The following is a 144,179-nucleotide window of genomic DNA, read 5'->3' on the forward strand; positions in this document are numbered from 1 at the left end:
TGAAATAATTTTCATTTTTGTGTGAACTAACCCTTTAAAATGTAATGCTGCACTCCTCAAAACAAATCTTTTGAAATTAGCTATACTGATTAAAGAACATTCTTAAATTTAATTTAGGTGAAAAAGCCCTATTAGGTACTATCATGTTTCAAACCCAATGGCTATGGCAGAGGAAAAGTTTTTCAGCATGATGACTTGACAAATAATACTATCCAGTAATTTTGAATTATGTGAAAATGGAAGATTAGTTCACCCAAAAATGACAATTCTGTCATTACTTACCCGCATTTCATTTCAAACCCACAAGACATTCATTAATCTTTGGTACACATATTTTAATAAAATCTGCAAATCTTTGTCCATCCATTAACAGCTGTGCAACTGACATGGTCAAGAGGCCCAGAAAGATAGTAAAGACATCATTAAAATAATCCATGTGACCACAATGGTTTAACCTTAAGCAGCAACACAATTGCTCTGTTTGCAAAAAAAACAAAAAAAAAAACATAATTTGCCACTTAGTATATAAAATATTAATCTCAGATCAGTAAAATATCTTAATGTCTAATGGGTTTGATAATGACAGAATTTTCATTTTTGGGTGAACTAACCCTTTAAAAGGCAGCAACATTTAAAGTGCAACATTATTCAAATTAAGTGTTCCACAGAAAAAAAAAACTAATATAGATTTGTCATGAAAGAGTGAGAATTTGTTTATTTATAGGTAACTATTTCTTTAAAGAATTTAATGACATGTGCTAGGGAAGTATTTGTATATCATAGACACTTGCCTGAATCTTGGTCAACAACTCTCCAAAGAATATCATGAGATTTCTCCTCCAGCACGTCAGAGAAAACATCCTCATCAACCTCCACACCGGTGTCATCTTGTAATACCAGATCCTTGTCTTCGATGGAAAATTTCTTCTTGACTTTACGTTTGTGAAGAGAAAAGATAATTTTCTCCACATGCAACAACTGATATAAAACTCAAAAAACAATAACGCCTTTAACTTGGGGTATGTTTACACCTTTTTCAACTGAAAACTGTATACTTTTTATGCGTTTTGGCTGTTCTACAAGACAACAGCGTTTTGGGGTATGAAAACGCAAACTTCTAAAAAATAGTTTCAAAGTGAATGGTTTTGAAAATTATGCTTTTTACTGTCTCCATGTAATCAACAAAAACGCGAATCTGCAAAAATGGTGCGTGTTCACAAGCTGTTTCTTGACAAAGCGACATCCCCAACTACTGGCCTGGCATGCATAATACAACCTTTTAGGCATAGACATATGTCTATGCTTTTAGGCCCCGTTTTCGCCTGGTATTAAGAAGCGTTTTGGTTGATCAGATCACAAGTAGACAAGGCAGACACATAACGTTACCCATTTATACCAAGTGTTTAAATCCGTCTCTTTTGTCCACTGTCAACCACTTCTATTCTGATTTTTTCGAGGTCTAATTTATCATTTTCGCAGATTCGTGTGAACGGGGATCTTTTTGACAACGTTATCGTCTGTTTTTAAAACATTGTTGTCGTGTAAACATACCCTAAATGTATAACTGAAGAACTTACCTTCTTTAATTAAGCCGTTGTAATCGGCTCTGTCTGTTTTAATCAACTTCTTCTTTCCTCCATATATGACTCTGAAGAGCATTATGCTGAGTAACAAACGACATTTTTGTTTGATTACCGTTTGATGCAGAAGCTGCAGTTCATTCAGTACGCTCACAAAACAGAAAAGAAAAAAAAATTAATTCGAGTTAATTAAAATCCATTAAAAAACTTTATGGACGGAGCTCTGTGCTAACGACGGCCATTCTCAAAATAGGCGCACATCGTGAGAGGGCGAGTCAAGACTGAGGGCGGGAAACCCCGCGCAGGTGCAGTGAGAACCACGAATCAATTTCTTAAAATACATTTATAAAACTTTACGATTAAAGACGATTAAAACTGTATCTATTGAAAATACTGGTTTGCCAAACATACAGTCATTAATCATGAACCGATTAGATTAACAAACCTAACGATCTTTCGCATTTGCAGCCCATGTGCAATATTATCTAATTATACATCCCTGATATAGCAATATATATTTATATTTTATGGTTTATTAAAAATACGATTGCATTTATACAAATAATTTTATATTTAAAGCCAATGCAGGTGCCATACACATAAGCTGTTACACATGCTTAAATGAACTGGCTCAGAAACGTGCCGACAATTAGCAAAAACTTGAAACGATTCGCTTAATATAATATAGATAATTTATTCTCTTTTCAATCACACAATTCGTTCAAAAAATGATTGAAACTTACCATTGAACCGGGAGCTACCGGGATCTCCCCAATACATTTTCCAACTGAAATGAGTCGTATGGAATTGTGGGAAATACACTGCATGTTGAGTTAAAAGTTTAACACTGGAAGAATAACTCTCTTTATAGATGCTATTTTACACTTGTGGATCAAAATGTACTCCAGTTTTAACACTGAGCAACACCAAAAATGTCACACCGTATATTTAACACTGGTAAATTTGAACTATATTCTGGTTTTCTGCATAAATTGGTCATGAAATTTGATTACATTTTCACCAAAGCCACAAAAATCAACACAAACAATATTTCTAAGCTGATAAAACACAAACAAACCGTCTTTTTGAGCACACTCATTAAACATACAAAGTGCTGGTGGAAAAAGTGAAACACTGGGCTTCTGGTGTCACTAAATGCCAGATGGAGTCAGGTGTTAGTGAACCAGGAGTCCAATCAATGAAACAAGAATAAAGGTTTGGTTTAGAGGTAAATTGACTTATATCAACACCCAAAGTGTCAGTTTGCTATTCACAAGCAGCATTAGCTGATGTGAGCTTTGTCTTGCAGAAAACAGATCTCAGAAGACCTACGATCAAGCGTTGTTGATATACATGTACCTGGAAAGGGTTACAGAGTAATCTCAAAGACTTTAGTTATTCATCAGTCCACAGTTAGACAAACTGTCTATAAATGGAGACGATATGGTACTGTGGTTGCTTTCCATAGAAGTGGGCACCCAGCCAAGATCACTCCAAAGGCCCAAGGCAGAATGCCCAATGAGGTGAAAAAAATAGATAAAGACTTGAAGGATTCATTGAAGCTGGTTTACATCTCAGTTCATTCCCCATCATTTCGATTTAGTTCTTAAATTAGCTCTTAATTAGAGCTCTGTAGTTTCACCAATAAATCACCAAGACCGTTCAAACATTTTCATGAAATTTATTCATAAAAAGATTTGGATTCGAACTGGTTCTTAGGCTCGGCTATCTACCATTGTAACCGGAACAAAATTTATCTGGCGTGGGCCATTCCGGAAGCCAAAAATCCGAAAGTGTAACAATGGCTAAAATTCCCAGTCCAAGGATGTGGGTCCATGGTCACGTAGTACAGGTAGGTGCGTTCACGCCACCTCAAATTTACCGTAATCTTTGCAAGCTTCACACTCGTGAGATGCATTGTGGGATTGTGAAGCTTGACTTCTATAGGAATGAATTGAAAACGCCTGCTCCATGCCAGTGGAAACCTATTGTTACAGTGAGTGTCCACTGGTGCAGAGTGGATGGAGCAGACAAGCGTTTAGAAGAGAGATACAGAAACCCATTTACAATTGCAAAATCGTACAGAGACAAGCTCCAGGCCTAGAATGGGATCTAAGGACAGATTTGAGCTCAGAGATTTTGTTGATTTCCTGCGTAGTTGTGAGGCTGCCATGATTCATATCAAGACTTTGGAAATCTTAAATGACTGTATTGAAGATTTTTTCAAAGTTACCAGATTGGCTAGCGGTGAGATGGAACCGGAAGGTTATCAAAATAAAAGAGGACCCCTGGGGTTCGTGACACCATTTGTTCAGGGAAACAAATACTCCAGCAAATGTGCAGAGAGAAGCTGAAATGGAAATCAAGAGAGGCTTCTTACCTTCAGATTTCGGCAAGGTCAAAATGTATGATACAGAGGCTGGAACTCTCAGCAGCAGTTGATGCAGTACAAACTAGCATACTTTGGAATTAACTGGAAATTCAAGTCGTTCTTGGCTACATAAACAATGATGCCAGACGGTTTCACGTGTTCATAGCCAATCATATACAGAGAATCAGACCCAGTACAAAGCCTGAACCATGGGCTTATGTTGCCTCTGAGGACAATCCAGCCGATCATGCTTCTCGAGGTTTGACAGCAGAGCAACTTGAGACCTCAAATTGGCTCACAGGACCAAAGTTTCTTTGGCAAAAGGAGCTACCTGACAGAGAATGCAAGGTGGGAGAAATTGAGAAAGATGATCCTGAACTACGCAAGGCTCTTGTGTGTAACACTAAGGGAAAAAAGAGCAGATCATTATTGGATCACCTACAGAAATTCTCTTTTTGGTCAAGGGTAGTTAAGGCAGTTGCTAGACTGAAACGCAAAATCAAAGAATTCAAAGGTGTAAAGCAAAGAACGAAAGAAAGCACAAGCCTAGAAGAAAGGAAAGAAGCAGAACTTGTTATCATCAAGCTGGTTGAAAAGGAAGCATTCTCAGATGAGATAAAGAGTTTGAAGCTAAAGAAAGAAATCACCAAGAGCAAAGACGGCAGGCTGTACAAGTTAAATCCATTTCTGGATGAAGAAGCAGAGGTGTATAGTCCGGAGTTCAGAAAGTAGAAGTCCTGCCATATTTTTCATTCCACCCACTGAAGCAGTGTTAAAGTTAATGAGATAATTAAGTCATAAATTTAACACTCATCTCCACAATGGTGGCTTAAAAATTGTGATTTTCTCCTTTGGTGATTCTGCTTGTTAACATCAGGGGCCCGTTTCAGAAAGGAGGTTAAGTGAAAACTCAGAGTATGTTAACCCTGAAATGAGGGAAACTCTGGGTTTTCTGTTTCAGAATGGGAGGTATGTTAAACCTGAGAAAGCAGAGTAAGTCAAGCCCGTTTCTGAAAGAGAGGTAACTTATACTCAGAGTCAGTTACCATGGTAACTTACTCTGTGAACCTAACCTGGTCTGGAGCAGGTTTTCTTCAGTAAACCCAGAGTTTCCTTCGGTCTCCTACCCCTTTTTAAAGTGCGATTGATGTTTAAATAGTTCACTCATTCATTCACACTGCAAAAATGAGTATTTTTCATCCTATTTCAAGTACAAATATCTAAAAATTATTAAATCAAGATGGATTTTCTATATAAGAACATGATATAAGATATTTAGTCTTGTTTTCTGGGGGGGTATCTAAATTAAGTGCATTTTAATTAAGTAAAATTATCAATATCTGCCAGTGTGATAATAAAAATAATCTTAATGCAAACAGAAAGTGTCGGAGTGTCTACCCAGGTGAAAAATAAGTGCAGTAAAATACACTTTATTTTAGTACATTTAGTACACTTCCATAATGTCCAGTGCTCTATTTCCATGCACTTATTTTGTACTTAATATACTAAAAGCTCTTCTTTAGTACTTCTTAAGATAATCTTAAGAACATCTAAGTGTACTCAACTGTGCTATTTTGAGACACCATGAATTTGAACAAAAATGTGCTTTTAACATAATATCTCTGTATTTTAAAATAATAATAATAATAATTTAGTTACTACTTGTAGTACACTTGAACCCATCTTTCAAACACCTTTAAATGTACTCATCAGACATAGGAAATACACTTATGAATTATTTAAAATGTAAGAATAAAATATGATAAATACATACAAAATGTATTCCTAATGTTGTAGGCAATATATTATAAATACATTTTGAATATATTCATTATATATTAATCTTATAGTTGAAATACATTATTTTTGCATTGATAAAGTTGATCTTCTGCTGTAGAATCACAGTTCTACTGTAATCAACAATGTAAATCTAACTAAGATTGGGCTCTAAATGAGTTCAGTGACTATGTGAAAATATAACCAACACCACATGATCATCTTTTCTCTTTGCTTCTCTGGTTGGTTTTAATGCAGTTAAAACTGCCCAAATAAAATCTAATATTATATAAAAAAGACAAGGATCAAAAGCTCAACTAAAACAAACCCTGACCTTGATGGTAACTTAAAAATAGTGATTTTCTCCTTTGGTGATTCTGCTTGTTATCATCAGGTGTCTTCAATAATGGTCAATCATCACTCAATTAATCACTTAATTATCTCATTAATGCTTCAGTGGGTGGAATAAAAATATGGCAGGACTTTTACTCTTTGATCCCTGGACTTCCCATCTCTGGGTGTCACCTGGGCTGCCTAACTGGGGCCCAGACATTTTTGTCCACGGTTTCCATGGAGGCCCCACATGGGTTAGCCCAGATGAAATGAACACTGCTCAGTGTGCACACTACAGGCTGTTAAATGTAACACAGAAACATGCTGAAGTTAATGAGATAATAAGGTGGTAACGAGCAGAATCACTGAAGGACAGAGGAACAACAAGAACTACAACTTCAGCCACAGCCTTCGATGAAATCAACTGATGATAAAAGACATTAAATCTCTCAAGATCTGATTAAACATCTCCACAAACAGCATTACCAGCTTCACGTATTACTAACCAGATTGACTTTATTTCTGACATTCATCTACAAAAGTTGTTATTGAGAATTACCAGAGGTTTAGATGTTGATGATTTGTTGAAAATAAGTTTGGTTTGATGTCACCGTGATCGAGGTCAGTGCTTACTTCAGTTAGGCAGTTTGATTCTTGACTGTTTTAGTGTTAGTGTTTCTCTAAAAATGTGTTTAGCTGTTGTCAGCTGTTTGATAATAAGACTATAATTGTCATTATGTTGTGGGTTTGTCAGAGGTGGGAAGTCCAGGGGTCAGAGAGTAAAAGTCCTGCCATATTTTTATTCCACCCACTGAAGCATTAATGAGATAAATAAGTGTTTAATTGAGTGATGATTGACAATTATTGAAGACACCTGATGATAACAAGCAGAATCACCAAAGGAGAAAATCACTATTTTTAAGTTACCATCATCAAAGTCAGAGTTTGTTTTAGTTGAGCTATTGACCCTTGACTTTCAAATATTAGATTTTGTTTGGGCAATTTTAACTCTATTAAAACCAACCAGACAAGCAAAGTTAGAAGATGATCAGGTGGTGTTGGTTATGTTTTCACATAATCATTATTTGTTCTGAATCACTGAACTCATTTAGAGCCCAATGTCTGAGTTAGATTTAAATTGTTGATTACAGCAGCACTGTGATTCTTTATCAGCAGAAGGTTAACTGGTAACACTTTACAATACGGTTCATTTGTTAAACATTAGTTATTGGATTAACTAACATGAACTAACAATGAGCAATACATTTGTTACTGTTTTTACTAATCTTCGTTAGTGTTAGTTAATGAGAATACAGTTGTTCATTCTTTGTTCATGTTAGTTCACAGTGCATTAACTAATGTTAACAAGCTTTTAATAATGTATTAGTAAATGTTAAAATTAACATTAACAAAGATTAATAAATGCTGAATAAGTGCAGTTCATTATTAGTTCGTTAACTAATGTAGTTAACTAATGAACCGTATTGTAAAGTGTTACCGATCAACTTTATCAATACAATCTGAAGGAATTCTCAAAAGTGGTTCTGAATAAAAACACACACAGACATCAAGAATGCCATGCATTGTGGTTGCCTCATACAAAACTCATCTATGGCTCCCAGAATGCATTGCAGCATGAAGCATGTCACCATTGTTGAGATTCATACGCTGATTCTTGATGTCTGTGTGTGAATAAATCTTGCAGGTATTTTAAGGCAATTAATGTACATTGTATTTTTCAGATTTGTTATTTTGACATGATTTTTGTAAAACTTTTTTTTTTTTTTTGTTATTCTGGAAAAGATCCAGAACAAAATAAATAAAATTTTTTTCATATGAAATTCAGTCATTAGATCAGTGAACAAAGCAACAACATGATGACAATTATGTTCTTATCAAACAGCTGAAAACAACTAAACACATTATCTCTTGCTTTTCTTGCCATAGCAAACAGCAAGAGCAGCTAGAGAAACACTAAAACATTCAAGAGTCAAACTGCCTAACTGAAGTAAGCACTGACCTCGATCACGGTGACATCAAAACAAACTTATTAAAAGTTACAAACTTATACTTCTAAACCTCTGGTAATTCTCAATAACAACTTTTGTAGATGTATGTCAGAAATACAGTCAATCTGGTTAGTAATAAGTGAAGCTGGTAATGCTCTTTGTGGAGATGTTTAATCAGATCTTGAGAGATTTAATGTCTTTTATCTTCAGTTGATTTCATCGAAGGCTGTGGCTGAAGTCATAGTTCTTGTTGTTCCTCTGTCCTTCTGTGATTCTGCTCCTTATCATTTAATTATCTCATTAACTCCAGTATGTTTCTGTGTTATATTTAACAGCCTGTAGTGTGCACACTGATGGTGCATTCAAGTCCTCCTGGGAAGTTCGTATTTACGAGGTGGGAAGTCGTGTGTATGACGGTAGGTGCGTTTAAGTCACTTTCATCGGAGTATGATGGCAGTGTGCCTTCTCTAAATTAATTACACAAAATAACAACACTTCTGCTTCTAGAAAATGTAGAGCAAATAATGTGCATTAGTTGTATGTTGCTTTTTTATGTTTTTAAATTAATTTATGAAGCTATTGTAAACTTTATTGTAGAAAAGCCCGGCAATGTCACTGCTAAATACCTGTAAGTATTGTGGTATTTCGCTATGTTTCTGACTGACACGCCCCCAACTCGTACAGATCGGAGCTTAAAGAAAATTATGAGCTTCCCACTGGTATTTACGACATTGTGGTGGCGTTCATGTCAGTTCTGCTCGTAAATACGATCTTTCCGACATGACTTGAACGCACGATGAGCAGTGTTCATTTCATCTGGGCTAACCCATGTGGGGTCTCCATGGAAACCGTGGACAAAAATGTCTGGGCCCCAGTTAGACAGCCCAGGTGACACCCATCTGGGCCCAACCATGCTGTGCTTGCTGGGACAGTCCTTGTCATATGCCTGATGGTATATGCAAATTATGCAAATAACACTGGACCCATCCTGGAAGGTGAGTACACACTGTTTTGCATTTTTGAAGACTGAATGTACACACACTGGAGATTTCTAGGCCTAGACAAATTCCAAGTATGGGTTACTATACTTGGCCTTCACGTCACTTTCACTTTTACAGTATATTTAGTGCTAAACTGGGATTAGAAATTGTTCAAGCAATTAAAAACAAAAACAAACAAACAAACAAACAAACAAACAAACAAACAAACAAATCAATTTTGCTATAAAGTAATAGAAATGTATTTATTTTTTTAAGCAGGGCTGGAAATGGCTGTGATTCACTGGGAGACTCTAATTTGGAAATATTTATATATTTATTTATTTATTTATTTATTTATTTTGATGACCTTTCAGATGTATTTAAATATAAAATCTTATATAAAGAATACTACGCTGCATTTGTTTATTATATATCTGTCATTGCACTATGTTTTTGTGCTGAATTTGGATTGTAAGGCTATTGAGTGAAAAAAAGATAGAAATCCTTTTCATTTCCCTAATTAAGTAAACTAATTTGAACTTGAACACCATCCCCCTGAAAATTAATTCCCCGGACTCCATCCCCCTGTGTTCCCCTACATTTCTAGCCCTGGTAACAACTAAGAACGATTTTTGTTTTCAATGGTTTTTATCTAACATTTTCACATTAACCCTTTAAGACCGGATGGAGCGTCGGCGCTCCCATTTGCATGTCTCTCTTTAAGAGTCAATAAAAACTGAACCCATATAGGTAGCACAAAAATTATTTTTGCATACAAAACCAGAGACTTTGCACGTTCAGTTCAAGCCTCCAATATGCTTTGTTGCATTGTTTTCACCCTCTAATAAGTCTGAGTAATATGCATTTACAACGAAAAAAACAGCACAACCACTAACTGAATACAAATATGTAGATTTCACATGCTCATAACCTCATGAAAAATGCACAGATCATAGAAAATGGCACATCATTATTTAAAGTAGATTGAACCCAAAATCAACATAATATATTGCGGTGATCACAAGATATTACTCACTGAATGATTTAATATACTTGGCTAAAAACATGTCTCTTATCTTTCGGGATGCAGTGTGTATCCAATGTTCCCGGACAATGTTTCCAATGTTTCCATGACAATGTTTCCCGGACAATCTCATCTTTTTAATGCATCTAAGGAGAGCATCACCAAAAAAGATTTTTTTTAAAAGTGTTTTGACTCTCCTTGCTACAGTTTTGGTGTTATGAGTTTTTACTTTTGTGTATGTCTCTCAGAAAAAAAAACCCTCTAAAATAGTCTTCAGGTCTTAAACTTAAACTTAGTTATAAACTTATACCAATCCTGTTGGCCTAATCTTATATTTTATAACACTTGAAAAAATGTGATTTCATATACAACAGCAACGATCAAGGAGAACACAATTTCTTTCACACCTCTTTTTTAAAACACTTTCGACTTATAAGACGACTCTGCAATCTACAGGGAACGATCATTTTTGTACGTTAAGCATCTTTTCCCGCATAGCGGCCCATTACAAGCAATGTTAAAAGATTAGTTCACATTGAAATGAAAATTAGCCCAAGCTTTACTCACCCTCAAGCCATCCTAGGTGTTTATGACTTTCTTCTTTCTGATGAACATAATAGCAGAAATATTAATAAATATTCTGACGCATCTGAGCTTTATAATGGCAGTGATAGGGATCAATGAGTATGAGCTGAAGATAGTGCTTCCATCCACATCCATTCATCATATATTGTCATCTGTACCTTGTTATGGCTTTCTTTTCACAGAGCAACTCCACCCCTTGCACCCTCCCATTTTCTTCCTCCCAGGGACCTGTGAGGAAAAAATAGCAGGGCAGAGGATCCCAGCGCTCAGATGAGAGTGAGTATACACCGGCGCAAGTCCAGCATACCTAACTCTCTCTCCACAAAGAGAGGTTTCACCTGTCCATTTCTCCCACCCTGACCAGCACCCCTCTGCCATTGCAAGCGACCTGGTGTCATTTGGGGGGATCTGATGAAGGCCTCCTTGTGGGCATGGTCCTGTGGCGTTTCCATCGCCGATATCTGACAAACCTGACAAATTTTAACATTTGTCAGGTTTTATAGCCTGGACGTTCCTGCACTTCAGACACAAGTCCTTTCTGCATAAGCCTCACCACTGTGACTAGCGTTTTTATGTTTTTTTCTGTCATGTTCCCAGCCATGTCTGGGTATAACTTCATTTTATGCCCACTATATGCATCCTGGTGCCTTGGCTATATGGGATTGGGAGGATGACTACAGTATTTCAGTCCCCGTTGTCCGGGCCATCCTGTCCTATAGGTATTTGGTGTGAGCCCTTTTAAGTGCTCTGCCCCCATGCTCTGTCGTCCCCCTGCACAGCATGATGTGATTGAACTGTCCCCATATGCATCTCGTCTTATGTATAATAAGACATTCGACGCAGTACGAGTGTAGTATCGAAAGGGAACGTACTTGGTTACTGACATAACCTTGGTTCCCATAGATATGGACCGTGTACTGCATACTTTGTTGCGCTACTCATGGGACGCCTCATGGCATTGCTTCAGTCAAATTAAATCGATTTGCCATGGTGAGACAGCCACTTATATACCCCATCCCTTTTGACCCCCCTTTTTTTCACAACAAAACCCGCCCAATAGCTCCTCAAAACTAGCCCAAAACTAGCCCAATGGCATTTCAGGGGGGTCCCATGGTAAAAAATCGCATTCCCTGGTGACGCGTCATTGCTCGTCACTTCACACATTGCAGCGCTGCATGACTGATGATCTGCTTTTATTTAATTTTTCCATTTTTATTCAAAATATTCACAAATGTATAACAAGAAATATCTGATATTCCGATTGTCAAATATGAGCAAGTGGATGTGTTTTGTTGTTTAAACACTTAAAATGATTGCGTTAGTTGAACTATATGTGCGATGGGCGCCGCCATGTTAGTTTGTGCCATAGTACAGAGAATCAGATCTAACACATGAATTCATCCACTTCTCCCGAAATACAGTACATGAAAGTAAGTGAGCCGGTGAACTGGGGAAGAATAAAGTTTAAAGTTCCTTACACAATGTGCCTCTTATATTAATAAAACGTGTCATCTAATTATAATGGAAGGGATTGCTATTGCCGCTTCTATAGACATCAGTGTGTATTTTACAAACTCTAAAGGTATTGTTTTGTTAGTACTTATGTGTATTTAAAATGCCTGAAATCTAAAATAAACATTATGTGGTTATTTGCATATTTGTGATATATGCAAAGCACTGCGCGCATCCGGCTCTGGCTCTGCCCCAGCCAAAGTGCGCAAGCATATTTGAATTTTGCAGTTGATCAAATGATGCACTGAATGTTTTAATTTACACATTGTTTTTTTGTGTTTTATTTTAAATTAATCCAGTTACAATAAGATGAAGACAATATAGACTACACAATATGATTGTATTTTTCTTTCTTAAAGGATATAAGCAAAATTATGGAAGTACAAAATATATGGACTTTATGCAGCCAAAAACTATAACAGTTTTATTGATTATATTGTATGAGATGCAAATTATAGTGTATGGTGATTCAAAAAGAAACTAAAGTAACAAAATTATTAATAGATTATAATTAAAACTGCTGCTTTATGTTTGTCTGAGTGGACCTACACATTAAACTCATTAGGAATATTTTGTTTTATTTTGTGACACTGTAATAGGCTATACAGAAGTAATAAGCAGACTAAAAAAAGACTTTTCAAACTTTAAAAATTCATGAACTGTAAACATATCTCTGTCTTTGTTTCAATCAAAAGCACACGAGGTGGATATTATATAAACTTCATAAACATCTCAAAGGATAACAAAGTTTAAGAAAAACCGTGCTTGAAACATAACATGTAGGTGAATCCTGGAGTAAGTCTCTTTTATTTTTTTCACCAGTTCGGGCCAAAAACCATTTCAACAGCATTTACAGCATGTGGGGAAACTTTCACTTCAAGACATTTGATGGGGATAACCTGGTGTCAGACTGCCAAAGCCTCAGGCACCATTCTCAGTTAAAGGTGATAGAGAGGATTTTTTCGTCGACTAAGAAACCAAAGACTGTTTCTGAGTTTTTGAAATGAGTGCATGCGTAAGAACAACCCCCCTCCTTTGAAGGAACGCCTCCCAAAACTCGTAAACACTCGTATTGGAACACGAGTGTTTACCACCGTCATTCGCTGTGTCGTGTTAGTGGATTCATTATGTCGGACTCACCGCAGGTAACTCATAATCTGCAGCTGTTACTCCTGTCTCCTGACAAAAACATTGCATGCAGCGCCTGTGGAGTGTGGAAAGTTACTGGAGCGCGCAGCCGCGCTCGTCTCTCACAAGGAACGTCACCGCAGTGATTGACAAGCCAGAGGGCCAATCCGCGCACGTCTCTCACAAGTAACGTCACGGCAGTGATTGACAAGCCAGAGGGCCAATCGTTTACGCGATGATAGCGCAAACGATTGGCTGATGTTTTTAAGGCCCTACCTCGTGCACAGATGATGTATATTAATATTATTCCTTTCAGTGCACCTAATAAATAGTCTTTTATCAGTTAGTAAAGACAGTTTCAATTAATATTGCAAAAATGTATAAAACAAAACATCCTCTTTAGCACCTTTAATGTGAAGAGAACAGAACTCACCAATGGCACAAATATCAGGAATTTGGAGAGGTCAGGATATGGAATTTACCTATGATTAACTAACAAATTTACATTAAAGGTGCCATCGAATTGAAAATTGAATTTACCTCGGCATAGTTGAATAACGTACTCGGTTACTAACGTAACCTTGGTTCCCTGAGATACGGAACGAGTACTGCGTATGGGGAAAGGTCTCCTTTTTCCCCATTACTGAAGCCTTTTTTAATAACGCAGTGTAACTGCATCATCATTGGTTCACTCATAGACAAGTTGTTGAACCAATGATGGTGCGGCATAGCTGCGCGGCCTATGGCGACAGAGCGCGCCAATATTCCTGCCGAAATGGCCGGGGTTTAGGGCTATATAAGCGGGCGTTTCGCCATAGGATTTCAGGTCATTCGACTGAAGCGACGACAATGAAGCTGCAGCCTCGTGGCAAGGCATGTAACGCAGTACTCGTTCCGTATCTCAGGGAACCGAATACGTTCCCTTTTGATACTTCGCTCGTACTGCGTATGGGGAACGAATTCAACCGTGCCGTGCCACGGCAGGGAACGACTGGACTTGTCTTGGGCATCGAGAGGGAACCAGAGAACAAGTGAGAAGGCCGGAGCCGTCAAACCCTCGTCACGCTACAAAAAGGGGAGTTAACTCCCAGAGTGGCATGAAGTGGAGCTCAATAGAGGCCGCTGGATCATACCGAGAGGACCCGAGCTTGTAAGGTCGGAACGTCCAAATGATAAAATCTGACAAAAGTGGACGGCAAGGACCAGCCAGTCCCCTCACAGATGTCTTTAATCGAAACTCCACTATACCAGGCCCAAGAGGAAGCCATTCCTCTAGTGGAGTGGGCTCTAACTCCTATGGGGCAGTCGAGGCCCATAGAGGAGTAATAAAGAGCAATAGCGTCGACTATCCAATGCGAAAGATGCTTTGAGACCGAAGACCCTTTGGTGCGGCCGCCAAAGCAGATAAAGAGCTGATCAGATTGCCGAAAAGGCTGTGATTGATCAACGTAGGTCCTTAATGCCCTGACGGGGCAGAGTAATTCCAGCTCTCGCTCGTCCGACGAGGGAGGAAGCGCTGAGAGGGAAATTACCTGTGCTCTGAATGGAGTCGAGAGCACCTTAGGGATGTAGTCATGCCTAGGTTTCAAAACAAACTTGGAGTCGTTGGGCCCGAACTCAAGGCATGCAGGGCTCACGGAGAGGGCCTGCAAGTCGCCAATTCGCTTAACCGATGCTAGTGCAAGTAGCAGAGCGGTTTTGAGCGTCAGGGGCCTGAGGTCAGCTGAATGCAGTGGCTCAAAGGGAGGCCCTTTAAGAGCTCTGAGGACCAAAGAGAGGTCCCAGGTGGGAACAGTGAGGTGGATTCAATCACCTAGAACCTCTCGAGAAACGCACCACGAGGTTGTTTCGTCCCACTGACTGGCCAGCAATAGGAGCGTGAAACACTGCAATGGCTGCTACGTAAACTTTGAGCGTTGAAGGGGTGCGACACAGATCCAAACGCTCCTGGAGGAAAGACAGTATCAGAAATATGTCACACTCCACTGGGTCTATGTTGCGTGTAGAACACCAGTCAACAAAGACCGACCATTTCTGGGCGTAGAGGCGTCTCGTGGACGGAGCTCTCGCCTGAGAAATGGTATTCAGCACATCCCCGGGGAGGTTAGCAGGCTCCCATCGAGGGACCAGAGGTGCAGAGCCCAGAGTTCTGGCTGGGGATGCCAAATCATCCTGTTCGCCTGAGAGAGGAGGTCCCGTCTCAGGGGGATCGGCCACGGAGCTTTTGTGGAAAGCCTGAACAGCTCTGAGGACCAAACTTGGCTCCTCCAGAGCGGGGCCACCAGGAGGACTCTGTGCTTGTCTTCCCTGATTTGCCTGATGACCTGTGGGATCAGAGCAATCGGGGAAAAGCGTAAAGGAGGGTGCTGGGCCAGACATGGCCAGACACACAATAAATTGGGCAGTGAGAGTTGCCTTCTGAAGCGAAGAGGCCTACCTCTGCCTTCCCGAAGAACTCCCATATCATGAGAACTCTTCGGGCCGCCAATCGCGGCCGACTTCTGTGCTGCAGTGAAACGCTCCATAAAGCCCTCTACTGCTGGCCCGAAGAGACCAGAGGGAGAGACGTCAGCTCGTCGTGAACCTCTGGGAAAAACGGGGCGCGCGTTGGCGAGGGGCCTGGCGGGGACCCGGCAGGAACCACTCGTCGAGCCTGCTCCGTGATGGCTCCTCTGGCAGAGCCCATTCGAGGTCCAAAACCTCTACTGCTTTCGAAAGGATGCGGAAGAGCTCGGCATCCATACCCGGCTTGCAGTCAATGGGCTACAGCGAGGGAAGACAGGCGGGGTCAGAATCACTGGCCCAACCTTCAGTTTCAGAGGCCGAGAGAGATGGAGTCATCAAGCGGCTCGTCCTCAGAACTGGCAAAAGAGACGAGGTCGCTCGCATCTGCCGAGTGACGCAGCTCAGGGCGGGAGAACAGGACGGGGGACTGCTCTCGCGGAGAAGAGGGTGAGGCACGCGGGGAAGCCGGCGTGACATCATCCAACTCCGTGCGCTGGGCCGCTCTGCCCCGCTGTCTCTTCCTAGCCGGCTCGCAGGAGGAAGAAGACGGGAGGGCGCGAGCGGCGGGATACTGTGTGCAGACTGGGCGATCCGCAAGCGCAGAGAGGCGAGATTCATGTTCTCACAGTGAGAACATGAGGTCCCGGTGAGCGCGGCCTCTGCATGGGGTCTGCCCAGGCAGCCGACGCACTCACCGTGCCCGTCATCGTCATGCAGAGGGGCTCTGCATGTGCCACACGAGTGGCGCGGCATTTGTAACAACGCCACCGCTGTGAAAACAGCGTTTGAGGGGCTCTTTTAGAGCGACGAGGGCTGCTAGAGCGGTGAAAACCGCTGTTGGAAATGTCTTTTAGAGCGGCAATAAACCGCCGTAAAATTGCTCTTTTAGGCGCGCCGGATGGCGGCAGGAGACGGGCTGGCAGGTGGCCGGAAGCGGGAAGCGGACGGCTCGAGACGCTTATTCGTCGGCGAGCTCAGGAGTCAGCTGCGGGAGCCTCTTCGACGACGGCGAGAGTTTCTTTCCAGGCGAGCTTCTTCCAGGCGGCGAAGGCTTCAGCCGGAGATCAGCGAGGAGCGATGTGAAGTCGTCGCCGAAGGAGAGAGAACTGAAATCCTATGGTGAAACGCCCGCTCATATAGCCCTAAACCCTGCCCATTTCAGCGGGAATATTCACATGCTCTGTCGCCATAGGCCGCACAGCTATGCCGAGCAGTCATTGATTCAACAACTTGTCTATGAGTGAACCAATGACGATGCAGTTACACTGCCTTATTTAAAAAAGGCTTCAGTAACGGGGAAAAAGGAGACCTTTCCCCTATACGCAGTACGAGTGAAGTATCGAAAGGGAACAAGAGTTCTGTACATGGAAATGACATAGAGTGAGTCTCAAACATTGTTTCCTCCTTCTTATATAAATCTCATTTGTTTAAAAGACCTCTGAAGAACAGGCGAATCTCAACATAACACCGACTGTTATGTAACAGTCGGGATGTATGCCCCAATATTTGCATATGCGAGACATTAGACAAGGGCAGCCAGTATTAACGTCTGGATGTGCACAGCTGAATCATCAGACTAGGTAAGCAAGCAAGGACAACAGCGAAAAATGGCAGATGGAGCAATAATAACTGACATGATCCATTATAACATGATATTTTTAGTGATATTTGTGAATTGTCTTTCTAAATGTTTTGTTAGCATGTTGCTAATGTACTGTTAAATGTGGTTAAAGTTACCACCGTTTCTTACTGTATTCACGGAGACAAGAGAGCGTTGCTATTTTCATTTTTAAACACTTGCAGTCTGTATAATTCATAAACACAACTTCATTCTTTATAAATCTCTCCAACAGTGTAGCCGTTAGCCACGGAAAACACTATCAAACTCATTCAGAATCAAATGTAAACATCCAAATAAATACCGTACTTACGCGATCAAACATGCTGCACAAAGAAAACTTTGTAAAGATCCATTTTGAGGGTTATATTAGCTGTGTGAACTTTGTTTATGCAGTGATAGAGTCGAGAGCTCAGGAGGGGGCGGAGAGCGAAAAAAACGTTCGATGGCACCTTTAATAAGCAATAGTGGACCAGCTGGTTGTTCCCGTCTTAGATCTTAAGTTGCATTCTGTTGAAACATCTTGAATATTGACTTTCGCTGGAAGCTTGTCAAGTGATAACAATCATGGAAGGTGTATATTGTGAATGGATTTAGTCCTTTGTTAAAGTGACAAACCAAATGATATTTCTAAAGGCAGAAAGTGATTTATTATTTATATTTATTTGTGCACCAATGGAAAAGTTTACAAACTGTTTTTGGGTTATGCAAGTTTGTTGTTGTATAATGTAAAAAAAAAAGTTGACCTAACTTTAAAAAATAAGGCAACCTATTGTATTAACTGATTAGTTTAAGTTAAATTAACTAACAACTGACAACTTAAATACTTCTGTCTTTGTTTCAATCAAAAGCACACTTGAGGCGGATATTACAAACCCAATTCCAATAAAGTTGGGACACTGTACAAATTGTGAATAAAAAAGGAATGCAATAATTTACAAATCTCATAAACTTATATTTTATTCACAATAGAATATAGATAACATATCAAATGTTGAAAGTGAGACATTTTGAAATGTCATGCCAAATACTATCTCATTTTGGATTTCATGAGAGCTACACATTCCAAAAAAGTTGAAACAGGTAGAAATAAGGCTACGTCTACACTAATCCGGATATATTTGAAAACTGAGTTTTCGTCTAAAAATGCTACGCGTCCACACTATCATTTTCAAACGTTTCCCAAAAGTTGCTCATCCACACTGAAACGTATGAAAACGCTTACATCCCCCTACTGCGCATGAGTAAAGCTTCGACCTGCGTCATTCCCGCTAGGCGTTTATTTACTTTCCGGCTCTTTGAAACTTTGAGGCAATGTCGAGGAAAGTTTTTTAAATGGACCAACAGTGTGGTGGAGTTGTTGCTGCGAGTAACACAGGAGTATAAAGTGGCCAAAGCAAGCGAGAATGTAGACTGGGAGACGTGTCTTGGCTGAATTGGTCATATGACTGCATCACATGACTAAAAATGCATCATCGTATTCAAAAGCCTCCATTTTCACAGTCCACACTATGACGCGAAGACGGCGTTTTCAAATGTATCCGCTTTGGAGAACGTTTTCCAAAAGCTATGTTTTCGTTGACTTAAAACACCGTCTCAGTGTGGACGGAAGGCCAAAACGGAGAGAAAAATATACGTTTTCAAACGAAAACGTATAAGTGTGGACATGGCCTAAGAGGCCAGAAAAGTTAAATGTACATATAAGGAACAGCTGGAGGACCAATTTGCAACATATTAGGTCAATTGGCAACATGATTGGGTATAAAAAGAGCCTCTCAGAGTGGCAGTGTCTCTCAGAAGTTGGGCAGAGGATCACCAATTTCCCCAATGCTGCGGCAAAAAATAGTGGAGCAAAATCAGAAAGGAGTTTCTCAGAGAAAAATTGCAAAGAGTTTGAAATTATCATCATCTAAAGTGCATAATATCATCTAGGGGTGACCCCGAATAGTCGACGATTCGAATCTTCGATAGGAGGAGCCTGATTCGACTATCAATCTCACAGTCGAATCGTCGCAGAGGTGTTATGAGACGAGATATGGGGGCGCTCAATATCTGATTTCACATAGACATACTGGTTCTTTCCCAAAAGGTTAATATACAGCCTATTATGTTAATACTGTAAATAAAAATGTGAAAAGAAAGAAGCTTTTAATAAATATTTTTAATGTGCGTGAATAAATCCAACCTGTGACCGATTTAAGTTTCACTTCCATGATCCGTGACCAGCAGATGAGCATCTTTACGGCAGGGATTAAATCTTCAACAATGCCTGAGATAAAGTGTACAATTGGATGCACTTTGAAATGGTAAAGATGATCAAAAAAACGTATGATGCAGGTTGTGCCAACAGCTCATGTCCTAGAACTCAACAACAACAAACACTGCGCCGCGCTTCTGCCGGCCAACTAGCTGACTAGAGCGCGCTATTTGAAAAGACTCAAACGGACACAGGCAGATCGCGTGAAAGACTGGAGTATTCTCTCTCAGTCAGGTAAGGTAGCTACAAATGATTTCAAACTATTTGAAATGTAATTTGATTTTTGGATTCTGTTAATGTTTAGCTAAAAAGCCTGTCACTCCAGTTTAGCATTTATTGTCGATCTGCAGTTAAAAAGACAAGTTGACAATTCTAGCTAGGCTATACTTTCTTTATTTTAATAATTTCTTTAATTTTAATTTATTTATTGATCACTCTGGGTTACCTAATTTAACTATTTCTGGCTTGTGTTTTAAATTAGACCGTTTTAATAAATGATAATAGCCTATCTGTTCTAATTCAATTCTGTAAAATAATGTTTGATAAAAAAAAAATATATACATTTTTCAAATTATTTTATTTATTTATTTATTTATTTATTTGTTTGGTGCATCAATGTTGCGCTGTAGATTAGTTAAAGCTTGCTCGCACAGACACCGATGTAATTTGATTTGCCGACATATGGAATGTATATCTATCTGCAGTGTGGCCTTTCTGCAGTTATTAATATATATATATATATATATATATATATATATATATATATATATATATATATATATATATATATATATATATATATTAAAGTTTATTGATCCAAAATGTTTTTATTCATTTGCTTCTATATCCTTGAGAGTGATCTGTATAGGCTACATTGTGGCTGTGAATGTTTATCCACATTGCCTTTCATTTGATTAAAAAAGATAAAATCATTGTCAGTTTCGTCTATCACTTAACAGGCAGTTTGGTCGGTTTATTAGAAAGATGTTTCTCTGTGCTGTGTGTGAAAGAACATAAAAGTTGTCTTAAGCCGTGGGTAGACTATAGCCAGGCCTTACTTCATTTTCCGTGTCCAGCTCCATCTCGTGCACAGTGCAGCGTGAGAACCTTTCAAAGTCCATGCGCACTTTCCAGTGGACTGCTGTTTTTAAGCAACCCCCCCAGTCGAATATAGGCAATCTGATTCGAATCGGATTCGACTATGTAAATCCGTAGTCAAGGACACCCCTAATATCATCCAAAAATTCAGAGAATCTGGAACAATCTCTGTGCTTAAAGGGCAAGGTCGGAAAACCATACTGGATCCCCGTGATCTTCGGGCCCTTAGACGGCACTGCATCACATACAGGAATGCTACTGTAATGGAAATCACAACATGGGCTCAGGAATACTTCCAGAAAACAGTTGTCAGTGAACACAATCCACCGTGCCATTTGCCGTTGCCAGCTAAAACTCTATAGGTCAAAAAAGAAGCCATATCTAAACATGATCCAGAAGCGCAGGTGTTTTCTCTGGGCCAAGGCTCATTTAAAATGGACTGTGGCAAAGTGGAAAACTGTTCTGTGGTAAGACAAATCAAAATTTGAAGTTCTTTTTGGAAAACTGGGACGCCATGTCATCCGGACTAAAGAGGACAAGGACAACCCAAGTTGTTATCAGCGCTCAGTGCAGAAGCCTGCATCTCTGATGGTATGGGGTTGCATGAGTGCGTGTGGCATAGCCAACTTACACATCTGGAAAGGCACCATCAATGCTGAAAGGTATATCCAAGTTCTAGAACAACATATGCTCCCATCCAGACGTCATCTCTTTCAGGGAAGACCTTGCATTTTCCAACATGACAATGCCAGACCACATACTGCATCAATTACAACATCATGGCTGCGTAGAAGAAGGATCCGGATCCAAAAATGGCTACTACACGCAAATGACCAGACATGTCCAAGTTTCCAGTTCCTGTATTTCCTAACTGTTGTAAAGCATCAAGAACTGTTTATGCTCTGTACTAAAGTGCACTATATTGCCAAAAGTTTTGGGACGCCTGCCTTTACGTGCACATGAACTTTAATGACACCCCATTCTTAATCCGTAGGGTTTAATATGGAGTTTGCCCACCCTTTGCAGCTATAATAGCTTCAACTCTTCTGGGAAGGCTTTCCACAAGGTTTAGGAGTGTGTTTATGGGAATTTTTGACTATTCTTCTAGAAGCGCATTGTGAGGTCAGGCAGTGACTGCTTGTGGTCAGGACTCTGTAGGCCACTTCCTCCACACCAAACTCACTCATCCATGTCTTTATGGACCTCACTTTCTGCACTGGTGCATAATTTTACTAATTTCCGCAAAATTTGTTCTCCCACCCCGAGTGCCAACACATGAAGCCGCCTTTCAGTAGCCTATTCAATTTTGTTCTTTTTCGCTGTTTTTTTGTGATTAAAAATCTCACCTTGGTGAGTACTGACAAACACAGTCAGTTATGTTTTAAGTGAACAGAAACAGTTGGCTGCATCCGAAAACTGAAAAATGTCCCCCCTTCGGAGAATGCATTTCAAGTGTCAAGGCATGTTCCAATCCAAATTTAGCTTTACTTTCTGTATCCTGAGATGCCTTCATCTGATCGAATTTTGAAGGCAGCATAGGACCTGTCCCAAATGGCACACTTCATTTGCACTTTCGGTCTTGTGGACCGCTGTGTGTCCGTTAAGTCCACAAGACCGTAGGGTGTCCCATTCATCATTTATGCTTAAAGAAGGGTGCTCGTGAGCGCCCCCTTTGCGGCTGCTATGCGCCCTCGATTTTGGGTGCCATTTGGGACAGGGCCATAGATGTGTCCTTTGCTACCTTTGATGTCCAACAATCCTGTGCTTTCCATTCTGTGACAGTTGAGCTAAAAAATAAAGATGACATCTAAAAGTTGTCGTTGGTGGTCATTTTTCACCATTGTTTTCCAATTTTGATGTAATTTCTAGCAATAAGTTTTTTTTGTAGTAATTAAATATTCTCTTAGTTATCTCCGAAGCTCGCGCTATTTTGCTGTAGATTATTAAACTGTTACACTGCCTGCAAAGTCATTGCCTGATAGGGCACTGAGACAACAAGTCAGCTGCCTAAGTTTTTGATTGCAGCTAGTTGAGAAAGAAAACCCATGTGTAACAGTATAATGGATACATGTGTCAGGTCTTAAAGTGATATCAGCCTAATATGCCTGCTGCCAAATTAATAATTTCTATATGTCAAAAAAATCTATGGGGAATTTTGAGCTGAAACTTCACAGACACATTCAGGGGACATCTTAGACTTATATTACATCTTTTGAAAAGATGTTCTACGGCACCTTTAATATACAAGACTGAAACTTGTACTGCAGAATGTCTAATGCCTCCTACAAGACCGGAATTAAAGTTGAGTTAAGTTAATCAAGGATCAAGATCTCTAACAAACAGGATCAGGTTGCCATTTGGGTGATAGACCAATAATCTGTATGGGATTGGTTTAGTTGTGTAAATACACTTAATGTAATAACTGTAATGGCCATGTGACATATCTAAGCACATATCTTTGCACACAATTGTACATAAACAACATAGGCATGAAACAGGATTTGAATTTTACATAAGATTAAATAATTAAATGGGAAAGCATTATATAAACTACAGTGGTTATTCAGCTGGTTTTTCCAGTTATCTTACATTTTACTCTATCAGAAATATCTTAGAAATTTGAATATTGACTGTCAGTGGAAGCCTATGAAGTGGTCTATCGAATATGGAGTGACTCAGTGACACAGCAGAAGAAATGAGGCATGGGATCTTATTTATAAATCACATATTTGATCAAATTAAATCCAAAAGTCAATGAATTTGTTATGCATTTTTATATGTATGCCAAAGTCAAGTCAAGTCAAATTTATTTATATAGCGCTTTTACAATTGGTAATTGTTTCAAAGCAGCTTTACATATTAGAAGCACAGAAAAAAAGGGAAGTGGTTAAAACTGTACAAACAAGCGTGGTAATATGTAACATATACAAGATGGTGCTACATTAAGCCAATGTTGGCTGACTTCCAGGGGTGGAAAAAACCCCCTAGGAGAAAAACCCAGCGTGCTAGCACTAGGAAAAAAGTCCTAGGAGGGAAAAAACCCCTTGGAAGATATATATATGTAAATGTATATGGAGATCAAAATCTGAATTGTACATTTTTATTATAGAGATTAAAAATCGATTATATATAAATATATGTATATTGTGTTATAGGGTCAAGCACTGTTGTTGATGTACAGTTTTATAGTATGTATGCTGGTGCATGCTGACTTAATTTACAGTTAGTTCTGGTCCTCAAATGTGATTGGCTGACCAGCATTTCAAGAGTCCAACAGTACTGGGACATTTCACTCTTTTGAATCATTTCTCTTGTCTGTGTTTGTGGCATTCCAGACAGGCTGATCCTGCTTTCACTTTGTTTGAAACTATTTTTATGTGTAGAGTGAAATATAGACAAAATAACTGCCAATATTATGTCTTCCTGCAAACAGGGTCTCTTAAATGCAAATACCTTGATAAATAGTAGAACTTAGCAACAGTAGACAGGTAGATATTTATTGATGCGTCTTCACTGCCAGAACCCACATCCTTGTTTAGTTTGAGATGGCACCAAGTTTTGCATAACTATTCTCAAATACATAGGACATTACATGTCCATTATTTGATTAAAAGATAGAATCTTGTGATAATGCTGGGTTCCACCTTCTGATCACAAATTACATTCTTCCAATGAGATCTAAAATACACTATAAAAGAGCAAGCACTGAAAGACAGCTCACATTAGCTGTTGAAGATGCTTCTTGACTCCATGGGGACTGTGAGGATGTCCCAGATGTGGATGCTGAGATGGGTCGTCCTACTGGTGGGGCTGCAGTCCATACAAGCAGGTTAGAAGACTAAACAATTAAAATAGTTTTGTTCTCATTTCACAATGCACAATAATATTGTAAATATGTATCTGTTTTTTTTTTAATGTTTATATAGGAAATTATATGGATGGTATGAGCAATTCTATGGACTTAATGACAACAGCAGCTGGTAAATATTTAATTTTGATGTGTGTTATGTATTATATGTATTAATTAGGGAAGTCAATTTAATGCCTTTTTATTAATTGTAGTGCTGGGAAATGTAGCACATTCATTTCTTGAATATGTTTTTATTAGAATAATCACAATAATAATAGAAGTTAAAAAGATACCAATACATAAATATATTAATATATAATATTATAACTATATAATATATAATAATAATAACTAATAAATATCTGAATATGTTTTTTAAATAAATGTCTGACTGGACCTACACATTGTCTTATACAATAAATGCCCTCACAGTGATGGTAATAAGAGCAAAAAATGTAAAAACGTGATTCAACCATTCCTCTTTTTTCTTCTTTTTTTTTAGTGTTCCCTCCCACCATAAAAACTGTGATGGTAACTGGAGGTATTAAGTCTTCCATTGTTTTGTTTTTTTGGTAAATAATTGTAACTGCCTTTTCAGCGCTAGTACAGAAATATTATTAATATATATTCTCTCTCTTGGATTTAACAGAGCCAAATCCTGATCATCAGTCCACAATATGCAGCACATGGGGAAATTTCCATTTCAAGACATTTGATGGTCATTTCTTTCAAGTGCCAGACACATGCAACTTCATTCTAGCGGTGACGTGTCACAGCAAACCACCTGATTTTAACATCCAAATGCAAAGAGAGACTGTAAATGGCACAATCGTTTTTAGCAAAATCACAATAGATCTGCTGGATGCAGTCATTAAACTCACCAACTATGACATCACCATGGACGACCAAGTGTGAGTTTATTTTTATTAACTTAAGACTGCATCCAAATAGCCAAGATTTTCCTTAAACACATCGTTCTTTTGCTTATGTTAATGCAGTGTTTTTTTTTACTTGCTGTAACAGTGTGTTTAATTCAACCTATAAGAACGGAATTACCGTCGAGTTGAGTGCATCAAGTGTTAAGATCTTTAACAAACATGGAGTGACTGTCTTTTGGGAGAAAGACCAATCTTTATTGGTATGCTATTTCTCTGTTCAAATATGCAATTACTGTACAGTAATATTTGTGACCCAGTGGGTCAAAAAAGGCCTGATCTCAGTCCTCTAATAATCTTATATTTTTATTTGATGTTTCAGATTGAACTTCCTGAGAAGTACAAAGGTCAGACCTGTGGACTCTGTGGAGACTTCAATGGCAACAAGGATGATGATTTGATTGACAAAGGTAAACCTCATTATGATAAAATCACCTGCTTAAGTAGTTCAGTAATTTATATTCTTTTGATGTCACATTTTGATGATATCTTTATTTGTTACCATTTGAAACATGTATAGATGTTTCTGTTCTGACCGAATGGAAGGTGCCTTCACCTGAATCCTGTGGGGACGTCTTTCTTCAACCTAATGATCAGTGTGAAAATCAGGTATTATGAGAAAATAGTTGTTGTATTTATTTTAACAGATTTTTTGGTCTATACTCTCATTTATTGAGACATTCATTTATTGAAAAATTTCTTATAAATTACAAATTAGAACATTGGTACATTTTCTGATATGCTCAGTGTATCATATGTAGAAAATAGTTTGGAATTACAGAGTATTTGTCTTAAATTCTCACATTCTATTACATTTCAAATTTATATTTTATCATATTTCAGTATTTGTTAAAATTTGTTATGGTTCTATACTATCAGTTGAACAGCCTTTAAAAATGCTAAAAATCACCAGTGGAGTCCTATGATTTTTTTTTTTTTCTTCCAGAAAAGCGTTTGCCAGCAGTATCTCGCCAGTCCAGGGTTTAGTAACTGTTTTAAAGTGATGGACATGGGTTCATATGAAACAGCCTGTGTAAACGACCTGTGTCAATGTTACGGCAATCACGACTGTCTCTGCAACACGCTCACTGAGATTTCACGACAGTGCACACATGCTGGAGGAAAACCAGGAACATGGAGGACAAAGCAGCTTTGTCGTGAGTATCATTTCTGTCAGGGGACTAGGCTGTAAACAAATGAAAATAATAGATTTGTGATGTATTATATGTTCTTCTGTGGAGCAGCAAAGTTATGTCCTCTAAACATGCAATACCTGGAGTGTGGTGGTCCGTGCAAGAACACCTGCTCAAATCCAGGCGCAAGTCTAGTGTGTAAAGAACACTGTGTGGATGGCTGTTTCTGCCCTGAAGGTGAGAAATGATTTACAAAATACTAGGAGGTGTTTTTTGCACCTAAGCATTACCACTTGATGGGTCTATTTTTAAAGGTGCCCTAGAATCAAAAATTGAATTTACCTCGGCATAGTTGAATAAAAAGAGTTCAGTACATGGAAATGACATACAGTGAGTCTCAAACTTTATATAAATCTCATTTGTTTAAAAGACCTCCGAAGAACAGGCGAATCTCAACATAACACCGACTGTTACATAACAGTCAGGATCATTAATATGTATGACCCCAATATTTGCATATGCCAGCTCATGTTCAAGGCATTAGACAAACCAGTATTAACGTCTGGATCTGTGCACAGCTGAATCATCAGACTAGGTAAGCAAGCAAGGACAATAGCGAAAAATGGCAGATGGAGCAATAATAACTGACATGATCCATGATAACATGATATTTTTAGTGATATTTGTAAATTGTCTTTATAAATGTTTCGTTAGCATGTTGCTAATGTACTGTTAAATGTGGTTACCATCATTTCTTACTTGTATAATTCATAAGCACAACTTCATTCTTTATAAATCTCTCCAACAGTGTGTAATGTTAGCTTTAGCCACGTAGCACAGCCTCAAACTCATTCAGAATCAAATATAAACACCCAAATAAATACTGTACTCACATGAGCCGACGCATGCATGACGAACATCTTGTAAAGATCCATTTGAGGGTTATATTAGCTGTGGGAACTTTGTAAATGCACTGTATTATAGTCAAGAGCTCAGGGGGCAGGGAGCACACGATTTAAAGGGGCCGCAGCCTGAATCTGTGCATAGTTAATGATGCCCCAAAATAGGCAGTTAAAAAATTAATTTAAAAAATCTATGGGGTATTTTGAGCTGAAACTTCACAGACACATTCAGGGGACATCTTAGACTTATATTACATCTTGTAAAAACAGTTTTTAGGGCACCTTTAAATGAAGCTTCTTCTTGCAAGAATAACCTTATCATGGTTAAAGTATTACATTAAATACAAGCAGAGCTTAAATATCAGAACTGTTTGGTTTATTATGTTCTCATTAAAAATGGTACACCTTTTTTCTGACTTTTTGTAAAGGTACGGTTGAGGATGACATTGGTGGTAATGGTTGTGTTCCTGTGAACAAGTGCCCATGTGAGCACAATGGTGAAATATACTTATCAGGAAAGTCATACACACAAGCTTGTAAAAAATGGTGAGTAATTTGTAATAGAACACACAAACCAGACAAACCAGACATTTGACAGAGATTTTGCATATGATAACATTGCTGCCATACTGTCTTAGTAAGTGTACTGCCGGACATTGGACCTGCATGGACCTGGAATGTCCCGGAATCTGCTCTGTTGTGGGAGGGTCTCACATCACCACTTATGATGGAAAGAGCTTCACCTTCAGCGGCAACTGTGACTACATCCTCACTAAGGTCTGTGACTCTCAATAAAGCAAATGCACTTTAAACTGCACTAAAAGATACTCACTGAAATGATCAATAATTTAAATTATTAATTTAATTGTTTTTTTGTTTGTTTGATTGTTTGCTTTCAGCACTCTAATGACAGTGATATTGCTGTTGTGGGAAATCTGGCAAAGTGTGAACTGAACCGAACAGACACATGTCTAAATTCAGTTTCCCTTGTCATCTCGGGGACCACTGTAAGTACTGTTTAATATTCATATATTTATTAATTCCTAAATGACCTCATAACTAATTAAATAATCTATTTATCTCAAAATAATAGTCCGACATGTTGTCACACTAAGCTATACTGGCTTTCAGCAAAATTTAAAAAGCAAAACAATAATGAAAAACAACAATTAATGAAAAAAAGTAAAAAGGCCCTTATTAATTAATACATTCCATTTCTATAAATTCTAAGCGACAGCACAACTCTGACATTAGGAAAAATAGCCCAAGAACATGCTTCAACCTTTCAGTTAAAATCACCAGCAATTACAAAAATATTCATTATTTTTATGATTTCACAGAAATCACTAATTTAAGAGGGTTTTGAACTATGTATTTGCTATAGAAAACAAGCATTTGTGTAATTAAACTTTTGATTCAGAACGTAATAGTCACTGATGTATTGACATGTGACAAGTTCTCCATGAGACAGCTAGCCTGGTTCTTCCTTTTGTTGTGGCATCCTGTTTATAGGATTTTTTCACCCAAAAAAATAAAATCCTGTATTCATTTACTCTCACATTGTTCCTAACCCATACATGCATGGTTGCTTTTTTAATGCAATGACAAAGAATAGAAACTGTAGCTTTCAAGCTTCAAAGAGCATACAGAAGCACCATAAGTATCATAAGAGTAATTTAGATGATCCTTGTGCTGCTGTATAATAGCTTTTGTGAAGAACAGAAATAAATTTTGCTAGTAGTGATGTCTGCCTGATTATAAATAAAGAAATGACAAATAAAGAAAGAAATGTATAAAGAAATGTTCTTTGAATTGTTCTTTTCAATGTATTTGGTTGATCAGGATCACAAACCAGTATGAATGAATCAATCATGAACCAGAATGATTTAATTCTGTAGTATCGAGTTCAAATAACTAATTGCATCACGGCATTAACAGCTGTCTAGAGAGAAAAAAAATCAGTGAAAAATAACTTAAATTTCAGTCTGCTTCTCACAAAAATATTGGATGGCTTGCAGTTTTCTAAAGCCAGATTTTGTCATTTTTTATGTTTCTTTTGCATCCCTTTTTTAAGCTTAAAGCTTAATTATGCATGAAAAAATATTATTGAAAAAGTCCCCTTTTGTGTCCTGGGGAAGTCAATCAATCATAAGGGTTTTGGCACAAGGATGAGATGATGAAAGAATTATATTTTTGGGTGAATTATTTCTATTTAATTAACTTCTAGCATGTAATCTTGGGCACTTATTATTATTATTATTATGTTTTTTGTACATTTTATTTAATTATTCTGGATTTTTTTGTAAAATGTATTTATTACATTCACAGTAAAACAATAAAATTACAATTATTTTTGTTGCTGTTTTACTTACAAAACAGATTAGTTTTTCCTCCAGTGGATCCATTAAACTGAATGAAAGTCAATATCTGCTTCCTGTCCTTGAAGGTGGGTTGTCCTCAGCAAACACAAAACGTTAGTGTACAAAAATGTTATGGTTCACACATCAGAAATCTGTACATGTAGTTTTGTATTTTATTATTTTTTTTATTTCTATTTATATATTCATTTTATTTTCTTATTAAGTTTTACTTAATTAACATTTCATTTTTTAGGCATCATTAAGATGTTCCTCTAAATCAGCTCCCTAGCTTGTGAATCACTTTACCGTGTAGACAAATTCAGGCACTGGTAAAGACCTGGTTCACCATACATTGAGGCACTGATGACTCTATTTCCGGCGATGTGACAACATACTTGCATTGTAAACCGTCAGCACTGGTATTTATGAACAGCAGGACCAACGTCTTTCTGACATTTTTTATTATTATGAAAAATACTGTTACATATCCCTATATCAAATAAATTATACATTTTAGCTAGATTACATTTACTAACAGTCTAGTGATGTGTATTTATGCTGAAATATAATTAATGTTTTTTGGTCGATCGGATCACAGCTGATTGGTCTAGTTTCCGTTTGCGATCTCTAACATAGAATAAAACCTGCTCCGGGGCAGGATAGCCGTGTAGCGTATGTTACCATGGTAATGAACACCGCTAAAAACCAATCTACTTTATTGAGCCTGAAAAAAACAGAGTTTGCTCAAACTAATCTCAAACTTAAACTGGCTTTGTGCAACAGGCCACTGGTATTTTAATCCATCCCTTTTGTCCACTTTTGACCAATTCTGTCCTGATTTCTTTGAGGGGAGGGTCTATGGGCAGGTAAATGTATGGGCTTTTTCAGATCTTTCAATCTAATGGATGAAATACGCTCAAGCAATTTACATATCAATATGACCGATGACAGAAAAAAATACGGAAAGCAGCAGTTTTTGTTTCTGCTCTGACAGCCGAAGACCATGGTGAACTCTCTGAGTGTGTGTTAGAAATCAGGAATGGTGAGAGAACATTGTGCTTGGTACGTTTTTTGTCTTTAAACCAAACTTTTTTTCAGCCAGCAAAGTTTAAATCCTGTCTGTCTGGCGTGCTTCCCATAATGTTTACATGTTTGGTCAGTAGGTGGAAAGTAGGCGTCTTTTATCACTCTTTGAACGCGTTTGACCACATGAGTCATGATATGCACTGAGGCATAACCTGATATTGCTGAGTTCAACATGTTCCTGGGTCAACATTTTTGTTGATCCTGGAACAACATTCAAATCAACCAATCAGATTTGAGGGACAAGTTTACAGATTATGTCAACTTTAAGCTTAAAGTCATGAATTAGTGCTTCTACATCAGTGTTATTCATCTATCATTTCCCTCTGATTTTAGGGATAACTTATGGGTAGGGTTAGGTTTAGGGGTACGAATAGGGTTAAGACTAAATTTTCAGACTAGAATGTTGTTCCAGGATCAACAAAATATGTTGACTCAGGAACGCATCTACAGTGGGTACGGAAAGTATTCAGACCCCCTTAAATTTTTCACTCTTTGTTATATTGCAGCTATTTGCTAAAATCATTTAAGTTATTTTTTTTCTCATGAATGTACACACAGCACCCCATATTGACAGAAAAACACAGAATTGTTGACATTTTTGCAGATTTATTAAAAAAGAAAAACTGAAATATCACATGGTCCCAAGTATTCAGACCCTTTGCTGTGACACTCAGGTGCTGTCCATTTCTTCTGATCATCCTTGAGATGGTTCTACACCTTCATTTGAGTCCAGCTGTGTTTGATTATACTGATTGGACTTGATTAGGAAAGCCACACACCTGTCTGTATAAGACCTTACAGCTCACAGTGCATGTCAGAGCAAATGATAATCATGAGGTCAAAGGAACTGCCTGAAGAGCTCAGAGACAGAATTGTGGCAAGGCACAGATCTGGCCAAGGTTACAAAAAAAAATTCTGCTGCACTTAAGATTCCTAAGAGCACAGTGGCCTCCATAATCCTTAAATGGAAGACGTTTGGGACGACCAGAACCCTTCCTAGAGCTGGCCATCCGACCAAACTGAGCTATCGGGGGAGAAGAGCCTTGATGAGAGAGGTAAAGAAGAACCCAAAGATCAATGTGGCTGAGCTCCAGAGATGCAGTCAGGACATGGGAGAAAGTTGTAGAAAGTCAACCATCACTGCAGCCCTCCACCATTCGGGGCTTTATGGCAGAGTGGCCCGACGGAAGCCTCTCCTCAGTGCAAGACACATGAAATCATGGAGTTTGCCAAGATGGTGAGAAATAAGACTCTCTGGTCTGATGAGACCAAGATAGAACTTTTTGGCCTTAATTCTAAGCGGTATGTTTGGAGAAAACCAGGCACTGCTCATCACCTGTCCAATACAGTCCCAACAGTGAAGCATGGTGGTGGCAGCATCATGTTGTGGGGGTGTTTTTCAGCTGCATGGACAGGACGACTGGTTGCAGTCGAGGGAAAGATGAATGCGGCCAAGTACAGGGATATCCTGGACGAAAACCTTCTCCAGAGTGCTCAGGACCTCAGACTGGGCCGAAGGTTTACCTTCCAACAAGACAATGACCCTAAGCACACAGCTAAAATAACGATGGAGTGGCTTCACAACAACTCCGTGACTGTTCTTGAATGGCCCAGCCAGAGCCCTGACTTAAACCCAATTGAGCATCTCTGGAGAGACCTAAAAATGGCTGTCCACCAACGTTTACCATCCAACCTGACAGAACTGGAGAGGATCTGCAAGGAGGAATGGCAGAGGATCCCCAAATCCAGGTGTGAAAAACGTGTTGCATTTTTCCCAAAAAGACTGGCTGTATTAGATCAAAAGGGTGCTTCTACTAAATACTGAGCAAAGGGTCTGAATACTTAGGACCATGTGATATTTCAGTTTTTCTTTTTAATAAATCTGCAAAAATGTTAACAATTCAGTGTTTTTCTGTCAATATGGGGTGCTGTGTGTACATTAATGAGGAAAAAAAATGAACTTAAATGATTTTAGCAAATGGCTGCAATATAACAAAGAGTGAAAAATTTAAGGGGGTCTGAGTACTTTCCGTACCCACTGTAACTCAGCAATATCAGGCCGTGCATGTACTGAGTTGGCTCGGGCAATTTATGTTTCACGCTTCAGAAAATGTAACAGAATAATTTAAGGGAACATAGTGAGCATTGATGATCCCTGGAAGGATTTTGCAATTGAGACAGCCCTTAAAATGGCTGGCTCCCTTATCAGTGCCCTGACCTACTGAACTAGGGAGCTAATTGAGATGCACTCATGTTTTTTTTATATATATAAATCTTTTGCAGCTTGTTTTATTTCTTATTTCATGTCGTTGTCCCAGGTCCTGTCAGCATCTTCCAGCCCTCTTCCTCCTTCATTATTGCCGATATGAAGAGTCTTCGTCTAGAGATCCAGTTGTATCCAGTCATGCAGTTGTATATTGTTGCCAGCACTGAAGAGAAAGGGAAAATGAGTGGTGAGTAAAGCAGACAGCAAATCATTTGTCATTTTGATTGCACTGACACCAGTAATGTAACTAACAACCCCACCCACTGCACACATATTTTAGGAAAAGACTTGTTAAACATGTCATATAGACAAAATTAATAAAAGAGTGTGTTATGATTGTGTTTCTCTAACTTTTTTTAATTGTACACCTTGCTTTTTGTCAGGTCTGTGTGGAAACTATAATGATGTCCAAGAAGACGACTATAAAACAGAATCAGGGATTATAGAGGGCACGCCAACAACCTTTGTCAACATTTGGAAGAAAAACTTTTACAGTTGTATAAATGTCCAAAACACAATTTTTCCAGATAATCCCTGTAGCATGATTTTGGAGACAGGTACTCAGTTTTATAAACATTAATACAACATGCACTGATAAAAGGATTTTGAGAGAATATAAGAATAGTTCATAGTATAAAAAGAGGCTTTGTTTTCCCATCCTGATTATTGTGATCCATGTTATTTGGGATACTAGAGGACAAGGACAGGACAGGGTTGAAATTCAGCCATGCTAAATGTTTTTATTCCTTTCATTCAGAGAAAATAGCTAAAGACTGGTGTTCCCGTCTCACAAACTCAGACGGAGTTTTTTCCCCTTGTCATTCAGTAATACGTCCTCAGATATACTACACAGTGAGTGTTTTTGCATTGTTTTCATTTTAACTATATGGTACACAAATTTAAAGAGCCCCCTTTATTAATGTAATTTGGCTTTCATCATCTGCAGCGGTGCGTCTATGACACATGCAAGTGTGCAGATATTAAGAAATGTATGTGTGCAGCCTTGTCCACCTATGCCCATGCATGTGCTGCCAAAGGAGTCATTCTCCAGGGCTGGATGGATTCGGACCCCTGTGGTGAGAACTTTGTGTATTTGTTTATTTATATGTATGGCATAAACTGCAAATGTGAATACAAGTATTATATTTTTAACGTGCATTTGACTCACATTGTGTTGATTTTGATTGAAATGAAACAATGAATCATAACAAAAGTGTGTTAATCTGTCTGCACAGTGAATAAGTGTCCAGACAACATGAAGTATTCTTATGGAGTGACCAGCTGCGGCAGAACCTGCCGTTCTCTCAGTGTACATGCTTACAATTGTCAAGGGTCCTTCACACCTGTAGATGGCTGTGTGTGTTCTGAGGGAACATATCTTAATGAAGAAGGCAGCTGTGTACCTGCTCACAAGTGTCCTTGTTACAAAGGTGACGATGTCATAGATCCATCAGGAATATTCCACAATAATGGTGTTAAATGGTAAAAATAGTAGTTCAACATACCACATTATTGACTCATTCTTTATTGATAAAAACCCTGTAGTTACTCTTGATGTCTCCTTGTCCCTTTTTGACATTACAGCACATGTAACTATGGCAAATTGCACTGCGCCAGCCAAAAAGGTGAGCCACAAATACCTTCTCCGGAGTACCACCTGCCAGATTCAAACTTGAGGCATTACTGAGAAAAAGCAACACTGGTAGGATGTGTGCAAGTTTTCTGCTTCTCTCATTCATGAGCTGTTCTGTTTTAGACTGTGTGGCTCCAAAGGTCTTCTTCAAATGCTCAAATCCTGGACAAAGGGGGACAGAGTGTCAGAGGACGTGTGAGAAACAAAACATAAACAGTTGTGTGAGTTAGAATGGATGGATGGATGAGAGTACATGAATAGGATGAAAATAATATACAGTACTGTATATATATATATATATATATATATATATATAGAGAGAGAGAGAGAGAGAGAGAGAGAGAGAGAATTTTTTTAGTACATGGGTAACATGAAATAACAAATCTTGCTAAGTCTCACTGGAGACATAATGTTCTACTAATGCTGGTCCTTCTTTGGTTTGTCTTGTCAATAGGTGAGCACAGGGTGTGTATCAGGGTGTATGTGTCCATATGGCCTTCTTGCTGATGGCACTGGTGGGTGTGTGCAGAGGAAAGACTGCCACTGTGTCCATAATGGAGTCACCTATTTACCTGGGGAAAAAGTTCAACAGGACTGTAACACTTGGTAAGCCAATCACCTAATCATCATATTTGTAGATAACCCATATTATTAGTGTATTGTTAATAAAAATGATAACTGTTTACCAAAATATGTATGTTTTATATTTTAGTACTTGTAAAAATGGGATGTGGATTTGTACAGAAAAGGCATGCTATGGCACCTGTACCATCTACGGTGAAGGTCATTTCAAGACTTTTGATGGCAAGAGATATTCCTTCCACAGAGACTGTGAACACACCATAGTCTATGTATGTTTTTCCCCTTGTCTGTGTCACTCAGTGGTATATAGTAACTTTTTCAAGTTTTTTTCAAGTATCTGTACTTTATCCCTCCCTAGAGTATTTTTTATTTATTTTTGGAAACTCTTTCCTTTACTTCGCCACATCCCAAAGTAAAATAATATACATAACGAATGTTATTCCCACAAAAAAAAAAAAAAAACAAACAAACAAAAAAAAACACTTATTTATAATAAAACCTTATTTATGCTTTACAATAATGTAATCATATCTTATTATACTTTGGAATCGAACCGAGAGCATTATTAACCCATTTACTGTCACTGTTCCGGAATATTAAGAACAGGCTATTAGGCCTATAAGTCCTGCATCATGATTCAGTCTTCCACGTACAGTGGGTACAGAAAGTATTCAGACTCCCTTGAATTTTTCACTCTTTGTTATATTGCAGCCATTTGCTAAAATCATTTAAGTTATTTTTTTTCTCATGAATGTACACACAGCACCCCATATTGACAGAAAAACACAGAATTGTTGACATTTTTGCAGATTTATTAAAAAAGAAAAACTGAAATATCACATGGTCCTAAGTATTCAGACCCTTTGCTGTGACACTCATATATTTAACTCAGGTGCTGTCCATTTCTTCTGATCATCCTTGAGATGGTTCTGCACCTTCATTTGAGTCCAGCTGTGTTTGATTATACTGATTGGACTTGATTAGGAAAGCCACACACCTGTCTATATAAGACCTTACAGCTCACAGTGCATGTCAGAACAAATGAGAATCATGAGGTCAAAGGAACTGCCTGAAGAGCTCAGAGACAGAATTGTGGCAAGGCACAGATCTGGCCAAGGTTACAAAAAAAAATTCTGCTGCACTTAAGGTTCCTAAGACCACAGTGGCCTCCATAATCCTTAAATGGAAGATGTTTGGGACGACCAGAACCCTTCCTAGAGCTGGCCATCCGGCCAAACTGAGCTATTGGAGGAGAAGAGCCTTGGTGAGAGATGTAAAGAAGAACCCAAAGATCACTGTGGCTGAGTTCCAGAGATGCAGTCGGGACATGGGAGAAAGTTGTAGAAAGTCAACCATCACTGCAGCCCTCCACCAGTCGGGGCTTTATGGCAGAGTGGCCCGACGGAAGCCTCTCCTCAGTGCAAGACACATGAAAGCATGGAGTTTGCCAAAATGGTGAGAAATAAGATTCTCTGGTCTGATGAGACCAAGATAGAACTTTTTGGCCTTAATTCTAAGTGGTATGTGTGGAGAAAACCAGGCACTGCTCATCACCTGTCCAATACAGTCCCAACAGTGAAGCATGGTGGTGGCAGCATCATGTTGTGGGGGTGTTTTTCAGCTGCAGGGACAGGACGACTGGTTGCAATCGAGGGAAAGAGGAATGCGGCCAAGTACAGGGATATCCTGGATGAAAACCTTCTCCAGAGTGCTCAGGACCTCAGACTGGGCAGAGGGTTTACCTTCCAACAAGACAATGACCCTAAGCACACAGCTAAAATAACAAAGGAGTGGCTTAACAACAACTCTGTGACTGTTCTTGAATGGCCCAGCCAGAGCCCTGACTTAAACCCAATTGAGCATCTCTGGAGAGACCTAAAATGGCTGTCCACCAACGTTTACCATCCAACCTGACAGAACTGGAGAGGTTCTGCAAGGAGGAATGTCAGAGGATCCCCAAATCCAGGTGTGAAAAACTTGTTGCATCTTTCCCAAAAAGACTCATGGCTGTATTAGATCAAAAGGGTGCTTCTACTAAATACTGAGCAAAGGGTATGAATACTTAGGACCATGTGATATTTCAGTTTTTCTTTTTTAATAAATCTGCAAAAATGTCAATAATTCTATGTTTTTCTGTCAATATGGGGTGCTGTGTGTACATTAATGAGACAAAAAATTAACTTAAATGATTTTAGCAAATGGCTGCAATATAACAAAGAGTGAAAAATTTAAGGGGGTCTGAATACTCTCTGTACCCACTGTATTTTGTAGCGTATACAAACTAATTTAAAGTATAAGCACAGACACTGCAAGGCGAATGACACCTTATCTTGGTACAGCATGTTGTCCAGCACATTTTATGAATCAGAGGCTGTTTTTTAAGTTTTTCAAGCCTAGTGTCCTTCATTACCTAGCGTTCGCTCAGTTTGGTCGATCGGTATAAGTCATTTTAACAGAGGGCTAGAAATTTATACTTTGTACAATTCTGGACGGTCTTCCCCAACAACCCGCACATGAACATAAAATCTCAGGGGTTCAGCTGACAAACAAAACAAAATACAGGGAACCCCTGTAGATAGTTTTAGTGTATAGTATTGTTGAAGTTTAATCTTTTGATAATGTATGACAAGTTTTGGTAATAAAATAAAACTTATGCCTACTTAGGCCCTCTTTACACCTGGTGTTAAGCGGTGGTTTGGTCAATTGGATCGCAAGTGGATGGCACTAAATACAGGTTGTCAGCGGGCTTAAGGAATTCAGGAAAGTGATAGAGATAGATTAAAACACCAGGTGTAAATGGATATGTGTCTCCCTCGTCTACTTGTGACCTGATCGACCAAAGAACATCTTATTACCAGGTGTGGACAGAACCTTACAGATCAATACATTTTTAATGTCTACATCTTACTTAATTGACTAGTGCTGGCTAGTTGATGTCTCATAAATATTTCAAATAATTCGTAATAATAAATAGCTCTATCCTATGTGTGTGTCTATGACTGTAGACCCCTCTCTCCATAAATAGATATTTTGAGCAAAATCCATACTTGAGCAGAATCCATACCAACTCAAGTACTTGATTTGTGTATTTCTTCCACCAATGGTGCTCCTCGAGCCATAATTAAATCATTTGAATTAAAACTACTGCTGATTGAGTTGCAGCTTTTCTTTTTGTTATTTACAAATAGAACATAAAAAAAAAGTATTTCCTGAAAAAATCAAATAATGCAATGAACATGTATTCCACTTGCAAAAGGGATGCATACAACTCCTCTGTGTTAACTTCTTTACTGCTTGACATGTTACTGTGTGTAACCCCTCTAGGATAATTGCAATATGAACCAGACTCTCTCCTTCCGCCTTGTCTCAGAGAACAAACTCTGTGAGACCTCCAACACCATCTGCAAGTCAATCAGTTTCTCCTTTGGGGTGAGGTTATTTCATAGCTCAAACTGAGTGTGAATCAATTTTTAGAAAATGTGTAAAAATGTCCAATATACAACACAATCACAAATGTGTTTCATTTATATAATGAGGACAGATTTTTTTTTTTAATTTAAAATGCAAAATCTGTACAGATTTTTTTGTCCTGTGTTTTACTTGTATCTGATTTATGGAGGATGTTTTGCTACTCACTATTCAAATCCTGCAGCGATACAATATAGCTTTATCAGAAGATGGAGTCAAAGTTGTTGAAGGCAATGGCACTGATTACCAATATCAGATCTATTCTGCGGGGATATACATTGTCATAGAGGTCAAAGGTCTTTTGAACTTAATCTGGGACAATAAAACGAGTCTGATGCTCCAACTCCATCCCAAATTAAAGGTATGCATTCCTTAAAGGTACACTCATACTCAAGAACTTTGTACCCTTTTTCAAGTACTCACCTAAACAACCACATGACCTCTACGACAGGGCAAGGTGTGTGGACTGTGTGGAAACTTTGATGGCAATGCGAAGAATGACTTCATGAAGCACAATGGAGAAGTGGTGACGGATCCAGAGGAATTTGGGAATAGCTGGAAGGTGAAAGCCGATTGTCTAGATGTGACAAATGTGATGGACCTTTGCGAAAAAAATCCACATCGGAAAGCCTGGGCTGTAAAACGATGCAGCATCATTAATAGCAAAGTCTTTGAAAACTGTACTACAACTGTAAGTATCAGTATAAACAATTTTTAGAATACATGTGATTTGTTAAATGTTCATTATTCTTTCAATGTTGAAATAAATGTTCTGACCAATGACAGACAGCAGGACTGTTTGGGAAACTTATTGGAAATCAATAATTATTTTTACAATTCAATTTTGTGATGCTAGAGGAACAGAAAAAATGTTCTATAAACAAATGGAATTAAATACAATTGAACTTATAGGTTTCTTAATAGTGTATTTTAATTTAACTTAATTTAATTCGATTTGCTCTACTAACAGTAACCATGAGGTTGCGTAAGCAAAAACTTCTGCCATGAAGAACATGATAGTAGCTGTAAAATATTTTCTCTCTCTGTCTCTAGGTGGACTCTGGCCCATACTATGATGACTGTGTAAGGGACACCTGTGCATGTGACAATGGGGGTGACTGTGATTGTTTCTGTACTGCAGTGGCAGCTTATGCTGCTGAATGCCGTAAAAAAGAAATTTGTGTGACATGGCGGAGCCCAGACATTTGCCGTAAGTTACATTTTCTAAAAAAATTTTTTTTTTGGTTCCTTTTGTCTCTAAACATGAATTGCGCAGTGTCATAGAACTTTCTGTTGGTATTTTACAGATCTGCATAATATTCTACAATCTTCAAAAAACACTGTTATTATACTGACGAAATTGGTTGTTCTTTCAGCATTATTTTGTCAGTACTACGACAACCCTCCAAACGCATGTGAGTGGCACTACAATTCCTGTGGATCAGCCAGCATAAAAACCTGCAGAAACCCCACTGCACGTTCCTCTGATCAAATTCCTCTTCTTGAAGGTTATATTTTTACATTTTATTGCTCTATCAGTTGAAATACAAAACAAACTAGATTTGATACATCTAAGAACATATTTTATAAATGTCTAATAGCAGAGAATTTTTTTTATCTTTAACAGTTAATAAGAAACTAAGGCTGCAACAAGAGATGAGCACAAATACATGAGATAAATATTAAAAATACCTAAGTTTATATAGACCAAAATAAAATACAAAATACCACGGTGATAGATGTATTAAAATACAAATAGCATGTTGAATCTCGAAAATACACAAAATACATTACAAATTGGCCATACAATGAAATATTATTAAGCTGGACCTGTTCTGAACAGGGCTCTGAACCGGTTCAAGGAACAAAAACGAAAACGAACATAACCAGAAAAGGAAACGAAATTAAATTGAATCGTTCTGAACAGAAACACTCATTTGAAAAAGCCATTAACCGGTTAATAATGTTATTTTTTCGTTCCGCTTAATAAGTTGATTTGGCAGTCAACCAATCACGAATTCAAATAGTACAGCCTATGCAAATGTGACACCGCTGACGCATCCAATGTGAGTGAAATTCCCGCGCTGACGCGCTCAGGCTGAGCTGTCAAATCATTATAGGTTAGGTAAGTCACAATGGCAATGTCCTGGCATTATTTTTTCCGATGATATGTCACCAACCGCCAAGCATTATGCCTACATTTAAGTGAAAATAAATGGCAAGTAATATGCAGCTTGTTGTGCGTTTTGAAACCAGTAAAAGTTGTTTTCACACAACATCACATCTTGTACCTGCACCTCTTTCTTCATTGGTGGATGACTTAACACACAGATTGTGTTAAAAACTGATCTGCTATTAAAAGTTGTGTCATAAACCACTCAATTTGTGTCATAGATGTGCAGTTTTTGACCAGTTAAAACGAATGCAATACACACTCTTAAAAAGGATGTGTTAAGACTCAAAATGTGTTGAATTCTTACACATCAGTGTGTGAGTTTAGGGACAACACTTGTTGTGTTAATTCTGACACATTCAGGCCCCGTTTACACGTACATGGTTATTTTGAAAAACGGAGACATTTCCCTTCGTTTGCACCCTTCGTTTACATGCAAACGGAGAATTCGCCTCTGAAAACGAGTCTTTCTAAAAACTCTGGTGCAAACTATTCTCGTGTATTATTCGTTGCTCTTTCCGGGATTCTGATTGGTTTACGTGGGCTTGAGCTTCTCGTTACACTGCCACCTACAGGTTTGGCATGCTCTTGACGGCATATATACACGGGTACGTGTAAATTAACACTTTTCTGAAGACTGACATGTGTGCATGATGTTATTTTTGAAACCAGAGAGATTGAAATGTCCGTTTATGAAAATAGCCGCCCATGTGTAAACGTAGCCTCACTGAGTCAATGATTTTAGCACAGTAAATGTGTCAGGAAGGTGATCGTGGAGATGAGTGTTTGCTTTAGTTGGGCTCTTGACCCTTGACTTTATAATATTAGATTTTGTTTGGGCTGTTATAACAGCCAGACAAACAAAGAGAAAAGGTGATCAGATGATTATTATGTTTTCACATAATCATTATTAGTCCTGAATCACTGAACTCCTTTAGAGCCCAAACTCTGAGTTAGATTACAGCAGCACTGTGATTATGCAGCAGAAGATCAGCTTTTACAATATGATCTGAAGGATTTCTTAAAAATTGTTCAGATCTAAAAATAAAAAAAAAAACTCTTTCATTTCGAGACACATACATCAAGAATCAGCCTATGAATCTCAACAGTGGTGAGAATAATAAAGCATGTTGCAATGCATTCTGGGTTCCACCAATCAAAATTCATCCATGGCTCCCATCATGCATTGCTGCATAAATAAATTATTAGCTGAATTGTTTTAGTAATTTCCTTTATTCTCACTATTTTATTATTTTTTTTTCTGTTTTATGTGACTTTTTAGTGGCTTGTTTTCTAATGTTCAGAGTTGATCTGTTGATCAGAATATGTTGCTTGTCACCGTCATTGAGATTCACAGGCTGATTCTTGATGTCTGTGTGCACCTAAAAGAAAGACTTCTTTTTTTTTTTTATCAGAACAAGTTTTTAAGAAATACCTTTGAATTATATAGAAAAAGCTGGTCAAGTTCAGGTCAAATAATGGTTATGTGAAAACATAATCAACACAACCTGATCATCTTTTCATCTTTGTTTGTCTGAATGTTATAACTCAGTTATAACAGCCCAAACAAATCTTAATATTATAAAGTCAAGGGTCAAGAGGCCAACTAAAGCACACCCTCATCTCCATGATGGTGACTTAAAATTGTGAATTTCTCCTTTGATTCTGCTTGTTATCAGCAGATCAACTTCCTGACACAATGAATGTGTCAAAATGGACATAAGTCATCCACCGATGAAGAAAGAGGCACAAACTTGCTTAACAGCTTGCAGAGTGACGTAGCAGCAATGTGATTGGATGATAGTTAACACATGTTCTGTTGGACACAATGTGGTTCTCTCTGTCTCTCTCTCTCTCTCTCTGTCTTTCATTATTTGAGTGTCTTTTGTATGAAATATGTCTTGCTTTTACCTGTTTGACCATAAATTACGGAGTAGTTCACTGTCTTTTAGAAGGAAAAAAAAAAATCCAGTGGTTGCGCCGGCACCTCACGCCTAAAATAGGGCAGTTCTGTTCAAAATTTGTAATAGTTGGCAGACCACAGAAGCCCCTAGGACAACTTTATGTTGAAAAGGCAAGGAAGAAGGCGAGAGGTATCCTTGCAGATAGTTCTCACCCTCTCTTTAGCCAATTTGAGCCCTTGAGATCAAGTAGGTGCTACAGAATACCTCTTGTGAACAAAAATGTGTTCAAGCGATCATTTATTCCAAATGCTATTACAATTCTTTATTCCGCAAGTGTTTGACAAATGAAATGATATGGTATGAGTTGTAATTCTTATGAAATGTGAATCTGTCTGTTTTCTTGTTCTGTTTTTGCTGTTTTAACACTATTTGTACACTGTGTGCAGATTTATTAGGCAAGTTGATTTTCAGATCATTTTTTTTTCCCAAGCACATTTTACCAATTCCAATCCACATCAATCTTAATAACTACTATTAATATTGTTTTTAATCATTTATAAATGATATATAATTGTTCATGAAGGCTGGAAATGAAAAATGCCTTATATTCAGGTGTGCCGAATTATTAGGCAGGTTTTCTTTTACAGGCAAAATGAGCCAAAAAAGAGATTTAACTCAGACTGAAAAGTCAAAAATTATTAAATACTCATGAGAAGGACGCAATACTAATGCAATACTAGAAATAGCAAAGTTAAAGCATGACCAAGGGACAGCAAAATGCTCATTGGTTCAGCGGGGTCATACAAAAAAAGGTGGGAAAGAAAAGACACATGTTAACTGCAAAATAATTAAGAATTAAGGTGAAGAATTAAATGTGAAACCATCAGGAACCCTTTAGTCTCCAGTGCCACCATTTTCCAGAACTGCAACCTACCTCCCAGTTAGCACAGCATGGTGGGGCCCAGATGGGTGTCACCTGGGCTGCCTAACTGGGGCCCAAACATTTTTGTCCACAGTTTTCATGGAGGCCCCACATGGGTTAGCCCAGATGAAATGAACACTGCTCAGTGTGCACGCTACAGGCTGTTAAATGTAACACAGAAACATGCTGGAGTCAATGAGATAATTAGGTGATAACGAGCAGAATCACCGAAGGACAGAGGAACAACAAGAACTACAACTTCAGCCACAGCTTTTGATGAAATCAACTGAAGATAAAAGACATTAAATCTCTCAAGATCTGATTAAACATCTCCACAAACAGCATTACCAGCTTCACTTATTACTAACCAGATTGACTTTATTTCTGACATTCATCTACAAAAGTTGTTATTGAGAATTACCAGAGGTTTAGAAGTTGATCATTTGTTGAAAATAAGTTTGTTTTGATGTCACCATGATCGAGGTCAGTGCTTACTTCAGTTAGACAGTTTGAATCTTGACTGATTTAGGGTTAGTGTTTCTTTGGCTGTTCTTGCTATGGCAGTAAAGGCAAGAGGAAATTTATTTAGCTTTGTCAGCTGTTTGATAATAAGAATACAATTGTCATCATATCATGGCTTTGTTCACTGATCTAATGACTGAGCTTTATATGAAAAAAATGTTATTAACTTTGTGCTGGGTCTTTTCCAGGATAACAAAATAAGTTACAAAAATCAGATCAAAATAATAAATCTGAAAAATACAATGTACATTAAACGCTTTAAAACACTTACAAAATTTATTCACACACAAACATCAAGAATCAGCGTATGAATCTCAACAATGGTGACATGCTTCATGCTGCAATGCATTCTGGGAGCCATGGATGAGTTTTGTATGAGGCATCCAGAATGCATTGCGGCATGAAGCATGTCACCATTGTTGAGATTCATACGCTGATTCTTGTAAAGCTCCAGCACAAAATTAATAACATTTGTTCATATAAAGCCTAGTCATTAGATCAGTGAACAAAGCCACAACATGATGACAATCACATTCTTATCACCAAACAGTTAGACACATTTTCTCTTGTCTTTACTGACATAGCAAAAGCAGTCAGAGACAAACTAACAATAAAACAGTCAAGAGTCAAACTGCCTAACAGAAGTAAGCGCTGACCTCGATCATGGTGACATCAAAACAAACTTATTTTCAACAAATCATCAACATCTAAACCTCTGGTAAATTCTCAATAACAACGTTTGTAGATGTATGTCAGAAATAAAGTCAGTCTGGTTAGGACTAAGTGAAGCTGGTAATGCTGTTTGTTGAGATGTTTAATCAGATCTTGAGAGATTTAATGTCTTTTATCTTCAGTTGATTTCATTGAAGGCTGTGGCTGAAGTTGTAGTTCTTGTTGTTTCTCTGTCCTTCGGTGATTCTGCTCCTTATCATTTATCTCATTAACTCCAGCATGTTTCTGTGTTACATTTAACAGCCTGTAGTGTGCACACTGAGCAGTGTTCATTTCATCTGGGCTAACCCATGTGGGGCCTCCATGGAAACTGTGGACAAAAATGTCTGGGCCCCAGTTAGACAGCCCAGGTGACACCCATCTGGGCCCCACCGTGCTGTGCTGGCTGGGCTGGAGTCTCCAGAAGTGCAAGGTGTCAGGATCTCAGAGACTTAGGTTAGCTAAAGAATCCTAAAAAATGACCCGCTCTTAATAAGAATCAGAAGCTGAAGTGTGATAAAATACATGAAGACTGGGTTTTTATAGGCCTTATGGACAGACAGCTTGAGAGTGACTCTTGACAGACCAGCACCACATCCTCTTGTACCACTGTTTGAAGAATTCATCATCCAGAATCTGACAGTAAGGTGTGGGAGTTCACTTTTAGTCCATCTCTTATCCTGAAATGTCCGTCTTGCAGATATGGACTAAAAATGATCTTCCAAAACTTGCTGCCAGATTCTGGAAGATAAATTCTTCAAACAGTGGTGCTGGTCCTTCAGGAGAGAGCGAGAGAGAGAGAGAGAGAGACAACACTGTGTCCAACACAACATGTGTTAACTATCATCCAATCAAACTGCTGCTATGTCACTCTGCAAGCCGTTAAGCAAGTTTTTGCCTCTTTCTTCATTGGTGGATGACTTAACACACGGGTGTGTTAAGATATAACACAGGTTGTGTTAAAAACAACACAACATGTGTTATATCTTAACAAACCTGTGTGTCTAGTTAAGGACAACACATGTTGTGTTACTTTTTTTAACTCAACCAATGTGTTATTCTTAACACAGGCAGTGTTAAAATATTTAACACACTAATGTGTCATAAACCACACAATTTGTGTCATAGATGTGCTATTTTTGACCAGTTAAAATGAATGCAATACACACTCTTAGAAAGGATGTGTTAAGACTCAAAATGATGATCAGGTGTTGTTGGTTATGTTTTCACATAATCATTATTAGTCCTGAATCACTGAACTCCTTTAGAGCCCAAACTCTGAGTTAGATTTACATTATTGATTACAGCAGCACTGTGATTCTGCAGCAGAAGTCTGTATGTGCCTTTTTAGATCAGAACAACTTTTTAAGAAATACCTGTGAATTATATAGAAAAAGCTGGTTTTCTGTTATAATCAATAGTGTAAATCTAACATAGACATTGGGCTTTAAACAAGTTCAGGTCAAATAATGATTATGTGAAAACATAACCAACACCACCTGATCATCTTTTCATCTTTGTTTGTCTGGCTGTTATAACAGTTACAACAGCCCAAACAAAATCTAAGATTATAAAATCAAGGGTCAAGAGGCCAACTAAAGCAAACCCTCATCTCCATGATGGTGACTTAAAATTGCGAATTTCTCCTTTGATTCTGCCTGTTAACAGCAGATCACCTTCCTGACACAATGAATGTGTCAAAATTGACATAAGTCATCCACCAATGAAGAAAGAGGCACAAAATTTCTTAATAGCTTGCGGAGTGACGTAGCAGCAATGTGATTGGATGATAGTTAACACATGTTGTGTTGGACACAATGTGGTTCTCTCTCTCTCTCTCTCTCTCTCTCTCTCTCTCTCTCTCTACACATGATCAACTTAAATTGACACAAAAATGTGTTAAAATAGCCATAACACAAAAAAAATTGTTATTAATTAACGCATCCTTTTTGAGAGTGAATAAAGAAGGAACGCTGGAACAGAAATGTTAAAATTCTGATTCTGCTCAGAGGGAAATGATAAAAAAAAATTTCCCCCATTTTTAAGCCTTGTCTGAGACTAAATCGTACGCAAAAAGTCAAATGTAGATGTAATGTGAAAAGCCTTGACTTGCTGTCATGGTGAAAATTAAAATGCTGATACAATGGCACATCTAATATACAGGAAGGAGTGATGAGAGACCCCACCATTCCTCTGGATATATGTGGAGTCAGAAAACTCGATGAATTGTCACCACAGTTGAAACATGTAACATCTGGAAACAGAGAGAAACAGATTGCTGTGTGATTGTATCATAATTGACAATTTCATTTTCTTTCTTTTTTTCACCTTAGCATGCTGGGTGTAGATTAGAGCCGTTTCCTCCGAGGGGGCATGGGAGGCAGTGCCTCCTCAAAAAACCAGTGTAAACATGTTTTTTTCTGCTGTAAACTTGGCTGTTTTAACATGATGGTCAATGAGATTCTGCTCCCTTTTGCAGCCTGTCCCTAGCGGCCAATCGATGAATCGCAGTTTAAGTTACTTCCGTATTGGCTTCACGAGAAACTGGGGGAGGTTGCCGCTTGCATGATGCCCACTGGGGATTTCCTGGAACAGCGTTTGTTATATTGCGTATATTTGGAGTATTTAGAGTATCTGCTCAAGGGTGCCCTCCGGCGTCCAGTATGAAACAGACATGTTTAGTGCCAAAATAAAGCTCAGTCAATCCTATTCAGGGTAAAAATAGTAAAAATAATTCCTCTCTGAGGGAAACATATAATCAGTATGTTTTTTTCCATCGTACAGAAGTGTACAGGGTTTTTTTTTTCCACAGTGGATGCATAAGAGGCACATAGTTCATATTAAATACATGGATATTTTGCATACCTCCTGACAAAAATAAATAATTTATTGAGACAGATTTTTATCATAATAATATAATATTTGATACTAAATCCTTAGACCTTTCTAATGATTTATAGACATACTGCTTGCATGTTAACAGGTAACCCCACATTTTGTCATACAAGTTTTAAATATTATTTTCTAATTATTATAGTTATATTTATAATTAAATATAAATACTTTAATAATGTAAGTTATTACAACAGTAGTATTTCTTATTTGGTTTAATATCTTTATTTAGCAATAATGATAATAATAATAATATTAATAAAAATAATTAGTCAAAATAATATATAAGCACACAATTTAGGGCCAAATTGTGCAGCCCTGCAAATAAGCAAAATAAGCCTGGTATTGTTTATTATTTTTTCCCCATATGTTTTATAAAATCGCATTTTAAATCGCAAATTGCAATTTTAACCAGAAAAATCGCAATTAGATTTTTTCTCCAAATCGTGCAGCCCTAATGGGATCTGTTGTTATCTCTCTGGATGGACCATAGGCTCAGAACGGTGTTGTGTCTGTTAATGTCTATCCCCGTACAGGACAGACTCAGAACGATTTATCTGTTGTGTCTCACCTGATGGGAGACTCAAAACGGTGTATCTGTTGTGTCTCAGCTTCGCAAGCCGAGACTCAGAACAAGGAGTGAGATTGCATTTTGGTGCTTCTCCATTTGAGTGCTGTGATTGGCTGCTGGCATCAGAGGGGACACACACTGGGTGGCCCACCCTTCTCTGCCCTGTGGAACTCATTTGCATAAAGCACAAAGTTGGAAGTCTTTACAGTGTCTTTAAAGTTTACCAATGCATTTCCCACTTTCCAAACCACCTCCAGAATACCTTTGGCAATATTCTAAACAAATAGATACTAAACATGATGGAAAAAGATTGAACTATCATTCAATTGTACATTAACAGCTGAATTTGTATCAGATGTTGCACTACAAATAGCTGTCACTGAGAATTTCTCAGAGAATTTCTGAATAAGTATGAAATGGATGTGTAGTTTGCATCAGTTTTAAGGTTTTCAAACATAGTTTTGAATGGATTTGGATGGATCTTTGTGATCTCTCTTTGTGTCACCCATTGCTACTAAGGTCCCGAGGAATTTTTATGGCAGTCTCTGGCCAACCTTAGAAAAGTAGTCTCTAGATGGGTGAAGGGCAGAAACTGCCTGTGGACCAATAAGAAGTCCTGTCCTTCCCAGGCTTGGTACAAGAGGTCTTCTTCTTGTCCTCTGGATGTTGTCCTTACATCTTTATCTGATGGCTTTGTACAGTTTGTTTGTGTTAGTCCACCAAGATCCAATCAAAATGTAGCAAAACTTTGTCCGCTGTTACGGACAGAGAGGGGCCCGGCCATAAACTGGGCCCTAGAATGTGCTGTTCACTACACTTGTTATATATCTCAACACAGTCTTATTGTTTGAATCTCGTTTACTTGATTTACAGTGAGTGCCATGTTTAGAGACAATGCTATCTTGTGGCTAACAGCATAATCAGATGCAGCTTTATTTGTAGTAAAAATAATAAAGAAGTTTCTCCATCACACAATATATTTTATTGCATGCCATTTAGCAACATAGGTCATCCAGCTTTTACTAATTACTGTGCAACAAGTGTCTCATAGCAGTCACCCAGATAACACACAGAGTTACGTTATGACATTACTTTTAACCAACTCAAATGTATTTAGTATTATTATTTTAGCCAAGTAAAACAGTGCTGTGCCTCACATATGCATGAACGAAAGGAGCGGAAGCATCTGACTGCGGCATATAGGCAAAATAATAGCTCTGCTGCTCTCCATGCACCTTGAGACTGGTGTGTCACACAGGTGTCTCTTAACAATCGCTTCTGCTCCCAAGGCTCTCGGCTATGCCCTACTTCATACCACAGTAACGTTAATAAAAATTTTTATACATTAGCTCATCCATGATCTCCCATGATTCCACTCACATCCACTTGTCATCAAGCTATGTCATTGTTTTGAATAAGCAACCTCTAGTGGCAAAACTTACATACTGTACCTAATTAATTATGTTGTTTACTAATTTCATTACCACTTATTATCATTTGTAAAGATTATTTGTTAAAATTAGATAATATAGATTATAAACAGATGTTGCAACCCTATAAGAAACATTTTGTTAAACCCCATGTGTCCTGTCAATAACCAAGTCTCTTTTTTTGTCTATTCCTGCTTTCATTTTATTATTCAACTAGGATGTTTTCCTAAGTGCCCTTCGGATAGACCATATCTGAATGAGAAGACCATGAATTGTGTTGCATGTTGTGACCTGTCATATCCGTTTGAAGACATGTGTACAACAACATCAACAATGACACCTACAACCACTTCATCAACTACAACTACTGTATCAACATCTACAGGGACAGAAACAACACCTTCTACAACAACATCAACAGAGACACCTACAACCACTTCCACTATCACAACAACTACTGTATCAACATCTACAGAGACAGAAACAACACCTCCTACAACAACATCAACAGAGACACCTACAACCACTTCCACTATCACAACAACTACAGTATCAACATCTACAGGGACAGAAACAACACCTCCTACAACAACATCTACAGAGACACCTTCAACCACTTCCACTATCACAACAACTACTGTATCAACATCTACAGGAACAGAAACAACACCTCCTACAACAACATCAACAGAGACACCTACAACCACTTGTAAATTGTCATTTGTCCGTTGTGAGTGGTCAAACTGGGTGGACAGCAACGAACCCAGCACAGAACCACATGGATTCGAAACCGAACCTATTGATGCTTTGTGGAATTCAAAGAAAATACGCTGCCAGACACCAAAAGACATTGAATGCAGGGCAGTAGATTATCCAGAAAAGGATTTGAAAGAATTGAAGCAAACCGTGCATTGCAATGCATCTTATGGCCTGATGTGTTCAAATAAAGAAAATGCCCATGGCATGATACCAATTTGTTATAATTACGAAATACGTGTAAATTGTTGCACTGAAATGAAAAATGATTGTTCTACAACCACTTCTGCAACAACATCTACAGAGACACCTACAACCACTTCCACTATCACAACAACTACTGTATCAACATCTACAGGAACAGAAACAACACCTCCTACAACAACATCAACAGAGACACCTTCAACCACTTCCACTATCACAACAACTACTGTATCAACATCTACAGGGACAGAAACAACTCCTTCTACAACAACATCTACAGAGACGCCTTCAACCACTTCCACTATCACAACAACTACTGTATCAACATCTACAGGGACAGAAACAACACCTCCTACAACAACATCTACAGAGACACCTACAACCACTTCCACTATTACAACAACTACTGTATCAACATCTACAGGAACAGAAACAACACCTCCTACAACAACATCAACAGAGACACCTTCAACCACCTCCACTATCACAACAACTACTGTATCAACATCTACAGGGACAGAAACAACTCCTTCTACAACAACATCTACAGAGACACCTTCAACCACTTCCGCTATCACAACAACTACTGTATCAACATCTACAGGAACAGAAACAACTCCTTCTACAACAACATCTACAGAGACACCTACTACCACTTCCACTATCACAACAACTACTGTATCAACATCTACAGGGACAGAAACAACTCCTTCTACAACAACATCTACAGAGACACCTTCAACCACTTCCACTATCACAACAACTACTGTATCAACATCTACAGGAACAGAAACAACACCTTCTACAACAACATCTACAGAGACACCTTCAACCACTTCCACTATCACAACAACTACTGTTTCAACATCTACAGGGACAGAAACAACTCCTTCTACAATAACATCTACAGAGACACCTACAACCACTTCCACTATCACAACAACTACTGTATCAACATCTACAGGGACAGAAACAACACCTTCTACAACATCTACAGAGACACCTTCAACCACTTCCACTATCACAACAACTACTGTATCAACATCTACAGGGACAGAAACAACTCCTTCTACAACAACATCTACAGAGACACCTACAACCACTTCCACTATCACAACAACTACTGTATCAACATCTACAGGGACAGAAACAACACCTACAACAACATCTACAGAGACACCTACAACCACTTCCACTATCACAACAACTACTGTATCAACATCTACAGGGACAGAAACAACTCCTTCTACAACAACATCTACAGAGACGCCTTCAACCACTTCCACTATCACAACAACTACTGTATCAACATCTACAGGGACAGAAACAACACCTCCTACAACAACATCTACAGAGACACCTACAACCACTTCCACTATTACAACAACTACTGTATCAACATCTACAGGAACAGAAACAACACCTCCTACAACAACATCAACAGAGACACCTTCAACCACCTCCACTATCACAACAACTACTGTATCAACATCTACAGGGACAGAAACAACTCCTTCTACAACAACATCTACAGAGACACCTTCAACCACTTCCGCTATCACAACAACTACTGTATCAACATCTACAGGAACAGAAACAACTCCTTCTACAACAACATCTACAGAGACACCTACTACCACTTCCACTATCACAACAACTACTGTATCAACATCTACAGGGACAGAAACAACTCCTTCTACAACAACATCTACAGAGACACCTTCAACCACTTCCACTATCACAACAACTACTGTATCAACATCTACAGGAACAGAAACAACACCTTCTACAACAACATCTACAGAGACACCTTCAACCACTTCCACTATCACAACAACTACTGTTTCAACATCTACAGGGACAGAAACAACTCCTTCTACAATAACATCTACAGAGACACCTACAACCACTTCCACTATCACAACAACTACTGTATCAACATCTACAGGGACAGAAACAACACCTTCTACAACATCTACAGAGACACCTTCAACCACTTCCACTATCACAACAACTACTGTATCAACATCTACAGGGACAGAAACAACTCCTTCTACAACAACATCTACAGAGACACCTACAACCACTTCCACTATCACAACAACTACTGTATCAACATCTACAGGGACAGAAACAACACCTACAACAACATCTACAGAGACACCTACAACCACTTCCACTATTACAACAACTACTGTATCAACATCTACAGGAACAGAAACAACACCTTCTACAACAACATCTACAGAGACACCTTCAACCACTTCCACTATCACAACAACTACTGTATCAACATCTACAGGGACAGAAACAACTCCTTCTACAATAACATCTACAGAGACACCTACAACCACTTCCACTATCACAACAACTACTGTATCAACATCTACAGGGACAGAAACAACTCCTTCTACAACAACATCTACAGAGACACCTACAACCACTTCCACTATCACAACAACTACTGTATCAACATCTACAGGGACAGAAACAACACCTTCTACAATAACATCTACAGAGACACCTACAACCACTTCCACTATCACAACAACTACAGTATCAACATCTACAGGGACAGAAACAACACCTCCTACAACAACATCTACAGAGACACCTACAACCACTTGTAAATTGTCATTTGTCCGTTGTGAGTGGTCAAACTGGGTGGACAGCAACGAACCCAGCACAGAACCACATGGATTCGAAATCGAACCTATTGATGCTTTGTGGAATTCAAAGAAAATACGCTGCCAGACACCAAAAGACATTGAATGCAGGGCAGTAGATTATCCAGAAAAGGATTTGAAAGAATTGAAGCAAACCGTGCATTGCAATGCATCTTATGGCCTGATGTGTTCAAATAAAGAAAATGCCCATGGCATGATACCAATTTGTTATAATTACGAAATACGTGTAAATTGTTGCACTGAAATGAAAAATGATTGTTCTACAACCACTTCTGCAACAACATCTACAGAGACACCTACAACCACTTCCACTATCACAACAACTACTGTATCAACATCTACAGGAACAGAAACAACACCTCCTACAACAACATCAACAGAGACACCTTCAACCACTTCCACTATCACAACAACTTCTGTATCAACATCTACAGGGACAGAAACAACTCCTTCTACAACAACATCTACAGAGACACCTTCAACCACTTCCACTATCACAACAACTACTGTATCAACATCTACAGGAACAGAAACAACACCTCCTACAACAACATCAACAGAGACACCTTCAACCACTTCCACTATCACAACAACTACTGCATCAACATCTACAGGGACAGAAACAACTCCTTCTACAACATCTACAGAGACACCTTCAACCACTTCCACTATCACAACAACTACTGTATCAACATCTACAGGGACAGAAACAACTCCTTCTACAACAACATCTACAGAGACACCTTCAACCACTTCCACTATCACAACAACTACTACATCAACATCTACAGAGACACCTTCAACCACTTCCACTATCACAACAACTACTGTATCAACATCTACAGGGACAGAAACAACTCCTTCTACAACAACATCTACAGAGACACCTTCAACCACTTCCACTATCACAACAACTACTGTATCAACATCTACAGGGACAGAAACAACACCTCCTACAACAACATCTACAGAGACACCTACAACCACTTCCACTATTACAACAACTACTGTATCAACATCTACAGGAACAGAAACAACACCTCCTACAACAACATCAACAGAGACACCTTCAACCACTTCCACTATCACAACAACTACTGTATCATCATCTACAGGGACAGAAACAACACCTCCTACAACAACATCTACAGAGACACCTTCAACCACTTCCACTATCACAACAACTACTGTATCAACATCTACAGGGACAGAAACAACTCCTTCTACAACAACATCTACAGAGACACCTACAACCACTTCCACTATCACAACAACTACTGTATCAACATCTACAGGGACAGAAACAACACCTCCTACAACAACATCTACAGAGACACCTTCAACCACTTGTAAATTGTCATTTGTCCATTGTGAGTGGTCAAACTGGGTGGACAACAACGAACCCAGCACAGAACCACATGGATTCGAAACCGAACCTATTGATGCTTTGTGGAATTCAAAGAAAATACACTGCCAGACACCAAAGGACATTGAATGCAGGGCAGTAGATTATCCAGAAAAGGATTTGAAAGAATTGAAGCAAACCGTGCATTGCAATGCATCTTATGGCCTGATGTGTTCAAATAAAGAAAATGCCCATGGCATGATACCAATTTGTTATAATTACGAAATACGTGTAAATTGTTGCACTGAAATGAAAAATGATTGTTCTACAACCACTTCTGCAACAACATCTACAGAGACACCTACAACCACTTCCACTATCACAACAACTACTGTATCAACATCTACAGGAACAGAAACAACACCTCCTACAACAACATCAACAGAGACACCTTCAACCACTTCCACTATCACAACAACTACTGTATCAACATCTACAGGAACAGAAACAACACCTCCTACAACAACATCTACAGAGACACCTTCAACCACTTCCACTATCACAACAACTACTGTATCAACATCTACAGGAACAGAAACAACACCTCCTATAACAACATCTACAGAGACACCTTCAACCACTTCCACTATCACAACAACTACTGTATCAACATCTACAGGGACAGAAACAACTCCTTCTACAACAACATCTACAGAGACACCTTCAACCACTTCCACTATCACAACAACTACTGTATCAACATCTACCGGGACAGAAACAACACCTCCTACAACAACATCTACAGAGACACCTACTACCACTTCCACTATCACAACAACTACTGTATCAACATCTACCGGGACAGAAACAACACCTCCTACAACAACATCTACAGAGACACCTACTACCACTTCCACTATTACAACAACTACTGTATCAACATCTACAGGAACAGAAACAACACCTCCTACAACAACATCTACAGAGACACCTACAACCACTTCCACTATTACAACAACTACTGTATCAACATCTAAAGGAACAGAAACAACACCTCCTACAACAACATCTACAGAGACACCTTCAACCACTTCCACTATCACAACAACTACTGTATCAACATCTACCGGGACAGAAACAACACCTCCTACAACAACATCTACAGAGACACCTACTACCACTTCCACTATTACAACAACTACTGTATCAACATCTACAGGAACAGAAACAACACCTCCTACAACAACATCTACAGAGACACCTACAACCACTTCCACTATTACAACAACTACTGTATCAACATCTAAAGGAACAGAAACAACACCTCCTACAACAACATCTACAGAGACACCTTCAACCACTTCCACTATCACAACAACTACTGTATCAACATCTACCGGGACAGAAACAACACCTCCTACAACAACATCTACAGAGACACCTACTACCACTTCCACTATTACAACAACTACTGTATCAACATCTACAGGAACAGAAACAACACCTCCTACAACAACATCAACAGAGACACCTTCAACCACTTCCACTATCACAACAACTACTGTATCAACATCTACCGGGACAGAAACAACACCTCCTACAACAACATCTACAGAGACACCTACAACCACTTCCACTATTACAACAACTACTGTATCAACATCTAAAGGAACAGAAACAACACCTCCTACAACAACATCTACAGAGACACCTTCAACCACTTCCACTATCACAACAACTACTGTATCAACATCTACAGGAACAGAAACAACACCTCCTACAACAACATCAACAGAGACACCTTCAACCACTTCCACTATCACAACAACTACTGTATCAACATCTACAGGGACAGAAACAACTCCTTCTACAACAACATCTACAGAGACACCTTCAACCACTTCCACTATCACAACAACTACTGTATCAACATCTACAGGAACAGAAACAACACCTCCTACAACAACATCAACAGAGACACCTTCAACCACTTCCACTATCACAACAACTACTGTATCAACATCTACAGGGACAGAAACAACACCTCCTACAACAACATCAACAGAGACACCTTCAACCACTTCCACTATCACAACAACTACTGTATCAACATCTACAGGGACAGAAACAACTCCTTCTACAACAACATCTACAGAGACACCTTCAACCACTTCCACTATCACAACAACTACTGTATCAACATCTACCGGGACAGAAACAACTCCTTCTACAACAACATCTACAGAGACACCTACAACCACTTCCACTATCACAACAACTACTGTATCAACATCTACCGGGACAGAAACAACACCTCCTACAACAACATCTACAGAGACACCTACAACCACTTCCACTATTACAACAACTACTGTATCAACATCTACAGGAACAGAAACAACACCTCCTACAACAACATCTACAGAGACACCTTCAACCACTTCCACTATCACAACAACTACTGTATCAACATCTACAGGGACAGAAACAACTCCTTCTACAACAACATCTACAGAGACACCTACAACCACTTCCACTATCACAACAACTACTGTATCAACATCTACAGGGACAGAAACAACACCTCCTACAACAACATCTACAGAGACACCTACAACCACTTCCACTATCACAACAACTACTGTATCAACATCTACAGGGACAGAAACAACACCTTCTACAATAACATCTACAGAGACACCTACAACCACTTCCACTATCACAACAACTACTGTATCAACATCTACAGGGACAGAAACAACACCTCCTACAACAACATCAACAGAGACCCCTACAACCACTTCCACTATCACAACAACTACTGTATCAACATCTACAGGGACAGAAACAACACCTTCTACAATAACATCTACAGAGACACCTACAACCACTTCCACTATCACAACAACTACTGTATCAACATCTACAGGGACAGAAACAACACCTCCTACAACAACATCAACAGAGACCCCTACAACCACTTCCACTATCACAACAACTACTGTATCAACATCTACAGGGACAGAAACAACACCTTCTACAATAACATCTACAGAGACACCTACAACCACTTCCACTCCTACAACTACTGTATCAACATCTACAGGGACAGAAACAACACCTCCTACAACAACATCTACAGAGACACCTACAACCACTTGTAAATTGTCATTTGTCCGTTGTGAGTGGTCAAACTGGGTGGACAGCAACGAACCCAGCACAGAACCACATGGATTCGAAACCGAACCTATTGATGCTTTGTGGAATTCAAAGAAAATACGCTGCCAGACACCAAAAGACATTGAATGCAGGGCAGTAGATTATCCAGAAAAGGATTTGAAAGAATTGAAGCAAACCGTGCATTGCAATGCATCTTATGGCCTGATGTGTTCAAATAAAGAAAATGCCCATGGCATGATACCAATTTGTTATAATTACGAAATACGTGTAAAATGTTGCACTGAAATTAAAAATGATTGTTCTACAACCACTTCTGCAACAACATCTACAGAGACACCTACAACCACTTCCACTATCACAACAACTACTGTATCAACATCTACAGGGACAGAAACAACACCTCCTACAACAACATCAACAGAGACACCTTCAACCACTTCCACTATCACAACAACTACTGTATCAACATCTACAGGGACAGAAACAACTCCTTCTACAACAACATCTACAGAGACACCTTCAACCACTTCCACTATCACAACAACTACTGTATCAACATCTACAGGGACAGAAACAACTCCTTCTACAACAACATCTACAGAGACACCTTCAACCACTTCCACTATCACAACAACTACTGTATCAACATCTACAGGGACAGAAACAACACCTCCTACAACAACATCTACAGAGACACCTACAACCACTTCCACTATTACAACAACTACTGTATCAACATCTACAGGAACAGAAACAACACCTCCTACAACAACATCAACAGAGACACCTTCAACCACTTCCACTATCACAACAACTACTGTATCAACATCTACAGGGACAGAAACAACTCCTTCTACAACAACATCTACAGAGACACCTTCAACCACTTCCACTATCACAACAACTACTGTATCAACATCTACAGGGACAGAAACAACTCCTTCTACAACAACATCTACAGAGACACCTACAACCACTTCCACTATCACAACAACTACTATATCAACATCTACAGGGACGGAAACAACACCTCCTACAACAACATCTACAGAGACACCTACAACCACTTGTAAATTGTCATTTGTCCATTGTGAGTGGTCAAACTGGGTGGACAGCAACGAACCAAGCACAGAACCACATGGATTCGAAACCGAACCTATTGATGCTTTGTGGAATTCAAAGAAAATACGCTGCCAGACACCAAAGGACATTGAATGCAGGGCAGTAGATTATCCAGAAAAGGATTTGAAAGAATTGAAGCAAACCGTGCATTGCAATGCATCTTATGGCCTGATGTGTTCAAATGAAGAAAATGCCCATGGCATGATACCAATTTGTTATAATTACGAAATACGTGTAAATTGTTGCACTGAAATGAAAAATGATTGTTCTACAACCACTTCTGCAACAACATCTACAGAGACACCTACAACCACTTCCACTATCACAACAACTACTGTATCAACATCTACAGGAACAGAAACAACACCTCCTACAACAACATCAACAGAGACACCTTCAACCACTTCCACTATCACAACAACTACTGTATCAACATCTACAGGGACAGAAACAACACCTCCTACAACAACATCAACAGAGACACCTACAACCACTTCCACTATCACAACAACTACTGTATCAACATCTACAGGGACAGAAACAACACCTTCTACAATAACATCTACAGAGACACCTACAACCACTTCCACTCCTACAACTACTGTATCAACATCTACAGGGACAGAAACAACACCTCCTACAACAACATCTACAGAGACACCTACAACAACTACTATATCAACATCTACAGGGACAGAAACAACACCTTCTACAACAACATCTACAGAGACACCTACAACCACTTCCACTATCACAACAACTACTGTATCAACATCTACAGGGACAGAAACAACACCTCCTACAACAACATCTACAGAGACACCTTCAACCACTTCCACTATCACAACAACTACTGTATCAACATCTACAGGGACAGAAACAACACCTTCTACAATAACATCTTCAGAGACCCCTACAACCACTTCCACTATCACAACAACTACTGTATCAACATCTACAGGGACAGAAACAACACCTTCTACAACAACATCTACAGAGACACCTACAACCACTTCCACTCCTACAACAACTACTGTATCAACATCTACAGGGACAGAAACAACACCTTCTACAATAACATCTTCAGAGACACCTACAACCACTTCCACTATCACAACAACTACTGTATCAACATCTACAGGGACAGAAATAACACCTTCTACAATAACATCTTCAGAGACACCTACAACCACTTCCACTATCACAACAACTACTCTATCAACTTCTACAGGGACAGAAACAACACCTCCTACAACTACAACTACAACAACATCAACAGAGATCACTTCCACCATCTTCTCTGTATCCACAGAGTCTTCACCCAGCTCCACAGCTGGTACTTCCACATGTAAACCAAAGGTAAACTAATCAGAAAGGAAACACACCATGTATTATTGGGCTTACCACCAAATGTGTGCTGGCCTAGTGCCTAGTGCTTTCTACTGTCAATAATGAGTATTTGGGTTATAAATCCCTAACCCTTACTATATTTTCAGTGTGTAGCTTATTCCACACCTTTTGGGCTTCAGACCTCAATGCGACCTGAAATTGTGCCTTTTTTGAGGAGAGATGCACTATTACTTTCTAAGCAATTGAATTTAAAATTTGTGGTAGATGAAACAGATGAAAAACTGTCACAGACTTACATTAAAGGTGGCACCTTAGTTACAATTAAAAGCTATAATGAATGAGCTATTTTAATTTGGGCCAGTAAAGGCATCTTTACACAGAAACAGCGGCACAGAAACCAACTCTGAATGGCATAAATTCACAAAAATGTGCATTTACACAGACTGTTTAATGCTCTTCTGAAGCGGCATAAATGCATTTACACAGGAATTAAAATAGCGGGAAACGATGCTTTGAACATAAGCATTTTAAAACCAACAGTTTTAACAAAATTAATTAAAAAAAAAAATTAAATAATAAACAATGAAATATAACGAAAACGAAATTTTAAAGTAATTTCCTCTGTGTGCTATATCTATCTTACGCTTTGATGATTCTCATAATTCTGTAGTACTAAGAGTTATTTTCTATTTCTTGAAAATTGTTACAGTTGGAACGATGCTACAAAAAACGTCTCGGTTACGTCTGTAACCTTAGTTCCCTGAAGAGGGAACGAGACGTTGCGTCGAGAAATTGACGCTGTGGGAACGCAACGCGTTATGTCGTCATGAAGCACGTGTGAAATCCGTCCAATGGAGTGACGAGACGTCACAGGCGGGTGACGTCACGACCAGGAAACTATAAAGCACGCTCAAACAAAGCAACGCTAGCTTAAAGTGTCTGAAGTAGTCGCTTGACAAGCATGCAGGAAGTATGGCAGGACGACGCAACGTCTCGTTCCCTCTTCAGGGAACTAAGGTTACAGACGTAACCGAGACGTTCCCTTTCAAGGGAACTCGCGTTGCGTCGAGAAATTGACGCTGTGGGAACGTTAATACCCACGCCGCCATAATGACCAATGCCTGTCTAGTGTGACTCGTCAACACCAGACAGAACCCTGGCCCCAGGAGTGGAGCTCAGATCAAGGTCATAGAACCTCATGAATGTATGCGGTGAGGACCAGCCTGCCGCATCACAAACATCTTGCAAAGATGCTCCGAAGAGCAGAGCTTTAGAGGCCGCCATACTCCTAGTGGAGTGGGCTCGAACTGCCAAAGGAGATGGCAGTCCGGCCGACTCGTAAGCAAGTGAGATAGCCTCAACTATCCACTTACTCATCCTCTGCTTAGATACCGGGGCCCCTTTTTTAGGGGACCCGAAACAAATGAACAACTGTTCCGACTTACGCCACAGGGCAGCTCTGTGGACATAAGCATCCAACGCCCGAACTGGGCAAAGCAGATTAAGGCGTTCCTGGTCTGAATCCCTGAAGGGAGGAGGACAGAAGGCTTGCAGTACTATGGGCCTCACCATGTTGGTGGGGACCTTAGGAACATAACCAGGTCTGGGATGAAGGAAAGCCTTCACCATACCGGGTGCAAATTCCAAGCACGACGGGGCAACCGAAAGAGCTTGCAAATCTCCTATTCTTTTAAGAGAGGAGATAGCAAGAAGGAACAGAGTCTTGAAGGTCAAGAACTTAACAGGAACCTCCTCAATGGGTTCAAAGGGAGCTAAGGAAAGGCCCTGGAGCACCACAGCCAAATCCCAAGCCGGTACCCTCGTGCGTACCGCAGGCCTCAGCCTCAGTGTGCCACGAAGGAAGCGAGTGACAAGAGGGTCTCTCCCCAGAGAGCCACCAGCCAAAGGTGTGTGGTAAGCCGCAATAGCCGCCACATAGACTTTTAAGGTGGACGGAGATAACCCTGCAGTGAACCTCTCCTGCAGAAATTCCAACACTGCCCCAACCGAACAGTTTAAAGGATCCAACTGACGAACACTGCACCAAGTAGAAAACAGCTTCCATTTAAAAGCATACAGCTTCCTCGTGGAGGGAGCCCTAGAGTGAAGGATGGTACCCACAACCTCGGCTGAGAGACCAGAGTCTATGAGCTGGGTCCCCTCAGAGGCCAAGCCCACAGGTTCCAAAGTTCCGGGCGAGGGTGAAATATTGAGCCCTCCGCCTGAGACAGAAGATCCCTCCTGACTGGAATCTCCCAGGGAGAGCCGTCTAGGAGAGATACTAGGTCCGAAAACCAAACTCTGCCCGGCCACCGCGGGGCTATCAAGACGAGCCGGACTTGGTCCCGGCGAATTCTCTCTAAGACTCCCGGGAGCAGAGCAATCGGAGGAAAAGCGTACAGACGAAGCCTCGGCCATGTCTGCACCATAGCATCCAGTCCGAGAGGAGCTGGATGGGTGAGGGAGAACCAGAGTGGACAGTGAGACGTCTCTCGAGATGCAAACAGATCCACCTGAGCCCGGCCAAACATCCCCCATATTTGCTCCACCACCTCGGGGTGGAGCCTCCATTCCCCGGGCCTCAGCCCCTGCCTCGACAGGACGTCTGCTCCTATGTTTTGAACCCCGGGGATGTATGCTGCACGAAGCGACAGCAACTTCCCCTGGGACCACAGGAGGATTTGGTGCGCCAGTTTGTAAAGCGGACGCGAACGCAAACCTCCCTGGTGATTTATATAGGCAACCACCGATGTGTTGTCCGACCGGACAAGAACATGGTGGCCCCTGAGATCTGGGAGAAAGACTCTGAGAGCCAAGAAGACAGCCATCATCTCCAGGCAGTTGATGTGCCAGGAGAGATGATGTTCGCTCCACAGACCCTGAGTTGGGCGTCCGTCTAGGATCGCCCCCAACCCGTGAGGGAGGCATCTGTCGTTAGCATCTTGCGACGACAAGGAGCTCCCAATACCGGGCCTTGGGATAAAAACCAAGGTTTCTTCCACATGTCGAGGGCACGTAGGCATCGCCGCGTGACCTTGATCATGCGAAATGGATTTCCCCTTGGAGAAAACCCCCTGGTCCTGAGCCACCACTGCAGGGGTCTCATGTACAGCAGGCCAAAGGGAATCACGTTGGACGCTGCTGCCATTAAACCCAACAGTCTCTGAAATTGTTTCACAGTGAGTGACTGGCCTAGCCTTATCCGGTTTACGGTAGAAAGGATTGAATCTATGCGAGCAGGTGAAAGACGCGCCTGCATCACAACAGAGTCCCAAACCACGCCCAGAAAAGTGGTTCTCTGAGCTGGAGAAAGAACACTCTTCTTGGCATTCAACCTTAACCCCAACCTTCTCATGTGGGCGAGAACGACATCTCGATGCCGAACCGCAAGTTGTTGCGATTGAGCTAATATTAGCCAATCGTCGATGTAATTGAGAATGCGAATGCCCTGTAAACGCAGTGGCGCCAAGGCTGCATCCATGCATTTGGTGAAAGTGCGGGGTGATAACGCTAGGCCGAACGGAAGAACCCGATACTGGTAAACTTTGCCCCCAAAAGCGAACCTCAGGAACTTCCTGTGATGCGGAAGGATGGAGATGTGGAAATATGCGTCCTTGAGATCGATCGTGACAAACCAGTCCTCGGACCTGATTTGTGACACGATTTGTCTCAACGTTAACATTTTGAATTTGAGCTTCATAACTGACTGGTTCAGCAGACGCAGATCCAAAATGGGACGCAACCCCCATCCTTCTTCGGAACGATAAAATAACGGCTGTAAAAACCGTTTTCTCTGTCGAGAGGAAGTACATGCTCTATGGCTTCCTTCTCCAACAGAGTTTTTACCTCCTGTTCCATAACCAGAGCCTGCTCGGGGCCCACCACAGTGGGCAGGACCCCCGCGAACCTGGGTGGGCGAGACCCGAACTGAATAGTATACCCCTTTTCGACTGTACGCAGGACCCATTGAGAAATATTTGGCAGTAGCCTCCATGCTGTCAGATATTCTACTAAGGGAACCAGTCTCTCGAGACTGGCCTCTGGTGTAATTTGAACAGCCAAAACGGTGCCCTGAAGCGGCGCACCAGCAGGGGGCAACCGAGCTGACTGTTCGGAGACCCTCCTTAGAGGGGGCGAGCACCCCAGGGCCGCTACGTTTCCGGGCGGACACCTGAGTGTTTGCTCGCTGGGGACCACCGCGCCCTGAAGCACACGAGGTGGCAGGGTTGGCAGAACGGCCCCCTGAGGGCACTGAAGAGAACTGGGCACCGTATACTGAGGTGTGCGCCACTTCTCTCCAGCGGGGGCTGCCCTCATTTGAGCCCTGACACTCACAGCGTCAGGACTTCTTCGCTGCAGCCTTCTTGGCGATAATGACGTTCCTCAGATCCGTCTTACCCCTTGAAGGCTGCGGCTGTGAGCGCCCTCCCGACCCCCCGAATCTCTGAGGAGGGGTACGGGTAGAAACGCTCCGCTTTTGATTGGCACGGTGTTGCTGTGAGGAGCTGGCTTTTGATGACTGGGGCTGCTGGTGTTGTGGAACAGCCCCAGGGGTGAAAGAGCGACGGGGGAGGAGTTTCTGGAACGCCGCCGCCTGCTTATTGGCTTCCTGAAACCTCTCGACGACCGTGTTAACAGCATCGCCGAAGAGGCCAGGGGGCGCAAGCGGGGCGTCCATAAGGAAGTTCTTATCTTTGTCCTTAATAGAACTCAAATTCAACCATAAGTGCCTCTCCGTAGCCACCAGTGCTGCCATAGCACGACCCACGGATCTGGCCGTCTCCTTGGTGGCACGGAGAGAAAGGTCTGAAGCCCGACGTAGCTCATCGACTACGTCGGGAGTGATTCCCCCGCCCTCATCAATATCACCTAATAATTCAGCCTGATAGGCCTGCAGCACACCCATAGTGTGAAGGCATGCTGCCGCCTGACCAGAAGCCGAATAAGCTTTGCCCACTAAACCAGAGGTGACTCTTACTGGCTTAGTGGGCAGCGTCGGGGTCTTTAGGGACGACGCCGACTGTGGAGAGAGATAGCTCGCAAGCGTCTCCTCCACCTTCGGCATCTCCCCATAACCGTGCTCTTTAAGCCCCACGATCGATGCATAGTGCGTGGTCTGAGCACTATGCACCCGATATGAGGCTGGTTTATTCCAAGATCTCGCCACCTCGGTGTGGAGATCTGGAAAAAACGGGAGACCCCGACGCGGAGGTTGCGCTCTAGAGGGCAGAAAACGTTCATCCAATTTGCTTTTAGGACGAACGTCCTGCTTCTCTGCTGGCCAGTCGATGTTTAATCTGGCAACAGCGCGAGACACAACCTCCACCAACTCCTCAAAAGCAGGCGAGTGGGATGGCGAGTCCTCACTCCCAATAGTATCGATGCTCTCCACATCCAGCTCCTCGGAACTGGACATATTGAGCATCGGTGCTTGACCCAGTGTGGAAGGAACCGCAGAGCGTGCTTCCAGACACTGAGAAAAAGCACTGGATCTATCAGGTGAGGGCTGAGATAAGGCTGGGCCCGTCTCAAACCCCTCTGATAGATCCATTTGCGAGCCCCAGGATAGAGAACGCCGCTGTGCCTCGGCAGCAGCGGGACCCGAACCCTGGGGAACGCGAGCCTGAGCGCCCTCATCAAAGAGCGCCAGGCGGGAGCGGAGCGTCCGTAAAGGAAGCATCTCACAGTGCTCACAGCCAGCACCCTCGAGTGCTGACCGTGCATGCTCCGCTCCCAAACAAGCAACACAAAGATTGTGTGTGTCCCCACTCGTGATGTAGCGAGGGCAGGGATGCACACACGATCTAAATTGCTTTTCCGCCATAATAGTGAATATATAGATATATAAGCCACAAACAACACCAAATAAGACAGACAAGTCACACAAAGCGCTACTGAAGACACAGAAGCTAGCGTTGCTTTGTTTGAGCGTGCTTTATAGTTTCCTGGTCGTGACGTCACCCGCCTGTGACGTCTCGTCACTCCATTGGACGGATTTCACACGTGCTTCATGACGACATAACGCGTTGCGTTCCCACAGCGTCAATTTCTCGACGCAACGCGAGTTCCCTTGAAAGGGAATTATTCATTATTACACCAGGTATATCACAACAGGATTAAAAGATGTTGATCATTATTTTCTTTTTTCAAAGAGACAGAAACAACAAATAATGCTAGCATTTGCATGTCAGGCAGGACAGTAGATGTCACCACTCACCAGACCGTCGTGTGTGGGTGAAATATTGTCCTCAAGGACATAATATTTGGAATATAATATAACAATGCACAATCACACTGTGTTAAGCATTTACCACACCAGAGAGAAATGTAGCAGCGCGTTGATCCAACAGTCTCTTCATAGGAAGATTACAAACGGCGAAATCCGATTGATGACACACAACGATTCTCTGCTGTTATTTTGGTGGTTTGCTTCACGATGTGATAACAGGACTCTTTTACTTCAATGCCCCTTGTTGGTAGACATTATTTTTTATTATTTGCCATATATGTTTCGTCTCCTGCTTCTTGAATCTCGCGCCGCCTGAGCTGACTGGAATGCTTTCGGTTGTCATGACAATGACATCCCAGGTGAAAAAAAAGTACACTTCGATAATGTACTTAAAGTGCTCTATTTTTGTGCACTAATTTTGTACTATATATACTAAAAAATCTTCTTTAGTACTTCTTAAGATCTTAAGAACATCTAAGTGTACTCAACTGTGCTATTTTGAGACAGTATGAAATATGAACTTAAATGTGCTTTTAATGTACTATCTCTGTATTTAAAAAATGTATTTAGACACTACTTATAGTACATTTGAACCCATAGTGTACTACAAGTGGTAGCTAAATATATTTTTAAATACAGAGGTAGTATATCAAAAGCACATTTTAGTTCATATTTCATACTGTCTCAAAATAGCACAGTTGAGTACACTTAGATGTTCCTAAGATGATCTTAAGAAGTACTAAAGAAGAATTTTTAGTATATTAAGTGCAAAATTAGTGCATGAAAATAGAGCACTTTAAGTACATTATAGAAATGTACTTTTTTACCTGGGGTAGTTTAGAGCGGCTATATTTCGCGTTCATTTACACTGAACCAGAACAGTATCAGAGTCGCCTGAGGTGGGTCAGACCCAGTGTATTTTAGGTCTTCTTTAATGCAGCATTGCGTATTTACATTGAATTCTGAGAGCAGATACAGACCCGCTTCAGAGCAGCCATAAATCGGCTGTGTAAAGATGCCTTAAGTTACCCTAACCCTATTAAAAGCATAGCAGTGTTCTAACAGATGAGAACAGGAATGCTAGCAATTAAAAACAAAAATGAAAATTTAATTAAATTATCTTATTAAGCACAGCTAAATGCTATGAATAGATGCTATGTAACTATATCCCAGCTAACAGAATTTTGTTATAAGAACGTTCTCTAAATATTCAGTGTTGGTTCTGGGAACGTAAAAAACTTCCAGTTTTCTTGACGTTACAGGAACATTTTTATAAGGTATAATGTTCCTCAGATGTTCTTTCTATTTAATTTTGATCTAAAATTCAACATTCTAGGAACGTTGTTTTGTAACATTCCAAAAACATGAAAACAATGTTTTTAACAAAAAGTTAACAATGACAGTGTCTAAAATTATATGTTTTCACATTGGTTGAGATTGATACAGCAATTTGTTAAGTTAGCAAATACAAAAGTAAAACCTTTGTTTACACCACTTTAATGCAGTTTGTCTGTTATTGAAATGGACACTGTTGATCTTTATCAGTGCAAAAATATTTTGTGAAAACAACTGTAATTGCTGATAAAGGAGAAACTCTACAATAGTCAGGGGTCAAGAGCTCAACTAAAGCAACCAAAAACCTCCATGATGGTGACTTCAAACGAAACATCTAAACTTCTGTTAATTCTCAATAAGAGATTCTGTAGACGTGTGGCAGAAATAAAGTCAGTCTGGTTAGTAATAAGTGAAGCTGGTAATGCTGTTTGTGGTGTTTAGTCAGGACCACTTAAGTCAAAAATTACAAGAGACAACATTTTGTCAATTTTGTATTGGCATATTTGCTAAAGTTACAATTTGGCAGTTTGACTCTGTTATAAATTCCCCGTCCTTTCATGAGCTCCATGAAAGCCAAGAACAGCAGCAGCTTCTGGGGACAACCTCCCATTTTTTAACTGGGAGAGCAGCAGAAAATCCCCCTATTGAAAACAGAGCATGCATCAATGACAACAGAATGACACTGATTAAGTTATACACAAGATTAGGGAGGAGCTGGGGAGGAGGTGGGTTGCAAGCAGCGTGCAGTGGAAGCAGCCAAGCAGGCAGAGAGACAGAAGCTGCGTTTAAGTAATGCGCCTTATTTTAGAGTTGCCAATGGAGTCCATTGAAATTGGATCAGCTGATATGGGTGGGTTGGAATTTGAGAATCAGCTGATAGCGGAGCTTGACTATGAGGCCTGCCTGAACTAACGCTGACACTTAATTTGTTGAATCAGATATTCAGAGATTTAAAGTCTTTTATCTTCAGTTCATCTAAGGCTGTGGCTGAAGAAAGTTGTAGTTTGTGTTGTTTAGTTCTCTTTCTTTCAGTGCTTGTTCACAGCAGGTGTTTGAATAATTGAAACAATGTTTCGGGAACATCATACTAACCTTTAAATAACATTCTACTTACATTAAGGAAACTGGACAATTTATGTTCTTGGAATGTTACAAATCGTTCCTAGAATGTTGAATTTTAGATCAAAATTGAGAACAGGGAACGAGACTCTGCACTAGACTGTGCTATGGGGAACGTCACTCGTGACTAGTGTTTGAAATGCCAAAATCAGAACACTCCAATCCTATTGGCCAGCGACAGCCTATGACGTCAAACGGCGCGAACCGTAATGCATAAAGGGAGCGCCTGAGGAAGCAGTCAACCTCTTTTCGTCTTTGAGGGACTGTTCAGCAGGCATCCTGAAGCATGGCAGGGAATCGCAGAGTCTCGTTCCCTGTTCTCAGGGAACCATGGGTACATGCGTAACCTGAGACATTCCCTTTCGAAAGGGAACTTCAACTCTGCGCTAGACTGCGCTATGGGGAACGATATACCCACGCCGCCATGCTACAGGAGAGTGCATGCCCAAAATGTTTGTGGCAGTTCCAGGGAAAAACCGGGAGCAACTCTCCAAGGCTGTCAGTGACAGCATTCCTTACGGCCAACTGCCCAAGCTAAGCCTAAAAGAGGCCTTTTGTAAAAGGCCTGCCAAGGCTGCTCAAGGCATCTAGGACCAACAACCCGTAGGAAGTGGTCACTTAAAGGGAATGTGGCAAGGGAACCAGAGGAATCCTGGCCAGTCACAAGGGGGATAAATTCACCCCTGATGCCACCAAGGAGGCCGTACTAATTTAGTGAAAGCCAAACATAGTCTGGGCCAACCTTGTCTGACATACAGAATCTCCAATGCGCAAACTCCAAAAGAGGAGAGCAGGTAAGAGCGACTGCGAAAAGGCAGTAAGCAACTCAAACCCACACGCAGAGATGGGCATCCTGGAGAGAGGAACTCAGCTGAGCACTATAAACCCTGGTACAGGGGAGCACAAACCAGCCTGGGGCTAGTCTGAACGGGAGACTTCACAAAAGTCTACAACCAATGACCAGCTTAGGGAGCTAAACACAATTACACAGTCAACCCAAAGGGAAGTATAAAGCTCAACCTAACAGACAGACCATACTGTAGGCACATAGCCATGGAGGCCGACCAGAAGGGGTCTACAACATAACTAAGTTCTTAAATAAGTTCTTATAAAAGAACTAATATCACAACAAGAACCCAATCCATAAGGTGGTATTCAGGATGGCCCATAAGGCCATTCGACTGAAAACATAGCATGCTAAGTGAATGACCAACCAAATGATTAGGTAGCTGTGAGTGTCCACGAAACAGCCCATCCAACACAATCCAACAAGCAGTGTACTCGGTAAAAGCACCTTTCTACTCTTTAAGCAAGAGGAGTACAACGTACGCCATCACGCGCTAAAGAAGGCCCCATGGGCCTATAACCTCAGCAGATACGTGGCATCAGCTTGTGGCAGTGTTATCAAGCTCCAGGCAGAACAAACCGACTACAGAGGAGGTTAATGTGTCAGCCGGAGCCCTGGCCAGCCAGCGACAAAATTCCTTTCACTGTTTCTTGTCAAAAGAAATGCAAAAGGTATATGCGAGCATGTTCCCAAAGGAGGCCCAGAGGGCCTACCTGTTACACGCAGCGTCAGCTAGCGGCCATTAAGAGATGGGCATCCCGGAGAGCAGAACTCAGCTAAGCGCTATAAACCCTCGTATTGAGGGGAGTAAAATCCGCTCTTCCTAGGATCTACTCAGTGGTTGATAAAGTACTGAGGAGGCTATGCGCTAGAAAAAACCTGGTACAGGGGAGCACAAACCAGCCTGGGGCCAGTCTGAATGGGAGACTTCACAGAAGTCTACAACCAATGACCAGCTTAGAGAGCTAAGCACAATTACACAGTCAACCCAAAGGGGAAGTACGAAGCTCAACTTATCAGACAGACCGTACTGTGGGCACATAGTCATGGAGGCCGGAACAAAGGGCCTCCAACATAACTAGAGTTCTTAATAATGAACTACGCATTCCACAGAAATTCAACACGAGGCGATATTCCGGGATGGCCCGTAAGGCCAAGCACCTGAAACATAGCATGCTGGAAGCATGATCACCAAGTAATTAAGTAACTGTGAGTGCCCACGAAAACAGCCCATCCAACACAATCCAATGAGGAGTGTACTCGGTAAATGCACCTTTCTACTCTTGACTGAAAGGAGGCCCTGATGAGGGCCTACAACCTCCATGAACACATGGCAACAGCCAGTGGAACCTTATGACAAATGCCAGCCAACGGGCCAGTGCTCGAAAGACTCATAGGTAGGAGAAGTACACACTACGCCACAGAACTCAATGAAAAGCCTGAGCTAAGGCTTATTCGTATGAAGGGGGCGTGGCCAATGGCGGCATGCGTCATAAGACATGACTCAACCATGGAAAGAATCTAGATATAGCCAACCCAGCTGGGCCAACACAGAGGCTACAAAGGAGGCCTGGTAAGGCCTACTACTTTTAAGCACCATGTGGCACCAGCCCGTGGTCATAAAAGGGCCAGTGCTCAAAGGGGACCAGTTCTAGACCCTACACGATAACTGTGGCTAACTAGCTACACAACCTGAGCTTAAGCCTACACATACCAACAGGCAATGTACATATAAATATGCTATCATGGTCTAAGGAAGGCCTATAAGGCCTAACACCTCAAAAAATGTGAGCATAATCCTAAGGCAGTGCTAAAAAGCGTGAGCAAACTAGTGATCGTAAACCAACAGCACCCCAAAATAAGCTGTATTAAAGAGAGGCTATAATAAAGAGCCAACAATCTAACAGCAAGTCTAAAACAGCTGCTGTGGTCATGATCGACTGGGGGAAGTCAAGAATATACTATTCTAACTAGAATAGGACTCTCTACACTCACCCTGTGTGCAATCCAACAGGTGATGCACTCAGTTAAACACAAACCCTAACCGGGGAGTACAACAAAACACCACGTTCATAGACAGAGGCCAGTCACAACCTGCTATCACAGAAACAGGTGTTAACCTGTGGCAGCATTAGAGTAAGCTCACATAAATATGTAGGGCTAAAGTCTAAGAACTCCAAAGCAAAAAGTGCTTTGAACACACATGCCATCCTTACAAGGATAAATGTTTTTCACAGGACAAATCTGACATTTGTACTGAACCCAAAAAAAACGGAAGCTACGAAGCTTAGCACCGTTAAATCAAACTTGATAATACAAGGGGTTCACGTGAAAACATTAAAGCATGAAAGGTTCTGAACAGTGAGGCCTAGCGTAACGCACAAATTATCTCCTCGGAGATAAGGGCCTGCCACCTGAGACAAACAGCATCAGGAAGGCTAATAACAACCTAAAACTTAGCTGTTGATCTGACTAAAGCACCTACATACAAAAAATATGAAGGGGAATATGGGCAAAAACGGCCACCAACTCCCTCAGGAGGAGGCCAGAACTAGGAACTATATGACCACAAGGGGATAGTAAATAACAGGGGAATGTAAGCAACCAACACCTAACCTAGCACTAGCCTAGCCACTAGCTAAGGCCTACTGGGCCAAGCAAAGCTTGGGCTTCATCTTGAAACCTTCAGAAAGGAGAAAATGAAGCACTGCAAGCAAACAGTGTCAGGCGGCCGATAAGCTGTCCTGCACACAAATAACTGAAGCAACGAGTGCCAACTCAAACCAAACTAAAGTATTAGCTGAGAAGCTACTCTAACATAGGAGGCTATAAAATAGCGGCAATAAAGCGGCCTGCATGTTTTGAAAACTAGCCAACCTAAAGCTACAGTTATTTTGCCCAAAAAGCCCCTTCTTTCTTTACTGACTGCATGCTCAGGAAAGCTATACAGGAAAAACAAGGTCCACACTTTTTATAAACATAAAAATATGGACCCATCTTACCTTCCTGCGGCTTGTAGAGCAAAGATATTTCCTCCTTATTTAAAGCATGAAGAAGGAAGAAATCAAAAGTTCTTTAAAGCCTAAAAGCACATTCACTATCAAGCCAGAAGGCGGTCTTAGAAAGAATTCCAGCTGACAGCCTAACTGTAAAAACACCTGAGCAAGTAGAAATATATATATTTTTATGGGAGGTGAAAGAAGAGGAAAGGGTACCCACTGAGTGGGTACCCTCAAAATGCACTCAAATGCATTCAAGTCACGAGTGATGTTCCCCATAGCGCAGTCTAGCGCAGAGTTGAAGTTCCCTTTCGAAAGGGAACTGGATGTTTTTAATGTTCCCAGAACCAACACTGAATATTTAGAGAATGTTCTTATAACATAATGCTGGTATAATGTTAATGAATAATGTTATTTAGTATTTTGTATAACTAGATTTCAGGTTATAGTTTATGTGAATCTATAAGGAAAAGTGAACATTTTAGGGTGCTATGATTGCCCATTATTTCTTTTAAATTTGTCACCATTTTTAATCACCTTTTCCACTTCACTAGTTATTGTCAAATGGTTTTGTGGTGTCACTACAAATATTTTTTAAACTACAAATATTCTATGTAAGAATGAATATAAAGTTATGAAAGCTGTAGTAGTAGTAGTAGTAGTAAAGATTTTGCATAATACTGTTTAAAATAGTTTTAGATGGAATATAGTATGTCACACACCAGGTGTGCTAGCATTCCAAAAGTAATTATTTCAACTATCCACATATCAATTGTCTTTATATATAAAAAATGTAAATGTATTTTAGTAGAATTTTAACCGTGCAACTCAATCCCTATACAGTGTGACCCAAGAGATGCAAACCAAATTTACTGTGTCAATGGACTTCCACCTGAGGAAGTGTATTATAAAAATGGCTCCTGCTGCACGTATGAGTGTCCTTGTGAGTTTAAACTATGCTTGCTGAAATTGGTATATTATTAATATTATTCCTAATGGTAATATAAAAAAATATTAATATTGTCTTTGCCAATGCATTATATTTAACTTTGTTTTAAAAGATTTGTTTCTTTTTCTCAAAAGGTGTATGCAACACCTGGGGTGACCCTCATTACAAAACCTTTGATGGACTTTATTATGCTTTTCAAGGAAACTGCACATATGTTTTGTTCCAAGAAATCATCCCAACATACAATATCAGTGTCCATGTTAAAAACTATTATTGTAATGTTCAAAAACATCTCGCCTGCCCTGAGTATGTGATTGTGAATTACAAATCCCATAAAATCCAGCTGACAAGCAACACTACTAAAATCCAGGTGAGTGCCATGACTATTTCACACTAATTTGTTCACAGAGAACATTTGTAAAATATATGTGAAATAATTTCACTTTCTTTAACTTACTGACAAGATCTTGCAATTCTTTTTTTCTCATTATGAAATGTCATTATGAAATAAATGTTTTTTTTTCTCTAATACACATTTGCCACAATTGGTACCCTTTAATTCGATACATTTTACATCCTCCTTTTACCAAAATAACAGCTCTTGAGTCTTCTCTTATAATACCTGATGAGTCTGGAGATGAGAGACCATTAATTTTTTCTCTTTGTTTGTCTGGCTGGTTTTAATACAGTTAAAACTGCCCAAACAAAATATAATATTTGAAAGTCAAGGGTCAAGAGCTCAACTAAATCAAACCCTGATCTCGATGATGGTAACTTAAAAATAGTGATTTTCTCCTTTGGTGATTCTGCTTGTTATCATCAGGTGTCTTCAATAATGGTCAATCATCACTCAATTAATCACTTATTTATCTCATTAATGCTTCAGTAGGTGGAAAAGAAATATGGCAGGACTTTTACTCTTTGACCCCTGGACTTCCCACCTCTGTATATATATATATATATATATATATATATATATATATATATATATATACACATATGCCAACATGGCTTGGCAAACAATATATTCAGATAACATCTTCCTCTGGCATTCCAAAGATATTAATACGAGTGAAAAATATTTTCTCCCTTCTACCACACGTTCGCTGATCTCTGCGGTGTCTCCTCCTAGCAGCAACAATTACAGACATGTCGCAAAATGGGTTAAGACATGCTTTTTTGGGGTAGTAAATAGTGGTGCAAATACCAGTAAATTGACAAGCGCAAAGATTAGTAAATCCCATTGCATGATTCATTTAAATACCCTCCTCCCATAAATTTTGCGTCCGAAAGGGAAACTCCTACAAATTTATATGCAGTAATACTCTATTCGGAGTAGTCGCAAAACCCTCTTTTGGCATTAAAAAAACTACTGTCTGGATTTACTAAAGACACACAGTGCAAAATTAGCACTGAAAAGGTGTGGACCGAGTTGTTTTTGTGGCTGACTGTCTTTGGAATGCCAGAGGAAGATGCTATTCAAACATATAATTTGCCAAGCCATGTTGGCCTATATGTGTGTACCTGTTTGTCAGATTACATGTAACAAGTTGTGTCAACCCGCACCTGATGGGCATCCGCTCTGCTTATTTGCAACCCAACACTAATGTACTCTGCTCTTCTTAGATTCCGTTGGTCATTATGTAAATGATTTGACTTTATCTGTGCTCTTTAATATGCGTGACAGCAGTAGATCATGCGAACTTGCCACTCCCATCGGTGCATCTGTGGAATTGCACTCTCACTTTAATTTGCCACGTTTAGTAAATCTGGCCCTTATTATCATTTTTCTCTGCTGTCCACAACTGTCAAAAGAGACTTTAGATCCATGTAATGGACTCCAACCCAACAGTTGAGAACCAGTGCTGTCATGTTCATGGGACATTGCAAAATAAAATATTCTAGAGCCTAATTTTATTGTAACTTCAAAATGCCTTTTGTTTCCCACAGGTCTATGTTAATGATGCATTGATAATGCCAACCTATCAAGTTGAAGATATAATCGTCAGCACTACTGACATTTCAGTCCTTGTGAATATAACTAATATAAAAGCTATCATTTTAGTCAGTCATCTAGCTGTTGCTGTCAAACTCCCATCCTTGTACTTCCATGGTAATACTAAGGGACTATGTGGTGAGTACAGATCTTATTCTGATTCTCTGACAATATTAATTAATCCGGCTGACTAATATTATCGTAGATACTGTATAATTCTACTTATGATGTACCAAGTACATCGGGTGTTATGGGAAGTGTTCCTGGTTCTGGCTGACCTAAATTATGTAGCCTAACAGCATGGGCGTAGGTTTAGGGGGGGACGCTAGGTACTAGTCCCTATCAATATTTTGAGATGACAAATTTGTCCCCACCAATATTTAGCAAGCTCCTTTGAACTGCTATTTGGATCTTTGCACTGGTTTCTGGATCGATTCTAACGGCCAGGACGACGACAGTACAAGAAACCCCGTAATTTGATTGGTGGCGGGGTATCTGACAGGCTACACGCGCGGGCGGGGACTACTTTTGTGCTTGCACTAGCAGCGAGCAGTTGGTGTGTGTGTGTGTGTGTGCGTGCGTGCGCATGTTGACGACGCCGACGGTAAGTTACCAGGGCTGTCTCTCTGCCACATACAAAGGCCAGAGTAAAAACATTTTAATATTCTGGGTTTTTTTGCCCCTTTTTGTACTTTGTAGATGCCACCCAAAAGGAAGAAAGGGGACATAAGAAGCAACCTATTGACTAAAGATGAAAATAAAGCATCCAACTGAAAGCCAAAAATGAAAGCAGAAGATCATAGAAAATAGGCTAGTGCTAAATTACAAAAAGGGGAAAAATTTTCAGTCTTTGCTGAGACATTATTATTATTATTATTATTATTAGTATATTATTATTATTATTATTATTATTATTAGGCTATTATTATTATTATTATATATTGCCCAAGCGTATTTACCCCATCGCCAGCTCTGCTAATGGTCAGCTACTGGGACTTTTCCATGCCTAGCCAATAAGTCTAGAGTTGTTTCTTTATTTTTTTTTTTACTATACATGAATTATCATGATGCACTGATCAAAATTACTGAAAATATATTGTTAGACCAGCTAAAATAGCCTATATTATTAGACCAAAAATATCTTATCGATTAATTAAGCAATAAAGACATGTAATAAAAGAAATTTATTTAAAAAAATAAAAAATAAATAAATAAATAAAAAGGGGAAGAAAGATGCCTGTTGCTTCAGCCTTATTCAAAGGCCGCGGAAACATGGCTTCGTACGCACTTCAATCCATTCCACAGCCGACGTTCTTGTTTTTTTTTCCATTTATTAAATATAGGCAATTGGTTGATGAAACATTGATTGAAATTAAGATACAATTTCTACAAAATGAAATTCACTTTAAAGAAAGACTTGCTATAAAACAAAACTTAATGAAGTGGTCAAACTCAAGTCTGACCCGCTGGCATGTCTCCCAACATTGCGCATCCGTCATGCTATTCAATTATCATAATCATCGAGATGAAATTAAATAATAATAACAATAATAATAGGCTATAGCCCACTATAAATATTAAACTAAATTTGCTACATTTTATCCCTCTGGCCAACAAACGCGTCAGCGCTTTCTGATGGATTTTTTCCTCATGACAGCTGAAACAACTGAAAACAGTCCTTCCCTCATTTTTGGCGATAGCCTATAGACTAGTGCAAGACTACAAATGGTGTACTTTTATTTGTGTACGCTCACAATAACAACAAACCATTGTACTTTTGTAAAATAAAACAAATATATGAAAAAACTGCGTGTGCTTTCAGCTGTCTCTCTGCTAGAATTTTTCTGGAACGTCTCAGAAATTTTACTTAAACTCAGAGAAAAATTTTACCTAAAAAGAAAGAAATATCTCAATTCGATAAGATAGGCTATAGGTCTGTGATAAATAAGAGGCGATCTATCCACTAGAATGTGTTGTTTCTAAAATCATGGCCACACTGTAAAACTCAATAAGTTCAGAATACTCAAAACATTTGAGGAAACTTATTACCTCGAAACATTTAAGTTAACTAACTTATTTTTTTTAAGTTAGTAGAACTTAATTTTTTTGTGACAAGTGGGGCGGGGCCGAGAGCCATGGAAGTGGAGCAATGCTAGTGTGGTGCACAGGTGTCTCTCATTAACAATCACATCACTGGCATTCCTTCGCTCCCACAGTTCTCAGCCTCGCCCTACTCAAGTACATATAGTTAATTTACATAAACATCACATTCAAATCTTGGTTAAATTAGTTAGTTAGCAAAAAACACATGCTATTATAACTATAAAAGAGACTGTCAATATATACTTGCATGTATGTAATCAAAAAACATATATATGTTTTAAACATAAAAGTATATGTGGTTTTAAAAGTTTTGCAGCCCATCCTCAACCTAACCACACGGTCTACTCTTCACCAGAATGGTAAACCTACAAAACTAACATAACAGAACCCCCTGTCAATCCCAACATAACACAACATTAAACACTAACTTATGTCTCCCTATGTTAATCTTATGCAAAAACACACAAAATAACACTTTATTTCAACATTTAGACAGTCTGATGCAAAGCATGCTGGGAACTAGAAATCTGCTGCAACTAAAACAGTTTAGTTTACTTGAAATATGTCAGTGCTGTGAACTCAGAAGTAAAAGAAGTTTTAAATACTCATAACAGTTAATTTAACTGAACTAATTTGTTTAATTTAAGTTTGTCCTACTCAAACGAATTAAGTATTTTGAGCATTAGGGTTTACAGATCGTTGCTGCTGTTATCAGTTCTTTTGGCGCTCGTGCACACGCGCAGTTTTCACACAGACAATCGAGCATTTCGTTCTGGTAAAAGCACAAAACAAAATGCACACAACGTGTCCTTGCTCTTGTTGTACAATCACTAATGAACACCTTTGGTTTTAATGAGTAAATTGGCATATAGTTATTCCTGTCTGCCGGTAGGCTATTTAGTCTGCGATATCAAATCACTCAACATTATAGCATATATAGGCCTACTAGCCTAATATTATTCAATAATAACATCAAATGTTATTAACCTTTATTTTTCTAATCAAACCAGTTTCAGAACGTTTATAATACAGAAGGAATGCTGGAACAGAAACGTTAAAAAACTGATTCTGCTCGGAGTGGAGTGATTTAATTTTCGTTTTTAAGCCCTGGTATAAACTTTAGTAAAATGTTGATAAATTGTGCAGTCTTATACTGGTATCCCAGATTTCAATATTTGGTGATTTAAATGCCTGCTTGAGGTCTCTGTGAAAGTTTTAAAGCAGTTTTAAAGCAGTCTTATGTGCCGCTTTCAGACCGGTCACATCCGTAACGTTGTTTTTTCCTCATTTATGCGAACACGAAAAATGAAATAAATTTTTTTTGCTCTGTGGAGAGCCAACCCTTCTTCATTAGGTGGCCAGTTTTACTTTTGATTTGCGCAATGTAATTCGCAGAATTCCTAAAAAATATGTTGTCAGCCAAAACTTAGTGACTTTTTTTTTGTCACGTCCATAATGCTGTATATTTCCCTCATCTAAAATATAAAACAATTGTATAGACTGACATTTTTCTTATGTCTGGGCTACTTTAGTAAGGGATTACGAATATACAAATAGACGGTTTAATATGTTGCTATTAAATGCATTCTTTGAGCGTTTATATTTCAAGATATGATATTCTGTATTGCCAACAGTCTGAAATAAAAAAGGATATTACCATTAAATCACTGGTATCTTACAACAAAAGAATCTCACCAAAGCTGAGACCAAACCTACGCCCATGCCTAACAGTAATTTAACTGATTTGAATTTAAAAAAAAAAAAAAAAAGATATTGTGTTATGTGTATGCCACATTAAAGAGATGTGTTTTAGTCTAGATTTAAACTGTGCTTTTGTTTTCCGAACAATGCTAGGAAGACTGTTCCAGAGTTTGTGTGCTAAATAGGAAATGGATCTACCGCCTGTGGTTGATTGTGATATTCTGTGATATTATCAACTGGCCAGAATTTGGAGATCGCAATAGACATGAAGGACTATAATGTGTCAAAGGCCCAATGAAGAGTGTTGGGACGTGCAGCATTATTCAATGTGTTGACGTAATATCAACTGAAACAGGAAGACAGGGCGATATATCGAACAGTCTCGCCCTTTTTTTTAAATAGTCAATAGCATTTTGTTTATGTTACAGCTCACCAGAGCCGTTAGACTCTGTAAAACCTCTGTTTCCTTCTGATCACTAAACGTTTCTCCTCATAATGTCCTTTATATCGCTTATATACAGAGGTGGGAAGTCCAGGGGTCAGAGAGTAAAAGTCCTGCCATATTTTTATTCCACCCACTGAAGCATTAATGAGATAATTAAGTGATTAATTGAGTGATGATTGACCAGAAAAATCTAAAATTTTAAGTTACCATCGTCAAGGTCAGGGTTTGTTTTAGTTGAGCTCTTGACCCTTAAATATTTAATAATAACCAACCAGACATGAAATGATGAATAGGTGGTGTTGCTTATGCTTTCACATAATCATTATTTGATCTGAACTTCTTTAGAGCTCAATCTCTGAGTTAGATTTACATTATTGATTGCAGCACTGTGACTCTAGAGCAGATGATCAACTTTTACAATACAAAAATATATTATTTTTAAAGTTCTGATTTAAAAAGAAAAGTTTCATTTAAACACACAGACATCAGGAATCAGTCTGTGAATCTCAACAGTGGTGGCCATGTTGTAGTGCATTCTGGGTGCCACCAATCAAAATTCATCCATGCCTCCCATCATGCATTGCTGCATGAATAAATTATTTGCTTAATTGTCTTAGTAATTTCCTTTATTCTCACTGTTTTCATTTTTGCTATTTTTCTGTGACTTTTTAGTAGCTTGTTTTCTAATGTTCAGAGTTGATGTTTATCAGAATATGTTGCTTGTCACCGTCGTTGAGATTCATATGCTGATTCTTGATGTCTGTGTGTGCCTAAAACAAATCTTTTTTTTTTTGATAAGGACAACTTTCAAAAAAATTTTGCATTGATAAAGTTGATCTCCTGCTGTAGATTCACAGTGCTGTTGTAATCAATAATGTAAATCTAACTAAAATTTGGCTCTAAATGAATTCAGTGATTTAGATCAAACAATGATTATGTGAAAACATAACCAACACCACCTGATCACTTTTCATTTTCTAACTTTGCTTGCCTGGTGGGTTTTAATGCAGTTAAAACTGCTCAAACAAACTATAATATTAAAAAGTCAAGGGTCAAGAGCTCAACTAAATCAAACCCTGACCTCTATGATGGTAACTTAAAAATAGTGATTTTCTCTTTTGGTGATTCTGCTTGTTATCATCAGGTGTCTTCAATAATGGTCAATCATCACTCAATTAAACACTTATTTATCTCATTAATGCTTCAGTGGGTGGAATAAAAATATGGCAGGACTTTTACTCTTTGACCCCTGGACTTCCCACCTCTGCTTATATACAGCATTCTGTGCGGAATTCGAATGGGTCCGATACCTTTTTTGGCCAGTGCCAACTCACACATATGATCCGTTCTGTGCTCTTGTGTCTCTGCAGCCGATCACATGACACTAATGCGAAAACGGACTTCATTCACGTCAAAGGAAAGATATTTACTCTGTCTGAATCGTTCCCTATCCTCTATATAGTGCACTATGTGCCAATCACCATGTAGAAACTAGTAAATGCGTGAATAAATGACCGATTTCAGCCACAGCTTCAGTGTCTGTTGATAGTGTAGGAAGGGGCGAGACTTCAGATTCTAGAGTGCATTTGATTGGACAGAAGATTTTATGAGAAGCTAAAGTGTGATGTGATGTCATGAAAATCCGTTTAGTGGAAGTGAGAGACTGTAAGTTTTGAATACTTGTATCTCCTAAATGCGAATTTTGTCATTGTTTTGGAACACACCAGCTTATTCATAACCTTAAGGCTAACATATTCATAATAAAAGCTAAAAAATGTAAATTTTGATTTCAGGGGGACTTTAAGAGCTTGCTCGGGGGAGCTAAACCATTTAGTGCTTTGTAAGTAATTAGCAGAACTTTAAAATGTATATAATGCTTAATAGGGAGCCAGTGCAGTGTTGACTGAACCAGGCTAATAGCTGCTGTGTTTTGGACCAGCTGGAGTTTGTTTATTTGGCATGCAGGGCAACCACCCAGTAGAGCGTTACAGTAATCTAGCCTTGAGGTCATGAACGCATGAACTAACTGTTCCGCATTTGTCATTGAGAGCATATGACATAGTTTAGATATATTTTTAAAATGGAAGAATGTGGTTTTAGAGATGCTAGAAATGTGGCTTTCAAATTGGAATCAAAGAACACACCCAGGTTCCTAACTAATGACGAAGACTTGACATTTTATAATGACAATGAAAAATAAATTTGTTAATGGAGTTGTCCGTTGGACTTGTACAAAGATCAGTATCCTTGGTCTAGTATAGACTAAAGTTTTGAACTAAATAGTTTAATTTTGTTTTAATTCTGTCATTTTTAAGGGGTTTGTGACAATAACACAGCTAATGACTGCAGACTCCCTAACGGAACAATTCACACATCTTGTGAGCAAATGGCAGACTTGTGGATGGTACCCCCGGGATGCCAGCCTTCTGGTAATGAAACAAGAAATAAAAGCTGTTTACCAGAAATTTACAAGGCCTGTGAACTCATCAAGGGCAAGTAAGGCAAAGCTTTAATCTTTCAAAATGAAATTGTAATATGCATAATTGATCTATTCCACAACTTGGAAAGCTGCTTATATAATCATGCTGCCTACTATGATACATTCTTCTGAGGACCCTAGACCGTCCCTGACAATATGCTGATTTCAGATTATTTTTTATACCACCCCACCACCTCAAAAAAAAAAAAAAAAAGCAGATCTGACTGTTTCTATGTAGGCAGTAGATAGTAAGGTGGCTCACTAGGTTTTGGAACAGAGCTAATTTATCACAGGAACATGTGATAAATTTCATGTATGTGACACTGACTAGAATTATTAAACTTTATAATATTAAACCGTGATATACTTAATTACACAGGTCACCATTTTTCATTGTTTTAAAGAAATATTTCACCCAAATAATGAAAATACTTTCATTCCAAACCTGAAATTCTGTTGAACACAGAAGGGGACATTTTTTAAAAATGTCCTGACTGCTTTTCCCCCCATACAATTGCTATTCAAAGTGAAAGGGCTGCAGGTATTGTCAAGCTCCAAAATAACAAAAATGGACAATAAAGGTATCGTAAATTTGGTCCATAGGAAAAAGCATTATACAGGAGCATTATATTCCTTATTTTCTGAAAGCATACTTTTAATTTTGACCTCCACTGTAGCTCTTCATTCAATTATGATGCCTTAAAATTTTGGCAGGTTTGAGATCACTTTTGGGAGCTTGACATCACCCTTCCCATTCAGCTTCATTATTTGGGTTCTTTAAAAATCTCACCGTCTGTAAAAAAAAAAAAGAAACGCAACAAACAAAGTCACATGGTGACTTTTTCCAAAGGACCATTGTCCTGCAAAATTTAGCTCTAGCCATAATAAAACAAACTTGAACAAGGCAATCAATGTCTTTAGGATCACCAGAATTTTTTTTTTTTTTTTTAGGTGAACTGTCCCTTTAAATATTTTATTTTTATCTCTGAAAAAAAAAATGATATTGATACTGACAATAGTCACAATTTTGATTTTCTTCACAGATTATTTAAAAAATGCCATGGGGTCGTTCCATATCAAAACTATTATGAAGCATGCAAATATGATGCATGCGCTCTTAATAATAAGTCTGTTGCATGTACCAGTCTTAATGCCTATGCACAGCAATGTGGCCTGCAGTCTGTTTGTGTTGACTGGAAAAACTCAGCTGACCTCAAAGGGCTATGTGGTAAGAAATTAACCCACCATTGCAGTACTTTATAACAGAGTACTTTCTTTCAGTATTTTTTTAAATACTCAACTGTGGCAATACATTATGTTGATATAGTAAACATACCTAACATTATAAGAGGACTCTGAATTTATTCATTGTTGGTTTCCATAACAGAATACAAGTGCCCGAAACACAAAGTGTACAAGGCGTGTGGGCCTAAAATAGAAAAAACCTGCAGTACAAGGTAATGATCTAATCTCTAGTCATGGCATAACATCATCTTTGTGTTGAGTAAATGTAATACTGAATTCTCCAAATATTACAGTATGTAACAGTCTTCTATTGTATTTAAATAACAGATACAATGATAAGTTTGTGGAGAAAGATTGCCAAGGCAAAGATTGTCAAAAAACATTCATGGAAGGTTGTTTCTGTCCTGACAACACATATCTAGTTAGTTCAACGACAGATAAATGTACACCTAACTGCGGTAAGACATGTTACTTCATTTACTATTTGTGTTTTTTTAGATAAATGCTCTTGATGCCATACTTTTGTTGATTTTGTATCAATCTCACCTTGTAGATTGCATGGGCCCTGATGGATTACCTAGAGTGGTATGTCTTTGTTGTGGATTACATTTTCCTTCAAAAGCAACATAAAATGTACCATATCGGACTGAAAATGCAGCCTTGTGTTAAAAGCAGAGAGTCTTAAAGGGATAGTTCACCCAAAAATGAAAATTTGATGTTTATCTGCTTACCCCCAGGGCATCCAAGATGTAGGTGACTTTTTTTCTTCACTCGAACGCAAATTATGATTAACTGCAACCACTGCCGTCTGTCAGTCAAATAATAGCAGTGATTGGGAACTTGAACAATAATAGTCGAAAAAACTTCCATAGACAAATCCAAATTAAACCCTGCGGCTCGTGACGGCACATTGATGTCCTAAGACACGAAACGATCGGTTTGTGCGAGAAACCAAACAGTATTTATATAATTTTTTACCTCTAATACACCACTATGTCCAACTTCGTTCAGCTTCCGGCTAGTGAGGTCAGATCGCGCTCTGACAACAGAAGTGATGTCTCGCGCTCATTGAAGTATATGGGCGAGACATGACTTCCGTCATCACAACGCGTTTTTTGACCTCACTAACAGGAAGCTGAACGAAATTGGACATAGTGGTGTATTAGAGGTAAAAATTATATAAATAATGTTCGGTTTCTCGCACAAACCGATCGTTTCGGGTCTTAGGACATCAATGTGCCGTCACGAGCCGCAGGTTTTAATTTTGATTTGTCTAAGCAAGTTTTATTTACTGTTATAGTTGAAGTTCCCATCTACTGCTATTATTTGACTGACAGACGGCAGCGGTTGCAGTTAAAAATCATAATTTGCGTTGGACTGAAGAAAAATAGTCACCTACATCTTGGATGCACTGGGGGTAAGCAGATAAACATCAAATTTTCATTTTTGGGTGAACTATCCCTTTAACTACATTGCCACAAGCTACACTACCAGTCAAAAGTTTGGAAACATTACTATTTTTAATGTTTTTGAACACAGTCTCTTACGCTCATTAAGGCTGCATTTGTTTCACAATAAATACAGAAAAAACAATAATATTGTGAAATATTATTACCATTTAAAATGATGGTTTTCTATTTTAATATACTTTAAAATATAATTTATTTCTGTGATGCAAAGCTGAATTTTCAGCATCATTACTCCAGTCTTCAGTGTCACATGATCCTTCAGAAATCATTCTAATATGCTGATTTGATGCTCAGTTATTATCAATGTTGAAAACCACAATTTTAAATTGTGATAATATTCATTCATAAAAAACAAAAAACATTAAAAATAGTAATGTTTCCAAACTTTTGACTGGTAGTGTAACTCTGAAATGATTTCTCATTTTACTCAATTTAGTCAGCCTATTCATAATCAAAACTATAATAACTAGCATTAACTGTCACTAATGATCTTCTCCTTTTGTAGCCCGGGGATACATGGATCTTTAACTGTACCATATACAACTGCTCCAGTGAGAGCTTTGGTGTTGTGAAACAGCCTATTAAGTGTCCTACTATGCAACCCTGTGGCCCTGAATACAAAACAACAGATATAAACTGCTGTTCTACCTGTGGTTAGTCAAAATGAAAAATGTTTTTAAGTAATTCTAAATGTATAAAACTTGTTAGCATGTACTTTTGTGACATATTACATCATAATTTGAACCAGGCAAGCACTTACAAGTCATTCAGACAATTTGAAAACAAAACAAAAAATTACTTATCTAGTTTGAGACCACCTTGTATGAACACTTTTGATAAAAAAAAAAAATTCAAAATCAAAATGCTTCCAAACTTTTAAAGTGACTCCCTGTTTCATCTCAACCATTTAGTGTGTGATCTTGAGCGGTGTCTTCAGAAGAAATGTGATGTGGGGTTTGAGTTAGCAGCATATAAAAATAATAATAGTTGCTGTCCACCCTGTGGTAAGTCTCAGATTTTTCCTTCATCTACATTTAAACCAGTAATCTGAGTAATTATTAATATATTATTGCTGCTACAGTAAAACAAACTTTACAAGGAAATTCAATGGACATATTCTGTGCTTTACTGCACAAACTTGGTACATATGTAAATGTGAGGATTTACTGAATTGAGTTAGTAAGCAGTTTCTAATATTATTTATCTTTCTGTCCAGTGCGCAAAGAAGTCTGTGTGTACAATAACACTGAATACAAGGTGAGGTGCTAGGTTAATTTGTTTACTCTATTTACATACAATAGGAAAAAACTGGAATTTTAAAACGACACAAATGCAAACACCACTGTTACATTTAATGTCATGTTTTCCTATGTTGTCATTTTCATTTATCTGGTGTAATTCATCAGTACCATGTTGGTCTGCATTTTTACAGCTTTGACATTTTGATAATATTTGCAAGCTTTGAGCAGCATAAGGGTGGGTAGATGACAGAAGCAAATGTGAATGGACCATATGTCCCATATTGCTTTAGAGTTTTTCATTAAATAATTATTACAAATACAAATACAAATACAAAAATAAAAATAAATAAATAAAAAAGTCCATCATAAAACAATTAAAAGCTTTTTCTTTCTTTTTTTTTTTTTTTGTGAACAATACATGTTGGGTTTACATTGCTCACTTTGCTCTTCTCTCTAGCCTGGAGTTAAAATCCCTTCGGAGCCTTGTTTGGATTGTTACTGTGAAATGGATAAAGGCCCACAGACTCAACAATATGCTGTGAAATGTGTTAAAAAAGTCTGTGCATCTTGCCCTCTGGTAATAATTAAACTTTACACTTGTCATTACTGCAGCAAGGCCAACAATAAATGTACCATCATTTATAGTTGGAACAGTTACAGTGCCAGTTGTGTCTGTTAAGAATGTGACTGATTTATATTGCAAACTCCAACCATATATAAAAAGATGGAAAGACATTTTCTCACATTTGGCTATACTGTCTGCATTCTTCATACCATCTCATTTAATATATGTCCTGTACCTCTCCACCGACCTCTTCTTCCCTGCCGTCACCCTTGTCCTCTCTGCTCACCTTCTCTTACACCACTGGTTAGAAATCCTGGTTTTGGATGTCTTCTTAATTTCCCATTTCTTCCTTTAAATTCTCGTGCTCCCCGCCCACGGAGCTCGCGCTTGCCTTTAACAGCATAAACACAGCTAATATAACCCTCAAAATGGATCTTTACAAAGTGTTCGTCATGCAGCATGTCTAATCGTGTAAATATGGTATTTATTTGGATGTTTACATTTGATTCTGAATGGGTTTGATAGTGCTCCGTGGCTAAAGCTAACATTATACACTGTTGGATAGATTTATAAAGAATGAAGTTGTGTTTATGAATTATACAGACTGCAAGTGTTTAATAATGAAAATAGCGACGGCTCTTGTCTCCGTGAATACAGTAAGAAACGATGGTAACTTTAACCACATTTAACAGTACATTAGCTACATGCTAACGAAACATTTAGAAAGACAATTTACAAATATCACTAAAAATATCATGTTATCATGGATCATGTCAGTTATTATTGCTCCATCTGTCATTTTTCACTATTGTTCTTGCTTGCTTACCTAGTCTGATGATTCAGCTGTGCACAGATCCAGACGTTCTGCCCTTGTCTAATGCCTTGAACATGGGCTGGCATATGCAAATATTGGGGTCATACATATTAATGATCCCGACTGTTACGTAACAGTCGGTGTTATGTTGAGATCCGCGTGTTCTTCGGAGGTCTTTTAAACAAATGAGATTTATATAAGAAGGAGGAAACAATGGAGTTTGAGACTCACTGTATGTCATTTCCATGTACTGAACTCTTGTTATTCAACTATGCCAAGATAAATTCAATTTTTAATTCTAGGGCACCTTTAAGGCAAGTAAAAGGTTATCTTAACTTAAAGAAGTTATTTACAGAGCAATCTTAAGAACAAAGATAAGAACATTCTTATGAAGTATTTTTAGGAATACAAAATATTTGTAACTTTATTCTTAAACTGAAAATAAGAATGTTTTGTGAATCAGATCCTGGATTTTTTTAGTGAGTCCGTAAAAAGGAGTGAAATATTAAAACTAAAACTTGTTTTTACACTTCAAGGGCTTTGACTATGTGAACAAAGGTGGGTGCTGTGGATCATGTACTCAAGTGGCCTGTATTTATGATGCACCAGACAAAACTAGACATATTCTTAAGGTATTTTTGAAAACATTCTAAAACTTTTCTTCATTCTTTGAGTTCACTAGACAAATAATGTACTGTATTCTTCAATCCTCATATTGTCTGTCTGTCTTTTTGTTTAGGATCGAGAGGGGTACAAGTTTAAATGTACGACTGGTACATGCCATGAAGTGAATGGCTCATTTGTGATGGTAGAGAGCATTAAAACATGCCCTGACATTAATCCAAATGACTGTGTGCCTGTAAGTAGATTCTCTAACTTCAACTCCACACATACACGCTTGTGTATTTTTTATGCCTATTGCTAGTTCTTATGTATGGATTTTGACACAGTTTATTTTCTTAAACATTTTTTTTTCTTAAACATGTTCTTCAAGCATGAAGAAACAAGATTTATGAGACAGCCGTTGTCAGATTTCATTGAATTTCAAATATCAAATTTAATGTAAAGCTTGGCAAACAGCTTTGGAGAATGTTTCCCCATTTAAAGAGATAGGAGCTGCACTTGAATGCCCGAGAGGCGTTTCAAAGATGGCCACTGAGTGAAATGACTTGTCTTAAAGGGACTTTGACTGAGATCAATGCTGTTAAAACAATTAACAGAGCAAAAGAAACACACTCATAATTTAGCAAAACAAAAGATAGTTTTTTTTTTTTTTTTAGTATATTAAAGCAGAACTAAGTAACTTTTTTTACCTTCATAAATAGTTTTCTAAGTCCTTACGATGGTTAATTGACTTGTAGTGGTGTGTTTGAGGTGAGCACTAACCCCCTCTGGCACGTCTACACCAGAAAACGCTGCATCGACCCGACACAATCTCGCCCTTATGTTCACGTTCACGCGAGAGTGACAAAATGCTTTACGGTAATTCAAAAACAATGTATATATTATGACTTTATAAGACAATTTCGAAAATTACCCACCTCCATCGAGATTTCTTGTGCTGTATTTGCAAAACTACTGCGCTGGTGAGCGTTGTAGTCGTTGTAGTCCAGAGCTGCGCTTGGAGTATTTACGACAGTGTGTTTCACTGAAGGAACCTCTATGGGGAGCTTCGCAAATCTTACTGAGTTCCGCTTTAAAGAAGGGAAAAAATTCTGTCATCATTTACTTACCTTCATGTTGTTCCAAGCAGTGAAAGAGGATAGGGGGCCATGGGCTGTCAGGTTCAGAAAAACATTAAAACTAGCCCATAATACTCTTATTCCAGGTCTTCTTAACAATATATGAGGAACTGACCAAAATTTAAGTTGTGTTTGACAGCCATGGTCAACATGCAAAAAAGACCAGCTTGGAAATTCTGCGATAAATAACACCTTTTGTGTTTCAGAAAGTAATAAAGGGTGAGTAACTGATGACAAAATGGTATGAATTATTCTTATAATACTCTAGATGGCAGTGTTAACTGTTTTAACCTGGGATTAAAAATTGTGTTGTAGTGTTTCAAGAAAGTAAAGTATGTACTTTTTACTATGCAATATGTTTTGGAAAACTGGATAAATGTTTTGAGAGATTTAAAAAAATGTGTAAATAATGTTTTATTTTCTATTATTTGTGTCTTTGCAGGGAACAATACAGTATGATGTAGATGGATGTTGCCAAGTCTGTAAGATATTCTTTATACAAATATCCTGACACACAATATTTTTTAATGTTAAAATGGTTTTGTCCACCCTATTGTGTTTATGTAGCTCATTTAACTGATGTTAAGTAAATTAATATAAAGTAAAAATAATATAATGGGCACTATTCAAAATGCAGTGCATGTATTGTTCATGAAAATAAACCACAAGCTTACCTGCCTCTATCATCTTTCAGGTGAACCCAGCAACTGTATTCTTGAGAAGAACATCACCCATCTGCATGTCGATGGTTGCACTTCCATTGACAAAGTAGAAGTTACTTCCTGCACTGGCCACTGTGACAGCAGATCAATGTGAGAGCATTACACACCTGTTGATCACAAACAAAGACTAGTCAATAAATTCTTAACCTTTAGGAAATCTGGATTGTCAACTTTAGAATGTTTTACAAATTGTAATGTGAATTTTTATTTTAATTGCATTTTATTATTATTATTATTTTTAAAGGTTTAGTTCACCCAAAAATGAAAATTCTGTCATTTATTACTCACCCTAAAGCTGTTTTACACCCGTAAGACCTTCGTTAATTTTCGGAACACAAATTAAGATATCTTTGTTGAAATCCGATGGCTCGCTGAGGCCTCCATAGGGAACAATGACATTTCCTCTCTCAAGATCCATAAATGTATTAAAAACATATTTAAATCAGTTCATGTGAGTACAGTGACTCAATAATGATATTATAAAGCGACGAGAATATTTTTGGAGTGCCAAAAAAGTAAATAAATAACGACTAATTTAGTGATGGCCGATTTCAAAACAGGAAGATTCGGAGCACAATGAATCAGTGTATCGAATCATGGTTCAGATCGTGTGTCAAACTGCCAACGGCTGAAATCACGTGACTTTGGCGCTCCGAACAGCACATTCGATACACTGATTCATTTGTGCTCCGTAGCTTTATAATATTAATGTTGAACCACTGTAGTCACATGCACTGATTTAAATATGATTTTAGTATCTTTATGGATCTTGAGAGAGGAAATGTCATTGCTGGCTATGGAGACCTCACGGAGCTAATATCTTAATTTGTGTTCTGACATTTAACGAAGGTCTCACGGGTGTGGAACGACATGAGCGTGAGTAATAAATGACAGAATTTTCATTTTTGGGTGAAGTAACCCTTTAACCCTGTTACCAACATTTGGAAATAAACATTAAATAATTATCAATATTATAACATTTTAAATGATACAATACAGATATTTTTTAAGGGGAAAAATCTATGCAAAAATGGACAACGGGGTTACAAATTCAGCCTAATTTAAGCTTTCAGTAGGGACTAGCTTGGGACAAAATGTTGATTTGTTGTTTGATAGGTAAACGTATTTCTCATAAACAGTGTTGGGCAGTAACGCGTTACTTTTGACAGTAACTAATACTGTAACGCATTACTTTTTAAATAAATTAACTCCATTACCGTTACCATATGGTTAATTGTGCGTTACTTTTTAATTAATTAATTTAATTAATAATTTTGGCCTACAGCATAACCTGTTTACAGCAGCGACGCATTGTAGGATTGGTGGATGCCAACCACTGTAAACACGAAGACGCACTATGGGTGTGTTTCCATTTATTCAAGTATGTGCGGCAGTCATAGCGAGTCAAGGCAAGAGCTAAACGAGTTTCTCAAAGTGGAAATATGCTCATTATTTCACTTTAGTTGAGCATAAAGACAAAAACCTTTTAGTCAAATGTAAGCATCTTTCTGGTTCGAATGTCCTGTCTACTGCGATAAACAGCAACTCCAATCTGTCAGCACCTCCAGAAACGTAATTCATTTAAGCCATTAGTTGACTAATCGCATTTATATTAATTGAATTTCTTAAATACTGGATAGAATAAACCATAATAATGATCGTAATATAGGTTATAGCGCATGCATAAAGCTTGCTACATAGAACTGGCAAAATTAATGATTATGAATGTGACAAAAACAGCAAGGAGACATTTTAATTGTTTATTAATAAAGTAATGTTTTCTGAGTCAGTGTCGGCTGCAAAGATGAAGTTGACATTACTGACTCTCATCATCTCCGGATACTGGACGCACCAAGAGGGAGAATGTACATTTAATTCGGATTAGGCTACATAATCAGAGTAGCCTATTTCTTTTCGTTTTTAGATATTTCAAGCTTTCTATAGATATATTTCTCATGTATGTGAGGCAAGCAGCCGCTGAGTTTCGGTTCTCTAGCCTGTAAGACGCGCTCCAGTTCACGCGCCAGTGATCGCGCCTGCGCCTGCTATAATTATATTGTCTGCTATATTTGCTTCTTATTTATTAAATCCAGGCGATTGGTTGATGAAACATTGATTAAAATTAAGATACAATTTTTACAAAACGAAATTCACTTTAAATAAAGGCTTTCTTCGAAACAAAACTTAATGAAGTGGTCAAAATCATGTCTGACCCACTCCTTGTCTCCCGATATATTGCGCATCTTATGATGCATCTTACTTATACTGTTCATTTTTCATAATCAAGTAAATTAATTTAAAACATAACATAGGACTATTTAAACATAAATATGGAACTACATTTTCTTTAATGGCTATACCAACACGTATTGTACAGTACAGAGAAATTTCATAAGCAAGAGCGGATCATGAGTCACGAGTCGGATCAAGAATTATTTATTCTTAGACTTATATTTAATATTGGGGAGATTCAAGTTATTTGACTTTTTTTTTTTTTTTAAGTAACGCAATAGTTACTTTCCCTGGTAATTAGTTACTTTTCTAATGATGTAACTCAGTTACTAACTCTGTTACTATTTGTGAGAAGTAACTAGTAACTATAACTAATTACTTTTTTAAAGTAAAGTGCCCAACACTGCTCATAAAACTAAATTAAAATATTAGTTTTTGCTTGAGTAACAGGGTTGAGAAATATCATTGTGCTTGGTAATTAAAATTAATTTATTAATAATTTTTAATACACTGCACTGAATTCAAGACAATTCAACAGATTGTCAAGATTGTTGAGTATTCAGTCAAGAAGTTTAAGACCCGTGATGTGGAACAGGCCAAAACCATCATTTTAAAAAGGGGTTAAAGACATTTGATACATTTAAAACTTGCTACTTTTATGCTAGGTTAATGTTATGTTAGATAATAGTTTATCTAACATATATACAGAGCTGGTAACTGATTACATGTAATCTGGATTACGTAATCAGATTCCAAAAATGAAGTACTTGTAATTAGATTATATTACATTTCAAAATACTCAGACTACAGTTACTTTTTTATTGATTACATGACTAAATGTTATTCCTAAAATAGCAGTAAATTATTCATAATTCATTCCTCCCCTCTTCTTTTTTGTATCTTTTTAATTTTTCTTTCTAAAAAAGTCTTCTGCTTATATATGTTCAGATATGTTCTAGATTTGTGGAATTGCACTAGTCATTTGAATATCAATGAAAACTGAGACGCACAGCATTTGATCACTGGGTTTACATAAAATATTTTTTTTTATCCTTTTTAGTCAAATCAATGTGATAAATGAGTTTAGTCAAAAGTAATCTAAAAGTAATCAAAAAGTAGTCATTTTTGTTATGTAATTTGGAATCAGTAACTGATTACAATTTGTAAGTAATCTACCCAGTTCTGCATATATAATAGTTCCCTGGATAAAAAGAAACAATGCTTCAAAAACAGTAATGGGACACCACATTGATATGTTCATAAAAAAGAGGGGAAATTACTTAACACATCCACTAAAAAGTGCATTGGCACCAGCTGCTCAAAAGATCAAAAAATAAATAAATAATAATAATGATAATAATTACTCAGAAAAGAGAACTTGGCACTGGAAAAAATCTCCAACATCATTTGTTAGCAAATTTGTCATTTCTAAGTGTGCCTTATGCATCCAAACCTTTTTTGTGTGTGTGTACAATGTATATCAGGATGCATTCATAAGAGCACATTCAGCTTACACTCATCTGACTGGTGTTTTTTTGAAAACCTGCACAGATATTCAATGGAAAAGAACATCATGATGAACGACTGTTCTTGCTGCGAGATGGATCAATACAGAAATCAAACGGCGTTGGCCACGTGTGCCGATAACAGCAACAAGACTCTTGTCTACATGTACGTAGAGAGCTGCAAGTGCACACCTACCAAATGTGTAGACAACAAAACCTCAGAATAAAAGACCCTGCTTGAGCTTGACTACTGCTGATCTGAACATGACTCAATGTTACACTAATAAAACAATAATTTTAATAATTTAATAATTAATAATTTTAATAATTTTAACAATAATTTAATAACTGAAAATGACAATAGGGATGGTGTGGTTCATTAGTGGCTAAAATTATTTTAGAAAATATTGCATCATTTATTTTTTCTTTGTGGTTTAATCTAGGGGTATGGTTAACTTTAAGCATAATCTGTTCAGTTATATCTCAAAGGGGATTCTGGTCTCTTATTTCTTTCATTCTTCACAATCTTTCATAATGCATTATATAATGTTGTATTTTTCCTTCCAATTAAATGAATTATAATCAATAAAGCATAATACAGAGCATCAACTACAGTCTTGTGGATTTTTTCGAATACCCAGATAGGTGCCAGCCTGCATGCACTGAAAATAAAACCAAGCACCAACACTTCAAAACCAAATGTCTTATAAGTATCAAAATAAAAACTGTGAGCTGAAAGTAATTTAGAAATATTCTTTACTTAAGAGAAAACCCTGAATGTGAGGGAATACACTAGTTAGCTTTTAACAATCTATAATGTTTAACTGTAGAATGACATTTTAAGTCATTTCACAGATTTAAAGCTGCAGTAGGGAGTTTTTAGAAAACGTTGACTTAGCCTGAAAATTTGAACAAGCACAACTCACAGGTCACTCCCCCTTGCTCTCTGCTGCGCTACAGCCCTCCCTCCACAGCTCCTCCCCCATCACAACGGAGCCTGCCGTGAACGCGCAGGCTAGTAAGGGATAAACAGTTATGGCACATTCACTGATATGGACGAAACATCAACAATATGATTTACATTGACTATGGCCTTCCCATACTTTGACTACAAACTTGGTCCTCAGAACATTACGTATTTTGCAATACATGTAATGTAACTATATGATGTTGCACTATTTCTGTATTAGTAATAAATAGCTAGTATGATAATATAACGGTAACTAACGTTACAGTATGCAAGTAATTATTCTATCGATATGTAATGCTAAATAAGGTTTGCTAGTACATCATTTCAGCAACATGACAAGCCAGTGAATTAGCAGGTTTCAATAGTTGCTTTGCACAGTGCGTGACATTTTATTTGTGTGTTATGCGGCTCGAGTTTTGACATCGAGTCAATGAGCTCCGACGAGGAATTCACACCCATAGCGACTTTGAGGAGAAGAGGAAGCATCAGGCAGGGGACGGGCAGGCCTGTTTTGAAATGATCTTAGTTGTGTAGTTCTTAAAAATATAATATAAAATAATATATAATATAATATAATATAATATAATATAATATAATATAATATAATATAATATAATATAATATAATATAAAACATAATGACAGGTTTAACAAATATGAAAAAAATACATTTTTACTGCAGCTTTAAAGGTGCTAAAGAGGATCTTTTCGTCGACTGAGAAACCAAAGGCTGTTAGTGAGTTTTTGAAATGAGCGCATGCGTAAGAACAATTTCGAGGGAACGCCTCCCAAAACTCGAGTATTGGAACACGAGTATTTACCACCGGCATTGGCTGTGTTAGTGGATTCATTATGTCGGACTCACCGCAGGTAACAGGTAACTGCATTGCATGCGGCGCCTGTAGAGTGTGGAAAGTTACTGGAGTGTGCAGCTACGCACGTCTCTCACAAGAAACGTAATGGCAGTGATTGACAAGCCAGAGGGCCAATCGTTTACGCGATGATCGCGTAATATAATCATAACCTTTATCTCCATACCAAAATTCCAGATGGCCAGACAATGATTCATCTTTTATAAATCGTTAAAATATTAATATCTGTGACGCTGTGAGCATGGAGACTGTTGTGTAGACTGTAAGTATTTAAAATGTTTAACTTTTTTAAATGATTGATGTTCAATATGAATAAATATCGCTCATAAACGGCCATCGATGGCAATCTCAAGTGAAACGAGTCGAGGCTTGGACCCGGAAACGGCATTCCTTACGTCACGACTTAACAAGCGGATAGAGGCTTGCCCACAACCCATTGCGCGTTGTACGAGGATTCAGTTCAGAACTACAAACACGAGTAAAAAGTGTTAATCGACGCTGAGACGCTGAGAGGTTGTTTGAGTGACTAATAATCAGTTCAAACTGATAGAATATATATATATATATATATATATATATATATATATATATATATATATATATATATATATATATATTTATGTTATATGTGTTATTTTTCATCTGCAAATACCAATGTGAACTTTTATAAAGATCTGATTGGCCATTAACTTTTAAATGCATCTTTATACATTAATATGAGGAGAGTTCTCCACATAAAAGACTCGCGACTGCAGATCAACGTGCTGCATTTCTCTCTGATACGGTAGGAAATTAACTAAATGATTATGTGGAGGATGATTGACAGGCCAGTTTACGGTGACTGGATGCGACAGAGAGCAAAGATGCAATTGTATGGCGTGATAGTATGTCCCAAAGCTTGTCTACTCTTTTGCTACACACTCAAAAGTAAGTACTTTTTGTTCACAGAAAGAGTACGTACTTTTAGGGCGTAGTATGACTAAAAGTTATCCGCCATTTTGTCCAACAAAGTGGATAGGAGTTAGAAGATTAACCTCGGTGGAGTTAAACTTGAAAAATTGTGTATATTGACCACTTTCCGCGTTTTAAACAACATTGATTCTCATTTTCATTCATGTTTATTTGATGCTAAAAATGGACTCGTAGTAAGAGATGATCGGTTTACGAGGCTCTTGGGCTGAGGCGCTACAGCAATCTGTCACGACCATGGTCACGACACATTAAAGAGCCACAAAACGGTTTTTATTGTTTGAAATTCTTAAAAAATTACACAGTTTTAAAGCTGGGACTTTGTTAAATATCATAAACAACCTGCTCTGTCTTGTCTGTCGACATGTTGTCAAGAGTCCTCTTTGCTCCGTGACGCATTTATCACTGTGTGTGGCGTGACAGCGCCACGGCTTGTCGGACAAAGCAACAGCGGGTCTTTGCGAAGGGTCAATTCGGCTAGGTATACATCCGCGCTAAAATATCAAGGTGAAAGTCATCATAACTTGTGTAGTATAGACCCAGCTCCCAACCCAACTTTGAGTATAGATTAACGGCGATATTTTTTTTATCGCCCGATAACGCAGCACGTTAACGCCGATAACGGCCCACCACTATTAAAAACATTTTAAATAAAAAGACTGTGGCTGCGTCCGAAATCGCATACTACATTTGAATGTACTTCTCGACCGTTAAAACAGTACGTTCTATCTAGGCTGCGTTCCAGTTCAGTTTTTAAATGCCCTTCCCTCGCTAACTTCCCTCGGTCTCGTTGACTCGGATGTACGTCATTGCTTACGTTGCACGAGTGCCCACTTCTGGCGGAACCTTTGCAATGGGCTAAACTGGAACATCCTAAGCCCTTGATCACTTGGAATCCGCAATGGAGCTGATTTATTATTTATTTTTTCCCCTTACAAATTTGTTTAATACAGCATTCTATATGTATATATGTGAGTTTTAAATGTTTAAAAAAATAATTAATATATCATAGAATTGTTTGTGGTAGGGTAAATTAAACGCGATATGCGGTGACGTCATAATCGTGTTGCATTGTGGGTTATGGAGCTGCCTGAAGTGTACATGTGAAGTAGACTCGCTCCCTCGGTTAAAATCGAGGGAGCGAGGGTCTGTCCATGTAAACTTCCCTCGTCCACTTCACGAAGTGGAACGCACTTCAAAATGGCGGCAGGGATTCCCCCGAGGGGAAGTGTGTAGGGAAGTTCGCGAGTGCATGTCTAAAACTGGAGTGGAACGCAGCCATAGTATGAATATGGATAGTATGAATGGAATTCGGACGTACTACATCCGCCATGTTAATGTTGTCACTTGTCATGCGTCGTCACAACAGCGCGGAAATTTAAAGGGCCTGCTCTACTTCGCTTTCATCAGAAATGTTTTTTTTTAATGCATATTAATGCATTATTTTTTTAATAATTCAATCAACAGCTTAAAGGAGGCGTCGGTCAGCTGCTCGCAGATCACGCTTTCTTCAACAGCTTGTTAATAGTATAATCACCTATTTAGCTAGGAAATTTTACCTCAGAATAAAAATACATCTGTGAATATCACGACAGAGGCTGATTTGAAGCAATGAAATTAAGTAATTTATTGTTAAAAATGAATGCATATAAAAATACACGAGAAACAAAAGACATGAATCAATGAACAAATTTGAATACATTATAAATAAATAAATAATGTGTAGATAGACAGAAGGGGGCGAGAGAAATACACAACACAGCCTAAACATTAAATACAATATATACAAATAAATACAATGATAATAATATACATATTCTAAAAAAACTACAAACTGTGAGCCCTATAAACTACTACCGCCTGAATGTTGCTGTCCGTTAAGTTTTCTAATCTCATTAAACTGCTTAACAACGAACGTCTCCGTTAAATAAAACAGTGTTAGCAAGCGGATGTAACTTATCTCGACCTGTTCGTTAGCTTGATGTGCTGTCAGTAATAATGATTAAACATCTTTTTACAGCCAACTCTTAATCTTCTCATTACATTGTTTAAACTTTCAATAAGTCAGCCGTTTACTTACATAATGTTAAACAAGTGCAATTTAACCACAATAAACACAGTTTTTCCTGAGGTACTTAAGGACTTGAATGAGCTGCATATCGCCGCTTTCCGCCATTTTTTTATATGAATATGAAGAATCCTCTCCTGTGGCATCACGGGATAGCGCAGCTTCCATCGAATGCCTACTACAGAGTTCGGGCGGAAGTAGTAGGTCATCCGGGTACTTCTCGCCTACTGTTTTTTGAATACTATGAATTCGGACATACTACTCGCCTCGCATACTGTTTTTCGCATACTATTTAGTAGGGAAGTATGCGATTTCGGACACAGCCTGTCCCTACACCAGCAACTAGTAACTACACAATCACCATTTGTTAAATAAAACAACGTGCAGCATATCACCAATATCTCTAGATCTTCTCCTGACCTGAACATAAGCACAGGCTCTACTCTTCAGCACAAAAACTCAATTTTACAGTAAACTACTGGCAACAGTGTTGCCAGTACATAACTGTTTTTGAACTAACAGTTTGTTGCTGTTAAAATACATTTTGTGGGTGTGTCTTTTTATGTTACACCCAGAGCTTAACGGCTCTGGTTACACCTTTAACCCTTTCAACCCCACAGGAACATCCTGTAGTGTCCACACTACAGAATAAAAGTAACAATGATGCTGTGTTGCAGTGAGATAATTAAGTTTATATTTAAGTGATGATAGAGTATTAATGATGAACTACTGAAAAGAGGAACAAGAAAGGAATAAATACAAGCAGAAACTACAACTACGAGCAGAATTATAACTGTAATTATAAGAATTATAATTGTAATTATCTTCCAGGCATTACACATTATTTATTACACTTATTACTAACCAGTTTAACTTTAGTTCTACATAAGATCTTACTGAGAATTAACAGAAGTTTAGATGTTGATATTTGTGTTGAGTGTTGACTTTGAGCATTGTTACCTAACAATATATTCCTGTAGGCTATTTTCTCGAAGATGACAAATATTACCCAGAATTCAGTGTTTTCTACAGTATATTACTGTTTTAATGAAAAATGGTTTGTTACTGTCAGAATTTGGCCGTTTTTCTACAGCAAGGTCTAACAGTGTATGTTTAAAGAAACTGAAGTAACAAAATTATTAATAGATTCTAATTAAAACTGCTGCTTTGTTTGTCTGAGTGGACCTACACATTAAACTCATTGGGCATATTTTGTTTTATTTTGTGACACTGTAATAGGCTATACAGAAGTAATAAGCAGAATAAAAAAAGACTTTTCAAACTTTAAAAATTCATGAAATTCAATGAATCTTTGTTTCAATCAAAAGCACACTTGAGGTGGATATTATATAAACTTCATAAACATCTCAAAGGATAACAAAGTTTAAGAAAAACTGTGCTTGAAACATAACATGTAGGTGAATCCTGGAGTAAGTCTCTTTTATTTTTTTCACCAGTTTGGGCCAAAAACCATGTCAACAGCATTTACAGCATGTGGGGAAACTTTCACTTCAAGACATTTGATGGGGATAACCTGGTGGCTGACTGCCAAAGCCTCATTCGCCAGTTCTCAGTTAATGTGAAGAGAACAGAACTCACCAATGACACAAATATCAGGAATTTGGAAAGGTCAGGATATGGAATTTACCTAATGATTAACTAAAACATTTACATTAATAAGCAGTAGTGGACCAGCTGGTTGTTCCAGTCTTAGATCTTAAGTTGCATTCTGTTGAAACATCTTGAATATTGACTTTCGCTGGAAGCTTGTCAAGTGATCTATCAATCATGGAAGGTGTATATGGTGAATGGATTTAATCCTTTGTTAAAGTGACAAATGAAATTATATTTCTAAAGGCAGAAAGTGATTTATTATTTATATTTATTTGTGCACCAATGGAAAGGTTTACAAACTGTTTTTGGGTCATGCAAGGTTGTTGTTGTATACTGTAAAAAAAAAGTTTAAGTTAAGTTAGTTTAAGTTAAATTAACTAACAACTGACTACTTTTGCTGAATGACAGGCAGTCTACTGAATTAAAAAAATCATGTCAAGTAAATAAAAGATTGTTTAGCATTTAACAATGCAAGGAACTACAAACATTCTTTCACCATTATGTTTGATTTTCAAAGCCCATAACATGAAATGGGCAAAGTAGAGGCAAGCATACTCTGACTGGGAATTATATTAAATCCAACAGGTGCAATGAGATTTTTCTTAAAGGAATATTTCACCCAAAAATGAAAATTTGATGTTTATCTGCTTACCCCCAGGGCATTCAAGATGTAGATGACTTTGTTTCTTTAGTAGAATACAAGTGATGATTTTTAACTCCAACTATTGCAGTCTGTCAGTCGTATAATGCATGGCAATGGTAACAAAATGCCGTGCCCGCGCTCAAGGCAGTTGGACATAGTGGTGTTTTAGAGGTAAAAAATGATATACAGTCCTCTCCAAAAGTATTGGAACAGTGAGGACTATTCCTTTATTTTTTCTGTAGACTGAAAACATTTGGGTTTGACATCAAACAATTTATATGAGACAAAAGATCAACATTTCAGCTTTTATTTCCAGGTATTTATATCTGGATCTGATACACAACTTAGAAGTTATAACCTTTTGTTTGAACCCACCCATTTCTCATGTGACCAAAAGTATTGGAACATGTGACTGACAGGTGTGTTTTGTTGCCCTGGTGTGTCCTATTACATTGATTATTCAAACAATAAATAGCACTAAATGTCTGCACTCAGTTTCAGATTTGGGTTTTGCCTGTGCAGACTGCATTTATAGTTAGACGTGTAACCAACATGAAAACCAGAGAGCTGTCTATGGGTGAAAAACAAGCAATTGTGAAGCTGAGAGAAGATGGAAAATCAATCAGAGCCATTGCACAAATAGCAAGTGACCATAGCAAGTACAACCATTTGGAATGTCCTGAAGAAGAAAGAAACCACTGGTGTACTAAGTAACAGACCTCGAATGGGTAGACCAAGAAAAACATCAGCTGTTGATGACAGAAACATTGCGAGAGCTGTAAAGAAAGACCCTAAAACAACTGTTAGTGACATCAGCAACAACCTCAAGAGGGCAGGAGTGAAGGTATCACAGTCTACTGTCCGCAGAAGACTTCATGAACAAAAGTACAGAGGCTACACCAGAAGATGCAAACCTCTCATTAGCAAGAAGAATAAGAAGGCCAGGCTGGAATTTGCCAAAAACTACAGAGACAAGCCTCAAACATTCTGGGGCAAAGTTTTATGGACTGATGAGACAAAGATTAACCTCTACCAAAGTGATGGAAAGGCTAAAGTTTGGAGAAAAAAAGGATCTGCTCATGACCCCAAACATACAAGCTCATCTGTGAAACACGGTGGAGGTAATGTCATGGCTTGGGCTTGCATGGCTTCTTCTGGGACGGGCTCATTGATCTTCATTGATGATGTAACACAGCAGCAAAATGAACTCTGAAGTGTACAGAAACATTTTGTCTGCCAATTTACAGAAAAATGCAACCAAACTGATTGGGAGATCCTTCATCATGCAGCAAGATAATGACCCAAAACACAGTGCCAAAGCAACAAAGGAGTTCATCAGGGGCAAAAAGTGGAAGGTTTTAGACTGGCAAAGTTAATCTCCAGACTTAAACCCTATAGAGCATGCATTTTACCTGCTAACAAATAGACTGAAGGGAGTAACCCCCAAAACAAACAACAACTGAAAGAGGCTGCAGTGGAAGCCTGGAAAAGCATTACAAAAGAAGAATGCAAAAGTTTGGTGATGTCAATGGGTCATAGGCTTGATGCAGTTATCGCAAGCAAAGGATTTTCAACTAAATATTAAGTCTTATTCACTTTAATCTATTTTAAGTTAATCTGTTCCAATACTTTTGGTCACATGAGAAATGGGTGGGTTCAAACAAAAGGTTATATCTTCTAAGTTGTGTATCAGATCCAGATGTAAATACCTGGAAATAAAAGCTGAAATGTTGATCTTTTGTCTCATATAAATTGTTTGATGTCAAACCCAAATGTTTTCAGTCTACAGAAAAAATAAAGGAATAGTCCTCACTGTTCCAATACTTTTGGAGGGGACTGTAAATACTGTTTGGTTTTTCGCACAAACCAATCGCTTCATGTCTTAGGACATCAATGTGTCGTAACGAGCCACAGGGTTTAATTTGGATTTGTCTGTGCATATTTTTTTTTACTCTCATAGATTTTGTTACCAATGCCATGCATTATATTACTAAAAATCATAATTTGTGTTCTACTGAAGAAACAAAGTCACCTACATCTTATCTAGCAGATAAACATCAAATTTTCATTTTTGGGTTAACTATTCCTTTAACATTTGTCAGAAGACCTTCTTTAAGTTGTATTTATTTTTTACAGTGCACCATTTCATATGTACACAGATGCTTGCTGAAATAATTTATCTACTAGTTTTGATCATTTGGCATTTCAACAGTCTAACAGCATTAGAACTTTTCACTGTTTATATCACACTTGTCTGAGCTTACAGTGTTGAAAACGCACAATGATTTGTCCTGCTTTGTTGTGTTCTATTTTCACTGGTGGAACAAAAATAGGCACGCCTTAATTAATATTTTTTTTATAATAAATAATGCCTAGACGTATAATAAATAGACGTATCGTGCTAACCCAGAACCAGCAATAGTTCATATTTAAAATAATATCGACATTAGCTATGAGTAAAGTTTACTGTACATTATACTGTGTAACTTCTCTAGAAAATAGCTGCATCCCCAATATCAACATTTACATCCTTGTTTATCTGAGATGGAGTTTAGTGCATGTGCCGGGTTCCACCTTATATCATCAATTACATTCTTCCAAAGTAAACTACAATTTACTATAAAAGGACAAGTTCTGAAAGACAGCTCACATTAGCTCTTGAAGATGCTTCTTGACTCCATGGGGTCTGTGAGGATGTCCCAGATGTGGATGCTGAGATGGGTCGTCCTGCTGGTGGGGCTGCAGTCCATACAAGCAGGTTAGAAAAAATAAAATTGATCTGTTGCAAGAAATGCTCATAATATTAGCTACACAATATGACTGTATCTGTTTTTCTTTGCTTAAAGACTTCATGGTAGATTATGGCGTAACAGCATATCGTATGGACTTTACAACAACAGCAGCATGGCCAACAACTACAGCAGGTGAATATGGCATTGTGTTTATAGATGATATGAGATGTACTAATCACGTTGATTCACAAAGAAACAAAATTATTCACAGATTAAGTACAATTGGTCCTTTATGTATTTCTAAATGAACCTACACGTTAAATTAATAGACAACATTTTTTTTTTTAAAAGTGGTGGGGATTAGTTGCACCACAGACAGTTATGTAAATATCATTAACATCAAAAGCCTAAAAAAGTCTTCTCATTTCAAACTTTAAAATTTCACAAACTCTGTCTTTGTTTTGAACAAAATCACACTTGAAGTGGACATTATGATAAAGGATTAAGCAAAAGATTAAGCAAAACCATGCTGGATACATAACATCACTGTAGGTGAATCCATGAGTAAGTCTTTGCAATTTTTCTCTCTCTCTTTCTTTTTATTTTTACCAGTCTATCCCAGTAACCATGTCAACAACATCTGTAGCATGTGGGGAAACTTCCACGTCAAGACATTCGATGGGGACGTTTATCAGTTCCCAGGCACGTGCGAGTATTACCTGGTGTCTGACTGCCAAAGCCTCAGGCACCAGTTCTCAGTTAATGTGAAGAGAACAGGACTCGACAATGTCCCAAAGATCAGCAGGGTGTCGATTACCATTGATGTCATCGTCATCGAGTTGACCGAGAACCAGGTCGTGGTCAATGGAGAAAAGTAAGATTCTGGGGAACTGCTTTTTCTGCTGCTTTTTTCCTCCCAAAGCAAACACAAAATAGGTGCAAAAATGATTTGAATTATTTCTTTTATTTAGTAAAACGCTGCCCGTGTATATAGGAGGGATCCTTGTGGAAGAGAACACAATCTACACCAGTGTCAGTTCCAAAGCGGGCATCACTGTCACATGGAACAAAGAAGATGCAGTCATGGTGAGTTAATTTATCCCTGGGTTTTCTAAAATACATGGACTAGTAACAATATTTAATAATTATGGCAACAATTGCCCAGTTATGCAGAACAAGAAAGGTAGACATGGTAGCTGCTGCAGATCTACTACATGCAAATGACCAGACATGTAGTTCAGACTCCAGGGGGCATATTATAGAAACGTTCTATCTTAGAGGATTAGTTCACTTCTGAATTAAAAATTTCCTGATAATTTACTCACCCTCTTGAAGGTTTTTGATGAAAACATTCCAGGATTATTCTCCTTATAGTGGACTTCAATGGCCTCCAGACGGTTGAAGGTCAAAATTACAGTTTCAGTGCAGCTTTAAAGGGCTTTAAGCGATACCAGACGAGGAATAAGGGTCTTATCTAGCGAAACGATCAGTCATTTTCTAAAAAATACAACTGTATATGCTTTTTATAAACAAATGATCGCCTTGCAAGCGCTTCCGCTTTCTGTAATCTTCAAAAAACGTACGCTGTATGTCCTACGTCGTCCCTATTCTACTTATGGAAAAAACTGGCACCGCGTTCGTTCCGTAAGTAGAAGGTGTAGGACATACAGCGTAAACTTTTTGAAGAATACGGAAAGCAGAAGTGCTTGCAATGCGATCATCTGTTTATAAAAAGCATATACAGTTGTATTTTTTTCGAAAATGACAGATTGTTTCATTAGATAAGACCCTTATTCCTCGTCTGGTATCGTTTAAAGCCCTTTTAAGCTGCACTGAAACTGTAATTATGACCTTCAACTGTTTGGAGTCCATTGAAGTCCACTATAAGGAGAATAATTCTGGAATGTTTTCATCAAAAACCTTAATTTCTTTTCGACTGAAGAAAGAAAGACATGAGCATCTTGGATGATATGAGGGTGAGTAAATTATCAGGAATTTAAAAAAAAAAAAAAGTGAGACTAATCCTATAAGTCTTAACGTCTGATAAGTTAGTTCAGGATTTTTCACAAATTGGTATTACAGAAGCAAATTTTAAATTGATTTAGGAATCTTATCCTTTCTTACAAAATCTCATCTTATCTGTCATTAGAAAATCTTAAAGGTGCCCTAGAATCAAAAATTGAATTTAAATTGGCATAGTTAAATAACAAGAGTTCAGTACATGGAAAATACATACATTGAGTTTCAAACCCCATTGCTTCCTCCTTCTTATATAAATCTCATTTGTTTAAAAGACTTCCGGAAAACAAACGGATCTCAACATAATACCGACTGTTACGTAACAGTCAGGATCATTAATATGTATGACCCCAATATTTGCATATGCCAGCCCATGTTCAAGGCATTAGACAAAGAAAAGGCAGTATTCATGTCAGGATCTGTGCATAGACAAGGTAAGCAAGCAAGAACAACAGCGAAAAATGGCAGATGGAGCAATAATAACTGACATGATCCATGATAGCATGATATTTTTAGTGATATTTGTAAATTGTCTTTCTAAATGTTTTGTTAGCATATTGGTAATGTACTGTTAAATGTGGTTAAAGTTACCATCGTTTCTTACTGTATTCACTGAGACAAGAGCCATCGCTATTTTCATTTTTAAACATGTGCAGTATGTATAATTCATAAACACAACTTCATTCTTTATAAATCTCTCCAACAGTGTAGCATTAGCCATTAGCCACAGAGCATAGCCTGAAACTCATACAGAATCAAACTTAAACATCAAAATAAATACAATACTTACATAATTCGAAGCATGCATACAGCATGCATGACGAACATCTTGTAAAGATCCATTTGAGGGTTATATTAGCTGTGTGAACTTTGTAAATGCACTGTAATATAGTCGAGAGCTCGTGTGGCAGGGAGCACGCCATTTAAAGGGGCGGCGCTGCCAAAATCAGTGTATAGTTAATGATGCCCCAAAATAGGCAGTTTAAAAAATTTATTAAAAAACATCTATGGGGTATTTTGAGCTGAAACTTCACAGACACATTCAGGAGACACCTTAGATTTATATTACATCTTGTGAAAAGCATTCTTGGGCACCTTTAAACTGCTCTATCAAGTTGGGTAATCGACTTTCAGGTCTGTGACCAAGCAAACAAAGACATGCAAGCAGCCGCTGTGAAGTAAACGCTAGACATTATTCGTTATTCATTAAAAAAAGTTTTCTCCATTATTAAAATGGAGGTGTGCTTTTAATTAAGTGCTGCAGAAAGATACAGTTTGATAAGCTTGATAGAGAAGGCAAAGCCTATCACTATATTTCATGGGAGTCTGTGATTATTTATTAGTTATTTGTTGTCAAAGTGCAGAACATATTTTTTGGGTGTTTAAAATGTCTTTCCACTATCAAACAATGCTATTCTTCATCTTGTATCATTAAAGGTGCCCTAGAACTTCTTTTTAAAAGATGTAAAATAAGTCTAAGGTGTCCCCTGAATGTGTCTGTGAAGTTTCAGCTCAAAATACCCCATAGATTTTTTTTAATTCATTTTTTTAACTGCCTATTTTGGGGCATCATTAACTATGCATGATATATAGGTTGCGGCCCTTTTAATTCTCATGCTCCCCATCCCCCGGAGCTCGCACTTACCTTGAACAGCACAAACACAGTTTACACAGCTAATATACCCCTCAAAATGAATCTTTACAAGATGTTCGTCATGCATGCTGCTTGCATACATCGGATCATGTAAGTATAGTATTTATTTGGATGTTTACATTTGATTCTGAATGAGTTTGAGGCTGTGATCCGTGGCTAATGGCTAATGCTACACTGTTGGAGAGATTTATAAAGAATGAAGTTGTGTTTATGAATTATACAGACTGCAGGTGTTTAATAATGAAAATAGTGATGGCTCTCTTGTCTCCACGAATACAGTAATAAACTATGGTAACTTTAACCACATTTAACAGTACATTAGCAACATGCTAACGAAACATTTAGAAAGACAATTTACAAATATCACTAAAAATATCATGATATCATGGATTATGTCAGTTATTATTGCTCCATCTGCCATTTTTCGCTATTGATCTTGCTTGCTTACGTAGTCTGATGATTCAGCTGTGCACATCCACGCTCTGCCCTTGTCTGATGCCTTGAACATGAGCTGGCATATGCAAATATTGGGGGCGTACATATTAATGATCCCGACTGTTACGTAACAGTCTGTGTTATGTTGAGATTCGCCTGTTCTTCGGATGTCTTTTAAACAAATTAGATTTATATAAGAAGGAGGAAACAATGGTGTTTGAGACTCACTGTATGTCATTTCCATGTACTGAACTCTTGTTACGTGGAACTATGCCAATATAAATTCAATATTTACTTCTAGGGCACCTTTAATAAATGTGATACTATATTCAGACAGGGTTATTGTTATTTTATTTTTACAGTTGGCTTTTAAATAATTTTGAAGTCAGGACACCAGTGGGGCTGTCTGTTTTTAAGACCGTTTCACTGCAAAAAATGCTGTTCTTACTTAGAATTTTTGTCTTGTTTTTAGTCAAAATATCTTAAAGTTCTTAAATCAAGAAGCATTTTCTTGACAAGTACAAATTATTTTCTTGTTTTCAGGAAAAATAAATCAAAATTGAGTACTTTTTTCCTTAAAACAAGCAAAATAATCTGCCAATGGGGTAAGCAAAATAATCTTAGTCCAAACTGAAAACAAGATTATATAGCTTATTCTTGGTTTGAAATAAGATTATTTTGCTTACCCCATTGGCAGATTATTTTGCTTGTTTTAAGGAAAGACTTACTTAATTTTGACTTATTTTTCCTGAAAACAAGAAAATAATTTTTACTTGTCAAGAAAATGCGTCTTGATTTAAGAACTTTAAGATATTTTGACTAGAAACAAGACAAAAAATCTAAGTAAGAACAGCATTTTTTGCAGTGTTTAAGGATTGTTTTGTCGAGATAGAATGCTTCTGTAATACACTTTTTCTATCCATGGTTAAAATAAGATAATGCACTTAAGAAATGTCATTCTATATTTAATGCAAATAAATTAATAAATGTTAATAATAAATAAATGCAAATGAACAAATATTTGCATTGCATTTACAATCTTGTGAAAACTTCCTGCCTCCTTGACATCTGTCCTTGAAAGGGACTTTGATTGCAAGTCCCTGTGATAAGAAAATGAGGATACAAATAATATTAAGACTAACCGCGATGCAGGGGTCATTTGTTGAAATGGGTCTTTCTTTATGGCTCTGTTTTAGGTGGAGTTGGACGCTGAATATTCAGATCAAACCTGTGGATTGTGTGGCGATTTTAATGGAGTTCCTGATGAATTTATTGAATCAGGTGAGTTGTGTATGGAAGTAAATTAATGCCAAATGTTTTTGAAATAAAAAGCTTGTTGAATTGCTCTAACTGAAAAAAAAAAAAATGCATTACATTAGCTGTACTTGCATTTAGATGCACTGTATTTTTAAGGCTTGCATTTTTATGGGATGAAATTCAACACAGTCGTATATTTAAGCTGTGAATATTTCAATTAAAAATATTTCACACACATTTTCATTATTAAAAATTAAATAATTCATATTCACATTTCAAATTTCACTTCCAAGATATTTATTCTGTTTAAAAATACAACCTATAAAATTCGACTAGCAATTTTCAGTCCATTTTATTTCACTTTACAAATTCGCTTCCACAAATTCAGTGGCTCAAATTCGGCAGAAAATTCAACATTTCACATCCGGGAACTGCAGGAAGAGCAGTAGAGTGCCGATGCATCATCTCTATCTGCTGTTAGTCTTCTTCACCAGCAGGTGCCGCTAGCGGCTGTTTAGGAAGACCAAAGCAACGCTAGTAAGTCATTCATTCATAAAAACGGATTTACAGAATTAGAGCAAGCGGTAAGTGAATGTGTGATGATTATCAGGGCCAGTATAAATGCAGAAAAGCTGATAAAGACATAAAAGCTGCATTTATGTTTAATTCAGTGTCTTTACGCTTACTTTCCCAGTGTAGCTACAGCTTTCTCTACAGTGAACAAGATAACGTTATTGCCCGATGCTGGTGTATAGATCAAACGTTAAATCTGAGATAGACATATATTTCTCTCTGTTGTTTAGTTTCCTTAACTTTATATCGCAGCGCTGTGTTGTAATACTAGGGCTTCCCTCATCCGTCATAGCTGCCATCAGGACATATAAACTCTTAACACAGCTTAATGGACTCGTACAGTGATATAAAAGACCAAACTCGCACCTCATTTGTGATGTAGGTTAGACTATATAGGCTCCAAGAAAGCAGATACTGGCATAAAGTTGATTTGACGCTGAACGTTTGATTATGATATTCGCAAATTTAGGGACCGTCTCTAAAGTTACGACATTCTGTATTCACGTTTCTACCTTCTACCAAACTCTTGTAGACACACATGCACATATACATATTCAAACACACCCCACTCAAAGTACATGCATATATACTATTTCTTTTTTTTTTTTTTTACACGTTCATCACACAATTTTTTTTTTTACTTTGTTCATTTTTTATTTTACCTGATCATAGATTATCCTGCTTATACAAATTTTAAATTAAATTTAGAAATAAAATTAACTAAGTAGAACTAATTGTGTGATGAATGTGTAAAAAAAAGAAAAAGTATATGTGCATGTACTTTGAGTTGAGTGTGTTTGAATATGTGTGTGTGTGTGTGTGTGTGTGTGTGTGTGTGAGAGAGAGAGAGAGAGAGAGAGAGAGAAGGGTGCATCACTCTTCGACCTGGCACCTATAGATGAACACTTCACAGGTAGTTTTGGTGATTGTAAATCATTCTCATCAAATGCTATTGAGCTTTAAATTATGGCATTTTTTTGTATGATCCAATACAGTAGTGAAATACATAGCAATCTTTACATATTACTTGACAGTTTATTTGGAAACACTTTACAGTAAGGTTCATAATGTATTAACTAATGTGAACTATCCATGAGCAACACATTTGTTGTTGTATTTGTTAATCTTTGTTAACGTTAATAAAAATACAGCAGTTCATTGTTCATGTTACTTCACTGTGCATTAACTAAAGTTGATAAATATAACTCTTGATTTTAATAATGTATTAGTAAATGCTGGAATTAACATTAACAAAGATTAGTAAGTGCTGTAGAAGTGCAGTTCATTGTTCGTTCATATCAACTATTTAATATAAAGTGTTACCTTTTATTTTAATAAACATCAAAAATCTAAAAGGTTTGCATTATACCTGACACCTAGATGAACAATTTACAGTTGGTTTTGTGACTAAGTCATTCTCTTTAAATGCTATTGAAGGTAGAAACGTGAATACATAATGTTGTAACTTTAGAGACAGTCCCTAAATTTGCGAATATCATAATCAAACGTTAAGCGTCAAATCAACTTAATGCCAGTATCTGCTTTCTTGGAGCCTATATAGTCTAACCTACATCACAAATGAGGTGCGAGTTTGGTCTTTTATATCACTGTACGAGTCCATTAAGCTGTGTTAAGAGTTTATATGTCCTGATGGCAGCTATGACGGATGAGGGAAGCCCTAGTATTACAACACAGCGCTGCGATATAAAGTTAAGGAAACTAAACAACAGAGAAAAATATATGTCTATCTCAGATTTAACGTTTGATCTATACACCAGCATCGGGCAATAACGTTATCTTGTTCACTGGAGAGAAAGCTGTAGCTACACTGGGAAAGTAAGCGTAAATACACTGAATTAAACATAAATGCAGCTTTTGTGTCTTTATCAGCTTTTCTGCATTTATACTGGCCCTGATAATCATCACACATTCACTTACCGCTTGCTCCATTTCTGTAAATCTGTTTTTATGAATGAATGATGACTTACTAGCCGTGATCTCGTCTTAAACAGCCGCTAGCGGCACCTGCTGGTGAAGAAGACCAACAGCAGATAGAGATGATGCATCGGCACTCTACTGCTCTTCCTGCAGTTCCCGGATGTGAAATGTTGAATTTTCTGCCGAATTTGTAAAGCGAAATAAAATGGACTGAAAATTGCTAGTTGAATTTTATAGGTTGTATTTTTAAACAGAATGAATATTTTGGAAGTGAAATCTAAAAGGTGAATATGAATTATTGAATTTTTAATAATGAAAATGTGTGTGAAATATTTTTAATTGAAATATTCACAGCCTAAATATACGACCATGTTGAATTTCAGCCCATAAAAATGCAAGCCTTAAAAATACAGTGCATCTAAATGCAAGTACAGCTAATGTAATGCATATTTTTTTCAAATAGTGCAATTCAACAAGCTTTTTATTTCAAAAACATTTGGCATTATTTTACTTCCATAGTTCACTGAACCTTTGTCTTATTTTGTCATTATTTCTTAATTACAGAAAACACATCATTTTTTCCTCATGTATTGCTAATTTCATAGCTCTCCAAGAAGATCAAGTGTTTTTATTAGAAAACTCATCTATGCCTTATCTTATTCAATACAGGATTAGGATACGAACGAAACGTTGGCTTCATTGAGTTTGGGAATAAGCACAGAGTTTACACCCCAAATGATAATTGCCCAAATCCTTCTGAAGAAGATGACGAGAAAGACTGGTTCAACAAGTGTGACAATTATGTAAGTCGCAAAACTATATCTATGGGCTTAATAGATTTATTATTAGATGTATTTCTTAATGGCTTCATCCAATCACTTTGACAACAGCTTCAAATAATTACAATATTGATATTTAATGTGGATCTCTGAGGCTAAACGTTAAAAATACACTATGCCTTTGTCACAACAGCAGGCAGATTGTGCAAATCATTTGGAGGATGAAGACTGGTTCTCCTGTAATGAGATTTTGAACCCTGAACCATATATCAGTGCCTGTATACATGATATGTGCTTGCATGAACCTGAAGACACCGACAACTCCTCGCTTTGTGCGACTTTGTCTGAATATTCACGTCAGTGTTCGCATGCTGGGGGAAATCCACCGAACTGGAGAACAACTGACTTCTGCGGTAATAACCATTTATCTCCGGTGGACTTCACAGGATTCTTTTCTCTTTAGATTTTTCTTTGCTTTGATTCCTTCTACTTTTAATTTGTTTATTAATAGCTTTTGCACATTACAGATTTATACTGTCAGCTGTATTGTCACACACATTTCCTTCTTAAAATACAAATTACATCAGTTGAAATGGAAATAACTACACTATTTGACATAAAATGTTCTGAATTTTTTTTTTAAATTTTCATATCAGTCTCTTTATGACTTGTATACCCATGCAGCTGTCACATGCCCCTACAATATGGTACATTCTGAAAGCGGCTCCCCCTGTATGGACACATGCTCACACAAAGTCACACTGTGTGAGGAACACAACATCGATGGCTGCTTCTGCCCACCAGGTCGGTATCTAATTCACAATAATCCACCATATACAATATTTTATTTTATGTGGTTGATTTAAGAACCTCATATAGAATAAATTATGATTTTACAGTACGATCACAAAGACACATTTCTTCACTGTGCTAAAGTTATTATATTTCGCTAATAACTGCTCTGAATTTGGGTAATTTTTGTGCACAAAAAAAAAAATCATGCAAAATAAATGCAGAAAAAGGTAGACTTTGCATATAACCCATAAAATGGTTTTCATACCATACCACATGAACAAGATTTCTTTTTTTTTTTTCTTTTTTTTTTTGCAACCCAGCAGTTTTATTTTAACAGTTTTATTACATATATCATCAAACAAACAACAACAACAAAATCTTCTCTGCATTTCTCCTCTTCTCTAGCTTGCTTCTTAATCTAGTTGTCATACACTTGGCATTTTATAATATAAATATTGTTGGCTCCTTGAAAAATTGCTTTGTTCCTCTCTTTTCACTTTGTATAGCATTTGCTAAATGCTAAAATGTAATTGTAGAATTATAAGAAAAATACCCAAGGTGTTTACATCATTTACATCTTATTGCAAAAGATAACATAAACAGTGAACTGTTTACAATCTGATTACTTGTGTATCCTATTGGAATCTGATCTAAAATGTCCACATTGTGCATTGCAACTGTTAAGATCAGATTTGTGTGTACATACTTCTCTTTCGTTTTCTGGAATATGTGCATTGGTTTCTATGGCCATGGTGTTAGTAGGCATATGCCAAAAACAACAACAACAATTTCTAGAAATGCGAGATTTGTAGCTCGAAACGGATTTGAAAAAAATCCCATTTCATGTGATTTTTTGCCATTCACGTTTTAAACCTGATCAGATTTTAAACATATGCATTTGTTGGATTTGTCACTCTGCATGTAGTGAAAGTGACAGCAGCCTTATAGTAAACACGCTGCTGCTTGTCCTTAAAGGTATAGTTCACCCCAGAATTAACATTATATCATTATTTACTTACTCTAATGTTGTTCAAACAGTTGACAGCCATTGACTTCCATAGTATTTTTTTCTTCTTCCTACAATGGAAGTCGACAGGTACCAGCAACTGTTTGGTTGCCCACAATTTTCAAAATATCTTTCATGTTCAGAAGAAGAAAGAACTTAATTGAGGTTTTACACAACCTGAGCATAAGTAAACTATGCAATTCAAATGAAATTGAATGAACAAATGTAAAAATAAATTAAATCATTTATTTTTACATTTGTTCATTCAATTGCATACTTGAATGCTACTCTACAGCTGTGAGCTGCCGGTGTTAATCTTTCTATATATTTATTTTATATTATACAATTATTATTATTTTGAGTATTGCAATAAAAATAGTATTTTTTTCTCCATAACATCTTACTGTTACTATCGTATACACTGTAAAACGTATTACACTCTAGCTACTCAATAAAATTGGGGCAACAGATTACAAGCAATGTGATTAATTAAATTCAACATATCAGAATTAATCAAGAGTTATTTTTGGTTAAAGTGTTAATCGAATTAATTCCTTAAAAGTCAACCATTTAAAATGTGTAAAATTAGCAAACACCATTACAAAAACCACAAACTGACATAAAAGGCAAAGAGTCAAACTGCCCAACTAAATAAAACACTGATCACCATAATGGTGATCAAATATTTTCAATAAAATCAACATCAACATCTAAAATTCCATTAATTCTTGTGTTTCTCTTTCCTTCAGTGATTCTGCTTGTTATCCTCAGGTGTTTTCCATGTTGGCAATAAAAAAATATTTTTGACATCATGTCTGTTATTCAGACATTTTGTTTAAATTTTACTTGTTTTAAATGGTTGACAAAAAAATTTGCATAGTAGATGTAGCATATTACTTTTTACAGTGTAAGCTTAGCTAAGCTTGACAAACAAAAAAAAAAAAAAATGAAATGCATTGATCAACACTTTTCATATTTAAATGATTTAGCCCAGTTTATTAAAGACTTTTTACACCTAACCACGTGAGTGCCTTGGAATTTTTGTTGTTTTATCTGATATAAAATTTTATAACATTACTGTCAGTTTTGTTAGATTTAATGCACCCTTGCTGAATAAGTGTTAATTTACTTTTAATAAATATTTAGTTTATTTGTGTGAGTTACAGCCGGTAAATTTAATAAACTATACAGAGGGAAAAACACACACATCACTCGGTTTTCTGTCGAACCGGAACCCTTTTTTATTTTACAAATCCATTTATGGATGATAGGTACATTACGTGATGCAGTATGTGATGCACACCCATTACAAACTTTAACACTTTTCTTTTCTTATTTACCCAAACTTTTGAATGATAGTGTATTATGGTTTTCATAGAAATATAAGCATTGATAATAATATGAAATTCTTCTTCAACAGCAAATCAGCATATTAGAATAATTTCTGAAACCATGTGACACTGAAGACTGGAGTAATGATGCTGAAAATTCAGCTTTGATTACAGGAATAAATTACAATTTAAAATATATTCAAATAGAAAACAATGATTGCAACAATATTTCACAATATTACTGTTTTTACTGTATTTATTTCATAGGGCAGCTCTGATTAGAAATCAGTTAGCTTTTGGAGAAGTCATTAGCAATCTGTAATCTGAAATACACAATAGAAAATGAGAACATGTTTTAAACCAATGGCTATTTTTATGTAAGAATTTGTGGAAAACAAGAAAATTGGTATTAAATTGTGAAAATGTGTGAATAGGTTTGCGAAATGTCTGTTTAGAGAGTCTAAGAAATAGTTAGCAATTTTTGGCTCATAGAATCAGCTTTTGTGTATAAACAAATGAGGAAAAATGTGCACTGTATGTATTTGGGTAAATATGAAATGTGTTATAGGAACTGTATTTGATGATATCACAAACACGGGCTGCATCCCTGTGGAGCAATGTCAGTGCTGGCACAAAGACACCATCTACCAGCCAGGAGAGGTTCTTCTAAATAAGGAGGAGGAATGGTAATAAAACATTATACATTTTACTCTTTTCTCCTTCTAAATGTCTTTAATTGCAAAAAGAAAAAGCACTATAAACTATACATCAAACATTTGTATTATTACATTGTATCAGTAGTCCTGAAGGTGGTTGTTTACTGTCTGTTTTTAATTTTATTGTGTATTACAGTATATGTAAGGAGGGAAACTGGATCTGTGTGAGTATTCCCGGCCCTGGCCTGTGCGCAGTAGAGGAAGGATCTCACTTCACCACCTACGATGGGAAAGAATTCAGTTTCCATGGAGAGTGCATCTATGTGCTCTCAAAAGTAAGCATGTTTTGTATGCACTGACTTCACCTTCTGTAACTGCTAAGACATCTACATTTAGAATTATTTTGTTTGTATTCATTCGTGTCATGACGTTTTTATTTACGAACAATATGTGAAATTCTTAATAATAAACACTCTATAAAACTCTATTTATCTTCATAGGACTGTAACGAGACAAAGTTCATCATATTGGTTCAGATATATCCTTGTGGTACTCTTATTGGCACCTGTTTGAAATCTATTGAAGTGCTATTTTACAATGACAAGAACAATGTGAGTACATTCCTTCTTTTCTTCCTGCTTGTAAAGTCAACACATTACTCAATGTGTCAATATGTCTTTTTTTCATTAGCGTCTGGTGATTAACTATGACGGCTCAGTACAACACAATGCAAAGGTTTTACTTCCTTACATGGCGGGTGAGAGAGAAGCTCTGCATTTCTTTTGTTTTAAAACCTGCTGAAACTTAAGGAATGATTGTTTGTGAAGGCTGATATTTTTGTGAAGATTTAGTGATCTTTGTCTCTTTCTCCCAGCTGACTTCACAGTGTTCAAGCCGTCATCGTTTCACATCATGCTTCAGACCTCCTTTGGGCTGCAGGTGCAGGTACAGCTGGTGCCTCTTATGCAGGTTTACATCACTGTGGACCAAAGCTTCCAGGGCAAGACTTGTGGTGAGAAATTAAAAAACAACAACATATGAAGTTTAGCATTTGAATTAAAGGGATAGTTCACCCAAAAATGAAAATTATCCCATGATTTACTCCCCCTAAAGCCATCCTTAGTGTATATCTTCTTTCAGACGAACACAATCAGAGATATATTTAAAAATATCCTGGCTCTTCCAAGTGTTATAGTGACCGGGGGCTTGTTTTGAACCCCCCCAAAAATGCATCCATCTATCATAACAACATGTTCTCCAATCAATATGCCTATATAGGTCGTTTGTCACTTCCCTGAAATATGACCCATAGGAGCATTTACTAAAGTTGTGCTCCTATCAACAACAGGACACTTTCATTTTAATTCATGAAATACGACCCATAAGAACGTTTGCTAAAGTTGCACCCATATCCACATATAACAGGACACTTTCATTTTAATGCATTATTCCCTTTTATCCGCGTAATATTTCAGGTTTCATGTAGCTCAATTGGAAGAGCATTGCAATATATAACAATATGCGATCATGGGTTCGATCCTGCATGTCCTCATAAAGTGTAAATGCACTATAAATCACTACATTTACATTTACATTTATTCATTTGGCAGACGCTTTTATCCAAAGCGACTTACAAGTGAGGAAATACAACAAGCGAGTCGTCATGACGAGGCAAATAGACAAGAAGTGCTCATAATACAAGTTATAGGCAGTGCTCAGATTATCCTAAGCTACAATAGAGAGGGATTAGAGGAAGTGAAAGGATAGGAATAAGAATTTTTTTTTTTTTTTTTTTTTTTTTTAAAGATGAGGTTAAGTGCTCACGAAAGAGATGGGTTTTCAGCTGTCTTTTGAATATTGCCAGGGATTCCGCATTCCGGATGAAGGCAGGAAGATCATTCCACCAGCAAGGGACAGTGAATGAGAATGTTCTGGAAAGTAATTTCGTGCCTCTCTGTGATGGTACCACTAGCCTTCGCTCCTTTAATGAGCGCAGGTTTCTGGTAGGAGTGTAGACACGTAAGAGTGAGTGGAAGTAGGAGGGTGCTGAGCCTGTGGTAGATCTGTAAGCAAGCATCAACACCTTGAATTTGATGCAAGCAGCAAGTGGTAGCCAGTGAAGAGAGATGAAGAGAGGCGTGACGTGGGCTCTTTTGGGCTCGTTGAAGACGAGATGTGCTGCTGCGTTCTGAATCATTTGTAGAGGCTTGATTGTGCCTAGAAATGACCAGAGCCTGGACCAGAAGTTGTGTTGCATGTTCTGTTAGAAAGGGCCTAATTTTCCTGATGTTGTATAGTGCAAATCTGCATGACCGAGCTGTCATTGCAATGTGGTCTTTGAAGGTCAGTTGATCATCAAGGATTACTCCAAGATTTCTGGCCGAATTTGATGGGGTAATTGAGGATGTGCCTAGCTGGATGCTGAAATCGTGATTTAGAGTCAGATTGGCAGGGAAGACGAGAAGCTCAGTCTTAGCCAGGTTGAGCTGTAGATGATGTTCTTTCATCCATGCCGAGATGTCCACCAGACAGCTTGAGATTCGTGCAGCTACTGTGGGATCATCTGGTTGGAATGAAAGGAAGAGTTGTGTGTCATCAGCATAGCAATGGTAGGAGAAACCATGTGCCTGAATGATGGGACCAAGTGATGTAGTGTAAATGGAGAAGAGGAGGGGTCCAAGAACTGAACCCTGAGGATCACCCGTGGTCAGCTGATGAGCTTTGGATACCTCCCCTCTCCAGGCAACCCTGAAAGACCTTCCTGTGAGATAGGATTCAAACCAGAGAAGTGGAGTACCTGTGATGCCCAGTGATGAGAGGGTGGACAGGAGGATCTGATGATTCACCGTGTCAAAGGCAGCTGATAGATCGAGCAGAATGAGAACTGATGATTTGGAATCAGCCTTTGCAATCTGCAGGGATTCAGTGACCGACAGCAGTGCAGTCTCAGTCGAGTGGCCACTCTTGAAATCAGATTGATTGACATCCAATTGGTTGCTATGTGAGAGGAAAGATGACACCTGGTTGAAAACAACTCGTTCAAGTGTTTTTCCTATGAATGGTAGGAGAGAAACAGGTCTGTAGCTGTCTACAAGAGACGTGTTTAATGTGGGTTTCTTAAGCAGTGGGGTTACCCGAGCCTGTTTGAATGTGTTAGGGAAAGTGCCAGTGTGGAGAGATGCGTTGATGATGTGTGTCAGTGCTGGTAAAAGTGTGGGAGTGAGGGCTTGTAGAAGGTGTGTGGGGATGGGATCTAGAGGGCAGGTAGTAGGATGATTGGAGAGGAGAAGTTTGGATACTTCTGTCTCAGTGAGGGGAGAGAATGAAGAGAGGAGGTGTGTGGCTGTGTGTGTGGTTGGTCTGAGTTCCTGTGTGTGTGGAGCGGAGAACTGACTGCTGATGGTAGATGTTTTGTCAGTGAAAAATGTAGCAAAATTATCAGCAGTAAGGGATGAGGTGGGTGGTGGTGGAGGGGGACAGAGGAGAGAGTTGAATGTTTTGAAAAGTGTGCGTGTGTTTGAAGCGCTGTTGATTTTGTTGTGGAAATAGGAGGATTTAGCAGCATGAATTTCAGCAGAAAAGGATGAGAGCAGAGACTGATAGCTACAAAGGTCAAATTGATCTTTTGATTTGTGCCACTTCCTCTCTGCAGCCCTGAGTTTGGTCCGATGTTCACGAAGAACATCAGATAACCAGGGATTAGAGGGAGTGGCACGTGCAGGCCTGGATGACAGAGGACAGATACTATCTAGAGAAGAAGTTAATGTGGAACATAAAGTGTCTGTTGCTGTATTCACATCCAGAGATGAGAATTGTGAGGGTGAGGGAAGGGAGGATGATACAGTAGAGGAAAGATGAGAAGAAGAAAGAGAGCGCAGGTTTCGTCTGAAGGTAACTGGTAGCGGGGTTGGTGGTGAAAAAATGGGGAGTTGAAGATTAAAAGTAATGAAAAAATGATCAGAAAAGTGCAGAGGTTTTACCAGAATGTTGTCGGTGATGCAGTTGCGAGTGTAAATGAGATCAAGTTGGTTGCCAGATTTGTGTGTACTTGTGGTTATGAGCCGATTAAGATCGAATGAGGCTAGCAGAGAGTGGAAATCAGAAGCATAAGGCTTCTCTAGATGAATGTTGAAATCGCCAAAAACTACAAGTGGGCTACCATCCTCTGGGAATGAGGACAACAGCATGTCCAGTTCCTCTACAAAGGTACCCAGTTGGCCTGGGGGGCGATAAATTACTACGATATGAATTTTGACAGGAATTGAGATTGTAATAGCATGAAACTCAAATGAATTGTAGTTGCACAGAGACGAATGAGTCGAGTATTTCCAATTGTCAGAAATGAGAAGACCTGTGCCCCCACCCCTCCCAGACTGGTGAGGGGTATGAGAGAAAATGAAGTTGTTAGAGAGAGCAGCAGGGGTTGCTGAGTCCTCTGGATGAATCCAGGTCTCAGTCAAGCCCAAGATATTAAGAGAAGAATTAGTAGCAAAGGCTGGAATGAAGTCAGCTTTGTTAACTGCTGACTGACAATTCCATAGACCCACAGAGACAGAGAGAGGAGTGTTAGTGTTAGAAGAGGAGTAAACAGGACGCAGGTTAGAAGCATTGCGCTGCCTTTTACGTGGGTTAGTGGAGCGTTGCTGAGAGACAACAGGAATGAGTTGAAAGCACATGCTGAGGAAGAAGGACAAGTGTGAAAGGAGGGAAGAAACTTAAGTGCCTACCGGTGTCGTTGCTCGGTGGAGTCGCACAGGTAGAGTCGCAGGTCTTTACCCGAGTCGGTCTTCACACAAGGAGGCTGAACGCTCCCGCTGACACTTCCGCGACAGCGCGCACACACAATTAATATACTGCTTATTAACACCTGATTGAAACGAGCTAGGCCCGCCTTGCAAATCAGCACTGCAAAAGCCTAAACCCGTGAATGGCTGAAAACCGAAACTAACTAAAGCTTAAGTGCGGGCAATAACACCAATAAAGTCTGCAAACGCGGCTGTTATTCTAGACAAGTACAATTAAAATACAATTATAGTCGAGGTAGGAAATAGGACAAACAAAGATACGAATTAAATCCTTCCTAGCAGCAAATAATAAACAAAGCAACTGACCCAGAACAGATATTAAGCAAAACACTTACGCGCTCATTCGTCCGTCACCACTGCCAGCTCGCTAGTCCACTAAGGGTAGGTTTAGGGGTGGAGTGTTTGTAGTCATTAATAAAAAAAAAAGAAGAGTTTTGGTAAATGGAAATAGGACAATGGTGTAAAAAGTCCACACATTGGGTCTCATTCATGAAACACGAGCAGAACGAATTTTTGTGTAAATCGTGTGTAAAGTGGTTCTGGCGTAAATTTTCAGATTCATTAAAATGTTCGTATTTTCCAAAATGTTAGTTGGTACGAAAGAAATCGACACCTGCTCCCAGCCATGCGTAAATAGTGCGTTTAACATCCGAATGTTTTGCTCATTAATAAGGCTGCATTTTAATTCACCTTAATAAGGTACATATTTACACAGCATTTTGAAAAAATATTATATATAGTAATTACATACGTTTTTTCATTTTACTTTTATTATGAGAGCCAGTAATAGCATCTGCAAACGGAGCACTTTAATCAAATAATTAATTGATTTCAATAGGGCTGGGCAAACTAATGGCCCCAAATGGCCAAAATCCTTCGTTTGGTGTCATAATATGATGCCCATATTTAGTTGTCAGTCGGATTTAATGGGCGGGATTTATGGTAATTGAGAATGAGCGTGCACGCGCGTCCCATTTACGACTGATTGGAATTCATTAACACACACACACATTTCACTATCACTTCTGACGTTTATGAAGTATTTGTGAATCAGGAGAAGAGTTTTCGGGAAGGTCTCTTTACGCGCAAATCACTCACATATTTACTCGTATATTTACGAATGTTTCATGAATGAGACCCATTGCATTTAAAAGAACACGCATTTTGATTGGTAATGACAGTCATATGTCATTTCATGAGGACAGACGTAACACGACATTGTCATTATTTTTACACCAGCTAGAGGGCGCATGAATTTAAAACATAAATATCTGTGGTAATAAGGTGGTTGAAAAACGTGGTTGTTTTTTTGAGGACAGTCTCGTTTTTGTAAGAAAAATCCATATTTAAAACTTTAGAAAGTAAAAATAACTACCTTCTGGCACTTTATAAATTTGCATATTTTTCTTACAAAAACACATTGCTTTACTTCAGAAGGCCTTTATTAACCCCTTGGAGTTGTATGGATTATATTTATGATGGATGATCCCTGTTTCCTTCATTTTCTCAAGCACTTTCTCCAGGACATGTTAAGAGACCACCAGCGTATCCACTCCAGAATGTCTGTCGGAAAACTCCTGTGTGAATGGTTAAAAACACGTTCCATGTCTGGCTTATAAATGTCCATAAATAAGGTTTGAATGTCCAGGAGCGACTGTTGGTCATAAAACAAACAAATGAGAGCAGGAGACAGCAAGCCAAACACATAGGCACCATCCTACCTTCCTTACCTTCCCAAGGCAAAGATGGCAAGCCATTGAAACCGGACGACACCGATGGTCCTGGAGGCTGAGGCAGAGCCACAGTTACCCTTTTTCCACCAGGCAGTTTAAATGCTGGTTCGGAGTCAAAGCCTAGTCTCAAATCAGTTCTTTGTCTTTCGACACCCAAAGCACCAGCTCCGAACCAGGAAAAGTGGTTTGTAAGTAGCACCAAAACATTGCTGGACTAGAAGTAAGAACCGCTTGTGTAACCGCCATTTTTGAAATAGCAGTAGCAGCTAATCAAGCTAATAGCAGCTCGATTGTAATCTCCGTCTATATACAAATTACGGCGAGCTGTGTTTGGATGCCGATGTAGGTTTGCAAAGCCATGAGCATCAATAGTAGCGAAACATCCTCCATTGTTGATGGAAGGCTTGTTCGAGATGCATCGGAGCAGTGCGGACCAATTGGCAGGTGACATCGGAGTGCCACGGGAGCGTTTGTAGAGCATTCGACTCCTTGTGCTTTTGGATCTTTCTCGCAGTGCTTTGATGTTATACGGCGATCACTCTGCGAGGAGCTGATGCATCTCAAACAAGCTTGGTGTGTTTGGTTTGGTGCTGCCACGCTAGCTTTGCTGTGAAATATGAGACGTATACAGTGACGTAAGACCTGGCTCTGTGCTTGCTCTCTAGCCCGTGGAAAGGCAACCTGGTTCTTAGAAGGCTCTTCAGTTGAACCAAATCCGAACTGGCACTAGAACTAGCTCTGAACTAGCATCCGGTTCGTGACAGAGGTGGAGCTAGGGTGTCAGAGGACTTGTGTTGGAGCCAGTTTGACTGAGGACCAAAGTGGAGCCCAACGGAGCTGAAGGGGTGGAGAGACGAAGTGTAGCTGAAGGCCCGTAAGTCCATGGTGCAGGCAGAGCAACGTCTGCCCAAGGTAGAGGTGGAGGGACGAGGCAGCCTGGTGGAGCCGTAAGGACGATGGTCCCAGACGGAGCCGAAGGAGGGAGGAGCCAATGTGGAGCCAACAGGCCGACGGGCCAAAATCCTCTTTACTAGGTGGAGCTGTAGACCAGAAAACCAGAAGCAATTCCACACCATAGAGTTTAGCCAGAGGAGAAGTCGAGGGGCTGATGGAATCGGATAGAGGAGTGGCTTGAATCAGAGCTCTGGCGTGACTGTGTGTAGCACGGTACAATACTGATTGGTCAATCGCTGTTATTTATAGTTTGTTAATTATCATACAGAGAATTTTAAAATTTTGTTTACATGATAAGATTTACACAATACATAACATTGTGGTGGGATGGTAAGGGGGGGTGGCTTTATAGAAGGGATGCTTTTTGTCATTTTTTTCAACAAATCGAGCCCTGCTGCTTACCATATTGATAACTATCAAAGCTTGACTTAAGTTACTCATTCATGCAGACGGTTAAAGCTGCACCTGTATGATTTTATATGAACGGCAGTTTGAGAATTAAACCGGATTTCCAATGATATCATGTGCATGTGACCCTATATGTTCCTCTTTTATTTGTGGTGTTCATTTCTTTGTGCAGGTCTCTGTGGAAATTTTAACAAAGTGCTGTCTGATGACCTGAAGACCCCTCAGGGCCTAGTGGAGGGTACAGCGGATTCCTTTGCAAATGCCTGGAAGGCCCAGTCCAACTGCCCTGACCATGAAGAGAGGATAGAAGACCCCTGTTCCTACAGCAGTGAGATCGGTGAGAGACATTTTTTTTGCAAAGAAGGCAGACTATTTACAACATCTAATTTTTGTATTGTGTTAAACCTTTACAGAAAATGTTTGCATATACAGTTTTGCTTGTAACCATATGTTATGATGCCTTTAGAGCAATTTGCCGAGCACTGGTGTTCCATGATGAAGGACAAGGAGAGTCTCTTTGCCAAATGTCACACCACTGTCAATCCAGACAGCTACTACAAAGTATGACCTGAAACAGGCAATTTTCAAAAATTGTAATGAACGTTACCTAACCTCCCACAATAAGAAGTGACACAACATGTTTATGTGCTTTCAGAGATGCAAATACTCCAGTTGTACCTGTAAGAGGAGTGAGGACTGTCTGTGTGCGGTGTTCTCCTCATACGCCCGGGCCTGTGCGGCTAAAGGAATATTCCTCCAAGGCTGGAGAGATATTGTGTGCGGTAAGGAAATGAAAGCAGATGTTTTGGTAGACATATAGATGTGAATCATTTAAGCTGAAAGATTTTAGATTTAGGTGTGACTAAACCATGAATGGTAATGGTAGTGAACGATAGCAATAATATAGTTTTGAAAACCATTCTAAAAAAAAAATTATTCCAGCTTATGATCGAAATAACATTGACAGCCAATTTGAATCCATCCTGCTTTAAAGGGGACCTATTATGCCCCTTTTCACAAGATGTCTCTGGTGTCCCCAGAATGTGTCTGTGAAGTTTCAACTTAAAATACCCCACAGATAATTTATTATACCATGTTGTAAAGCCTATTTTTGAGTTGAAGCAAAAACATGCTATTCTTCATCATCAAAGTTTACTATTTGCATGTTTTTTAAAGCTATATCAGTTTAAATTTCTGATAAATTGCTTTCTGAGCTAAGCTAATAGGGCACTTGTTCCAATGTGACATCAAATTGGAGTACATTCCTTGCTCATTTTGAGATTTATGGGGAAAATAACAAATGGAGTATAGATGGATTTTTACCACAACAGGGAGATTATGTACACACACTGCGGACACATAATTATGTTAAAAAACAATTTAAAAGTGAATTTTGCATAATAGGTCTCCTTTGAAGTGCTTGAGTATTTAAACTGGCAGATGGTAAAACCAAATATACTATAGAATAACTATAGACTATAGAATAACACTTAAAGGGACTTTGACAAAACTGCCACAAGCACTTAAAACACTCAAAAATTAATCCCTCATCATTTACTCACCTTCCTATCGTCCACTCCCACCAAAGTCTTTTAGGTTAGATGATTTGAGGTTGTCATTTCGAAAGAGCTCAGCTGTTTCCATTTTATAGAGTACAGGTCTGCACAACATGCACTTTTACAACACCTTCCTTTCAAACTTATCCCCACAGAGAAGTACACAGAGAACTGCCCGAAATCACAGAAATACTCCTATCAGCTGCAGAGCTGCCAGCGTACCTGTCTTTCTCTCGCCTCTGAGCGCCAAAGCTGCAGCGTTGACTTTGTGCCCGTTGATGGATGCGCATGTCCAGATGGATTCTACCAGGATAAGAAAGGACTGTGTGTACCTATTGAAAAATGTCCATGTGATTACAAAGGAGAGACAGTCCAACCTGGCACGTCTATCAACATTAATAATGAACACTGGTAAGTGAATGATACTATTACTTATGCAGTATTTGTAAAGAATTAAAAGTCTTGAAATGTACTCGTTCGAATCTGTAAATTTTAAACCTAAGGCAATCTGATACTTTCTCTCCAGTGTTTGCGTGAATGGAACATTGCACTGTCAGTCTTGGAAAACCCAAATTTTGGGTAAGAATAAATACATTTAGATACCTCTCTTTTACACCCTGAACATTAAACAGGTTAAAGGACAAGTGTTGTAGATTGTATTGAACCTAGAATATACTTTAAATGAGTTTGCTGTTGGTGTACATGTACTGTGTAATTATGGTTACACAGAATGGAATATCCTATCAGATGCACAGTGAAAGTAACTTGTTTAGATAACCAACGATAGTAGGCTATTAACAGTTGTAAAATTGCTCAAAACCACAGTAAGGTTATGTTTCTTAGGTCTCCAACTGTGGTTTACAATATAAAACTCTTCCCCACGAGTATTTTTTTTTCTGTATCTGACTGTCTTTTGCAGAGTGTCCTACTCCAAAGGTTTTCTTCAACTGCAGTACAGCAGGCCCAGATGAACATGGATTGGCATGTGCACAGACTTGTATGCAAAAGGAAGTTTATTGTGTGAGTCTAGTTTCCAATCTCTCTTGTCTTCTCAAAGTGTATCCCTTCATCCTGCTAATGCCATTTTCAAGGGTGGAACAGCTTTTCACCTGAACTACCCAGCCAGCACAGCATGGTGGGGCCCAGATGGGTGTCACCTGGGCTGTCTAACTGGGGCCCAGACATTTTTGTCCACAGTTTCCATGGAGGCCCCACATGGGTTAGCCCAGATGAAATGAACACTGCTCAGTGTGCACACTACAGGCTGTTAAATGTAACACAGAAACATGCTGGAGTTAATGAGATAATAAGATGATAACGAGCAGAATCACCAAAGGACAGAGGAACAACAAGAACTACAACTTCAGCCACAGCCGTCGATGAAATCAACTGAAGATAAAAGACAAATCATTATCATAGAAAAGATCCATCACAAAGTTGTTAACATTCTTTTCATATAAAGTTCAGTCATTAGATCAGCAAATAATGCCACTTCATGAAGACAATTATATTCTTATCACCAACAACCGCCAGTGTTGCGGTGGTGGGGTCCAAATGGGGACCCCATATATATGTCACTTTTCAGTTATCTTGAACACTTGTCACAGATTGTGAGTGAATGCGATCACCATTTCCTCTTTACTATTGTACAGAACGAAATAAACATGAATGAAAATAAAAAATATATATATATGTTGAAAGATGTAGCTTACCGAAATCTGTATCACATCAGTCATCAGTGTTGCAAACAATTTCACGTAACAATATACCTCAGAAAACATTTATTGACCATAAACTTATAGTCAGTAAGACAAATAACAAAACTTAATTATGCAAGTAAGCATAAGTAACTTTATTATTATAAAATTGACTTAAACTAGGGTGCTCGTCTGTTTTCATTTTATTCTGTAGACTGAACTCGCGCTCTGCTGCCACACTGGAGCGCGCTCACCAACTACTGGACAGGGGTGGGAATTACAGTTACAAGCTACATAATCTGTCAAAATGACGGACGGGCTGCAGATTTTTTCCGTCACTGCTAAAAAAATTCCATCAAAGACGGAAAATTTTCGGTTAACGTGACCTCTTATATTTTATACATATATATAAAATGTCACTTTACCACTGGTGACACTCCACGACCGCGGACAACAGATAAACACATTGTCTCTTACCTTTCTTGCCATAGCAAACAGCAAGAGCAGCCAGAAAAACACTAACACTAAAACAATCAAACTGAAGTAAGCACTGACCTCGATCACCGTGACATCAAACCAAACTTATTTTCAACAAATCATCAACATCTAAACCTCTGGTAATTCTCAATAACAACTTTTGTAGATGTATGTCAGAAATAAAGTCAGTCTGGTTAGTAATAAGTGAAGCTGGTAATGCTGTTTGTTGAGATGTTTAATCAGATCTTCAGAGATTTAATGTCTTTTATCTTCAGTTGATTTCATCGAAGGCTGTGGCTGAAGTTGTAGTTCTTGTTGTTCCTCTGTCCTTCGGTGATTCTGCTCGTTATCACCTAATTATCTCATTAACTCCAGCATGTTTCTGTGTTACATTTAACAGCCTGTAGTGTGCACACTGAGCAGTGTTCATTTCATCTGGGCTAACCCATGTGGGGCCTCCATGGAAACTGGACAAAAATTACAAAAATGTCATTTTTTCTAAACCCAACCCACACTCTAATGTGGGCAAATCTCAAAAAGCCCCTCTGTTTATGGTCTCGCCCATCAGTCATTAATGTCCTGCAGAGACCTGTACTTGGGCTTGCTTTGATACTGAAAGAATGAATGACTCTTTGATTCAGTCATAAAGACAGTGACTTACCACCACCTACTGGTGGTTTTAATGTAATATTTAAAAGTATCACCACTTCGTTTTTATCATCATTGTATTTATTGAATGTTGTTTCTTTTTTTTTTTTTTTTTTTTTTTTTTTTAAAGCATTATTTATTTTATAAAGGTAATTATAAAGGTAAAAAAAAAAGCCCTGGAAAAAAATTGAAAAAAGGTGTAACTACACTATGCATGAGGAAAAGAGAGGCTATGCAGAAGGATATTAAATCCCTCTAAAAATTGAGAACCACTGAAAAAGGATATGTAGAACTGCACAAGGGCTACTGCTTAGAGTGCAATGTCAATACAACCTGTTACCTTGATTCAAATTTTTCATTAGCTTAAATGAATTGGTCTAAAGAGAAAAATTATAATGACTATTTTGGCTAAAGATTACATATAAAATAGCCATCAAAATTAATGTTCATAACTAGTTTGACTAAAATTAATGACTTAAACTTGACAAAAATGCAATGAGTTTTCATTGACTAAAACTAGACTATAATATGAAAGACAAAAATGGCAAAAAATGTGACTAAGACTAAAGAGCATTTTCATCTGAAGATAAAGGCTAAGACTAAATCTAAAATGGCTGCTAAAATTAGAGTTCTTAGTAGTCTTCTGGGAAGTATGAAAAAAATAGCAGTTAAGTGAACTACCTCATTCAGCTGAGTGCTACTAATTAACTTAACTAATTTAACTTAATAGTTAGTTAAACTTAAAAGTTAGTTAATAGTTGTCACAAGAATGTTAATAGTGCGTTTACTCATTTGTTCCACATAGTTATTCACAAATGACGGAACAGTATTCTAAAGTGTTACCCTCTTTGTGTTTTTCTCTTTTTCTCCCTCTTCACACCCACAGTTCTCACAGGAATGTGAATCTGGATGCCAGTGTCCTAAAGGTCTACTGGACAATGGCGAAGGAAAATGTGTTACACCTCATGAATGTCCGTGTCCTCATGATGGAGATCTTCATAAACCGGGGGAAAAGATAACTGTAGATTGCAATACGTGGTGCGTAACCAACACCCTTTTGCATAGCTTTTTTTAAAGTTACATTTAATATTAGGACCACACAGAATCTACATTTGCAAAAATTTGCTGAAGTCTGTTATTCACAAAATTCTACATTTGCCCCTTCCTTTTATTAGCGTATATTTGTTTTTCCTTGTTATAATTGCGGCTGCATGCCTGGGCATTGCTGTAACTCAGTCAGTAGAGGCTAGCAGGTCATGGGTTCAATCACCAGTATGATATAATATTTATACCTAAATTTCAATGTAGATAAAAGCATAACAATCATCTACCAAATGCATGTAATCCTGAATGAAGACATAATGTTTTAGGTTCTAAAAAGCTAACTAGTTTATGTAAACACAAGTCCACTTGATATATTTCTCTGTTTACAGCACTTGTCGAGGGGGTACATGGATATGTACAGAAAAAAAGTGTCCAGGCGTCTGCACAATATACGGAAGTGGACATTATAAAACTTTCGACCAGCAAAGATTTGGCTTCAGGGGAGACTGCAGTTATATAGCTGCACAGGTACCAGTACTTTTGTTGTTTTATTATCTGTGCATCTTTATTGTAACCGTGTGACTCACGGCCTGCTATCATTGGTGAAACTTCTGCATAAATTTTTTTTTAATTACTAATAACCACTTTATTCGGCAAGCAGGTGGCATAATTTATGTTTTTGTATTGCTGTCATTTAGTAACATCCTCTTGTTTTTAAGGACAAATGTGGAAATAAGACAGGAAATTTCTATGTAATCACTGAAAATATTCCTTGTGGAACAACAGGGACAACATGCTCAAAGGCTGTTGTCATCATTTTGGGGGTAAGATTAGGTCTCTATGATATTAAGTAGAACCATCTTGAATAACATGCAAAATCCAGTACAACGCATTCAGTGTTTAAATAAAGGATAAACATTGAACTGTCTTGAAATAAAGAATAAATACACATTGAACTGAATGACACTATTGCCTTCAGTAGAGCTGCTTATATAGCTGAATAGAACTTGTTTCATAATTAATTAATTTTACACATTCACTGAACTACACTGAATCAGCATTGGACTGAATTGAGCTGAATAATTACACTATTATTTTCCTACAGCTGCTTTACAGCAGAATTTGAATTTGTCTCATATTTGATGATGTTTGCATCATTAATTATGTTACTTCCTGTTTGTTACCGTGAAGCTGCTTTGAAACACTTTATATTGTATTAAGCACTATAAAGAAGTGACGATGCATTTAGTATATGAAACAATATCCTCAATTTCATCCTGATTTTTTTTTCTTTTTTTTTTCTCTTGCATACTCACAGGAAACTGTGCTAGAGCTTTCTGATGGGACTGTAAAAGTCTCTAATACTACTAGTGGACCACAGATCAACTATATAGAGAGAAAAATTGGGATGTACCTTGTTATTGATACTGACATGGGACTGACAGTTTTGTGGGACCGCAAAACCACCGTCCACATCATTCTGCAACCTCAGCACATGGTGAGTGATCCAGAATAATCCAGAATTCATTCCACTGATGAAACATCTGTAATAAAGTTCTGACATTGATTTTGATAATTCCAGAGATAAGCTTACTACTCAGTTTTAGTAGAGTGATCTTTGTTTTTACAGGAAAATGTATGTGGCCTATGTGGAAATTTTAATGGGAATGGGAAAGATGACTTCACCACTCAAGGCACTTTGCAAACCACAAATCTAATGGAGTTTGTTGATAGCTGGAAAGTGTCAAGCAGATGTCCTGATTCTGCACCAGACTTTGATCCATGCTTTGAGACCCCCAATCGTGTGGCTTGGGCAAGAAAAGAATGTATAATCATAATGGAAGATAAGTTCAGAAATTGCTCTAAAAAGGTACAGTTTGAAAGCCTTTTGAGGCAATAAACGAAGTTCCCTGTAATGTTGTAAACAAGAATCCACCATAACATATGGAAATGTTCCCATAGGTGGATCCAGAGCCATATTATGAAAACTGTGTGAAGGATTCGTGTGCATGTGACACAGGTGGAGATTGTGAGTGCCTCTGTACAGCTGTGGCAGCTTACGCTCAAGCCTGCAATGATGCAGGTGTTTATGTTGATTGGAGAACACCTGAGTTCTGCCGTAAGCATCTTTAATTCTAGTGCACATTTTAAGGGTCCGTTCACACAGAACATGTTTTTTTCCACTCCAATGCTGTACTTTTCTGTTGTTTTTCTATGTAAACATGTGCTAGATGGACATGTATGACCGTTGCGCTCACGTCTTGCTTCGTTTGTAGCATCTCGCACATGACATGGCATTCTAAATTAAAATCAGTTCAACTTCTAAAAAACACATCTCAATACCTTGCTTTTTTTTTCCCCATTACACTGCCTGCGTCTCGCGTTTTTCAAAGCAAAAATGTGTTTTGTGTGAACAAGCCTTAAGTGTAAATTTTGAATGTGATTTTCTTGCAGAACCTGATTTTCAGCCATCTTGCTTTCACAGAGAAAGATGATGCAAACCAATTGATTGTCTGATCAACATTTTTTCATTAATGCAGAGCATTTTCTGTGAGTACATGTTCATACTTATGTCCATTTTCCCTATCAGCTGTGTACTGTGACTACTACAATAAAAAAGTAGAAGAAGAAGATGAAGAAGAATGCATATGGCATTACAGACCATTTACACCTTGGTACAAAACCTGTTCCAACAAGGTTATCAACAACACTTTACCCAATGTGGAAGGTGAGTTTTTGAAGATTGTTTATACATAGTGCAGACTAGATGTTTCTTGGCCTTATATATAGTGCTAAACATTAATGTTTGCCAGGTTCTGGACACTGAAAAAGGCTCCTAGCCAAAATGTCTGTCTTATTTTATCCTCTATTGTGAACTAATAAAAATCTTATCATGGACAATTTTTTAAAGGGCAGAACATTTTTTGCTAAGTTTAAAAGCCATGGTTGATGGGCCACTAAGAAATGTTTATGAACCTACAAATACCTCATTTGTCTGTAATACCTCAATTGAATAATTTGTTTTGTGCAGGATGTTTTCCAAAATGTCCAAAGGATAATCCTATTTTTGATGAGGAACAACAGATATGTGTGAAGAATTGTGGTGGTCCTCCTCCTCCTTCAACACCGACAACCACCTCCACTACTTCAATTACGCCTCAGCCACCTGTTTCAACAGAAGTACCATCTACAACTAGTACAACTCCTGGTACACCACCTCCTTCAACACCGACAAGCACCTCCACTACTCCAGTTACACCTCGGCCACCTGTTTCAACAGAAGTACCATCTACTACTAGTACAACCCCTGGCACACCACCTCCTTCAACACCGACAAGCACCTCCACCACTCCAGTTACACCTCAGCCACCTGTTTCAACAGAAGTACCATCTACAACTAGTACAACCCCTGGCACACCACCTCCTTCAACACCGACAAGCACCTCCACTACTCCAGTTACACCTCGGCCACCTGTTTCAACAGAAGTACCATCTACAACTAGTACAACCCCTGGCACACCACCTCCTTCAACACCGACAAGCACCTCCACTACTCCAGTTACACCTCGGCCACCTGTTTCAACAGAAGTACCATCTACAACTAGTACAACCCCTGGCACACCACCTCCTTCAACATCGACAAGCACCTCCACTACTCCAGTTACACCTCGGCCACCTGTTTCAACAGAAGTACCATCTACAACTAGTACAACTCCTGGCACACCACCTCCTTCAACACCGACAAGCACCTCCACTACTCCAGTTACACCTCAGCCACCTGTTTCAACAGAAGTACCATCTACAACTAGTACAACCCCTGGCACACCACCTCCTTCAACACCGACAAGCACCTCCACTACTCCAGTTACACCTCGGCCACCTGTTTCAACAGAAGTACCATCTACAACTAGTACAACCCCTGGCACACCACCTCCTTCAACACCGACAAGCACCTCCACTACTCCAGTTACACCTCGGCCACCTGTTTCAACAGAAATACCATCTACAACTAGTACAACCACTGGCACACCACCTCCTTCAACACCGACAAGCACCTCCACTACTCCAGTTACACCTCGGCCACCTGTTTCAACAGAAGTACCATCTACAACTAGTACAACCCCTGGCACACCAGCTCCTTCAACACCGACAAGCACCTCCACTACTCCAGTTACACCTCGGCCACCTGTTTCAACAGAAGTACCATCTACAACTAATACAACCCCTGGCACACCACCTCCTTCAACACCGACAAGCACCTCCACTACTGCAGTTACACCTCGGCCACCTGTTTCAACAGAAGTACCATCTACAACTAGTACAACCCCTGGCACACCACCTCCTTCAACACCGACAAGCACCTCCACTACTCCAGTTACACCTCGGCCACCTGTTTCAACAGAAGTACCATCTACAACTAGTACAACTCCTGGCACACCACCTCCTTCAACACCGACAAGCACCTCCACTACTCCAGTTACACCTCGGCCACCTGTTTCAACAGAAGTACCATCTACAACTAGTACAACCCCTGGCACACCACCTCCTTCAACACCGACAAGCACCTCCACTACTCCAGTTACACCTCGGCCACCTGTTTCAACAGAAGTACCATCTACAACTAGTACAACCCCTGGCACACCACCTCCTTCAACACCGACAAGCACCTCCACTACTCCAATTACACCTCGGCCACCTGTTTCAACAGAAGTACCATCTACAACTAGTACAACCCCTGGCACATCACCTCCTTCAACACCGACAAGCACCTCCACTACTCCAATTACACCTCGGCCACCTGTTTCAACAGAAGTACCATCTACAACTAGTACTTCAACACCAACAACCACCTCCACTACTCCAGTTACACCTCGGCCACCTGTTTCAACAGAAGTACCATCTACAACTAGTACAACCCCTGGCACACCACCTCCTTCAACACCAACAAGCACCTCCACTACTCCAGTTACACCTCGGCCACCTGTTTCAACAGAAGTACCATCTACAACTAGTACAACCCCTGGCACACCAGCTCCTTCAACACCGACAAGCACCTCCACTACTCCAGTTACACCTCGGCCACCTGTTTCAACAGAAGTACCATCTACAACTAGTACAACCCCTGGCACACCACCTCCTTCAACACCGACAAGCACCTCCACTACTCCAATTACACCTCGGCCACCTGTTTCAACAGAAGTACCATCTACAACTAGTACAACCCCTGGCACACCACCTCCTTCAACACCGACAAGCACCTCCACTACTCCAATTACACCTCGGCCACCTGTTTCAACAGAAGTACCATCTACAACTAGTACAACCCCTGGCACACCACCTCCTTCAACACCGACAAGGACCTCCACTACTCCAGTTACACCTCGGCCACCTGTTTCAACAGAAATACCATCTACAACTAGTACAACCCCTGGCACACCACCTCCTTCAACACCGACAAGCACCTCCACTACTCCAGTTACACCTCGGCCACCTGTTTCAACAGAAGTACCATCTACAACTAGTACAACCCCTGGCACACCACCTCCTTCAACACCGACAAGCACCTCCACTACTCCAGTTACACCTCGGCCACCTGTTTCAACAGAAGTACCATCTACAACTAGTACAACCCCTGGCACACCACCTCCTTCAACACCGACAAGCACCTCCACTACTCCAGTTTCACCTCGGCCACCTGTTTCAACAGAAGTACCATCTACAACTAGTACAACTCCTGGCACACCACCTCCTTCAACACCGACAAGCACCTCCACTACTCCAATTACACCTCGGCCACCTGTTTCAACAGAAGTACCATCTACAACTAGTACAACCCCTGGCACACCAGCTCCTTCAACACCGACAAGCACCTCCACTACTCCAATTACACCTCGGCCACCTGTTTCAACAGAAGTACCATCTACAACTAGTACAACCCCTGGCACACCACCTCCTTCAACACAGACAAGCACCTCCACTACTCCAGTTACACCTCGGCCACCTGTTTCAACAGAAGTACCATCTACAACTGGTACTTCAACACCAACAACCACCTCCACTAGTCCAGTTACACCTCGGCCACCTGTTTCAACAGAAGTACCATCTACAACTAGTACAACCCCTGGCACACCAGCTCCTTCAACACCGACAAGCACCTCCACTACTCCAGTTACACCTCGGCCACCTGTTTCAACAGAAGTACCATCTACAACTAGTACAACCCCAGGCACACCACCTCCTTCAACACCGACAAGCACCTCCACTACTCCAATTACACCTCGGCCACCTGTTTCAACAGAAGTACCATCTACAACTAATACAACTCCTGGCACACCACCTCCTTCAAAACCGACAAGCACCTCCACTACTCCAGTTACACCTCGGCCACCTGTTTCAACAGAAGTACCATCTACAACTAGTACAACCCCTGGCACACCACCTCCTTCAACACGGACAAGCGCCTCCACTACTCCAGTTACACATCGGCCACCTGTTTCAACAGAAGTGCCATCTACAACTAGTACAACCCCTGGCACACCACCTCCTTCAACACCGACAAGCACCTCCACTACTCCAGTTACACCTCGGCCACCTGTTTCAACAGAAGTGCCATCTACAACTAGTACAACCCCTGGCACACCACCTGCTTCAACACCGACAAGCACCTCCACTACTCCAGTTTCACCTCGGCCACCTGTTTCAACAGAAGTACCATCTACAACGAGTACAACTCCTGGCACACCACCTCCTTCAACACCGACAAGCACCTCCACTACTCCAGTTACACCTCGGCCACCTGTTTCAACAGAAGTACCATCTACAACTAGTACAACCCCTGGCACACCACCTCCTTCAACACCGACAAGCACCTCCACTACTCCAGTTACACGTCGGCCACCTGTTTCAACAGAAGTACCATCTACAACTAGTACAACCCCTGGCACACCACCTCCTTCAACACCGACAAGCACCTCCACTACTCCAATTACACCTCGGCCACCTGTTTCAACAGAAGTACCATCTACAACTAGTACAACCCCTGGCACACCACCTCCTTCAACACCGACAAGCACCTCCACTACTCCAATTACACCTCGGCCACCTGTTTCAACAGAAGTACCATCTACAACTAGTACTTCAACACCAACAACCACCTCCACTACTCCAGTTACACCTCGGCCACCTGTTTCAACAGAAGTACCATCTACAACTAGTACAACCCCTGGCACACCACCTCCTTCAACACCAACAAGCACCTCCACTACTCCAGTTACACCTTGGCCACCTGTTTCAACAGAAGTACCATCTACAACTAGTACAACCCCTGGCACACCAGCTCCTTCAACACCGACAAGCACCTCCACTACTCCAGTTACACCTCGGCCACCTGTTTCAACAGAAGTACCATCTACAACTAGTACAACCCCTGGCACACCACCTCCTTCAACACCGACAAGCACCTCCACTACTCCAATTACACCTCGGCCACCTGTTTCAACAGAAGTACCATCTACAACTAGTACAACCCCTGGCACACCACCTCCTTCAACACCGACAAGCACCTCCACTACTCCAATTACACCTCGGCCACCTGTTTCAACAGAAGTACCATCTACAACTAGTACAACCCCTGGCACACCACCTCCTTCAACACCGACAAGCACCTCCACTACTCCAGTTACACCTCGGCCACCTGTTTCAACAGAAGTACCATCTACAACTAGTACAACCCCTGGCACACCACCTCCTTCAACACCGACAAGCACCTCCACTACTCCAGTTACACCTCGGCCACCTGTTTCAACAGAAGTACCATCTACAACTAGTACAACCCCTGGCACACCAGCTCCTTCAACACCGACAAGCACCTCCACTACTCCAATTACACCTCGGCCACCTGTTTCAACAGAAGTACCATCTACAACTAGTACAACCCCTGGCACACCACCTCCTTCAACACCGACAAGCACCTCCACTACTCCAGTTACACCTCGGCCACCTGTTTCAACAGAAGTACCATCTACAACTAGTACAACCCCTGGCACACCAGCTCCTTCAACACCGACAAGCACCTCCACTACTCCAGTTACACCTCGGCCACCTGTTTCAACAGAAGTACCATCTACAACTAGTACAACCTCTGCCACACCACCTCCTTCAACACCGACAAGCACCTCCACTATTCCAGTTACACCTCGGCCACCTGTTTCAACAGAAGTACCATCTACAACTAGTACAACCCCTGGTACACCAGCTCCTTCAATACCGACAAGCACCTCCACTACTCTAATTACACCTCGGCCACCTGTTTCAACAGAAGTACCATCTACAACTAGTACAACCCCTGGCACACCAGCTCCTTCAATACCGACAAGCACCTCCACTACTCCAGTTTCACCTCAGCCACCTGTTTCAACAGAAGTACAACCTACAACTAGTACAACCCCTGGCACACCACCTCCTTCAACACCGACAAGCACCTCCACTACTCCAATTACACCTCGGCCACCTGTTTCAACAGAAGTACCATCTACAACTAGTACAACCCCTGGCACACCACCTCCTTCAACACAGACAAGCACCTCCACTACTCCAATTACACCTCGGCCACCTGTTTCAACAGAAGTACCATCTACAACTGGTACTTCAACACCAACAACCACCTCCACTACTCCAGTTACACCTCGGCCACCTGTTTCAACAGAAGTACCATCTACAACTAGTACAACCCCTGGCACACCACCTCCTTCAACACCGACAAGCACCTCCACTACTCCAATTACACCTCGGCCACCTGTTTCAACAGAAGTACCATCTACAACTGGTACTTCAACACCAGCAACCACCTCCACTACTCCAGTTACACCTCGGCCACCTGTTTCAACAGAAGTACCATCTACAACTAGTACAACCCCTGGCACACCAGCTCCTTCAACACCGACAAGCACCTCCACTACTCCAGTTACACCTCGGCCACCTGTTTCAACAGAAGTACCATCTACAACTAGTACAACCCCTGGCACACCAGCTCCTTCAACACCGACAAGCACCTCCACTACTCCAATTACACCTCGGCCACCTGTTTCAACAGAAGTACCATCTACAACTAGTACAACCCCTGGCACACCACCTCCTTCAACACCGACAAGCACCTCCACTACTCCAATTACTCCTCGGCCACCTGTTTCAACAGAAGTACCATCTACAACTAGTACTTCAACACCAACAACCACCTCCACTACTCCTACACCTCCAATTATTTTCACTGAAAGTACCACAAGTACCCCTATAACACATACAGAAGAGCAAATTGTCAATACAACAACTATTACACTGTGTTTTTGTGTGTTTCAAGGAAGACAATATAAGCCTGGTTAGTAACTATACATTTAATTTTTAAATTATTGATGTTTTCTCGACTTTTCTGAAATACTCCAGCAATTCTGTTGTACATGTGTTTTGATTTACTTTCTTTTTAATAGGAGAGTCAATATTGCATACGAAGGACAATGGCTCAGGGATTTGTCTGACTATGATCTGCTCCATAACTTGTGCTATTCAGAACAGTACAGAGCCATGTCCAACACCACCACCAATCGTCTGTCCTAAATGGAACAAAACTGTAAAATATACATTTTACATATATTTTCATTAAGTTTTTGATTACACAATATTTGTATAATTGCATAGTAATTTTTTATTTCAAAGTAAAAATTGTATGTTTTTTTGCAAGAATTTGTTATTATTTTTTGTTCTTCATGCAAAAATGAATATCATTCAATTTACCTTGCATCAGTTGCTCTAATTTAGTATTTTTTGCAATGTTTCCAGGCTAACGAGATCTTTCACATATGTGACTGTATTATGGGAAAGTGCATAAAGGGAGACATCATGGAGATTGTCCAACATCAATGTCCTTTTCCGAAGAGCATCACATGTAAAAATAACCAGCCAGCAGTGCTGGTCTATGATGAGCTACACTGCTGCCGGCAATACACCTGTGACTGTAAGTAAACTGTCGATCTCAAGTTCTTCAAGGTCTAACTTTGATGTTGTCATTACAAAAAATATTCCATCTTTGTGAGTCTGCTTCACAATGTGCTGACATTTATGTCAAGCAAATGCATGTATGACAGCTTTTAAATCTTTAACCTTAAGGGGTCTAATCCATTTGTATTATGGACTCACAGAGATGGATTTTTTTAATCTAAAAATCTATCTTCCTCTGAAGAAAGTAAGTTATATACATATGAGGGTGAGTAAATTATGACTGTTCATTTTTGGTTGGAGAACTTTTTAAGATATAAGCTTATTTACCATATTTGAAGTCATTTTATCTAACAGTATGTTAACACTCTCTTGTAGGCTTTTGTCAGGGTTGGGGTGGCTCGCATTACCTCACATTTGATGGACTCCCCTACACTTACCAAGGGAACTGCACTTATATATTAATGGAGGAAATTAGCCCTAAATACAATTTGAAGATCTACATTGACAATGTATACTGTGATATCCATGAGTCTGTATCCTGTCCCAGATCCATTATTGTTTCTTATAACAATCAAGTCATAACACTTAGAAATCATAGGTTCATGGAAGGTGCGGCTCTACAGGTGAGACCTACAGTAGAATTGTAAAAAGATTTTGAGTATGTGTTAGATCTGCACTGTATTGTAAATTAACAGGTTTTCTTTTTGATTGCCTGTTATTCTATAAGGCACTGAAGGACAATGTTAATCTAACACTGCCATATACTCAAAATGGTGTGAGGGTTATCAAATCAAGCCTGAACTTGATCTTGGAGGTTCCAGAGCTACAAGTCGTTGTAACATTTGGAAACACAGACTTTAGCATCAACCTGCCATTCCAGCATTTTGGAAAGAACACACAAGGTCACTGTGGTAAGTCAGCTCATTAAAAAGTTTAAAACATTAGAAGTCATATCAGGTTACTTTTAGCAATAAAATCATAAGGTGTGGTGCATAACAGATTTAAAATTAAGTAGGAAAGCTGATGTTGTATGAAGGGGTTTGTTTTTGTGAATTAGTATGCTTAATTATTTCAAATCACTGCAACAAGGAACATGCAACAACAACCAGACTGATGACTGCATGCTGCCTGGAGGGATCTTGGTCAATGATTGTGCAGTGATGGCAGATCACTGGACAGCCAGTGGTGTGGATGGCAAAAACTGCACTAAACCAAGTCCAAGAAGTCCAGTCTGGAATATATCCACACCCATGCCAATAACACCATACCAGCCCCATGTTGACTGCTATCATCTCCAGAGCAAGTGAGTTAATTCTATGTTGTGTAAAGTTCAATAAACCATGCTTTGCCTCAAAAGTGTATTTACCCTTCCAATCATCTGTTTTCATTTTGAACTTCCTCAGGGTGTTTGAAGCATGCCATTCCCATGTGTCTCCTGAAAATTTCTTTTTAGCCTGTCAGTATGATAGTTCTCATATGAGTGACCCCTCAGTAGTGTGTGCCAGTCTGCAGAGCTACGCGAGGGCTTGCTCTCAGGTTGGGGTTTGCATTCACTGGAGAAACTACACTAGCCTTTGCAGTAAGTTCATTAATAAAATAAATTAAAATTTCCTTTATATAAAATATAAGGATATAAAATGTTATATAAAAAATATTTATATAAAAAAGGATTTATCCATTGTATAAAAGAATAATAATGGACCTATTTTCTGTAGGACCTGTAAAGATTTGAATTAAAAGATGGTTTTAACTTTTCTTCCTCAGATATTATATGTCCAGAAGATAAAATATTCTTGCCTTGTGGTCCAGCCGAACCACCAACTTGTAGAGGCGGGTATGTACATTTTTACTTTTATTTTGAAATAATTCAGCGGCTCAATGTCTATCCATTTTTATGTTGTTTTCAGTCTATTCATTTAACTCTACTCGTTTAAACACACAATCACACAACAGTTGAATTTGACCTAAATCTGATTCCCTAACTTTTTTTTTTTTTTTTTTGCTGTTGTTTCTTACAATCATTTTTAATTCCATTCTGGACCACGTTCACATTTATCTCATCTTTTTAAATGCACTTCTGTATATGTGAAACAGGGTTTCTGAGGGTCTTGAAAAGGTCTTAAAGAGTCTTAATTCGCCCTGACACAAATTAAGGCCATAAAAGGTCTTAAATCAGAGCAGAAATTCTTAAGTAAATAAAGTTATTGCATTAAATATTGCATACATTACAAATAAATGATTTTCCAATACAAATGGTTTTCCAATACAAATATCTAAACATCTTTAAATCAAGATGCAAATGCAAAATGAAGTCTTAAAAACCTGAACAAAATTAAGTTTATGCTTAAAACAAGAACAAATATCTGAATCTGTCAATGAGTTATGAAAACTTCCCTTTGAAGTAAGCTGATTATAATCAGCACATTGGCAGATATTTGTTCTTATTTTAAGCATAAACAATAATTTAAGCATAATAATTTTCACAGAAAATAAATTCAAATTGTATGTAATTTTGCATCTAAAGTAAACACATCTTGATTGAAGAGTCTTTAGACAGTTGCACTGTAAAACAAGACAAAAATTTACTTATGATTTATTTATTTATTTATCTATTTATTTTGGTAAAACTTTAGTTTAGGGTCCAATTGACGTTCGCAAAGACCCGCCCCCCTTTAGTTTCTGTTGCTACATCCGACAAGCCATGCTGCTCTCACGCCACACATCATGTTCTCATTGGTGAAAAATACATTGCGAAGCAAAGAGGACACTGACAACGCATCGACAGACAAGACAGAGCAGGTTACTTTTGATATGAAACAAAGTCTCAGATTTCAAATTTTGTAATTTTTAAAGAAATTTAAACAATAAATACCGTTTTGTGGCTCTTTAATGTGTCGTGACAAATTGCTGTAGCGCCTTGTGTACCAATCATCTCTTCCTACTAGTTTATTTATAGCATCAAATAAACATGAAAGAACATCATAAGGAATATTATTTGAATTGCGGAAAGACGTTAGTACACGCCATTTTTCAAGTTCAAGTCCACCGACGTGAATCTATTAACTCCCCTGACTGCTTTGTCTAACAAAATGCCGGATTCGTCATTATGATTGGTTAGATCGCCTGTCAATCAAACTAACTAGTTGCTTATTAGCATGCATATTACTTGGATATAGGCTGTTTATTGTACTTATTAAACACATATTAATGCCTTATTCTGCATGGCCATATTCTACATCCCTTAATTCTACCCAATACCAAACTTTACTAACTTTTCTTTGTCATTGTTTTTACATCTCAGCGAGCAAACTTATATAGCACCTGTTTAGATCAATGCTTTAACCCTTTCGACCGTGAGTTTAAAATATTCTAACTGTCCTCCCAGAGTGAGTTTTTTTAAGGCGACCGTTATTTTAGAACGTTCGCCTTTAATGTTTCCATAGCGACGCGTCTTGCGTGTCACGAGCGCTAAATGCAGCAACAATAACACTGTATGACAGATGGATCACTATTATTTAGTTTTTCCTTTTTTATTTAAAATATTCGCAAAATTGCTTACCATGTCATCAACTATCTGATATTCCGATTCTCAAATATGTGTAAGTGAGTGTGTTTTGTCGTTTTAAAACTTTTATAAACGATCTTTATCTTGATCTATAATGCGAGTTGGGCGCCGCCATCTTAGTTTGCGCTGCATTTCACAGAGTCCTGTCAGTCGGATTTACAGCAGGTTAATTCATCATTTTCTTCTGAAATATATGCAAGTAAGTGGCTGGTGAACTGGAAGAATAATAGAGTAAACTTTATAGTTACTTAGGCCCATTATGTGTGTCTGATATGAATAAATGTCGCCAAATTATATTTGTTATTGCTGCTTCCACTGATGTCGGACATCAATGTGTAAATTATAAACGCTTAATGTATTGTTTTAATGGTGCTTATGCATATTTAAATGTCTGAAACCTTAAAATAAACATTATGTGCCTGAAAACACTGCATAGCTGTGATATATGACAAGAGCTGCGCGCGTCTGTCTTGTAGCCAGAGCGCGAAAGCACAG

The 144,179-nt window shown here is 38.7% G+C and overlaps 3 protein-coding genes across 3 annotated transcripts in view; all 3 read left to right on the forward strand.

Moving 5' to 3' along the window:
• Positions 1-24,511: 24,511 nt before the first annotated feature.
• Positions 24,512-90,502, forward strand: LOC137015604 (mucin-5AC-like). The gene is given in 47 exon segments (XM_067380652.1): positions 24,512-24,606; positions 24,695-24,756; positions 25,231-25,537; positions 25,650-25,764; positions 25,884-25,971; positions 26,082-26,170; positions 26,508-26,718; positions 26,806-26,931; positions 28,025-28,142; positions 28,235-28,373; positions 28,496-28,603; positions 29,976-30,042; positions 33,361-33,495; positions 33,692-33,865; positions 34,066-34,160; positions 34,255-34,384; positions 34,544-34,790; positions 34,893-34,933; positions 35,065-35,162; positions 35,396-35,547; positions 35,654-35,792; positions 38,848-38,952; positions 39,176-39,352; positions 39,443-39,682; positions 40,045-40,201; positions 40,368-40,499; positions 50,334-54,181; positions 54,827-56,581; positions 56,634-56,671; positions 56,778-57,571; positions 57,678-57,841; positions 57,986-58,839; positions 59,128-60,769; positions 70,228-70,333; positions 74,373-74,608; positions 76,189-76,372; positions 82,799-82,979; positions 84,006-84,190; positions 84,350-84,419; positions 84,535-84,665; positions 84,761-84,792; positions 86,182-86,329; positions 86,588-86,680; positions 86,893-86,933; positions 89,036-89,155; positions 90,354-90,370; positions 90,481-90,502. Coding segments are annotated over 47 exon segments (14,208 nt in total).
• Positions 54,188-54,766, forward strand: LOC137015557 (mucin-13; the record flags this gene model as incomplete). Its single annotated transcript, XM_067380604.1, has 1 exon — positions 54,188-54,766. A coding segment is annotated over one exon (579 nt), but the record flags the coding sequence as incomplete, so codon positions are not given.
• A 13,794-nt stretch (positions 90,503-104,296) lies between the features above and the next one.
• Positions 104,297-144,179, forward strand: part of LOC137015605 (mucin-2-like) — a 47,176-nt gene continuing 7,293 nt past the window's right edge. Inside the window, exons 1-35 of the mRNA XM_067380653.1 lie at positions 104,297-104,390; positions 104,479-104,556; positions 104,977-105,238; positions 105,336-105,450; positions 109,669-109,753; positions 112,916-113,043; positions 113,213-113,432; positions 113,704-113,823; positions 116,720-116,837; positions 117,004-117,142; positions 117,308-117,418; positions 117,498-117,564; positions 117,682-117,819; positions 124,880-125,044; positions 125,174-125,268; positions 125,363-125,489; positions 126,419-126,674; positions 126,790-126,842; positions 127,183-127,283; positions 129,972-130,123; positions 130,519-130,657; positions 130,849-130,953; positions 131,448-131,627; positions 131,760-131,999; positions 132,092-132,248; positions 132,720-132,857; positions 133,161-139,400; positions 139,485-139,502; positions 139,612-139,751; positions 139,961-140,135; positions 140,495-140,742; positions 140,847-141,030; positions 141,209-141,422; positions 141,523-141,698; positions 141,884-141,953. Coding sequence (XP_067236754.1) covers positions 104,297-104,390; positions 104,479-104,556; positions 104,977-105,238; positions 105,336-105,450; positions 109,669-109,753; positions 112,916-113,043; positions 113,213-113,432; positions 113,704-113,823; positions 116,720-116,837; positions 117,004-117,142; positions 117,308-117,418; positions 117,498-117,564; positions 117,682-117,819; positions 124,880-125,044; positions 125,174-125,268; positions 125,363-125,489; positions 126,419-126,674; positions 126,790-126,842; positions 127,183-127,283; positions 129,972-130,123; positions 130,519-130,657; positions 130,849-130,953; positions 131,448-131,627; positions 131,760-131,999; positions 132,092-132,248; positions 132,720-132,857; positions 133,161-139,400; positions 139,485-139,502; positions 139,612-139,751; positions 139,961-140,135; positions 140,495-140,742; positions 140,847-141,030; positions 141,209-141,422; positions 141,523-141,698; positions 141,884-141,953 — 11,048 coding nt within the window. The remainder of the gene's footprint in view (positions 104,391-104,478; positions 104,557-104,976; positions 105,239-105,335; positions 105,451-109,668; positions 109,754-112,915; positions 113,044-113,212; positions 113,433-113,703; positions 113,824-116,719; positions 116,838-117,003; positions 117,143-117,307; positions 117,419-117,497; positions 117,565-117,681; positions 117,820-124,879; positions 125,045-125,173; positions 125,269-125,362; positions 125,490-126,418; positions 126,675-126,789; positions 126,843-127,182; positions 127,284-129,971; positions 130,124-130,518; positions 130,658-130,848; positions 130,954-131,447; positions 131,628-131,759; positions 132,000-132,091; positions 132,249-132,719; positions 132,858-133,160; positions 139,401-139,484; positions 139,503-139,611; positions 139,752-139,960; positions 140,136-140,494; positions 140,743-140,846; positions 141,031-141,208; positions 141,423-141,522; positions 141,699-141,883; positions 141,954-144,179) is intronic.

Source organism: Chanodichthys erythropterus, chromosome 24, assembly GCF_024489055.1.
Source record: "Chanodichthys erythropterus isolate Z2021 chromosome 24, ASM2448905v1, whole genome shotgun sequence".
Lineage (NCBI taxonomy): Eukaryota > Metazoa > Chordata > Actinopteri > Cypriniformes > Xenocyprididae > Chanodichthys > Chanodichthys erythropterus.